At 37.2% G+C, this 127440-nt stretch overlaps 10 protein-coding genes across 14 annotated transcripts; 7 read left to right on the top strand and 3 right to left on the bottom strand.

Annotated features, from left to right (window-relative positions):
* Window positions 1-5823: 5823 nt before the first annotated feature.
* tbc1d32 (TBC1 domain family, member 32) lies at window positions 5824-52142 on the bottom strand. The gene is made up of 34 exons (XM_079889358.1): window positions 51790-52142; window positions 51105-51300; window positions 50853-51014; window positions 47559-47736; window positions 47353-47424; window positions 47122-47247; window positions 44866-44944; window positions 44651-44754; window positions 44503-44564; window positions 44252-44402; window positions 43712-43771; window positions 42921-43023; window positions 41854-41991; window positions 41662-41751; window positions 40711-40853; window positions 40285-40412; window positions 39378-39579; window positions 37768-37847; window positions 37463-37601; window positions 36968-37055; window positions 36566-36684; window positions 36009-36128; window positions 34810-34898; window positions 29033-29155; window positions 28794-28902; window positions 24189-24282; window positions 23605-23730; window positions 22384-22467; window positions 20138-20207; window positions 17470-17585; window positions 15914-16068; window positions 13786-13926; window positions 10204-10392; window positions 5824-7783 (listed from the first exon to the last, which is right to left on the bottom strand). Exons 2-34 carry the CDS (start codon window positions 51257-51259, stop codon window positions 7664-7666), a joined length of 3915 nt encoding a protein of 1304 aa, XP_079745484.1. The 5' UTR covers window positions 51260-51300; window positions 51790-52142; the 3' UTR covers window positions 5824-7663.
* hsdl1 (hydroxysteroid dehydrogenase like 1) lies at window positions 52139-60642 on the top strand. 2 transcript variants are annotated; one of them, XM_079889379.1, is made up of 5 exons: window positions 52191-52445; window positions 52540-52580; window positions 59482-59927; window positions 60020-60238; window positions 60338-60642. In XM_079889379.1, the coding sequence occupies exons 1-5, from the start codon at window positions 52411-52413 to the stop codon at window positions 60407-60409; spliced, it is 813 nt and encodes a 270-aa protein (XP_079745505.1). In that variant the 5' UTR covers window positions 52191-52410; the 3' UTR covers window positions 60410-60642. The 2 variants fall into 2 exon arrangements, with proteins under 2 accessions (XP_079745504.1, XP_079745505.1); XM_079889378.1 differs by having other exon boundaries at window positions 52139-52580.
* Window positions 52181-69426, top strand: gja11 (gap junction protein, alpha 11). 3 transcript variants are annotated; one of them, XM_079889382.1, is made up of 2 exons: window positions 52181-52228; window positions 68194-69426. In XM_079889382.1, exon 2 carries the CDS (start codon window positions 68214-68216, stop codon window positions 69108-69110), a length of 897 nt encoding a protein of 298 aa, XP_079745508.1. In that variant the 5' UTR covers window positions 52181-52228; window positions 68194-68213; the 3' UTR covers window positions 69111-69426. The 3 variants fall into 3 exon arrangements, with proteins under 3 accessions (XP_079745508.1, XP_079745507.1, XP_079745506.1); XM_079889381.1 differs by lacking the exon at window positions 52181-52228 and adding an exon at window positions 62001-62045 and having other exon boundaries at window positions 68194-69195; XM_079889380.1 differs by lacking the exon at window positions 52181-52228 and adding an exon at window positions 66775-67102.
* On the bottom strand, window positions 55769-58202 carry LOC307169005 (uncharacterized protein). Its single transcript, XM_079889373.1, has 2 exons — window positions 58111-58202; window positions 55769-57479 (listed from the first exon to the last, which is right to left on the bottom strand). Exon 2 carries the CDS (start codon window positions 57444-57446, stop codon window positions 56265-56267), a length of 1182 nt encoding a protein of 393 aa, XP_079745499.1. The 5' UTR covers window positions 57447-57479; window positions 58111-58202; the 3' UTR covers window positions 55769-56264.
* LOC307169004 (uncharacterized protein) lies at window positions 62386-64819 on the top strand. The gene is made up of 2 exons (XM_079889372.1): window positions 62386-62477; window positions 63109-64819. The coding sequence occupies exon 2, from the start codon at window positions 63142-63144 to the stop codon at window positions 64321-64323; it is 1182 nt and encodes a 393-aa protein (XP_079745498.1). The 5' UTR covers window positions 62386-62477; window positions 63109-63141; the 3' UTR covers window positions 64324-64819.
* Window positions 69427-70321: 895 nt separating the features above from the next.
* gja13.1 (gap junction protein alpha 13.1) lies at window positions 70322-72995 on the top strand. Its single transcript, XM_079889383.1, has 2 exons — window positions 70322-70468; window positions 71188-72995. Exon 2 carries the CDS (start codon window positions 71210-71212, stop codon window positions 72062-72064), a length of 855 nt encoding a protein of 284 aa, XP_079745509.1. The 5' UTR covers window positions 70322-70468; window positions 71188-71209; the 3' UTR covers window positions 72065-72995.
* Window positions 72996-75001: 2006 nt separating this feature from the next.
* gja12.1 (gap junction protein, alpha 12.1) lies at window positions 75002-77934 on the top strand. Its single transcript, XM_079889386.1, has 2 exons — window positions 75002-75064; window positions 75840-77934. Exon 2 carries the CDS (start codon window positions 75874-75876, stop codon window positions 76633-76635), a length of 762 nt encoding a protein of 253 aa, XP_079745512.1. The 5' UTR covers window positions 75002-75064; window positions 75840-75873; the 3' UTR covers window positions 76636-77934.
* Window positions 77935-78599: 665 nt separating this feature from the next.
* gja12.2 (gap junction protein alpha 12.2) lies at window positions 78600-79828 on the bottom strand. Its single transcript, XM_079889387.1, has 2 exons — window positions 79757-79828; window positions 78600-79377 (listed from the first exon to the last, which is right to left on the bottom strand). Exon 2 carries the CDS (start codon window positions 79369-79371, stop codon window positions 78658-78660), a length of 714 nt encoding a protein of 237 aa, XP_079745513.1. The 5' UTR covers window positions 79372-79377; window positions 79757-79828; the 3' UTR covers window positions 78600-78657.
* A 3939-nt stretch (window positions 79829-83767) lies between these two features.
* On the top strand, window positions 83768-93806 carry gja13.2 (gap junction protein alpha 13.2). 2 transcript variants are annotated; one of them, XM_079889384.1, is made up of 3 exons: window positions 83768-84019; window positions 89376-89435; window positions 92631-93806. In XM_079889384.1, exon 3 carries the CDS (start codon window positions 92652-92654, stop codon window positions 93486-93488), a length of 837 nt encoding a protein of 278 aa, XP_079745510.1. In that variant the 5' UTR covers window positions 83768-84019; window positions 89376-89435; window positions 92631-92651; the 3' UTR covers window positions 93489-93806. The 2 variants fall into 2 exon arrangements, with proteins under 2 accessions (XP_079745510.1, XP_079745511.1); XM_079889385.1 differs by lacking the exon at window positions 83768-84019 and adding an exon at window positions 84631-84701 and having other exon boundaries at window positions 92631-93800.
* A 471-nt stretch (window positions 93807-94277) lies between these two features.
* Window positions 94278-98183, top strand: gja1b (gap junction protein alpha 1b). Its single transcript, XM_079889374.1, has 2 exons — window positions 94278-94416; window positions 96598-98183. Exon 2 carries the CDS (start codon window positions 96614-96616, stop codon window positions 97757-97759), a length of 1146 nt encoding a protein of 381 aa, XP_079745500.1. The 5' UTR covers window positions 94278-94416; window positions 96598-96613; the 3' UTR covers window positions 97760-98183.
* Window positions 98184-127440: the final 29257 nt, after the last annotated feature.

The following is a 127440-nucleotide window of genomic DNA, read 5'->3' as shown; positions in this document are numbered from 1 at the left end:
TGTTTGATAATGTAAAATGCCACACACCACTGTACATCTGTGTATGTGTGAGCACTTACCAGGGTTAATCGTCAATCTGATCCCTAAGATCTCTGTTAGCCTCTCTCTGCCATGACTCAGACCTTTCTGCGGTGATGTCTGTCATTAATGTTTCTGAGCTCAAGCGCTCCTTCGAGAGAATCCAGACTGTTGCTTGTCTAGTGATGGGGCCGTATTGATAAATGAAAAGCATTAAGCAGAAGCTTGTTTGATCTGCTCAGTGGAGGAAGCCCCATACACTGCTGGCATACCAATTTACACCCATCATTTATCTTTCCTTGCATGCTGTCTTTAAGCACTCAAACATATCATGTTTATTTTTAACTAACTGATATTATATAATAATATATGCACTTTTCATACTCTCAAAGCATGTTCAAAAATGGACACGCGAGTGGCGGTAACGAACAACAATACCTTGACGTGCTGATTTATTTCGGCTAATGTTTACATTTTATTTGAGGAATTCTGTTTATAATAAGCTGAGTTGGTACTTTATCATTAGGCAGTGCAAGACTAATTTGTCTATATTGGTTAATGTTGATAAAGTGAACACTTAGGTTTACTGTATAATGATCATAATGCAAGGCAAGCATCACATAAATTATATAAGTACGTTGCATATGTTTTTCGGTGACATTCATCCAACAGTATTGGATTTGACTGTTTGATTCATAGATTAAGTATAGGCTATTTTAAATGAATCACATGTACAGACTTTTTTGACAGTCCTCTGAGCGCACATCATGGCGCACATCTAGAATATATATACAGTAGCTGATATGAGGTCTTGGGGTGATGGACTCTTTTGACTTGGGCCTGTAAACAACCACTCAGAACAGCTTAGCAACCGCCTATCAAGCAAGCACCATATCATTATGGCAGCAAGTCAAGTTCCAGACACATTTTTTCCCTATTTTATAGTATTTTGTAGTCCAGATGTTATAATGTATATTTATATCAACCAGGTTACTCTTGTCAAAATGCAATAAATCAGCAGATCCATTTAGTGCAAAACACATTCAGTAACACCTGGAGTGTGGTAATTCACCTTTGACTGAATTTTCACCTGTGGGAATGAAATGAACTTTTGCCAAGAAAGATGTCAACCATGGTTTCATCAGTTAGTGCCACATTTGTATGAGCTACAAGGATGTCAATACATTATGTAAAATCAAAGTCAATAATAGGCACGTCACAGTTAAAAGGAGGCAGACAATGGGAAAAAATATCTCAGCTGTCCACGCAATGCGATGGTACAGTTTTTTTCCCTTCAACGCCCACAATTCCATTTGGCTTGCTCCTTGTACTGAGATGTATTTTTGTTTCGTTTTTTTTGCCGTTTCCTTTATTAACAGTTAAGTGGTGGCATATGAGTTTAACATAAAGCTAACTGAAACCAAAAAAATGTGTGCCTAAAGGAATAAAAATTATAATAACGGTCATAAAGATAGGTGATTAATTAGATTTTAGAAATGCCATTTGGCTTCTGATTATGGGTTCAAAACAGCAGTACTACTATTCTTCTTGAAATTGGATGGATGGATGGAACGACAGACAGTCAGATAGACAGATAGACAGATAGATAGATAGATAGATAGATAGATAGATAGATAGATAGATAGATAGATAGATAGATAGATAGATAGATAGATAGATAGATAGATAGATAGATAGATAGATAGATCTCCAGGGGTCAAAATGCCCTGGATGAATGGTATGTCACACAGCAGACAGAAGAGCCTCACCTCTGTGACGTGACTCTGACATGTTGTGCACTTCTTCTGTGATATCTTCACTCAAACACTATCTGCAATCTCTGTTCCTGTAATTCGAAGAGACAGAGACATTCGAGAATAATGCTGCTTTTTGCCCGGGTGGGTTATCTGCACTAGTTGATCATCAAGCTCTCATATTCGATTCATGGGACACCCTCTGCGCTCTGGTAAGTATTGTGTTTCGGGTAATTCAAATTGCTGCTTGTATGATAACGCTAATGAGACTTTTTGCAATTAACCTGATGGTCTCGTCAGGTGGGCCTGAGGGGGAATTGTGCTGATGATGTCATTTTGGGTTAGATCACAGCGAAAAGAGAATGTGAAAAGAATAGTCTCTAAATAAATTAGGAGCTGAGCCAGAGGACACCGTTGTGCTACTCCAGAGTGGCGATACGATTCAAATGAGTGGTACTGATGTTGTGTGATGAGAATGGGGCTCCAACTTGACCGAGGAAGCGTGTGTATAATACACAATGTGTGTTAGAAATATTGGCTTCTTCTGACAGGGAATGGATGAGTTACAGTATGCCCGTGTGTTAATCATCTTTTGCCTCTCGGCTCTTCTCTTCATTTCCTTTCTTCAGAGCCTATACTTTGAACATAAGAAATTTACTTTCCACACAAGGTCTGTCTGTTTTAACTCTCTTTAGTTTGAGCCTGATCCTTAAGCCTCCTCTATTCCACCAGGAATAAGAATCGACTCCCTCCATCTCATCCATTTGCTGTAGAAACTGACCTATCGTTGATGCTACTGGGCTTTGCGTTTGCAGACAGGGAGAGTTAAAGTCATGCATTCTAATCACACGCTAATCAGTCCAGATTAGAACTGATACAGAGAGAAAATGGATTCATCCCCTCACCCCTTGAGATTCTGGAGTTTAATGGAGATGGATAATGCTTGTGATATCTTCTTCAAAGACTCTCAGATTGATTGTATGTCCATCAATGCACAGTAAGTAGGTATCCGATGACTGACACTTGAACATCAATGCTAAATGACAACCGCTTAGCTTCACCTGAAATACAGGACAAATTCAAAATGGGCTGTTAGCAAAGTGTAGAGCACCACTAAAACAAAAAGTATTTTTTATAAACTTCTACTTGAGAATAGTTTGAGCAAGCTCTGGTTTTTCAGGCTCAAGAAGATGGATTGTTTTTTAGCGGTGTTCGTCACAATGTTACTTAGGCTACACGGCTAACCTGCTCTGTTTTATGGGTTATAGATTGCAAACTAAAATTGGACCAATCAGCTGTGAGCAAAGTGACATATATGACAGGTCACCATGTTTCTACCCATTAAGACACATTTTTGGACAGGAAACATGGGTAACGCTTTATTTTGATGGTCTCTTTTGAACATTCTGTCAACTAACTCTCATTAGAGTATCAGTAGACCGTCTGCTTAAAGGTACAATATGTAAGAATTTTGCATTAAAATATCCCATCATCTCAAGTCCAGTGTTATATATTTTGTTAAGTTGATTACTTACAATATCCCAAATGTTTCCAACTATTTTTAAATCGTGAGAAAATTGCGATTTTAACCAAGGAAACGGGGCGTTAGAGCAGGGGGGGGAGCTGGGAGTCGCCAGTCAATTGCGTCATATCCACGTAACCCTCGGTTTCCGCTCGTACTGCGTGGAGTCCTGGACGTCTATCAAGCAACAAACGTTAGCTTGTTTCTTGCAGTCGTTATGGAACACAACTATTCTTTACCGATTGCAGCTGGTTCTGTCGACAAAGCATGCATAATTTTATATTTTCCAAATGTAGCATTCGGTAATAGTTATGTTTATGTAAGGGAAGTATTATTGCTTTAGGTTTGTGTTTAGTTTATTGGCATTGTTTATCACGTCTGGTGTTTATGGCCATGTAAATAAATATAGCATGTGTTATACATAAAGATTAATCAGTGTTTTGGCAAATGATGTGGGTATGTTCGAATGTACTTTTACAACAATTGTTTAGAACACGTAAAACTGCGCCGCGTTATCACAACAATGAATTCGACATACAGTAACATCTAACCAATTTAGTATTAAACCTTACTTTTCTTGCGGTTAATTCTTTTTAATGAAATAAAAGTGTGATGAGGTTCAAGAGTCAGGAAGGAAGAAGACAGGGGTCGGCGTGACTCGTACTTTATTAAAATAAAGCAAAACAAACAAAAGTCGTGCACAACATTCACCGTGGCAACCGCGACGGCACAAAAGTTCAAAAATGAGAGCTCGGATCCACCGATTTTCTTTCTCTGCGTCCAATTTTCTCTCCAGTCTCTCTCGTTCCAGCGCCCGGCTTATATAAGCAGTCTCTCCACGCGGATCACAGCAATAAGACACAGGTGTTCGTCATTTGCACTTGACCAACTTGCGTCCCGTTCGTCTCTTCTCTCTCCCATTACAGACCGCGCTGAACCACACACCCCTCGCCACAAAAAGCATGTCATTATAAAAATAGAACTTAGCCTCATCCATGAACATGATTTTTCGATTCCCGTCTGACTGATTTACATCCACGGTGGAGTTTAAAACGACAGTTCCCATCATTCCACGCTCCTTCACATCGTCATCAAGCTACGCCGTTGTTGTTGTTTGGAATGTAGCGCCCTCTAGCGGGAAAAAATTCTTGCATATTGTACCTTTAATATCTGCTAACTCTTTATTGTGATGGTCCTCCAACAGACATTCTACTGACTATAAGTAACTTTGCAACTACATGTCAAATAATTATAACCCTAACTTTAGTCTACTAATATTCAACTCACACTCTAATGAGAGTTAGTAGACATGTAGGTGCAACGTTACTTATAGTCAACATAATGTGTTACAGGGGCCATCAAAATAAAGAGAAACCGAAACATGTTGATCCAGGAACCAATTTTTCCAAAAATTCCTATCGCTAACCCTAAACCTACCCATAACTTATCCCTAAAATCAGAAGGAAATGATAGGTGAATAACACAGATGTAGAAGCACCTAACCATGGTTGTAAGCCTAAACTTGACAAACAGTAAACTTGTCCCTCAAATCTGATTGGTTAATTGGAAGATGTTGATCCAGGAACATGTTGTACTTAGTGAAATCACATTTGCTGAATCGGATCTAAACCAGGTTGGATTTGTATGGTTTCGTCAACCCTAAACCTACTCTGAAACTCAGTTTGGTAGGGTACAGTAGCGTCATGCAACAGGCCAATGATGTGCATCTTTACCTACATGTTGTGAAATATAAACAAACAGTCAGTAAACACACTGATTTATGTCTTATAGTTGTAAGCTGCATGCATTCATTAAAAATAATTGACTAATAATAATCATTTGTTCATGGCGGTAACTCTGACTGAATTCGAATTTTCTGTCAATGCTATTATCGGTTATCAGCTGGAATGGTTCTAATGTGATTCCAACTATATCATCCCTCTTTTTTGTTTCTGTTATATATGTGGGGTACATGGTTGTGGACTTCCCTATTCTCATAAAATTTAAATGATTATGAAAACTTTATAGTTACCATTCTTGGTGTGAATGGCCCTTAATGCCCTGCACCCTTCAGAAATACTAATGTCAAGTGCCCTTCAGAGTGAGTAAGGGATAGTGATGCTCACGTTTGATTAAAATTCGCCCATTCATCAAGCAGATTCTTCAAGAAGTGGAATTTGGCAGTCATAACATGGATAATTAATGTGGAGTAGAGTAATAAAGCATATTTACCAGAGAAAGTCAAGCTAATGCAACTCCTCAAGCCTAATACAGAGACAGATAGGCCCTAATTATCAGTTAATCAGTTTAATTACCCATAATTAGTCTTTTCTAATTATCCTACCATTTTGGTCTGTAGATACATCATCAACATCCACGTCACAAAGGCTTGTATTGTCAATTTATAACAAGCCAAAGCAAGACACTCCAGATTTCCAGATGACTGTTGGCAAACAATCAGCCGTTAAATCATTAACCTGATTAATGTGTACAGCTTGTTATGATTACACAAAGATAAAATCAACTGATGACGCACAAGTGATTTTAATGCAGTGGTTGTATCTGAGCATATACATAAAAGTTATATAGGTGTAAAAGATTGCACTCTGAGGGAACTTTTTACAGCTTAAAATTATAACTGCTTCTACCTCCTACTGAGTAAACCGTATGCAATATTTAGCAGTTGTTGTGAAGGAGAAAGACACCTCTCTCTAATGATCTAATTCATTATTCACAGTGTGAGTTACAGATGGCGAGGGTGAGAGATTGCATCTATGTGCTAATGATGGCCTGTCAACGTGATACTGCCTCTCTATACAGCTTCCTTAGGATGGGAATAACAGACTACAGATGTTAATGTATGCCTTTAGAAAAAAAACACACACTACACAACACGAATGGCCTGCGATTCATCCTGTACTCAACTGTTGACATGTTAGAAGATCACATATACTTCACTTCATGTGTGATTTTCCATTAAAAATAACTTTTGATTTTTTCATATTTACTGATGTCATGTAACAGGCTGAGTGACTAGTATCTGGGGTCAGCAACCATGAAGGTACGAAATTTAAATGAAATGTCGCAAGCAAAAACGGTTCATCGTCTCTTGTCAATAGCAACATATAAAGGACAACTTGTACAGAATTCGCTTTCAAACCAAGCAGCTTTCTGTTGGTCAACGCGGATTCCAACATGAACCTGTTGTCAAATCTGCTTTGGGAAATCTTTTGTGTCCCCACAACATTCCCAAATCAAGTGGATTCAATTTAAAATAATGGTTTTCTATTTGAATATAATTTCAAATATAAATAATTTCTGTGATGAAATGCTGAATTTTCATCAGCCATTACTCCAGTCTTCAGTGTCACATGATCCTTCAGAAATCATTCTAATATGCTGATTTATTATCATACATATAAGAATTTTATTCTAAATAATTACATTTTCTAACAATATACACCACAGTTCAAAATTTTGTGTCAGTATTTTATTTATTTATTTTTTTTGAAAGAAAATAATACTTTTATTCAGCAAGGATCTGTTAAATTGATAAAAAGTGATAGTAAAGATTTATATTTGGAATAAATGCTGTTCTTTTTAACATTTTATTCATCAATGAATCCTGAAAAATGTATCACAGGTTCCAAAAAAATATTAAGCAGCACAACTGTTTCCAACATTGATAATAACTGAGTATCAAATCAGCATATTAGAATGATTTCTGAAGGATCATGTGACACTGAAGACTGGAGTAATGACTGATGAAAATTCATCTTTGCATCACAGAAATAAATTATATTTTAAATGATATTCAAATAGAAAACCATTAATTAAAATTTTAATAATATTTAACAATATTACTGGGTTTTTTTTCTGTATTTTTGATTAAATAAATGCAGGCTTGATGAGACTTCTTTCAAAAACATTAAAAATAGTAATGTATCCAAACTTTTGACTGGTACTGTAGTATATATATATACACATACACATACACACACACACACACGCGCGCGCACGCTCACTTACACAATAGTGAAATATATAGTTTAGCATCATTTTACAAAAAGAATTACCAGTCAATGCAGTTACAGTTACTTATTTACTACAGTTACTTATTTACTAGCCTTTGAATAGTTTGTTTTCTTATATTTATGATCCCCTGAGTGAGAATACTTGAGTATAAGAATCCAAAAATCAAAGAGAATGAAAGCAAAAGGGAAATATTCACATGGTGTCCGTCAAAACGCCGGCCTCGTTGCACGCCGAGCATGTTGCGTTACAAAAACAGCCTAAATCCCATGAAACATTTTCAGTCTCATTCTGTACCACAAGCACTTTCAGTCCCTGCTGATCCTCAGATTTCCTTCTAGCTGCTCCTTGGTAAGATGCTCCTCATGTCCGAGAGCACCATGGATCTGTAGTTGCGCTCCAGCCCCTCCATGTACTCCAGGTAATTACTCATCCTGAAGCTGTGGATTGGTTCCTCCTGCAAGCATAAAAGAAGCCCAGATTTGAAGAGAGAGCCGGTTTGCGGAAAAGAGGTAGATCAGGCTTAAAACAGCTTTAGAAATGATTACGTTCAAGATTTTGATATTCTTATTCCAGTCTGAGCAGATCCTGATTATGTGCGACACAGAGTGGTTAAAATTACTCTGACAATTGTATTCTGCTGCATGAAAGCATGCAAACTTTTACACATAATAAATATTGTGACAAATCTCACTGCCAACAGTAACAAAAGGTCTTTATTAATGAAACAAGAGGTCATATACTGGCACTATGTGAGGAATGGCTACACGTCAGTGTACTAAATAAACAATGCACCGCCTAATACACTCTGACATTTAGCTTGGGATAAATAATATCGTTTAGACAAAGCCAAATTAATTACATTTTGTTTACGATGAGTCAGCGGATGAAAGACCAAAAGCTATGCCTGAAGTTACAAAAGGACACTTCAGTTCATGGTGAAGAGATGAAAATGAGAGAAGGGATAATAAACCTTTATGAGTTTGCTGCATTAAATAAAACATGCCTGCAGTGCAAGCAGTTTTGTGATATAACTGCAGACGGCTTCGCAATGACAACAGACGGTTTGGCAATGACAAACAAAATAGATAAACTCACAATGCTTACAAAAAGTAAAAAATAAAAAATGACTGAAATAGTCCATTATAAAACAAACTATAACCAATTTTATCCACTGCTGATAAAAGCTAGATATGTCATAAATATAAATATGGAGCATATTTCAATAAAACCGAATAGAGTCTAATAATAACTGACAATATGTGAAAAAGTAAACTGAGAAGTATAGATAAAGATCGTGAAATTGCATACGCTGCTCTGATGGAAAAAAAGTAGGTTTCCACAAATTTTTTTTAACGTACTATTAAATTACGTATTGTAAGATGAGACCTCATTTAACTACAGTCTTCGCGAACTTGAAGGAATAGTTCACCCCAAAATGAAACGTATTCACCATCAAGCAGTAAGCTGTTCCAATTACTTTCTTTCAAGGAACCAAAAAAGATGTTTTGAAGGATGTTCACATTTTGTGAATTTGAGGAAAAAAAGCACCATAAACATTCACATTATTCTGTTTCCATATTTAACCTTGGCATGTCACAATCGGTCACAAGTCAGAACCAGTAGTGTTTAGTATCAATGAATTCAAACATGGTGTGATGAATTTGGAATATTAAAATATTTTGTTATATGTCAAAAAGCAGCTTGGAGATTCTTCAAAATACCTTATTTTGTAATGTATAGAAGAAAGAAGTGATATAGGTTTGAAACAACATGAGGGTGAGTAAATAACAACAGAATTTACATTTTTCCTAATTGGGTTTTATTGTGTGGAAGGTTACTTGAATTTCTTCACACCACTGATGATAGCTGTGGAGTAGCAACAAATCTATAACATAAAATCACAGAGCCATTAGGGACTATTGTGAAAAGTCCAGATGTTTCCCTAAAGCTGAAGAAAGTCTCCTGCCTACAAAGCCATTCAAAACCAGAAAGTGGATGCACGCTGGTGTGTTCAAAATGAAACAATACAAATGACATTTTAATTACAAGTACCCATTATCTAAGACATTAAAACTATTCCACCATCTATTGTTGCTGATAAAAATGAAGGGAAAAAAAAGCCTAAAATGGTTTTGTAGGATGCTTTGAACTCACTAGCTATACTGTGTCATGGTTTTCAAAGTGTTGGAACGATTGGATAGTGACAGACAATTGCTTTTGAAATCCTGCAAACAAAGAATGACTTTAGTTGAGTTTGATTTCCCCTTTGTTGAATCATCCAAAATGGATTCATTGTACATTTACTCTGGCTTCAGAGTGACATCAGGAGGGATTGTTACGAGTAATTTCCATTCCTGATCTTTAATTTAGATGAAATGCAGATAAGTTTTGCAATCTTGGATATGTACAAATCCTCATAAACCATTCAGGAATAGTCTGAAATGGTTTCTCTATTGTACAGGGTACACCGTGAACACTGACGCACACACAAACACTCAAAAGTTTTGAACTTTTAAGGGTGAACCAAGGACAAGAGTCTGCTTAATCTGATTTACTGCAGTCACGCTTGCACACTCCATGGTCCCTTAAAACAACACCGCCTCTTACTTTAAAGGACTAGTTCAGCCAAAAATGTAAATTCTGTCATTATTCCAGAACTTCTTTCCTCTGAGGAACACTTCAATAATGTTTATATGGTGCTGTTTGGTCCTTTTTGGAGCTAGACAGCCCCAGATCCATTCACATTCATTGTACGGAAAAGAACGTGAACATTCAGCTAAACAGCTTCCACAGAAGAAAAAAACTCATACATTGGAATGGCACGAAGGTGAGTAAATGATAGCATCGTTTTCATTTACAAAAGTTATACTGCACCTTCAGAAAGACCTGCAGGTCCTGCGTCTGTGTGTGCTGCAGGATCTCTTGCTGCAGGTGACGGAGGGCAGAAACACACATGTACACCTGGTAATCTGGTCCCATGATGACGCAGGTGACCACATAGTGACAGATCTCAGGCCAATCTAGATAGTTCCAGAAACACTGGCCAAGCCACTGAATACAGATCTACACGGCAGGTGAAGGGAGGAACAGAGAGAGAGGGAAGGAGAGAGAGAGAGAGAGAAAATGCAACGTTTGCACCATACATTTTTTAAATCAATCAATATGAAATGCTGGACAAATAGTGGAGCGGCTAAGTGATATAATCGTTCAGTTTATGATACAAGCGTGAAAATTGGCATGAGCAGTTTCCATGGGTCACTTGACAAGAAAATTGTCCGAGCCACTTGAAATTTCAAGATTTTTCATTTTTCAAGATGGCCGACACCTTAGTGGAGCAGTTATCACCAAATAAACCACTATATCACTTAACTGCTCCACTAAGGTGTCGGCCATCTTGAAAAATGGCCGCCATCTTGAAATTTCAAGTGGCTCGGACAATTTTCTTGTCAAGTGACCTATGGAGACTGCTCATGCCAATTTTCACGCTTGTATCATAAACTGAACGATTCTGCCGAACATAAGCACTTAGCCGCTCCACTAAAACAAATACTTCTGAGTATCGAATTTTAACATGACGCAGTCAACTGTACATTACCCATTAGAATCATAATTAACTATGAAACAAATCATCACACACAACATAGTCATTTTCTTTAATTAGTATTTTTGTCATTTTCCAGTAAAGAAACGTCAACATTTATTTGAGAATCAAAACAGCAAGATATTAAAACTTGTTTTGAGAATACGTTAATGTTCAAGAGTTCAATACTTAATACAATAAAGACCCTTATAATGAATAATGATTTCTATTTTAAATAAATGCTGTTCATTTTCTTTCTATTTATCAAAGAATGCTTAAAATATCACAATTTCCACAAAAATACTAATCCTGTTAAAATTGAATTTTAACATTATTTTAACAATTTTTAATAATATTTCACAATATTATAGTTTTCATTGTATTTTTTATCAAATAAATGCAGCCTTGAGACTTTTCAAAAACATTACAAAATCTTACCAACCCAACACTACGTTTTTTATCTTGTTTAAGTATAAATCTAACACAACTGTTTGGTATGTTCACTGGAAATATATATTTTTTTTTTTCAAAAGAACATGATTTTTAATTTTACTTGTATTGTATGAATAACATTGAAAGAATGTTCCTTGAACTCATAGGCTACACAGAGATAAATCAAGTCATATCATATGAATCATATGCAAAAATCCCTTTCATCGACAAGCTTGACGTATTTCTGTTTTGTTTCTGTGGTGGTGAACTGCGTTCAGGTCATATAATCCTCCTCAGAAGCTGTTCAATTATTCTACGGTATCATAGAAAGGTGTTCCAGTCTTGCCAAGCGTGTATGCATACATTCAGACCACTCCAGCAGGCAATTTATACCGCATCTGTGTCTCTCTTTCAGACACTCTTCCTGCTTTGTCAAGAATTCGAAACACTCTCTCCGAGTGCACAGACACGGATGCCCTCTATGATGGAGGTGACACTCAATTTAAAACAGAAAGTCTTCTTTCCTTCAGTTTCTGTCAATTCAAAACTAGTTACTAGTTTCACAACTTTGGGTATTTTCTTTTTATAACTCAGCTGTGTAACACTCAACACACTGATGACCATCAATCATTAACTGCAGCCTTTAGCGAATCAATACTTCTGTGTGGTATAAATAAAATTCCTGTCACAGAATCTGTATGAACTGAATGCGTGTGTGTATATGATAAAATAGTGTTCTCATAAATGTTATGTAATGTGACAGTCCCAATCATAGTTATTATTAGTCGTGCATTGCTGTTTGAGCTGCGTGCGCTGAAGTGCTGAATGAATAGATAGGCCTACACCAAATAAACACGATATAACAACTTACATTTGCACAAAACAAAAGGCTGCGAATGCACACGCAAACTGTAAAATGGTCCCAAACATAACATTCATTTTTCCTAGTGTCTGCTTTACGTCACACGCATGAACCTACTTAATCGACGATTAATCGTTAACATCCCTACTTAGCACTATACTAAAAATCTTAACGCCCTGCTTCTAACTCACAGACTCAACAACGTACCAGAAGATGACAATTACAGCAATTGTCCTCTGTTGTTTAGAGTGTAACAGTTTGATTTGATGCCCTGGAATACTGAAAACTTGATTCTGCTTTCCCTTCACATCACACTGAAGTACAAACAAAAATGTTGTGTACTTTTTATTTTCCTGTGTCCTTAAAAAAAAATGTTGTTCAGAAAGATTTGAAGCTTATTACTTATTTATGCTTATTTAATAATTTGAAAATGCTATTTTTCCAAAACAGCTTTGAAAAATTTTCAGAAAATATAGCTACCAAAAAACATCTTCCATTCTAATAACAGTAGAAATTTTCTGGACGCACAGAGAAATACATATTTTTTAGTCAGGGCATAGGAATTAATTCCTATTGAGAGTGTGCAAATGATAAAATCTAAATGCAGAAAACACAGTTACTCTATAATTTGCTTGTCCTTGACTTCTAGAAAAGGTTATATCTGACTTCATCTGACAAAAGACTTGAGGCAGAGCTTTGAGATCATGCATATAAACCCCAGAGAAAGTGTAGCGCTGAACAATCACTGTGTTTATCTATGAAGATTGTCAGTCATTCAGGTCATAACAGAATGTCCTTGCATCTTTATATTTCTAGCCTGGCAAAGTCACACAAATTCACTCAGCGATCACAATTCACATCATAAGTGATGTGACTCCCACAGAGACTCGTGACAAAGTAACATGCGATGAGCTTAAATACAGGACATCCACACCATCTTATTATTATTATTATTATGCCCCATAAGTAAATTCAGATAACTCAGTGCCATATTTGGCTTTTCTGACTATATGCTTTTGTTGTATGGAAAGGTTTTTACAAAATGATTCATGTTTCATAGACAAAATAATAATTATTATTATTTATGTTTAATACAATTTGTGTACTATAATTAATAGAATATTTTATATTGTAATAAATTATAAAAACTAAAACCACTAAAGAAATATATTACTATAGTAATAACTATATTGTACAGTAAAACAATTGCATATTTAACAACAGCAATAATAATAATAATACATTTAAATGTAGTGATTAACATTAAAATAACAATACTAATATTCATGGCTTGATTTCTTAATTCTTATTTCTTTCAAACATTTTCAAACAACACAGAACTTTAATTTTGGTGAAACCACAGAGGTAAAATTTTGGTAAAACCACAGAGGAGACAACAGATTTATAACCAAACCACATAAAAAATTTGGGAAGATGGTTGTTGCTCTGAAACACTGAAAACACCAGAAGGCATACCTGCGATGCAAAGTGCATCAAGGTTGGCAAGTCTGTTTTACCAACAGAGGAGATTTATTAAAAATGTAAAATAACAATTCCTTATAAAATACTTAAAATACAGCACCTGAGAGGGAGTGAAGCCAGACATCCTGAAGGCAGAATAAACCAGAGGAACCTCGGCCTTGAGCAACATCTCAACGTAATGAGCGGTGCAGGAGTAGATCGGATGTATTCCCGATTGAGCGATTTCTATAGGGAGATGCACCTAAAACATGGGAAAATGTGAAGAAACTGTGAAGATGCAGTGCACAAGGTATGGTGTAAATGATGCTAAGCTGCATTGGTGTCGTAACTGATCATGAAGTGCAAATGAGATTTGAGAACTCTGCAAAGGGCAAGACTTTCAGTAAATAATTACTTGATTATAGTCTTTTCTCCACACAAAGCTATCATTGATTTCTGAAGACTTATATATAACACACAGTGTCCCTTTTATGATGCTATTTGTCTCATTTTTGGAGTAAAATTCCCCTTTTGTGCTCTTCAGCTGAAAGAAAAAATTTTTTTTTTTTTTTTTTGGAATGGCATGAAGGTGAGTAAAGTACATGTTTTTGTTCAAACTCTTCCTCCAAGGGTACTGGCCACCACAGAAAACAACAAAATGCCACAGGTGCTAATGACATGGACCAGATTTTATAAGCTGCCTGTGTCTTCCTGTTTTGAGGCATCTGTGACGAATGTGACGACTGCATCTTCTCTTTTTCTGATTCTCATCATTGTCTCTGAATGATTTACATGCACGGCCACTCTGACAGCACAGAAATATGGAATTGTAATCAGACGAACTCGTGTGTATGGAGCATTATCATATCCCGCACATATTTCTACAGATGAAACTCTATTAACTGAGCTCTGTTTACTATCCGCTGTTCCGGGAAAGAGAGCGAGATTGCTCCATCCACATTTTATGGGGACCACAGTAATGACTATGCCCCAGTAATATCATGATATCCAGCATTTCCTCCCAGTATTAACTTTTCCTATGCAAATGGAGATTAGAATGATAATGCAGGTCAAAATGCTCAGATTTGTTTACAGCACATGAATATGGGAGCTACACAAGAATATGCATATAAATTCAGAACATTACTAAACATGAGAGGGATGCAGATGTTATTAGTTTACAAAATTGCACCATGAGACATTTAAAGGAATAGTTCACTTTATTGTTCTGTCAACATTTACCCTACTGTTCAAAAGTTTGGGGTCTGTAAGATTAAAAAAAAATGTTTTTGAGAGAAGTCTCCTATTTATTTGATCAAAAATTGTCACATGCCTGTCCTGTCTTGTGCTGCACATGGGTGTTTTGTTATTTTGGGCCATGTGCTCATGTCATTGTCTGATCCCTCCCACTTGTTATCTGATTATTGTTTGAGTTCTTCCACCTGTTCCCTCTTGATTAGTTCCCTTTATAAGTCCCCTCTTGTTTGCACTCTGTGTCGGTTCGTTGTCTAATGTTTCCTGTTCCCTGTCATTTCCCAGTAAGTTCATGGTCTGTTTTGGTTTTGTATTTACTAGTTGTTTCCCCCCCCCGTGGGTTTTGTTTTGTATTTGTATTTGTTTTTGTTTTATAATAAACTATATTTCTCCTGCACTTGAGTCCTCGCACCTTTTTACATTTACCCCACCGTGACAAAAATACAGTAAAAACTGTAATTTGTGAAACATTAATACAATTTAAAATAACTGTTTTCTATTTTAATATATTTCAAAATATAATTTATTCCTTTGAGGGAAAAGCTGAATTTTCAACATTATTACTCTTCAGCGTCACATGATTCTTCAGAAATCCTTCTAATATGCTGATTTGCTGCTTAAGAAAGATTTCTTCTTATTATTATCCATGATGAACACAGTTGTGCTGCTAAATATTTTTGTGGAAACCATGACATATTTTTTCAGGTTTCTTTGATGAATAAATCGTTCATAAGAACAGCATTTATTTAAAATAGAAAACTTTTGTAACAATGCAAAAGTGTTTCCTTTCATTTTTTAATCAACTGAATGTATCCTTGCTGAATAAAAGTATTGAATGAAACATTTTAATTTGGGGGGGGGGGACTAGTCCTTTAATGCGTTTTGTGTCTATTTTGTTGCTCCAGTCATGATAATAGCTACTCAAGCAACACATACTGAAGGTTGACATGAATGAGAAGAAAGAGAAACGATAAATGTGATGAGCTGTAACTCACAGAGCTGTGCAGTCTCGGGGGCCACAGGAAGGCAGACGGCAGCAGACGGGAGAAACGCAAGAGCAGACTCAGAGAACGGCCCACGTCGCCATGCATGAGCAGAAAAACTGTGGAGGCAAACCAATCGTGACCAGGATAACCCCCTTGAAAATAGGCTGACAACTGGGTCAAGGAATCTTCAATACATTCTAGCCTACATGTTGTTGCTAATGCCAATATCTAGAAAGCAGGACCTGATGGCTAAAAAGTGATATAGTAGCCCCAAAAACTTTTTGAACACATATGTAACACTTGTTGAAGAAATGCAAGAAAGTCACATCATTAGATACAAACCAAGAAACATCTGCAAACAAAAGATACTACAGCTTTTTTTAGCAATGACTTATAACCAACTGATTTTAGTAAGTGAAGTTCAAAGTTAGCCAAGCAGAGGGCGAACATGTTGCATTAATGCTTGACAACCAGAAAGTGTCAAAATGCTAATTTGTCTTTTTTTTTTAAACAATAAATACTAACGTTCAAAAGTCTGGGTTCAGAATGACTTTTTAAAAGAAATTAATACTTTTTTTTCACCAAAGATGCATTAAATTGATCAAAGGTGACAGTAAAGATGTATATTTCCATTAAATTATGTTATTTTAACTTTCTATTCACCAAAGAATCCTGAAAACATATATAACAGTTTCTACAAAAATATTAAGCAGCACAACTGTTTTCAACATTGATAATAATAAGAAACATTTCCTGAGCAGCAAATCAGCATATTAGAATGATTTCTGAAGGATCATGTGACACTGAAGACTGGAGTAATGGCTGCTAAAAATTCAACTTTGCCATCACAGGAATAAGTAATATTTTTAATTATATTACAATACAAAACAGTTATTTTATATTGTAATAATATTTACTTTTTTGATAAGATAAATGCAATCTTGGTGAACATAAGAGACATAACACATTTTGTAAATATCTTAAACACAAAGCCTTTGAACGGTCATTTATGTACTGTTTCATTATTTTAAACCCTACAAAAACTCTTCAAAAGTGTACTTTAGCTAGATTTCTTTCAAATTTGGCCATTTGGTTTGATATTTTATTATATAATGCATTGACATTCATAATTTTTAAAGTATGGCTTGTGTATCCAATATTTTGGGGCTAAATTCACTCAAAATAACTGAAAACAGAAAATGTCTCCTATCAATGGGCATTAGATGTATACTAAATACATACTAAATTGATCTGATACTAAACTTTTAATTGTGATTCATCCACATTAACATAAATATATTAACAAATATATATATATATATATACATATATATATATATATATATATATATATATATACATATATATATATATATATATATATATATACATATATATATATATATATATATATATATATATATATATATATATATATATATATACATACTGTATGTTCTACAGAAAATTACAATATTGTGAAAACAAATGTAAAATATCAGAATTCTTGCAATAAGTTGCGTCACTTGATTGATATCAGGAATAATCTGTAATGAGAAGGATACAGAGCTCAGTGGTGACCTTGACTCGTTGCTGAGAGAGAAACTCCTGACAGTGCTTTAGCAAAAGACACAGATCCTGTTCTGAATCTTCTCTCAATAGCTTCAGGAACTTGCCATACCTATACACACAAACACACACTGTTTTACATGGCAGCCTCATTTAATACCCCATTTAAGGCCTTGCTAAACAAAGTTGAAAAGACATTGTTAAAAATGTTCTTCCCAAAACACCAACTTGTGTACATTTACATAATTAGAACTTTCTCAAGGCAATATTTCTTGACTAATAAGAACAAATATCACTGCTGAATTAAATTCGGTTTTATCATGCATGTACAGCCTCTCCCTGGGAAACACAACACCAAATCAAGGTTAACAGAGAGTTACAATTATCCCAAAGTGCTGAGCACTAGAATGCATTGGCTGATTACAGTCAATGTGGATTGCCTTAAGACAAAATATCTAAATGGGCTCATATTATAGTTACTTAGTGTGCTGACATATCGCAGAAAGAATGAATTTGAATAAAAACACTGCAACAATTTCTTAATCAGTATTTTTGTCCTGGTTTGCAGTTTAACTATCTAAACATTTTTATAGGGGTCAAATTTGCCTTTATCTTTTGGCATATAAGAGGTCTGTGTACCATTAAAGCTACACTGTGTAATTTTTTTAGTTGATTCTTAGCAAAAAACACTTAGTTCTTTCAAAAATATATGTGCTCATTAATGTATATTTACTTCTTTCAAGTAATAAAGTATTCTCGTAAGTTTATAATCTGCCATTGAAAGAACATACGAGTGAGGGGTTCGAATGCCGGTCGCCATGTTGCCCCTCCATCTTGAAACTACATTAGCCAAAGAGGGACATACCTGTAAATTCAAGCTTCGCCTTTCGCGCTTTACACTCAGTGACACAGAGACGAATGCGAGGGGGAGATTACTCGCGACTGCCGGCAGATTTGAAAGATTGCTGATGGAGGATCACGCCTATTTTCGAGGACATGTAGCAGAGTCGCCAAGGAAGCAAAAGAGAGAATTAAAACGTCAACACGACAGGCAAATCAGCAAGACCAAAGTCAATACTGGAGTAACTTTTCCCAGATGGAAAGAGCTCATGAGGAGCAAAGATTTTAAAACGGACGCCGAAGTTGCCTACTTTCTTCTCGACAGGTAATTCAGCCTATTTGTGTAAATTCGAAGTTTTATAGTTGCTTGTCTAACCACAGCATGGTTGTGCATAACGCCAGAACGACCTCTAGTATAACTTGCGTTACTTTTCCTCACGTCAATGGTGAAAAAGTATTGTTTACCTTGTAACATAAATCTGTGCTGCGACGGATCACAGGTGATAGTTTTAAAGGCGCAATTGGACGAAGTCGAACTGGAAGCCATGTTAATCTTGGAATAATACGGCCACCGTAGGAGTTAAAACGCCCTCGAAATTGAAAGGAACAGAAACTAATATTCACTGGGTAGTCATATACAATTTCACCGCTAGATGGGGGAAAATATCACACAGTGTAGCTTTAAAATATCCTGCATGTTTCATAGCTTAAAACGTTATTATAAACAAAGCATTTATTTTAATCAAGCTCCAAAAAAGGCGCATATTGATATTGCGCGATCTGTGACATCACACAGGCAAATATATTTGCATATGACTGCCTCCAGAGCAGAGAGTCTCCAAATGAGTTCTGAATGAGTCCGCGACTCCGCGTCCATGAAACGTTTGACTGAATGATTGAATTACTCACTCGTTAAAACAATGTTTTGCTGCCGCCTACTCCCAGTTTTAGTTACATTTTTTAGTTACATCTCTCGCCTGCGGCTGATAAAATCATACCTGCGGTCCACCATGCTACAAGAATAACGGTCCTCACTTGCCCAGATGTCAACTGAACATGACGTTATGACATTGTTGGATACGGATAAACTTGTCCGAGCTTTTGCAGCAATCCGTTAATTCAGGAAGTCAAGTCAAGTTTTAAATGTCAAAATCAGAGTAGCCTAAGTGTAAAACTTTTCCGCTTGATGTACCTTATTCATATTCAAATTGTATTAAATCACTTATCTAATCCCTATTCTCTAATTTTTATTTCTTTGCTCTCATGGCCTGATCATTACGCTGTCCAAGGTGCTCGATGAGGGGCTGAGGGTGACAAAGATTGAATGTTGATTTTGTTTTCGGTCATGATTGTAATGCGTGGATAGAATGCATTTATAAATAGACTATTAAGAGTGAAATAACAGTTGACAATGTTAAATAAACAGAGATAATAAAGTAATTGCAGTAGCAAAATATATATATTTTATTAACATTATAAGTGAACCTCAAGGAACATTAAAATAATGGGGAAAAAATCCATGTCATGCCCTTTAAAGCAGAATACATTTAGATGAGAAGAAAAGCTCTAAACAGCACCAGGAGATTGCCTTGCAATGAAAAGCACTTTAATTATAAATGCTTAATTATTAATAATTAAATTATTATGTTTTAATTTAATACTATTAATAATAATAAAGTTTCTAAGTAAATTAATTTTGTTTTAAGGATGTCTAAGGAATTGTTTTTATGGATAAAATAAGTTTAGTACATTAGATTATTAATTCATTTCAAAGTTGGTTTATTTTCTCATAAACCATTAGCCTAGTTATGGCATATATATTACCTGAGGGATATCCCCACACCTAACTGCTCCACAGAAGACAGGCTTCGAGTCTTTACACTGTGGTCCACCACTGAAACCAAAAAAAGAATAGAGAAATTACCTCTCATGTACACCCCCTCTTCAAATACCCATTTTATTTTGGTAAATGGAGCAGAGAGTAGCAAAAGAACACTGAAAAATGTGCTGTTAAATGATACATTTTCATCTCAGCATCGGCTTACCCACAAATCAGCATCAGCAGCGTAATCTACATTCATCATGCTTAAGAATCGCCTTAATTGAGTGAATGCCCTTGGTGAGACGGAAATGGGCCCACTGATATAATTATGGGACCATTCCTCCATCCTCATTAATATAACAACAATGTCAGGATTGTAATGATGACATAATGCAGATAGATGTGCACCTTGTGAAGTGACTGGTCTTGACTGGCTGGGAAACAAACCAATAGGAGAGAAGGGTGAATGACAAATCATACTTCCCTCAGCGATTATGACATGAACAGCTAAGTGAGATGAAGCATGACAACTCGCTCCAACTGCTCTGCTAAATGAGAGGTGAGGATACAGAGGACACAAATGCTAATGTAACATAACACCACAATCTTTTCAATGTCGGGCATCTGCATGTACCCATATATCATATTTGGGAAGTTTGGGCATTTGCAACCGGTTCAGGCATATAAACTCACATTTGAATGAACTCACTCACCAATTCATTTATCACTCAAAAGTTTGCCCAGAAGCTGCATTTCGTGTCTTATTTCTGAAGCTAAATCATTTTTACTTAAATACTACTGTTCATCAGTATGTTTTCAAATTGTTAATATAGATGGCAAATGTTGCTTCCAAAATATCATTCACGTTTTATTCCTAGATTAATTCTCTTCCTTAGACAAATCAGTTCAACTGAATTAAGGTATAGTAAAACTGCATTAAGGTATATAAATGCTAGAAGCATTTTCACTTGTAGTCTCAGACTTTGGACTTCACACATAAATGAGGAGATGCTTGTCATTAAATTAAAAGTTCATGAGCTTCTCAGAACCCAAACCACTATTAATCTCCACAGTTAACTGACCCCTGAACCTTACTATACTCTAACAAAGTTAGAAAAAAGTCTTTCAAAGTATGAAAACTTCAGCTCTCTGAGATTAAAAAGAAAAATGTATGTGAGATGTTTAATTGATGTCATGGAGTCAAATACAAAGCAACAATTATAATTATCATGGCTTATTATAATTCTTAAAACAATAATAGGTTTTAGAGGGGTGTGAATTTTGTCAAATCTTTCTTTGAAGTCGTCACATTAATCAAGCCTGCAGATATTACTTGCAGCTGGGATTTAAACAAAAGAGCATGTCCAATATTATTTCTGAGAACCATTATGTTTAATAAATTATTCAGTTGATAATAAATGATAAAACCCACAGAGCCTCAACTATTCGCCTGTTTTCTAAATAATTCTGTTTGCATGAATATAAAGCTGAACAATGTCTTCCAGAAGGATTTTTACAATAAATTTACCATGGTGATCATGCATGTGCTAACTAGGTGGGATGCCGAAAGTTTCCATCAGAAAGCAATTTGTTTTTTAAATACTGCAGTGCAACGTGACACTATCACATCCAATCATAAAATATTTGTTGTTTAAAGGGTTAGTTCACCCAAAAATGAGAATTCTGTCATCATTTACTCACACTCATGTTGCTTGATGTGCGAGGACCAATGAGGTTCCTTCTTGTGTTACACAGCACATTTGAGTTTATGCAAGAACCAACGTTTGCTGAACAATGTTTATGTGTGAATAAAAGCCTAAATTCAATCTGTTCATCATATAAAGCAATTGAGTCATCTTTAGACAATTTGTACTAAACTGCTCAATTCATATGGATTAATATTACGATCTCTTTAGGACTGTCAATGAAGGGACAGAAATCTCTCAGATTTCATTTAAAAATATCTTCATTTGTGTTCAGAAGATGAAAGAAAGTCTTACGGGTTTGGAACGACATGAGGGTGAGTAATTGATTCAATTGATTTATTTTTTTTTTTTATGGGTGAACTAACCCTTTAACGTACAGTAATGAGAAGCAGGGCTATACTACACAAAGGTATATTCACATAAACTCTTGTGTTTTTCTTATTCAATTTATTCCATCAGAAGTCAAGGGTATCTCTGTTAGCTGGCTGCGAGAATATAAAAATAATATCATTTTATTAAACATTGAAGTGCTTTTGACTGACCTTTATATTCAGCAGGTGGAAAGAAGCAGTCGGTAGATGAAGAAGAGAGATGCAGCACGACCTTCTCCAAAAGATCAGCAAGTACTACAAGAGCAGCAAACAGAAAGGAGGCAAGGCAATTCCTTTTGAATCAAACCTCAAATCTCATGCAAAAGAGCCTCTGTCATATAAAGAGTGGATGCTAGAGAAATCAAAGAATATCTTGAGCTACAATATAATATATTGAAATATTCTCTTAATCCAGAAAAACACAGCATGGTTTAAGAAGGTTTTACAGCTTTATCATTAATGTATTAATAAATTGAATGTAAAAATCAATTGTCTTTCTAGGGGAGATCAGACCGTAAAATTAAAGAAAAAGACATACTAGACTTTAAGGTGTGAATGTAAATAAATGCCAATAACTTAAGTCTAAAAATCAATTGCACACTTCACATTGTAAACAATCTTTTCTGCATTTACAGAAACTGGTCTTGCAGAATTAGAGATCCTGAATACATTCATTTATAAGCTTTCTCTTCCAAAATAAATAACATTTGGAACATATAATGCAAAAGAGCTTTGTTTTGAGTTTAAAAGGGTCATTTCATACATTTTTTATCTTTTTATTTGTTTTTCCATTATTTTATTTGTACATCCAAGTTCACAGTATTTTTCCCTCTGGTTCACTTTTAATTTGCCCAAAGAGTCATATTTAGTTTTATTTTTTAAAATGATTTTCCACTATCTCTCTGTCCCTTCAAATTAAGCAGGCTGCTGTTGTGCCTTTAGGACCTCTATGTAAATGCCCTCTTTGCATGTGAAATGAGTAACAACACTGACTCACGAGCTGCAGCTTTGCTGTCGAGCCTAATATACTTTGTGCTGTCCCGGCCTTCAATAACAGCCTCTTTGCAAAGCTTGCATTACACTGTGATAGGATCACAAAACAATCTGCACTGAAATGTGATGTGAAAAAGGATTGGACTGTGGTAGCGTAGGACTGCCACTGAAAAGGATGGGATATTGTTAGTTCTTCTGGTGTTCAGGAGAAGCGTCTATGCTTGGGACCCTCTTAGTATTTATCCTACATCATCACACCCCTTATTACCTCAAGGTGACTGAGCAGACATGTTGTTTGCCCAGCAAATTTGATTTCTCATTACTTTAAATACTGTAAAAAGATTAGAGATTCTGTGCATCTTGCTGTGAATTTCAGACAGAGCTGAATGTGGCTCATACCGTATCCAGTCAGAGTGTTTGACTTTGTAGCCATGACCTTGCAGAACTGTCTCCTGCAGTCATCCATCCAACTAGCATCTCTCTCATTTTCTTTAGACGAGGCCAAGAAAGCACTGATCTCTGACTCTGAGAAGAAATACGCAGTGTTCAAAGTCTATGACAGTTACGGCACGCACTTTGTGACTCTGACTGCCAACTGTTTAACTACTTGGCCTTCAAAAGTACAATATACCGACTCAAGCCAAGTAAACATTTAAAGAAACATCACTGAGACATTGAATAGGCCTTCACACACATATTGACGCATTTTCCTAAAGGAAGAGTGTTTACTAGGCGTTAAGAACCTCTGGTCTCTATTTACTGAGCTGGAAACAGCTGTCACATTGAAATAAAGATGTATCGCCGTGACAGTAAAGAAGAGAAATGTGTCTGTCATAAAGAGAGAAGTGTCCTTGAAGTTACTAGTACAAAGTAGAACCCTGTAAAACACTGAATCAAACTGTAACTGTTAAATAAGAGGATTCCTTTCAAAAATTAGGGAAATAACACATCAAATGCCAAGAGCTTTAAAAGATTGTTCTTACCCTGTTTAGTGCGGAGAGTCTTGGGCACGTCAAGGATGTAAAATTTGGGCAGAGGGTAGGTAAACACCATTGGCCATGGGTAAGGGTCACATCCCTAAGAGACAGATGGAACACTTTACATAATTATGGTACACTGTGGTGTCATGAAGAATGTCGGTAACCAAACAGTTGATGGACCCCATTGACTTCCATAATAGAAAAGAAAAAAAACTATGGAAGTCAATGGGGTCCAACAACTGTCTGGCTACCAACATTCTTCAAGATATCTTCTTTTGTTTTCTTTTCTTCACCCTCCTTTTGTTTCCTTCTTATCTTCTTTTGTTTTGTTTTCTCCATCCTCCTCCTCCATCTGCTCGAGGTGAACCAAAAACAACTGATACCAGCTCTTAGTGATATGTGTTGGGTCCCCGCTATGATAACAGTAACTTTCTCAAATGTTTACATAACAAGCGGGAACCCAGTGTGCCTGTATCTTTCTCTATTGCTGTTCTATTACATGATAGAAAGTCAAAGGCCTTCAATAGCCGTACAGCAAACCCAACTACTCTGGTGCCTATTACACGTCAAACTAATATTGCTGTGGGGAAAAGTAAGACTGTTAAGTTAGCACTTTTTAACATTCGGTCACTTAAAAATAAATCACTTCTAGTCAACGACTTAATAACCACAAACAACCTGGATTTTATGCTTCTAAATGAAACCTGGCTAGAAGACAGCTGCAGTGCAACAATCCTCAATGAAACATCCCCTCCTAACTTTACTTTTATGAGTGTCTGCAGAGCTGTTAAGAGAGGTGGGGGTCTAGCTGCTCTTTTTAAAGATATCTATCAATGTAAGCAAATATCATTTGGGAATTACCTGTCTTTCGAATATCTGGGTATTGTGTTAAAAGGTGCTCCACGCATTTTACTTATCATTATTTACAGGCCTCCAAAATACTCTCCAGCCTTTGCTGAGGACTTTACAGAACTGTTATCAACAATTACCTCAGAGTTTGACTGTTTTGCCATTGCTGGGGATTTTAACATTCACATAGATATTGCAGAAAACAATATGGCAAAAGAAGTCAAAACTGTTTTAAAAACTTTTGATCTGACTCAGCATGTACATGGACCCACACACAATCGTGGACACACTCTAGATTTACTTATCAGTAAGGGTCTAAACATTTCATCGATTGTTATTAAGGATGTAGCACTGTCTGATCATTTCTGTATTTTCTTTGATATATTGATCTCTCCTGCCACTGAAGCTAGATCTGTGTCTGTCAAGAAGAGATGCTTAAATGAGAACACTAGTGTACTATTTATGAAGGCTATATCCTTAACACCAAGCATATCTGCAGACTCTGTTGATTTTCTCCTTGATTCTTTTAACTCAAAAGTTAAAAGTGTAATTGATGAAATTGCTCCTGTTAAAGTCAGGAAGAAGAGTGGCAGACAAAAAGCACCTTGGAGAAACTCAACAACAGTGCAAAATATGAAAAGACAATGCAGAAAAGCAGAGCGCATGTGGCGGAAGACAAAACTTGTAGTCCATTATAACATCTACAAAGACAGCATCCATGCTTTCAATATGGAACTAGGCAAAGCTAGACAGACTTTCTTCTCAAATATTATAAACAGTAATTTAAACAACACACGCACTCTTTTTGCTACTGTAGAGAGACTGACAAACCCCCCAAGCCAGATTCCCAGTGAAATGCTCTCAGACAGCAAGTGCAGTGAGTTTGCTTCTTTCTTCTCTGATAAAATCAATAATATCAGAAAGGTGATCAGCACATCCTTGAGTTGCACTGGGGTCAGACAGATCAGACCACCTGTGAAAGTAGTTACTATGTCTGATTTCAAAGAAATTGATGGCAAAATTTTGGAAGAAACCGTACAGCACCTTAAAACATCAACCTGCGCTCTTGACACACTTCCCACATCATTTTTCAAAACTGTGTTAAACAGTTTAGAAGCAGATCTTCTAGAAGTGGTAAATGCCTCACTTCTCTCTGGGAGTTTTCCAAACTCCCTGAAAACTGCAGTTGTCAAGCCCCTCTTGAAAAAGAGCAATCTAGATAAGACCATATTAAGCAAATATAGGCCGATTTCAAATCTTCCTTTCATAGGCAAGATCATTGAAAAAGTTGTCTTCAATCAGCTGAACAAATTCTTATGCTCGAATGGATACTTTGACAATTTTCAATCTGGTTTCTGACCACACCACAGCACAGAGACAGCGCTCATAAAGATAATAAACGATATTCGCTTAAATACTGATTCAGGCAAATTATCAGTGCTGGTACTACTCGACGTCAGTGCTGCATTTGACACTGTTGATCATAACATACTTCTTGACAGGCTGGAAAACTGGGTGGGGCTTTCTGGGATAGTCCTAAAATGGTTCAGGTCATACTTAGATGGGAGAGGTTATAATGTGAGTATAGGAGACCATAAGTCTGAGTGGACATCCATGACATGCGGAGTCCCTCAAGGCTCAATTCTTGCGCCACTCCTGTTCAACCTGTATATGCTCCCAATGAGCCAAATAATGAGAAAGAACCAAATTGCTTACCACAGCTATGCAGACGACACACAGCTCTACTTAGCCCTATCGCCTAACGATTACAGCCCCATTGACTCCCTGTGCCAATACATTGATGAAGTCAACAGTTGGATGTGTCAAAACTTTCTTCAGTTAAACAAAGACAAAACTGAAGTCATTGCGTTTGGAAGATGAAGTTCTCAAGGTGAACGCATACCTTCACTCCAGGGGTCAAACAACTAAACATCAAGCCAGGAACCTTGGTGTGACACTAGAGTCAGACCTTAGTTTCAGTAGTCATGTCAAAGCAATAACTAAATCAGCATACTATCATCTGAAAAATATTGCAAGAATGAAATGCTTTGTCTCCAGACAAGACTTAGAGAAACTTGTGCATGCTTTCATCACCAGCAGGGTGGATTATTGTAATGGACTCCTCACTGGCCTTCCCAAAAAGACCATAAGACAGTTGCAGCTCATACAGAACGCTGCCGCCAGGATTCTGAGCAGAACCAGAAAATATGAACATATCACACCAGTCCTCAGGTCTTTACACTGGCTCCCAGTTAAATTTAGGATTGATTTTAAAGTATTATTACTGGTATATAAATCATTCAATGGCCTAGGACCGCAATATATTGCAGATATGCTCACTGAATATAAACCCAACAGATCACTCAGATCACTAGGATCATATCAGCTAGAAATACCAAGGGTTCACTCTAAGCATGGCGAGTCCGCTTTTAGCTATTATGCCAGCCGCAACTGGAACCAGCTTCCAGAGGAGATCAGATGTGCTCCTACTGTAGTCACATTCAAATCCAGACTCAAAACACATCTGTTTAGCTATGCATTTACTGAATGAGCACTGTGCCAATGTTCGTCCGACTGTACTGTACTGTATTTTATTTTTTATTTTTCTAAACTGTTTTAATTATTCTTATTTCTTTTTATTATTTTTAATTTCTTCTATGTAAAGCACTTTGAATTGCCATTGTGTATGAAATGTGCTATATAAATAAACTTGCCTTGCCTTGCCTTTGTGTTCGACAACAGAAGAAAGAAACTCATACAGGTTTGGAACAACTTGAGGGTGAGTAAATGATGACAGATTTCTCCTTTTTAGGTGAACAATCCCTTTAATATTTTATCAAAAAAAAAAATACATTTATCAATAACTACAAACCAACCTTTGGTCTGAAACAAGCTAATCACTAGTACTGAATGGCAGCTTACTTAAGGTATATTTTGTCTGACCTCCTGAGGTCACAATTTTCTAAACTTTAAGCATCTCCATTAACTGTGCCAAAACACATTTTTTCCTTTGCTACAATAATACATATTTATTGCAGTTTCAAATCAAGAGTCTGGTTTCATTATAAAACAAATGAAAAATAAAGAATAACACATAAGGGCTTTGTTTGTCAAACACAAAAGGCTGCAGGTTTTTTTTTGTTTGTTTGTTTTGTTTTTTTTGATCCAGTCGTGATAATCACTTAAAGATCCGTTGAGTCATCAACCAGAGCCACATACTATGTGTCATATTCAGTCATCACTCAAACTGTCACCTATGCATCTATTTTTGTAACCAGAATTCGCAAATCCTCTTTACATTACAACAAAGGATCAGCAAAGCTCTATTTAGAAGAACAATATTTGTTGTTCACACCACTAAAATAATTTCTGAGACATTTGAAATACAGCACATTCTTAATAAACAACTGACAAAGCAGCAATAAACCCCTCCATGGAAATAATGTTGATATATAAATGCTGATATGTAAGACCCCATTTCTGTTTTTTAAATTCTAAACATGAGATGTAGAGGCATCTAAAACTAGATTATTAACTTGGGCACAGTTACAATGATGTAAAATTGTGCAAAAGCATACTGTCTTCAATAACAGATTAAATCTCACTATCCCTTTTCCGAACTGAATAACCAGGATGAAACAGCTTTTAATTCACAGTGTAAATAAATAATGTGTCTTGCAACCAAATTGCAAACTGTGACACTTGCTTCAGTGGTTCTGTATCTACAACGTGATAAACTGTACACAACTGCACCCTCACCTTCTCCAGGCCTCTGTGAGGAAGTCTCCTCTCTGACGGGCCACCAACTGTGCAGATTCGAACAAGGATATGGTTTCTTTCCACAGACAGTCCATCGATGATGAATTCCCTAAGGGTGATGAAGACAGTATAAAGAATTAATGTATAGTGTTTCCACAGTATGCTCATATTGTACATACAGGATATCTAAGTCTATGGTAAAGTCTTGTTGAACTACAGAGTCAGAGTTGGTCACTCACCCTTCACCTGAGGGCGGCTCTGTGACATTGTCCTTCTGACCCTGCAGCAGTAACTCGGTGAGGTTATACTGAGACTCCAGCAGAAGAAAAGAATCCAGGTTACAACACAGCACACTCAAGAGCCTGGAAGAGCGCAGATGGGATACAGAAGTGTTTAAAAAGGAAAACAAAGAACAAGCAACATTACTTTAATTGTGCATAGCTGAGAAATGGATGGATGGATGGATGGTGCATTCAGTATCGGTGCATACTTCCGTACCATAACATTTTTACTTGATGTTTGCATTACAACTTTTCTACATTACCTTAAATTTAAATTCATAATCATAAGTCATTTTATTATGTTAAAATACTTTCTCTTACCCCAGCTTAAAAATGCAGAAACAACAAGGCATTTGTAGGTAGGTGTCAATTCATTCATAAATGTAATTCTTTTTCATTATTTTTAACTTATAACTCATTAGTAGACTAATGTCTAAAGCTCAGTTGAATTTGTTCTCGGTCATTAGACATGACGTTATAGATATTATAGTGCCTTAGAAGTCTGTCTGAACTCAGTTAACTTAGGATGTTCCTTCATTCAGAAACACTGGCTGTGAAGTCAGCAGCCTTAGCCTTTGGACGCAGCCTGTTCTCTGCTAATGTGACTGTGATCACAAGGCCGAGTGGGCTATCCAAAGCATAATAACTGTCAGATGTTTGGATACAGATAATCCTAACAGCACTCAGCTCTTTAAAGTCTGTAAATTCTATAAAATATAATATGTAGTTACTGAATGATAGGAAGGTTGCAAAAAAACAACAACAGATTTTTATTTTGACTAAAAAAATTAAACACCTTTACAAATCAGATGCATAATAATGCTGGTTAACCTCATTTGTTTTTAATTTTTTAAATGGGCCTAATGCTTAGTCTCAAATCTGACACAAGGGGGCGATTTATCTATACACAACTGTGATATTGTAACATCTACAGATAAATACTTGAGCTGAAGGACTTCAAAACACACCTCAGATGACCGAGGGCGTGAACTGCATGCTGATATTGGAAACGGACCATGTTCCATGTAGCATGTGGATCTCTCCACAAATAAAAGAGTCACAGTTTTGTCATTTCCCACATACCCACACCCAGGAAATTCTGTTGCTTTATGTGCCCATTCACCTCTTGAGCCCTGCCATCCCAACAGCCAGACATCTATTACTGAGTCACTTTATCAAATGACAGATATGCTGCACTGTCTGGCTGGTTATTGCAATCGTTACTTCATAGAATGTCATCCATTTGAACTTATAAGTTGAAATCATAGTTTTAGAGTTTCTTTAAGAGTTGGTATTTTAGATAAGGAGACAAGAATTCAAAAGACTGAACCTTGACTAATTTCTGGTTATTGAGTTAAGAGTTTGTTTGGTAAACTTTTGTACACTGTGTGCTGATCATACATTGTACAGTGCCCTCCACAATTAATGGCACCCCTGGTAAATATGATCAAAAATAAATCTGCATTGTTTATCCTTTTGATCTTTCATTCAAAAAATTTGCAAAATTCTAACCTTTCATTTAAGTAAAAAAATTGAATGTGGGGGGGAAAATCACATTATGAAATAAATGTTTTTCTCCAAAACACGTTGGCCACAATTATTGGCACCCTTTTATTAAATACTTTTTGCAATCTCCTTTTGACAAGATACCAGCTCTGAGTCTTCTCCTATAATGCCTGATGAGTTTGGAGAACACCTGACAAGAGATCAGAGACCATTCCTCCACACAGAATCTATCCAGATCCTTCAGATTCCCAGATCCATGTTTGTGCTTCTTCTCTTCAGTTCAGCCCACTCATCAGGTCAGGGGACTGGGACGGTCATGGCAGAAGCTTCATTTTGTGCTCCGCAACAAATTTTTGTGTTGATTTTGATGTTTGTTTTGGATCGTTGTCCTGATGGAAGATCCAACCACGGCCCATTATAAGATTTCTAGCAGAAGGCATCAGGTTTTGATTTTTTATCTGTTGATTTGTGATAGAATCCACGATGCCATGTATCTGAACAAGAAATCCAGGACCTCCAGCAGAAAAATATGCCCACAACATTAAAGATCCAACGGTATATTAAATTGTACACATGGGGTACTTTTTATCCTTGTGTTCACCAAACCCATCTAGTGTGTTTGCTGCCAAAAAGCTATTTTTTTAGTCTCATCTGACCACAGAACCCTGTGCCGTTTGAAGATCCAGTCGTGTCTGACAATTAAATTTGCTGGAGTTTGTTTCTGGAGGAGCGAGGAGGATTTTTCTTGAAACCCTACCAAACAACATGTGGGGATGTAGGTTTTTTTTTAGTTTTTTTTTTTGGCTTTCTGACCCCAAGACTCAACTAATCTCTGCAATTCTCCATCTGTGATCCTTGGAGAGTCTTTGGCCACTCAAACTTTCATCCTCGCCGTGCATTAAGACAGTATAGACACACGTCCTCTTCCTGGCAGATTCGTAACATCTTAGTTGATTGGAACTTCTTAATTATTGCCCTGATGGTCAAAATGGGGATTTTCAATTCTTTAGCTATTGTCTTACAGCCACTTTCTATTTTGTGATGGTCAACAATCTTTTGCTACGCATCAGAACTATATTCTGTGGTTTTACTCATTGTGATGGATGATTAAGGGGATTTGGCCTTTGTGTTTCCTCATATTTAAACTCCTGTGAAACACGAAGTCATAGCTGGACAGTTTCATGTTCCTAGTCACCCTGGTGTACTAAAAAAGGTAAATATTAATGGGAATATACTTCAGAGATATTTTACTTGTAAAAAATTCTAGGGGTGCCAATAATTGTGGCCAACGTGTTTTGGAGAAAAACATTTATTTCATAATGTGATTTCCCCCCACTTTCAATTCTTTTACTTCAATGAAAGGTTAGAATTTTGCACATTTTTTGAATGAAAGATCAAAAGGATAAACGATGCAGATTTATTTTTTACAGCCAGTTTTGATCATATTTACCAGGGGTGCCATTAATTGTGGAGGGCACTGTATGACTGTTTTCATGGTCTTCTAGGATGACGTAACCTTAAGGCTCAGGGTGTGGTCAGATTTACTTTTGTTCGGCAAATTTTCACAGGCAATTTTTTAATAGGAATCCCACCCGATCAGGGATTCCGCGTGAGGGTAAAAGATTTCTCAAGCAGACCATCATCGGGGCTCGTTTGACATGCAACCATTTGACCCTTTTCACATTTCCAGGTTTCTCAGAAGCGGAAGTTGTCATAGTTGTCAATAGTAGTGAAAGAGAGACTACATTAAATATATTTTGTTTCCACTTGCTAAAATAGCAAAAGAAAAAAACTCCACAATAGTGTTTTCACAACTTTCAAAAAGAGGAGTTTTACATGGGCAACCACACACATTTTCTTCAGAAAGTACTAATTGGTAGTTTCTCCTTATTTATCTTTATTAACTTTATTAACATGAACTGTTACCGGATAGATAATGATGAAAATAATGCATTTCTATATTTTTACCAGAATATGCCTGAGGATCTCACTCTTTTCTATGCCACAACTTACATCTTGACTTTATTAAGGGAAATACAGCAAACCTAACATGACAGCAACAAATAAACAGTACTTGGTTTCATCATCACAATTGTTCTTTGGATTGCCAAAGGCAACTTCCTCTGCACTGAGGCAAAATGCCATATAAAGATTTAGATTCAGGCGGAATAAGACAAACACACGCTAAGAAACTCACAGGAAGAGAGAATGGATTAAAATGATTGAACACACTTTTTCATATCTATAAATGTTTACGCTCAAATAGAACCTAATCTCCTGCCATACTCCAACTCTGGTTCTGGACTTGGAAAAACGATGCCACATGCAAATAATAACTAATAACTAACCATTTATCACATAGTTAGGAGAAGTTAAAAGGGAGGAGAAAAAGCGTCCTATATCTTTTGCTGTCAAAGGCTGTTCATCCAATTGACCTCTGCAGTATTTTGGCACTAACCTAACTAGGCAGATGCCAAAATGGGTAGGTTGCTTAACATTTTCTCATCCGTGAAAAGCATCATTAAAACGACACAAGATAAAATAAAACACAATAAAATAAATAGTTCACTTGCAGTGAGCATAAACATTGTTTGCGCCAACAACACTGTGTATTGTGGGGTGAATTATTAGCTGCTGAGAGTGTCAAACCACTGAATATACATCTGTAAATTGATAGTCTGTTCATGCAATATTAATACATGATTTTTATTACCACCTTGTTCTTAATACTCAACTATTTTGCCCTTTTCAGAAACCTAGATTAAAATCTCTAAAAAAGGCTCCTTATGAAATGTGGAGGGTTACGTTATGTTATACTCATAATGATAATATTGACTAAAGCCCTGCATTTCAGCCCGAGCCCGACGGGCCCCGACTTTTTATACCCCTAGGGCCGGGCTTCGGGCCAATTTTCACGTCATAGTTCACATGCGGGCCGGGCCTCGGGCCTTTTTTGGGTTATCCTTCTTTTTATATTTTTAGACATTAATTAAAAAAATATGAGAAGTTGCTGTCGACGATAGAAAAACAAACATAGAAAGACATTTAATAACCTCATAACTTTCATAATCTTATAATTAACTGTTCTAACTTTTCGTTTTATTGGACTTTATTTTCGTTTAACTGTTGGAAACTACTGGAAAAAGAATGGCCATGTTCTGTGGTGCATTTTTGAGGTAAGATAACCTGCAAGTTTGTTTTTGATTTATTTAATTTAATTTGTTTAGATTAGCTATTGCTCATTTCGTTTGCGAGCGCTGTTGCGAGCAGTCTGAGCCTGCCTCAGTATTTCAAAAAAATTTTACTAACTGTCAAACATTAAACATTAAACTAACTGTCTGTGTGATATGCTTGAAGTGTTTTATATCTATGGATTTTATTGTAGCCAAGTAAAGTATTAGTATTGATTTGAGAGGCTAAATTGATCAAACATGTTTTACTCGCTGTTGGCTCGGCTTGCTTGGTCGTCTTTTTTTTTTTTTTTTTTTAAATGCTCCAAACATTTGTCTAAATTAACTTAATAAAGCAATGAACTTAACATAACTAACACAACGGACATATTTTAATGGCTGCAAATAGGGCAGGCTGCCGCTGTGGAAAAAAAAATAAAAAACGGGCTCGGGTCGGACTCGGGCTGATAATTCTGATGAGCTGTCGGACACGGGTCGGGCTAGGGCCTGAGTGTCTCGGGCCAGGGCCGGGCTCGGGCCTAGATTTGAGGCCCGTGCAGGGCTCTAATATTGACATAATCCTTTTTAATATAAATACCACTGGGGAGGGAAATAACTGGCACAGCACTATGCATCTATGTAAATGTGATCTCAAGCTGTGGCAAGTGATCTAAAGTGCTGAACCAATTCTGTTTCTGACAGCTGCTAAAAAATATAAAAAATAATTTATTTTTAAACTACGGTAATTCATTTATATGTGAACAAAATGCATCAAAAGTGTTCCTTTTTAATAAGTAGATGGATTACACCAGTCAATTCTAGTTCCTTTGAGATCCCGAGAACTCTTTCATATCCTGGTATCACCCTGTCTGGCATTAATTCAGGATAATCATAGCACAGAGAACACAAAGAGCTGAATCAATCAGCCATTGATCCCCAGAGAAGAATGAACGGAGAAAAAAAGACTAATCAGATAATAAACCTCTATAAGGACCCTCTATCACTTCTGTGCTCTTCCTGTCCATTTACTGGTAGAGAGAAGTGAACTATTGATCTTACCTCAGGCCAAACGTGTGGGACTGCTCGTAGTTGAAAAGGGAGTGAACCTTTGCATCAGAGTTAATAATGATGAGGCGGTCAATCAGGTCCTAAAGGGAAGAGTCAGTGAGTCATTATCAAAAATGCATGATTTCAAAATAAGTGTGACAAAGACCAGAGCGAGTTCAAAGACACACCAGTCAAAGTGTGCCCTCCAATGATCATGATTTGAACTGCAAATGAAGAAAATCTGAGCTGCTAAATTTCATATTAAACAACTCTGAGAGTTTTACTTGTCTCTTCATCAATACTGTTTTATCAGCAGACACAACTTAGATATGATTTAGTCTTGTGTAGCCAAGAACCACCAACTTAGACTGGAAGACACCTTCTGGCCATGTACAGTAACCAACCACAGTTCATTTAAAAACATGATAAATCAGTCCCCTATGAATGGTTGTACAAAAATTACAGGAAAAGGGAGGGAAATGTGTAGAGACTCTGTAAAATCATTAGTTAATATACATACTATCGTTGCAAAATTTAGAGTCAGTAAGATATTTTTATATTTTTTTAATATGCTCACCAAGGCTGCATTTATTTGATTAAAAATACAGTAAACACAGTGCTATTGTAAAATAGAATGACACTTTAAATGCAAATTATTACATATTTGAATTGATTTTCATACATTAATATATTTAAAAATGTCATGTATTCCTGTGATGCAAAGCTGAATTTTCAACGGTCATTACTGCTGTGATTAGAAATCATTTTAAAATGCTGATTTGGCACATATTATTAAGAAATGTTATTATTACCACAGGTGAAAACAGTTGTGCTGCTTAATATGTTTTTTTTTAGTTTTTTTTTTCAGGATTCTTGATGAATAGAAAGATCATAAGATCATTTTTTTAAATAGAAATTTTTCGAACAATATAAAAGTCTTTACTGTCTTTTTTGATCAATTTAATTCATCCTTGCTAAAAAAAGAAAGAAAGTTTTATTCATTCAGAATAAAACAACCCTGTATATACTGCTCATTCCGCTCACGGAAAAATTCCTACTTTTATACTGTTTGTATTGAGAAATCACTCAATACAAGTTAGTTATGTGAACAATAGGCATCAGAAGATCAGTGAACAGACTGTGGGCGGTTCATGGCTGTGAGCTGAGACTAGACATATATAGGCCAGTTTGGGTTTGTCTATTATACTCACTAAAACTGATGTGGCCATCTCTCTCAGATTGTACTCTGTCTTATTAGGAAGCACTCGATGTCCCAGCAGCTCCCACACAGCGTGAGGTGAAGAAAGCAGATTGACTAGAGACAGGAAGGACTACACACACACACAAAACTAACTCAGAGTCATTCAGAAATATATCACCCATATTTGGGGTCAAAACAATGTCAAAAAGTATTTTGATATTTAGTGTTCGTCCTTAATGGTTTATTCAAAACAAAATGAAAAAAGGTCTGTTTTCATAATCTTTTATTAAATGTAATAATTTGCTACTGGATAATGTTAACCAGGTAAAATGGGTTGTGAATGTAATTTCATATTAACTTCAATGTGGTTGGTGGGTCATTGTGCGCACTGTTGCATTTATTTATGGAATTATTCAGTGTAGCTTTTGTAGGCAGACTGTGGAAATTGGCAAATCGAAGCCTTATTCATAGAATCTCAATGAAGCATTGCTTTTGCTTCTAAATAACTGTAAATAGCAAAACATTTCTGAATATTAATTGTAAGATAAATGATAGGGGAGTCAGAACCTTGAGGCAGCTCCTGTCAATAGGGTCCATTGGAGTAGATTTCGGATGGACCACCCTCACATCCTCTCGACCACACTCCAAGGCTGACCACAGCTCCACCACGATTGTTTGGAAAAATCCTGCGAATCCACTCAAAGTTCAACTCCTTCAACAGCCTGAAAACCTAGTTTCCATGTTAAAACATTTCCCTTGTGCAACGTCGTCTCAGTGACTAATGGCGTGCATGATCAATAGTACCAGGAAATGTAATGATTGCAGAAACACTAACAATGTAATTCAGTATTTTTTTTTAACGTGACCCTTGCTGTCTGAAGCTGTAAGGAGAAAATATGGAAGATGATGTTCTTAACTCTCTTGATATAGATGAAATTGGTCATAAATAATACTTCTATCTACATGTACCTGAGCTTTGCAAGGCCACAATGCCTGGGGCTGTGGAAGCCACCTGGGTCACCATCACACCATAACCAAACTTCTCACACCTGCTGACCTAAGATAAGAGAAAGAATGGAGGAAACACACATCCTTCAAATTCCAGAGTCTGAAAATATGTAATATCTAACGCAAAACAATTCAAATAAATGTTCCCAAATGCAAGCGAATAGACTCAAGTAATGAAAACTTGTGCATAAATGTACACTACAAATTGATTTTATATACATTTTATATACTGTTCACAAGGGTATTATTCTATTCTATTCTATTTTATTCTATTCTATTCTATTCTATTCTATTCTATTCTATTCTATTCTATTCTATTCTATTCTATTATGAAAAGTTATGGTGGCCACCATATTGAGATCATATGACCACACTTTTTGGGTGAACTTTTAATATAAGTATCACTAGCCACTAATACTCTTTATCAGAATAAAATGCTTTTGAAAGTTATATCACCTGTAGTTTTTTGGTGAATCTTGAGAACATGTAGGCGACGCACTCGTTAATGGCTCCAGTCTGTTGGAGGAGCAGCAGTCCTTTTGGTGTGGCAGCAAAATTCAGCAGGTTGTCCAACAGCATCTCTTCCCAGGCCACCCTGTAGAACCAGGATAAAAGATTCAGGAAGAGAGTTCATTATTTCTTGTTCTTGTTGATTCATTCCCACGAAACAGCATTGGCAGGCCAAGCTCGAGTTTAGCACAGAAACAAACAGCTTGTGAAGGAACAGGGGATCACTGCAGGCATGATGGAGAGATACTCACACGCTCTGCAGCTCCTGGGAAGCCAGCACTGGGGGAGCTCCAGGAACAGGAGTGGGAACTCTCTCTGACATTGAGCTTGTCTGTGGGGGAAGAGAATTCGCTGTCAGGCTGGACTGCTACACGGCATTCAAACCCATTGGCTAAATAATGAGACGACATGTTGAATGCAATGTTGATTCCTCACACCGTTCGAACTCAGCCTTTTTGAAGGCAGGGGAACCCCCGGGAGGTTTCATTAATGATGGCGCAGCACTTTACTGCTGCTTCTATATTCAACAAATCCTCTTCACACAGCCCAGAGATTGGACGTTCTTTTCTTCCAACATTAATACTGTTTTGCCTGGGGAACAGACACTGCAGGCTCTAAAGCAGCAGTTCAGAATAAGCTAAAAAAAATAAAAAAAATAATGGATGCTTGATTTTGGCTGTGAGAGGACTGATAATAACAAAAAATAAATTTTCAGTAAGGTCAGCAAGATTTTTTTAAAAGAAAAAATACTTTAAATGAATCAAAAGTGACAGCATTTTTATTTTTTTAGAAAAGATGTCTATTTCATATAACATTTAACATTGATAATAATAAGAAATGTTTCCTGCACCAAATCAGCATATTAGAATGATTTCTCAAGGATCATGTGACACTGAAGACTGAAGTAATGATGCTGAAAATTCAGCTTTGCCATCACAGGAATAAATTACACTTTTTAAATATATTCAAATAGAAAACAGTTATTTTTAAATTGTAATAATATTTCACAATTATTACTGTTTTTATAATCAAATAAATGCAGCCTTCCTTGGTAAGTGTAAAAAAACTTATTTCAAATAATTTTAAAGTCTTTCTGACCCAAAATGTTTAAACGGTAATATATTTGGCAGTATGAGACAGGGACTGGTCAGATTCCCAGACAAAAATTCATCAGGCACGTCTTTTCATAAAACATTACAACACCAAAGATAGACATACAATTTATTTTATGATTAAAGGATTACTAATTAAAGTTACTAAATTTCTGTGGCACTGACCTCATGACACTCCTAACTCCTACAACCACAGACATAAGACTAGTTAGATGACTAAAATAAGATGATGCAATTCTGGCTTTTATATAATCATTGATAGGATGATTAAGATAAAACTTATTCTAAATGTGTGCATTTTAAGGCCTTTAAGCTCATGTATAAAACAATATTTTGATTTATTTAGCAAGCATGTAACCACTTAAATCATAGAAGAAACAAGACCATTTACAGCCAATACAGGCAATTTACCATAGGAAATATACTTTTAAAAGCTTTTTAACAGTTATAACCTATGGTCCCTAAAAATCGTTTATGCACACCAAGCGAGGATACCTGCGCTAACACAAAGACCCGACAAACCATTCGCAAGCTTCTGTGATCATCCCTCCGTGTGCCATAGGTTGCCAACCCTTGTGCTATGGCATAGCGGTAAAACATCTGGGCTTGTAACTGAAGGATTGTAGGTTTAAAGCCCACAAGGTCATCACAATTTTATATTTACTTTATTGTTAGTCTGGATGAAACAGCCAGCTAAAGAGCACATTGGTAATAACTGAACTAGTGAGGCTAATGTGTATAAAGCTCACCGTTCTCCAGGCTTTAGCGATGCACTCATGCAGTGTGTATGGCCGTAGAACTTGCAGCCCCTCGCAGGTGTTGTACATCTGCCGACAGACGAAGATAAAGGCCCCGCTCACGGCAGTAGAAATCTCCAGCTCACTGAACACATGCAGCTCTTTTGCCAACAGCCTCTGAGTAAACTGCACAACCACATGTGCAGCTGAAATACTGTGGAAATAACAGCACAACATATTAGCACCGTGTTTTATGATAAAATATTAAAGTGCCTGGATCTGTGAATGTTATTTTAGAAATGGAAACTGTGATTTTAACTGCTGGATTAGTGTGGTCAAATGAATGGTGGTATAGCGTAGTGGATAACAACATGGGCAATTCTATTCTATATTATTCAACTTATTTTAAACATAAGAGTAGGTGCAGACATTTGTAACTTGAATGTGCAAGGCTTCTGGTATCATCGGTTTCCAATTATTTTAGCTGTACAGACGCAGTCTGTTATGTTGCTTGATATTGCAAACTGGTATTTGTTATCATATTATTTGTATTTATTATCGTAATCATAAACACACTTGTTTGTAGCGCAAAGAGTTATACCCTTTACTGCACTTTGTTATTCTTCTAGTTATTTACCTATAGTAGCTAATAAATCGGGAATTCTCAAAGCTTACTTTCGCATTGCAAAATAAGGTGGATTCTATTTTAATGGCATTCATCTTGTTTCTTTTACAGAGTATGTTACAACTCATCTCACTAAAGACACTGGTGTGAAAGGGTCCTTTCTTTTATTAAGAAGCTCATCTTTCATTCTATGCATGATGATATATATGGCGCAAGTGCTGACTAGCTCGAGATGACACTAGCAGGAAGAAAAAATAATGAATGTAACCTGAGAGCAAAATTAGATTTACTTACCTTTCACCCTCGGCCGAGACGAGATTTCTGTCATAAAGCAGGAGTGATAAACCTCGTTCAGTGGTAGCGATCCTCGCCAGGGTGTCTGCTATGTGAGTCAGGGCACTTTCTAGGGAATTTAATTTGGGCTGCAACAAAAGACAAATTGAAAATGCTTGGGGTGAACAGTATAATGCATATAAAATGCTGCAGATGAGGTCTCTGATGAGATGTTATATAAAAGCTTACAGTTTTATTTCAGGATTTAAATGAACAGGTTTCTTCTGTAGTGAAACTGTAAAAATATTCTGTTCACGTATTGAATGACGACACATCATGGAAATGGCATCAATTCCTCTCTTATATGTACAGAAATTTCACATTTCATAATTATGTCTAGACTCTTGATAACACATATGCTGATGTAAGTGTTCGTGTTCAGCTGACCAGCTTTCCTTTAAGCAGGGTGATAACGGGAGCCAGCAGAGTCTCTATAACAGGGATTTGGTAGAGACACTCCACAGCACACTCAGTGCGGTCACACAGGGTCCTTAACACCTCCATCACAAGATGAGTGGGAGACAGGGAGTCTAGAGAATACACAAACACAGACATACATACCTGTAATAACTCGTTGGGAGCTTTAAGACCCCTCTGTTGTTGGCCTTTAGTTTTACTGCCGATCTCAGTTAATGAATGATTTAAAGTGCAGCACAATATGTCCGACAAAGACAAACCAAGAGAAAAGTAGTATTTCTTCCAGTGTCTACCTCTTTTAAAAAATATGTTATGTGCCTTAATAAGTGATTTGTGATTTACGCTACCTGGTTAAAGCCTGGTTCACCTGAAAATGAGAATTCTGTCATCATTTACTCCAAATTCGTATGACTTTCTTTCCTCTGTGGAACGCAAAATGAGAAATGTTGAATAATCTGATGGTCACTTTTTTAACACAATTTCAAAAAATGAAGAAAGTCATACAGGTTTGGAACAACATGAGAGTGAGAAAATAAAAAAAAATTATATTTATTTTGGTGAACTACAGTTTCCCTTTAAATAAGCATCCAAATCAATAATCAGCTCCACATAATAAGATAATCATTGGAACTGTATAAAGTGCAGTCCTGTAAGTTTTCTAGATAAGATTGAATCATTTATCCTCCCAAGGAAGTAAGTTCATTAACCTGAGGAAGACATAATAGGCCCTTGTTCTAATACAGTTGTGTCACGGTGAGAAGGATGATCTGGCACACCCATATTAGCACTAACATTTACATAATGTTAGTGCTAATCATTAAAAAAATCCCACACTTAGACACACTCCTTATGGGCAGGCGTGGTTGAGTTTCTGATGTAGAGTTAATCAGAGTTTATCACTTTGGTACTCTTATGACGCACCTGCATGTGGTGTCTCACCACAGGATGGTTTTGGGTGTTGGTATATGATATTGATCAGAATCACAACCAAGTCAGTCAAAGTTACCGGATCTGAAAAAGGCCACAAGTTTAATGCGTTTAACACGTAGAGATCATTTAGTGAGTCAGACTTGTTATTCTCAAAAATGATTGCTTCCTCCCCTCCAAACTTACCTCTCCGCTTCTTCACTTTAATGGGGAAAAGTTTCCTTCCATTAGTGTACATCACAAGCCTCCCGAGCACACACAGCGAGTGAACGAAATAAACAAACTCCAGCTCTTTAGAAGTGTAGAGAGTTCTCCGAGCAGGGCCTGAGGGGCAAAACACAAGAACATCTCATTCGCAGAGCATGCTCTAAATGGATTCAGTCATTTGCATGTGACCTCCAGTTTCTAAATTAGCACTGAAATATACAATTTTATCTTTACACAAACCTGAGTGCAGAAAGGTTGCATATTCAAAAAGCATTAGAGGAGAAAATAGTTTGGGTTATTTACTGGGTCTAACAAAACTCGTAAAATACACGTCCAAGTCCCATAACAAAAAGGAAGAATTTTTTTTTTTTTTTTTGTAAAGTCAGTTTTTGTGGGTGGACTACTAAATTGCCATGCCAAATGCTGGAACAAAGAAAAATAAATATTTATAGTGTATATACATAAAAGTACATGTAATTTTTTTTTAAATGTCAGCATGTCACCATTACATATTTCTGTGATTTTCACCCAGTAAGCAATTTTACAAGTATTTTGACCTTTTAAAGATAAGGTAGATTGATTCCACCGAAATATGACATCTGAAATCTATAGTAATACTACATGAGTGGCCTTAAAGGAGAATTGTGTGGAAGAATCATAAACTGACCCTGATCACAGAAACTAGATAAGCGTCTTTTGAATATAGCTGATGTGTTACGAATATTTTACTGCTGTGGGAGGTTTAAAAGTCTGGTGGCTATGACTTGTCTATACAGCAGAAGATAACGCAATCAGTCAATACTGTGTGTATGTTTGGGTGTTTTGTTTTTTCATGTGAATCTTCCAGCTACAATACAGAACCCGAATTCTGGGAACATTTTTCACTGTAAGTCCACAAACCCTTGGAATTATCTCTGGCAATGATAATCTAGCTAGTTGACCATGAGAGGACAGTCTGTAACGGCACACTGGGGAAAACATAAGCCAGGTTGTCAGATAAAGTATGATACTGCATGTGAACATTGTGGGCAAAAGTTCAGCCGTACCAATCTGCTGATGTTCCAGGCTGTGGATAATTTCCAAGGTTTCCTCTCTTACTGAATCACAGGAATCGAAGTAATAAATGCACTGCTGCAGAGCATTAACAATCTGGGAAAAAAGGATTAATAACCACTTGAACACATACTATTATTAGAGACACTTGAAAAACTGTTCATTTTACCCATTTAAACCAGCCAGTGAACACTGATTATGTTCGGAATAGTATATTATCATACTACAAAGTACACAACAATTTCTGCAACGTACAGTATGAATATTTTTAGTTTGATGCCGCAAAACATGCTCCAGACTATCTGCAATGTTTTCAAAATCAAATGTAAGGCTTTTTAAGACCTACACAAATTAAATACCACATGAGAGGCCAATTAAATGACGATAAAAAAAACTAAATTTAAACAACTAGTTCAAATACAGGTTTTGACAAAAAAAGTTTTATAAAATAGTAAACAATTAATTTCCACATTTAAACATTCACATTTAAATCATATATACATATATAGATATATTTAAGACTTTTTATGCCCTTAAATTGAATAAAACTGAATTTAAGACTTGTTAAGACCTTTTAAGGAGCCGCGGGGATCCTGTGCTCATCATGTGACAACAATGGAGTATAATATTGTTTGAAATTGTCTATTGTATTGCTTTACATATTATCAAAAATAAAATCCAGTTTTCAGTATGCTAGTATTCCATTCTCACTGGAATTTATGGTTAAGGCTAGAAGTTAGCATTTACAACCATTAGTTTGTGCATACCACATAGAAAAACTCACCAAAGACTTGTATTTCCTCTCAAGAAGTCTTAAGACAACGGTTCTGCTGTAGTAGCCATGCTAGAAAACAATATTTAGTCATCAATTTTAATTATTCTGATCGTTTGAGTAGATAAATAATTTTTTTTTAAATAAGTATTGGTCATATTTTCCAGTAAACATACCTAAACATCCTTAAAAGAAGATACATTTACTTGAATTTCAGAGAATATATCTTGAATTGCGTTTTACTTGTTTTTAGTGTAAAAGGCCTGTTCACACCAAGAACATCAATCAATGTCAATCAATCAATCAATATCAGTTTATATATTGGAAACTGGACATGGAAAAACAATGCCTAGTAACATTTACGAGTGACATTCATGGATGCTATTCCATGTTGTAGACAGCAAATCAGTTTTCTTGTCGTTAAAGTATCGGGACTGGGATCATGTCGCTTTGTTGCTGCATGTCGCTGTGAACACAGCTTAATTTAGAAAATGACACTCGTGTGTTTTGTGTTTCTGGTTTTGTTTATTCTTTGATAAAAATTTGGCTCACCATCCATTTCTTAAACCAGGTGGCTTTGATATCCAGCAGAGAGATTAAGTGTATAGGCTCTAGGGATTTCTCTGAGCCGGGACTGCTCATGCCTTGTTCAGAATGCAGAGCGAGAAGAGAGAGGGTGTTCTCAATTATTTCCTCCATGTACCTAGAGCACAGGATGAAAACTCATTTATTTTCAAGAATCTGACACAATCAAGATATAGTGTACAATACTTGGGAAATGGGATTGAAACATGAAAGCTCACTTCTCAGGATGTCGTATCCAAAAAGTTGTCACTTCCTTTTGAAAGTCATTCATTAATCGCATCTGGAACGACCAAAAAGAAACAAGTTCATCTATATCCAAGCAACCTAAACTGTATTCATATGCAAGGAGAATAAAATGACATATACCTGTTTGAGGAGACGGGCCATATCTGGTCTGTTCGCATCAATACTTGAAGAACCGCTGGGAAAACTCAACTTGTGGTACAGGAAATGAGCCTCCAAGCTTTTTGCTGAAAAGAGATGTTGACACTTCATGAGAACGAATTGACAGACTCTTCATTTTCATATATACTGAATATTAAAACATATTGCATCCTGCTAAAGTAAGTTTAAACTATTACCAATGCTAGCGTAGATATCCTTGGTCACATTTAATGGAGAAGACGAAAATGTTTTTGCAAAAAACTGGAGGACTTTATCCTGTGAAAACAGAATATGTTCATGACAGTGTTATTTTAGTATCATTGAGATATTAAGTACCTCAATTATACTTTTAGTTAGTTTTAGTAATTATGTTGTCATTTTTATTAGTTTTGTGTTTTAGTCTATTTACATTTTGGTTTAATTATTTTAGTACATCAAATTAAACTAAATTAAAATGAGAAATGTTGCTTGGCAACTAGCTGACAGAAAATATGTCTAAAGACTGGAATACACTGCACTGCAGATTTTCAGATTTACGAGTCCACAATAGTTGCAGAAAGTCTGTGTCATTCTGCAGATTTTGGGCAGTTGGAGTTTTTTTAGTTTTTCAGCTTCAGATTAGGATTCCATCCAGTTGGAGGAGATCAAAACGTTTGATATTTTGAGCCGATTTTAGAATACATATCGAAGTGTATGATGCGTAGCTACTGAAACCAAAGCTGTCCTCTATCTACCAGGGTTGCATTAAAATACAATACAAATACAATAACAATAACAATACAAAAGCAAATTAACAGAACATGAGTAACAAATTAGCCCCTATATACAGCGGGGGAAATAAGTATTGAACACGTCATCATTTTTCTCAGTAAATATATTTCCACAGGTGCTATTGACATGAAATTTTCACCAGATGTTGGTAACAACCCAAGTAAACCATACATACAAAGAAACAAACAAAAATAAGTTCAGAAATTAAGTTATGTGTAATAATGTGAAATGACACAGGGAAAAAGTATTGAACACATGAAGAAAGGGAGGCACAAAAAGGCATGGAAAGCCAAGACAACTGCTGAAAACTTACAGTAATTAAAAAGCAATCCAGCCCCCTGTCAGTGGAAATTAATAACAGCTGGTTCAGTCCCAAATGATGGCCTACAAAAAGGTCTCATTGCCAAGGTGTCACACAAGACACATCTCATGATGGGTAAAAGCAAAGAGCTGTCTCAAGACCTTCGCAACCTAATTGTTCCAACACATAACTAGTCTCAAGACCAACACAGGTCTTGAGACAGCTCTTTGCTTTTACCCATCATGAGATGTGTCTTGTGTGACACCTTGGCAATGAGACCTTTTTGTAGGCCATCATTTGGGACTGAGCCAGCTGTTATTAATTTCCATTGACAGGGGGATGGATTGCTTTTTAATTACTGTAAATTTTCAGCAGTTGTCTTGGCTTTCCATGCCTTTTTGCGCCTCCCTTTCTTCATGTGTTCAATACTTTTTCCCTGTGTCATTTCACATTATTACACATAACTTAATTTCTGAACTTATTTTTGTTTGTTTCTTTGTATGTATGGCTTACTTGGGTTGTTACCAACATCTGGTGAAAATTTCATGTCAATAGCACCTGTGGAAATATATTTACTGAGAAAAATGATGACGTGTTCAATACTTATTTCCCCCGCTGTATATGACTCATCAGCTCAGATAAAACAACTGACTGCGCCAATCACTTCTAACTCCCATTGTAATCTGTAGAGTCCATTACAACCGCATCTACCCACCCAAGACCGCATCCAAATGCGCTTGGCTCATTTTTGTTTTTTGACTCACTCAGCACACACAGTTGCAACAACAACTACTGTGGTCATGATGCCTAGGCCTGGTTTCACAGACAAGGCTTAGATTAAGCCAGGATTAGGCCTATGTAAGTAGTTTTTATAAAGGTGCATTAAAAAAACATCACTTGTGTGCATCTTGAGACAAAACAATGGCAGTGACATTTTAAGATTTGTCAGTGCAAGTTGCTTTCAGTTAAAACAGCTCAAACTTGAATTTTTGTCTGGGACTAGGTTTAAGCCTAGAAATAAATGTATTTTTTAAGCCTAGTCTGTGAGAGTTTTAAAAGTTGTGTAGTGTATTCCAGCCTTAAATTATTCATGTTTAATTTTATTTCAGTTCACATTTATTTTATTTCAAGTGATGAACATGTTTTTTTTTTATGGATTTAGTTAGCTATAATAACCCTGATTCAAAATATTTAATAAACTCCCACATACTGTGGGATTCAATATTAACACTGTAATGGGTCATGGCCTCCCGTTCCACATGAAACCACTTCTCTGGAAACTGCTTGAAAATGTTGTATTTCCACATTAAGCAGCTAAGGAAACAGTTTTGCTGTTTGGACCATGGCAAAGGTCAGTGCTTATTTAGCACTTAGATCTTACGCTGAGCTCAGGGTCAGGGTCAGTGAGCGCAGCAGAGAGGTTTCGGCGCAGACCAGTCCAGCTTTCACAGCTCAGGACATCAGAGGGAGGGGCATAGCACAGAGACTGCAAAGCTTCCCAGCGAACCTGTAGTTAAACACATCAGGATAGCTGCATCATGCTGACTCAGAACCACAGTTCTTTCCTTTCTATAATTGAAACAATGGGGTGTATCAGAGAATGAGCTTTCACCTCTCGTGGTCTACCGGGGTCAAGCTTCTCAGCGATGACTTGCAATTGTTCATGTTTGATAAATGCATAGCTCTACGTGAAGAAATCAAAGACATCAGTTAGTGATTCAGTCTATGGTATGAAAAGCTGAGATAAACACTGTGATATGCTACGTCAAATAAAACACTGCAGCCCCTGTAACTTATTTAAAGTAATACAAAAACAACCTGATTGAATGAAGAGTCACTGTCAGAGCAGTTGTCAGTGTAATGGTTGCCTGACTGTTCATGTTGGATCTTCCTGTCCATTTCCTCTTTCTTAAGCTGATCTTCCTCAAATTTATTGATTAGTGATTCCACAACCACCATCATGGTCTGTTTCAGAGTCTGCATCATCTGTTTATACCTACGGATATATAAAAAAGTCATGTTAACATCATAATTTTCTATTCAAGTCTTCGAGGAACTAAAAGTAAACATCATCACTGCTTTCATAATCGAATACTTTCCTACTATAAAGTATGTGAAATTACAGTACACCAACAGAGTAGTATGTCTGAATACATAGTATTTGAAAAATACCAGGAGAAAAATACTTGGATGACCTACTACTACCATTGAGATTCTGAAGTATGCATTCAATGGGCACTTTACTATCCCATGAGGACACAGGACAGGATTTATGAATGGCAGTGAAGCGACGCAACTGATGCTGGTTGGTCACGTGACAGTAACAACATGGTGGATGTACATCCGATTTTCATTCATACTTTTTACATTTTACATAGAAACATACTTTTTTAAAGGTCGTGAAGTAAGTTCAAAGTCAGATGTAGAACAGTTTGTAGTTTGTGCTTTTAGATACACCACATATCATTGATTTTTAACAAAAACATAAACATTTCAAGACAGATATACCATCTCACTAAATTTATGGTGATGAACTACTAAACTACCCATACTCGGAAAAGTTGCTGTAACAATGAAAACAGAAACCACTCACATGAAGCATTGATGATACCATAATCAAGTTATATATTTGAATACATCTGGATACACTACTAATGCACCATGGTTGCCAACATTTTTAAGTAGATATTAAGCATTAAGCAGCACAAATATTTTCAAATGTAAAAAAAGAATAATAAAAAATGAGTAAATTACATTTTAAAAATATATAAAAATACAAAAGAGTTATTTTGATTGAGTTATATTGTAATAATATTTCAAAATGTTACTGTTTTAACTAAATGGTTGGCGAGCATAACTTTAAAAACATTTGAAAAAATCTAGTTTTTAAAGGGTAGTGTATTTTGAAATAAAGTTAAAATATGCATTGTTCATATAATGACTTAAAATATGTAATTTCATATTCTACTGTTTTGATTAAGTTATGTAATTCGCAAAGCTTTATGGCTTTATCATAAACTAGTGCAAAATGCCCGTGCAAAATCAGTTTTTGTGTGTGTTTTTAGTAATTGTTGGTTTGGTGTGATTGAATGCTCATTGTTACAATTACACAGCAAAAGTTCAGTGACATTTTTATTTGTGCATGGTAGAAAGCACACAGTGAACTCTGAGAAAACGCTATGCTTGAGCAAACTTATGCTTTGTGAAAAGGCAACTTCAAATGATGCCCGTGTAAGAGACTGTGAACGCATTGAATAGGATATGTTTAGTTGGTGAATAGCATAGGCTACTATTACATACACAGTAGCGATAACGTTAAGCGCACCAGAATGAAATATGAAATATTCAGAAGTAAACAGAATAGCTAACATATAGATTCAGTTTACATCCACAAATGAATAACGTGTCGATTCAGGGAGCAGTGCAAAGTGCCCGTGCAAAATCAGTTTTTGTGTGTGTTTTTAGTAATTGTTGGTTTCTTGGTAAAGAAAACACATTTTTACTCAAATTAATCAAAATGGATTTATCACATTTTGGAACCAAACTATAATATTCAGAAGTAAACAGTGTAGCTGACAGATTGTCAGAATGTTTATTTTTAAACCACAACCTTCTTGGGGCTTCTTTGACCGATACAACTCTCTAATGTCAGAATGTTTATTTTTAAACCACTATGTTTAGTTGGTGAATAGCATAGGCTACTATTACATAGTAGCGACAACGTTAAGCACACCAGAATGAAATATAATATTCAGAAGTAAACAGCATAGCTGACTTATAGATTCAGTTTACATCCACAAATGAATAAGCGCGTCGATTCAGGGAGCAGTGCAAAGTGCCCGTGCAAAATCAGTTTTTGTGTGTGTTTTTAGTAATTGTTGGTTTGGTGTGTTTGAGTGCTCATTGTTACAATTACACAGCAAAAGTTCAGTGACATTTTTATTTGTGCATGGTAGAAAGCAAATAGGCTACTGATACTGACATAATGACATACAATAAATGTGGAAAATTGAACTACACGATTCAGGGAGTAGGCTACACAGTGAACTCCGAGAAAACGCTACTTACATGCTTCTTTTATCGATATATATTTAACAATATCTTTTGCATTTCTAATCCAAACAACGTCAAACTTGGCACTGCACTTACTCGTGCCCGTAGTAAGACACCTGTCACGTTTGAAATCCATCAGACTAACGGTTCGAGAGATATGCGTTCCCCAATTTATAGATAGATATAATATACAGAAGTAAACAGCGTAGGTGACTTACCGATTCAGTTAACATCCACAAATGAATAAGCACAACGATTCAGGGGGCAGGCTACACAGTGAACTCCAAAAAAATGCTACGCTTGAGCAAACAGTTTGTGAATAGGTTACTACAAATGATGGCTGTGAATAAACTATAATATTCAGAAGTAAACAGTGTAGCTGACTGAGTGTTTTATGTCAGAATGTTTATTATTAAACCACAACCTTCTTGGGGCTTCTTTTACCGATACAACCCTCTAATGTCAGAATGTTTATTTTTAAACCACAACCTTCTAAAAATGATATATTTAACGATATCTTTTGCATTTCTCATCCAAACAACGTCAAACTTGGCACTGCACTTACTCGTGCCCGTGGCAAGACACCTGTCGAATTTGAAATCCATCGGACTAACGGTTCGAGAGATATGCGGTTAACAGACACACAGACAGACACACACACACACAGACAGACAGAGAGACAGACAGACGTTTCTGAAATTTATAGATAGATGACATTAAAAGACGGAACGCTTTTGCTTGTGTGAACAGCACATTTGCGTATTTACCGGAAAAGTAATTCTAGTAGTTTTACGTTAATTTACCGGGATTACTGTGTGAAAGAGGCTAGTGGTTGTAATATTGTGATTTATCCTGGAGATGGTTGGTTTGATTCGGTTCACGGCTTAGAGCTTTTTATTGATTTTTTATTTTTTTTATTTTTTTTAATGGGAACTTACTGAACTACTTTCAAAATTGCATTGATGCAGATATTTTTGCATCATGCAGTGAGAAAACTTCCACAAAATCATCTTATCATATAGAGAAACACATGGTAAGGGGAATTATAAAAACACATACTGTGTGGACTCCCTAGTCCTCTTGGTAACAGCATGAACCAGACTGTCCTGTCCGGACCCAATAGCAGGACTATCACCCCTGGTAAAATTCTCAGTCTCTTCTTCAATAGCTGCTCCCAAACTGCTCTCCACATACTCCCGCAGATACTTCACAAACTCATAGCTGAAAAACAGAGGGAGGGCACAAAAACAGGTCAAACAAATAGTAACCACAATCAGGCTTAACATGTACTAGAAGAGGCAGATCTCTCACTTGTGAAAGTTCTTGTCAGTTTCCTCCAAATGAAGCAAGATCTCTTCGGCACATTCTACCGATGGTGCTCCCGAGATTCTGTCTTTGACACTTTTCAGGAGCTCTCGCAGCAGGGTCTGGAGCTCTGCCTCATCGTCGCTGGAGAACTGAGACATCGCTCCTCGGGATGTGTGATCTCTTCTCTACGGGTGATCTCCTGCTTAGAGAAGCAAGGTGTTAAGTAAGGTGTGTTTGGCTTATAGTAACAGTGGTGGGAAGTAACTTACACAGTCCACACAGTACATTCCCACAAAGTTTAGATTCCTGGAATGCTTTTAAAACAGTATGTATGCTGGATACTTGTTCCCTGCTTTTCCTCAGTATCTGACCTAACCCATTAGACAATAAAACAAACCAATAAGCAAATAAAATAATTTGTCTATAAAAGCAATTTCAAAATCATGAGAAACAAAGATTCATGTCAAGTGTGCCTGAATCTGATACAGTATATATACCCTGCAGAGGGCTAACTTAATAAAGCTAAAAAATAGGAAATATAGATACATTATTAATACATAGACCCTACATCGGAGTAATGCATCACAGGCTAACGTTAGCAATATGTCATTAATTCAAGTATTGGCATTAAGCTTAAGCTATATTTTCTCCTTAAACAAGACCCAGCTCGAGTAGTTCTAAACATTACCTTCAATAATTTCACATCATGTCCAAACAGATGAGTTACATCGCTTCCATAACATTAGAAATCATCCATAATCGGACGCACAGAGATGTATATTTTCAGCTTAGCACCCGTTAGCACTACTCGTTTCTATGGAAACAAGCACAGCTGAGATGAAGCACCCGCAGTAAGCGCTTACAAAACACTCATATGCAAAAATACGCTTCACGGCACAACCGTATGAATATATTCCGTATCTATCAATATTTACGATAGCGAATATTACAAATTAAGACGATGAAACAAAATAAATAAGAAGAAAGGTGATGTTTTCATGTGTTTATTTGACACTGGCTGAGGACGCCAGAGTTGATCACGTGATGGGAGTATATCACGTGACTTTTAAATGTTCCGGGTTTCCTGATACACATGATGATGTGACGAGACTGAAGAGGAGAATCTGGTGAAATAGTGCTTGTATTAACTAACATAGTCAGGCTTGTTGAGTGCAGACTAAATCACTGAATATAAAAGATTATTCTTTTTCCATTGGCAGCTAATTTAGAGTGAACAGTTGTAGCGATTTCAGCTTATAATGGCCGCTGTTGACAGCTTCCAGCTTTTGTATAGAGAAATTGCCAGATCATGCAGCTGTTATGTGGAAACGCTGGCGCTCGTGGGTGCGTGTTACACAGTCAGCAAGGCTGTTATATTTATGAGGGACTCCTATAGTTTGATAAGGCTTCATTTTATTCCTCGTCTTGTGTGCCATAGAGATCTTAGTCAGCAATATGGACAATGGGCTGTCATATGTGGTAGGTTTTATCTAATTTATGCATTGAACCTTGATATATGTAATAATACTGCATAATATTAAAGTTTTTTTCCGACACGGAATAATAAATAAATAAATAGATTTTTAAAAAAGTAATTGCGAGTTTTTATCTTACAGTTCTTACTTTTTTATTTGTAAGTTGATCTCAAAAGTTGAACAATTCTCTCAATTCTGATTAAAAAAAGTCAGAATTATGAGATATAAATCGCAATTGCGAAGACAAAGTCAGAATTGTGAGATCAATGAAAGGTCAATTATCTTTTATTTTTTAATTCAGTGGCATAAACAAACAAAAACAAAAAAAAAACATTTTGCTTGATGTAAACTCAGGGTACGTTTACATGACAACAATGTACTAAAAACAGAAAAGCATTTACTTTATACAGATGACAATGTTGTCAAAACGTTCCCCGTTCAAACAGATCTGCGAAAACGACTATAGTCGTATAGACGGTTTCAACGGCAACAACATAAACAAACGTTACTGCGCATGCGCGCTTTTGTGGCCCAAACTTAACTTCCGGTAGAATCAATAACAACAGAGTTCATCTGTAGAAAGTAACAAGCAAATTACATTAGCAAGTATGTCTAGCCAGTATTATTTGGGACTACCAATAGAAGAAAAGAGCCGTTACTTGGCCAAACTTAAATGTGACAACGTTACACTACCAGATCCGTTCAACAAAATTTTGAGGCAAACATTATTTTCTACAGACCTGTCTGATTTACCGGAGGTCAGTCAGGTAAATATTTTTGAATACTTAGTCGAGAAGGAATGTGTGTACACCAGGGAGGCGTTCAAGGCATATCGCAGCTTGGATGCCTATAACTATTTTCATTCCGGAAAAGTAAAAAAAATTCTAACACACGCGGATGGAAATACCTGTGTCGTTTACGGGGAAATCGAGGCGGGTCAGACGCTTTCAAAGAGCTACTCCGCCTGGATCATTGCGAAGAAGTCCGGCGAAATCCAGAGTGGGCATTGCAACTGCATGGCAGGGTAAGTATGGCTGGCTAGCTAACATTACATTTTACAATAGCATTTAGGTACACTTTTTCAATACTTGCATTTATCCCGTTGATAAAAAGTCTATCTGTATCTATACAGCAATGGAGAGGTGTGTAGCCATGTGGGTACTATTTTGGTTGCTGCGGAGCAGTGTGTTCAGGATGGACTCCAGAGTGGCCCATCTGTCACTTCAAAACCAAGTGTTTGGTCACGGGTGACTAAAAAGGGGAGCATTTTAACAATTATTATATTTAATAACCATATCCTAGTATACTAATTCCTGTTATCCTATTTCAAATATCAGTGTACAATTGGTGGTATTTTGTACAACAATTTTCCTTAATTATTTGTATTATCATGTACAGTACAGGCCAAAAGTTTGGACACATTACTATTTTTAATGTTTTTGATAGAAGTTTCTTCTGCTCGTCAAGCCTGCATTTATTTGATCAAAAATACAGAAAAAAAAAGTATCACAGGTTATGAAAAAATATTAAGCAGCAGAACTGTTTCCAACTTTGATAATGATTCATCATATTAGAATGATTTCTAAAGGATCATGTGATTGACTGGAGTAATGATCCTGAAAATTCAGCTTTGCATCAGAGAAATAAATGATCATTTAAAGTATAATAAATTGAAAACCAATTATTTTAAATTGTAATACTTTATCACAATATTACATTTTTTTTCTGTACTTTTGATCAAATAAATGCAGGCTTGATGAGCAGAAGAAACTTCTTTCAAAAACATTAAAAATAGTAATGTGTCCAAACTTTTGACCTGTACTGTATATTTATGTATAATGTACATTTCAAATATCCTTTCAGGCTGATCCACAACCAGTAGCTCAGTGTGATTTCTTGAAACCTGGCAAGAAGATCAAGCTACAAGCTCCCCTCTGCCTTCCCCCACTAAATCCAGATGGGTCACCAAAAAAGCTTTTTAAAGCCCTGAAAGTAAGTTATAGTTCATATATCTCTAACAAATCAGCTAGTCTAATGTAAAAGATTCAGTACTATATATATATATATATATATATATATATATATATATATATATATATGGCAGTGTAGGTAAGATCTTTTCACCATTTATTTTAGGAAGTTGTGCCAGGCTGTGCTCTCTTTTCCGTCATGTGTGACAGCAGTGAGACAGACACAGCCTCCGAGTCAGGTAGTCAGGATTTCACCAGCAGTCAGGGAGAACAGGATGCTCAGGGAGAGGAACTCAACGTGTTCAGCAGCTTAGCTCAGCCCCACAGTGAGCATGATAGTGCTCTGAGCTGTCCAAAGTGCACAGCATTTTATGATGCCTTCATTAAACTGAACCCAGATCAAGTGGTGGAACTAGAGAGAAACACTAGAAAACAGAGCATAGAACCACTCTGGCATGATGCGCGCAAGCTACGCATAACAGCAAGCACAGCCAGCAAGGTGCCTCAGCGTGAGACAACTGACCCAGCTAAGTTTCTCACTGAACACCTCTACCCAAAGTTCCAGGGGAATGTGGCCACAAGGTATGGGAAGGAAAGCGAGGGTCTTGCTAAGGATCAGATTAGGGAGAGGGGCTGCATAGTGGTGGACAAAGGGTTGGTGGTGTGTGCAGGAGACCCATGGCTTGCAGCAAGCCCTGATGGTATCATTGATGACAAGCTGCTAGAGGTAAAATGCCCTATCACACTCAGTGCTTGCTCATCCCTTAATGATGCACTCACTGGCACAAACCAAGACATCAGAGTGGAGTGTGGGCAGTACATTGTGAACCCTAAAGGCCCCAGAGGTTACTACAGGCAGATACAGTTAGGGATGCACTGTCTCGGGCTGAAAACATCCTGTCTGGTTATTTGGACCCCAGCACAGCACCTGGAACTTGATGTGCCTCATGACAATGCTTTTGTCTCCACATATATGCAAAGGCTACGTAGCTTTTACTTCAAACACATGCTGCCAAAAGTTGTGGATGAATTTGTAGAGGGAAGACTGCAGTTGAGTGACAGCTACATGAAAATTGTCTCAAAAGCAGCTCAATAGTGCTGATCTGAAATCAGTTTTTACAAGAAAAAGAGGGGTCTTTTTTCCTTAAAGCATAGGTTGTTCCTGCCCTTTTTCACTTTTTACATCAAATACATAAATACATTAAAAACGGAAATTGTAGTCTATAGTACTTTATTCATCAGTCAATAAATCAGTTAATCAATAAGTCAGTTAATCAATAGTTGGTAGTGAATATATCATTTCATTTTATAGTTACAATCCATTTGAAACATTGTGATACAAGTTCAACACTACAAATATGATAATGCAATGCATGTGTTTGGTATTTTAATATATTTAATAATAAAAAAATGTAATCCTGTAGGTAAAAGTATCAAATTAAAGGGTTTGTTCATCCAAAAATGAAAATTCTGTCATTCATTTCTCTACCTCATTTCGTTCCAAACCTGTAAGACCTTCGTTCATCTTCAGAACACAAATGAAGATATTTTTGATGAAATCCGAGAGCTTTCTGTTCCTCCATTGACAGCCTAAGTAATTAAAAATAGCTTAATTTGTGTTCCGAAGATGAACAAAGGTCTTGCAGGTTTGGAACGACATGAGGGTCTTTAGGTGAACTTTAGGTGAACTACCCTTTAAGTTGTGGTTAAGTCCTGCTTTATTTTGGTACAAGTGGTTTCCCCAGATTTGAAAGTGCTGCACAAACAATTAATATTTTATCTATTGTGCAAAGACTGTTATCATTTCTCCGTTTGACCATACTGACTGGCAGGGTGTTCCGCAGAATTCTGAATGACTTCAGTTTTCCTATGGCCCTTTCCACGTGGATTCTCACTCGGGACATTTTTCTAGAGTGTGTCACCTCTAATCCTGTCAATTGTTTTCTTCCCTTTGTAGATGCTGGTACATGAAGACGAACACATTTGGTGGCAAAATATTCGGGAAAATTGAAGCCTCGATCAGCCATTACATGGTCTCCTTGTTCAAGAAGGTCAATTAACCCTGAATTTTTTGTTATAACCTTGTCACTAGCACGGCCACCCCAGACTTTTGATAAAAATGTAAAAGCTCCTGTTGGACTAATACCAACAAGGAACTTCACAGTATTATGTGATTTGTAGTGGGAGTATGTGACTGCCCGTGTTTGCAAACTAGTTGGCCTCTCAATGAACACTTCAGTACAGTCTATTATACATCTAACTTGTTGGAAACCTGTAGTCTTGAAGAGGGTGGGGAGATTTCTTCTGATGTCTTTCCTGGATGGCCACCGGACAAGGCATTGTAACTCTTTAGCCATCACATCGAGCCATTCATGAAAGATGTTTGAGACAGTTCCACAACTCACTCTGAAGCGAAAAGCGAGGTCTTGATGAGTTAAGCCTAGACGAAGCTTCATCAGGACCACAAGAAACTGCTCGGGAAGGGTAAGTATGGTTGATGATGCGTTCCATGTTGTTGTCAGGTAAGTGAGGAGGGTGAAAAACACAGAAGCAGATGGTAGACCAGTGTAAAAATGAGTGTGCTTGTCATCAGTTAAAATAAAATCAGACGGACTGCCAAACATATGATCTTGTAGTCGTTTTTCTTGAGATTCCAGTTTCTTCTCCAGTAAAGCCATTTTTATTTTTAATTCAGTGTTTTCATTTTGTAGCTGGTCAATGTCTGCCATTGACAGATCTGTACCCACAGCAGTGCATCCTTCTTCAGGGTCAGCATGGGTGACCTCTAAGGAAGGTGAATCCATAGACTCAACCACAGATGGTCTCCTCTGTCTCCTGGTATCGCTCCAACTTCTGTGAACCATCAATGGTGTTTTTATGAGCGAAAATTGATGGAACATGATCTGGATGGCATGGGTCCACTGATGGCGCACCTAAAATAAAGACAGACACAGTTTGTGTTGACAGTATTGCACCTTGCTAGCATAATACATACATGCTTTGCATAATCCATAACTTTTCTGGTTTCATGTGCATTTCTATGATATTGACTAAAACGTATTGATTAAAAAAAATATTAGTAGCCTACTAGTACATTGAAATTAGATCAAAGTCAAATTTATTTCACAATGCACACTGTTTTAAACCAGCTTTACAGATAAAACATATCAGTGATAATGTAGTAAATTCGTCAGTGAAAATGTAGTAAAAGTCCATATAATACTTAATTTAAAGCTTCATCAGAAGAGCTATGCATTATTGTATTTGTTATGTCCCCAGAGAACAAGCCAAAGGTGACTGTTAGTTAAATAATGTAGGTTATTTGTATAGCATTGATGGAAAAACATTGTGGCTTTTATGCTTGATGGATATCAGGTATCATAACACTAGTTTAAATCATAGCTAAAGCGTATCAACTAACATTGAGCTAACGTTACTGTGTAAAATTAATGTATACAATGTTACAGCTACGTGTGTAGTAATCAATTTAGTTAAACACATAACTATTGCAGGCTTGTTACTGGTCAGCTAGCTATTATCTGTTGCTTATCATGAGTTTCTTACCTGTAACGAAGTGAGTGCTACAGATCCTTGAATTCTTGCCTGGTTGCCAAGCCTCTCTTCGCACAGCGGTGATCCAAGCTCGCCGTCTCCCTTCGTTTTTAGGAAACCGAAACATTTTTATTTTCGATAATGTATTTGTTCCAGAGGTCAGGTTGCATCCCACAGCACAACAACCTGAGCCCAACTTCAGTCTACTCATCACCTTCATTTTAATTGCGTTCGTAGTCGGCGCCATAATTATTACCAGAGAATGTCTATTATTACCGATAAACAAACACAGACCGGAAGTTAACTTCGGGCCAACGCGTAACCCTGGCAACGCGCGTGCGTCCGATGAAACCGTCTATAGACTAGCGTTTTATAAAACGCTTAACAGGCCAGTAGTTGGCGATGTCACTTTGTAAAGAAACACTACACGCCTATACCCTGGTAATTCAGAGTTCTCGCGATAGCACAAGTTGAATTTGCTCAGCGAGTTACTCTGGTGTCGAGTAATGCTGCTCATTAAATATGCCCCTCGATCTGAGCTGCACCAATCACATCGGGTTATCTGATATAGGCGGGCCAGAGGCGAGATAAACAGATGACGACAGCGCTGTGATGTCGAAGTCATTAGTAAACACTGCAAGATGGCTATGGATGAACACCAGTTGTTTGAAACGGCTTTGGCCGCTACAATGAACGAGTTTGACTTCCTTTGCAAGAAGGACGTTTTTGCTGTTTTGCCGACTGGATACGTAAGAGTATAATCTACCAGTTAGCTCCACTGGTAGTTAAGCGTATGGGATTTATTGTTGTGATTGGTCATAGTGTTATCTAATTGCGTGCAGTGAGATTTTCAAATGCATGCTTGGTGCCGCCCCTCGAGCTGGGCGATTTTCATTAGTCTACGCCAGACCGTTAATCTTTTAGATTTAGGTCTGGATTTCAAGGCTAACACGTCTATAGACTGAACATGTAATACGCATGAGCATGACATCATCGTTTTCACAGATTCCTGTTTTTGTAGTTAGACGGGGATGATAACGTTATTGTTTTCAAAAACTTGCACTGGACCCCAAAGCGCTGTTGTCATGTAAATGATCGGCCAAAACGCATAAAAAGTTTTTAGTTTTTAGAATTCTGGGGGGGAAAAGTCAGAATTGCTATGTTAACTCACAATTGTGAGTTTATAAGCAAGAATTATGTGAATGACAGTCAGAAATGTGAGATATAAACTAGCAATTGCAAGAAAAAAGTCAGAATTGTAAGATAAAAATACTCAATTAGCCTACCTTTTTTATTCCGTAATTCCGTATTGGAAAGAAGCTTCAATAGCATACTGATATTTTACAGATAATTACCTAACTTACATGAACAACTTTTTCATAGGAGCTTCAGAGGAAATAGCAAAAGCATATGCAGAGGAACTGGCCAGGCATGGCATTTCTGTGATTCTGATCAGTAATGACATCAGTAATGTGGCTGACACTGCCAAAGCCATCTCAGACGCTCACGGGGTAGAGGCCATTTGGATTGAAGCTGATTTCAGTCAGGGGTCCACGGCCTGCAGACCTATAAGAGATGCCATCGCCGGTAAAGATATTGGATTCATCATTAACAGTCTGGACGGGTCTCTGGACACCTCTCAAGACTTTACGGACCTCTCTGAATCTGCAGTGTGGGACACTATTAATAGAAATGTAGTTGCTGCCACTCTTGTCACCCGCCTGGCACTGCCTGCTATGGTGGAGAGGGGAAAAGGAGCAGTGGTCAACATTTCTGCTGGGCGCTGCTTGCGTCCGACTCCTAGAAAGGCTCCTCTCTCTGCATCCACGGTCAGTTTGTCTGTTTGTGTACCAATTTTCCATCCAAATATATGGTGTTTTACTTTGTCTTATGATTCAGCTGCGTTTTCAATTCCCCACAGGCCTTTTTCGATAACTTCAGTCGCTCTCTACACTATGAATATGGTAATCGAGGAGTCTTCGTGCAGAGTTTGCTGCCTTTTAGAGTTGCATCTCAAAGATCTGATGGTTACGGTTCTGCTGGCTGGCTGGTGCCAAGCCCACAAGTGTATGCCAGGAATGCTCTTTTAACTCTGGGCATCTCTCACAGAACCACAGGATACTGGCCTCACACCATACAGGTACATTTTAAGTCACTGTAGACAGTGAGTTTCCTCTTTTAGGGAACATGTGCATTATATTTAGTGTTTCTTTGCTTTTCTGTTTCACTTTTTCTCTAGTTTGGACTGGTGCAGTGCATGCCAGAGTGGGTATGGATTCTGGGATCACGTGTGTTCACAAGGGCCACCTGACAGGGATGTTTCCCCTCCACGTGAAAGACCTGGTTTTTCAAATGGATGTTGCAGAGTATACTTTGACCAATCTTAGAACAAAATGAGTGACTGAAGTGTTGAAACTTAAAATCAACTACTGTTCCTTTAACAGTTCTAAAAGAAATGCCTCTGTCTGCAAAAAAACTTTTTCTAAGTGGTTTGAATGGTTGGATCATGATGACAATTCTATAATGCTTTTGCACTATTGCTTTTTGATTTAAAGGGATAGTTCACCCACAAATGAAAATGTTGTCATCATTTACTCACCCTCATGGTGTTCCAAACCTGTACGAGTTTCTTTCTTCGGTTGAACACTTAACAGCACCCGCTGACCTCCATAGGAATAATTTTTTTTCCTATTATGGACGTCAATGGGTGCCGTCAACTGTTTGGGAACAACTTGAGGGTGAGTAAATTCTGAAAAAATGTTTGGGTGAACTATCTCTTTAAAAAATCCCCTCCTTGTGCATTTTGCAAAAATCATAGTAATATATTTAGAAAAAAGGTTTTGAAAAATATTTATTTATTTTTATTCCAGGTGTTTTTGAGTATACTGGCTATACTCAGCATTGATAGATCTTCATTGTACCATTGTGTAGCCAGTGTTTGGTTATTGCAGTGTATCTCATTTAGCTGTTGCAACAGTGAAATTATCAATAAATATCCTCAATGTCTATAAAAAGACTGTTTTATTATTTTATTTTATTAATTTAGTGGGCGTTTAGTGAAAGACTGTTTGAAATTGTTTGATTTTCAATATTCAAAATTTAATTGATATATTTTCTCCATTGTATAAACTCCAGTCATGCTGACACAGTATTATCTCTGAATGAGCTGACGAGCTCAAATGTTGTGTCTGCCAAGAACACATAATGCACATTGCTCACTTAATCTCACTTGCATTAACACTAAAAGAAGTACAAAACAACAACCGTGCCATACTTTGGATGTTTTTTTCAACACTGGATTCCTCCAGGGAAGTCAAAACAGAAATCTTGAAAAATAAGTCTGTATGGAGTTGGAAAATAGAATAATTTCAAAAATAGACGGATTTAGAGTCAAGAGTTAATGACTTATATATTGAATAATACTTAAGTATGAATAATACTTATTTCATCCTATGAAATGTGTAGTTTTTTGTTCCAAAAATACTTTTCCCAGTTTACTATGCCATGGAAACATTGGCTCAACATGTTCTAAGTTTGGGGGTGGGACTATCTGTTTATCTGACCAATGGAAGAAGTTTAGGAAACCTGTTTGAAAACAATTGTTTTGCTATTCAGACAGCAAGTGCAGAAATAACCTCATTATTAAGAGTTATACAACAGGGCCCAGCCAGACCTTAAGTATGATACATAAATGAAGGGATATTATAGTAATGTTATGGCGTATAATCTTGCATGAGAAACACAACTAATATTCTAGCTAAATGTTCCAATTCCAGACGTCAAGGCTGAAAGTTGGAATTTACACACAGATAATGTGACAATCTTTGTTTTGGTTCAAAAGCTGCCTCTTCGATAGGAAGTGGATGGCTTTGAGAAATCCTGCTACACACATTTCCCTCGAGTCCTCACTGAGCGATTGAGCCTTCTTCTCAGTCTTCTTAAATTTGGTAAGTGAAAAGAGTAATTATTTGTATTTATCTATCTCTGTCATTTATATGCTTGTTCATGATTCTCTCTATTTATACTACAGGTATAGACGGTTTCATCGGACGCACGCGCGTTGCCAGGGTTACGCGTTGGCCCGAAGTTAACTTCCGGTCTGTGTTTGTTTATCGGTAATAATAGACATTCTCTGGTAATAATTATGGCGCCGACTACGAACGCAATTAAAATGAAGGTGATGAGTAGACTGAAGTTGGGCTCAGGTTGTTGTGCTGTGGGATGCAACCTGACCTCTGGAACAAATACATTATCGAAAATAAAAATGTTTCGGTTTCCTAAAAACGAAGGGAGACGGCGAGCTTGGATCACCGCTGTGCGAAGAGAGGCTTGGCAACCAGGCAAGAATTCAAGGATCTGTAGCACTCACTTCGTTACAGGTAAGAAACTCATGATAAGCAACAGATAATAGCTAGCTGACCAGTAACAAGCCTGCAATAGTTATGTGTTTAACTAAATTGATTACTACACACGTAGCTGTAACATTGTATACATTAATTTTACACAGTAACGTTAGCTCAATGTTAGTTGATACGCTTTAGCTATGATTTAAACTAGTGTTATGATACCTGATATCCATCAAGCATAAAAGCCACAATGTTTTTCCATCAATGCTATACAAATAACCTACATTATTTAACTAACAGTCACCTTTGGCTTGTTCTCTGGGGACATAACAAATACAATAATGCATAGCTCTTCTGATGAAGCTTTAAATTAAGTATTATATGGACTTTTACTACATTTTCACTGACGAATTTACTACATTATCACTGATATGTTTTATCTGTAAAGCTGGTTTAAAACAGTGTGCATTGTGAAATAAATTTGACTTTGATCTAATTTCAATGTACTAGTAGGCTACTAATATTTTTTTTAATCAATACGTTTTAGTCAATATCATAGAAATGCACATGAAACCAGAAAAGTTATGGATTATGCAAAGCATGTATGTATTATGCTAGCAAGGTGCAATACTGTCAACACAAACTGTGTCTGTCTTTATTTTAGGTGCGCCATCAGTGGACCCATGCCATCCAGATCATGTTCCATCAATTTTCGCTCATAAAAACACCATTGATGGTTCACAGAAGTTGGAGCGATACCAGGAGACAGAGGAGACCATCTGTGGTTGAGTCTATGGATTCACCTTCCTTAGAGGTCACCCATGCTGACCCTGAAGAAGGATGCACTGCTGTGGGTACAGATCTGTCAATGGCAGACATTGACCAGCTACAAAATGAAAACACTGAATTAAAAATAAAAATGGCTTTACTGGAGAAGAAACTGGAATCTCAAGAAAAACGACTACAAGATCATATGTTTGGCAGTCCGTCTGATTTTATTTTAACTGATGACAAGCACACTCATTTTTACACTGGTCTACCATCTGCTTCTGTGTTTTTCACCCTCCTCACTTACCTGACAACAACATGGAACGCATCATCAACCATACTTACCCTTCCCGAGCAGTTTCTTGTGGTCCTGATGAAGCTTCGTCTAGGCTTAACTCATCAAGACCTCGCTTTTCGCTTCAGAGTGAGTTGTGGAACTGTCTCAAACATCTTTCATGAATGGCTCGATGTGATGGCTAAAGAGTTACAATGCCTTGTCCGGTGGCCATCCAGGAAAGACATCAGAAGAAATCTCCCCACCCTCTTCAAGACTACAGGTTTCCAACAAGTTAGATGTATAATAGACTGTACTGAAGTGTTCATTGAGAGGCCAACTAGTTTGCAAACACGGGCAGTCACATACTCCCACTACAAATCACATAATACTGTGAAGTTCCTTGTTGGTATTAGTCCAACAGGAGCTTTTACATTTTTATCAAAAGTCTGGGGTGGCCGTGCTAGTGACAAGGTTATAACAAAAAATTCAGGGTTAATTGACCTTCTTGAACAAGGAGACCATGTAATGGCTGATCGAGGCTTCAATTTTCCCGAATATTTTGCCACCAAATGTGTTCGTCTTCATGTACCAGCATCTACAAAGGGAAGAAAACAATTGACAGGATTAGAGGTGACACACTCTAGAAAAATGTCCCGAGTGAGAATCCACGTGGAAAGGGCCATAGGAAAACTGAAGTCATTCAGAATTCTGCGGAACACCCTGCCAGTCAGTATGGTCAAACGGAGAAATGATAACAGTCTTTGCACAATAGATAAAATATTAATTGTTTGTGCAGCACTTTCAAATCTGGGGAAACCACTTGTACCAAAATAAAGCAGGACTTAACCACAACTTAAAGGGTAGTTCACCTAAAGTTCACCTAAAGACCCTCATGTCGTTCCAAACCTGCAAGACCTTTGTTCATCTTCGGAACACAAATTAAGCTATTTTTAATTACTTAGGCTGTCAATGGAGGAACAGAAAGCTCTCGGATTTCATCAAAAATATCTTCATTTGTGTTCTGAAGATGAACGAAGGTCTTACAGGTTTGGAACGAAATGAGGTAGAGAAATGAATGACAGAATTTTCATTTTTGGATGAACAAACCCTTTAATTTGATACTTTTACCTACAGGATTACATTTTTTTATTATTAAATATATTAAAATACCAAACACATGCATTGCATTATCATATTTGTAGTGTTGAACTTGTATCACAATGTTTCAAATGGATTGTAACTATAAAATGAAATGATATATTCACTACCAACTATTGATTAACTGACTTATTGATTAACTGATTTATTGACTGATGAATAAAGTACTATAGACTACAATTTCCGTTTTTAATGTATTTATGTATTTGATGTAAAAAGTGAAAAAGGGCAGGAACAACCTATGCTTTAAGGAAAAAAGACCCCTCTTTTTCTTGTAAAAACTGATTTCAGATCAGCACTATTGAGCTGCTTTTGAGACAATTTTCATGTAGCTGTCACTCAACTGCAGTCTTCCCTCTACAAATTCATCCACAACTTTTGGCAGCATGTGTTTGAAGTAAAAGCTACGTAGCCTTTGCATATATGTGGAGACAAAAGCATTGTCATGAGGCACATCAAGTTCCAGGTGCTGTGCTGGGGTCCAAATAACCAGACAGGATGTTTTCAGCCCGAGACAGTGCATCCCTAACTGTATCTGCCTGTAGTAACCTCTGGGGCCTTTAGGGTTCACAATGTACTGCCCACACTCCACTCTGATGTCTTGGTTTGTGCCAGTGAGTGCATCATTAAGGGATGAGCAAGCACTGAGTGTGATAGGGCATTTTACCTCTAGCAGCTTGTCATCAATGATACCATCAGGGCTTGCTGCAAGCCATGGGTCTCCTGCACACACCACCAACCCTTTGTCCACCACTATGCAGCCCCTCTCCCTAATCTGATCCTTAGCAAGACCCTCGCTTTCCTTCCCATACCTTGTGGCCACATTCCCCTGGAACTTTGGGTAGAGGTGTTCAGTGAGAAACTTAGCTGGGTCAGTTGTCTCACGCTGAGGCACCTTGCTGGCTGTGCTTGCTGTTATGCGTAGCTTGCGCGCATCATGCCAGAGTGGTTCTATGCTCTGTTTTCTAGTGTTTCTCTCTAGTTCCACCACTTGATCTGGGTTCAGTTTAATGAAGGCATCATAAAATGCTGTGCACTTTGGACAGCTCAGAGCACTATCATGCTCACTGTGGGGCTGAGCTAAGCTGCTGAACACGTTGAGTTCCTCTCCCTGAGCATCCTGTTCTCCCTGACTGCTGGTGAAATCCTGACTACCTGACTCGGAGGCTGTGTCTGTCTCACTGCTGTCACACATGACGGAAAAGAGAGCACAGCCTGGCACAACTTCCTAAAATAAATGGTGAAAAGATCTTACCTACACTGCCATATATATATATATATATATATATATATATATATATATATATATAGTACTGAATCTTTTACATTAGACTAGCTGATTTGTTAGAGATATATGAACTATAACTTACTTTCAGGGCTTTAAAAAGCTTTTTTGGTGACCCATCTGGATTTAGTGGGGGAAGGCAGAGGGGAGCTTGTAGCTTGATCTTCTTGCCAGGTTTCAAGAAATCACACTGAGCTACTGGTTGTGGATCAGCCTGAAAGGATATTTGAAATGTACATTATACATAAATATACAGTACAGGTCAAAAGTTTGGACACATTACTATTTTTAATGTTTTTGAAAGAAGTTTCTTCTGCTCATCAAGCCTGCATTTATTTGATCAAAAGTACAGAAAAAAAATGTAATATTGTGATAAAGTATTACAATTTAAAATAATTGGTTTTCAATTTATTATACTTTAAATGATCATTTATTTCTCTGATGCAAAGCTGAATTTTCAGGATCATTACTCCAGTCAATCACATGATCCTTTAGAAATCATTCTAATATGATGAATCATTATCAAAGTTGGAAACAGTTCTGCTGCTTAATATTTTTTCATAACCTGTGATACTTTTTTTTTCTGTATTTTTGATCAAATAAATGCAGGCTTGACGAGCAGAAGAAACTTCTATCAAAAACATTAAAAATAGTAATGTGTCCAAACTTTTGGCCTGTACTGTACATGATAATACAAATAATTAAGGAAAATTGTTGTACAAAATACCACCAATTGTACACTGATATTTGAAATAGGATAACAGGAATTAGTATACTAGGATATGGTTATTAAATATAATAATTGTTAAAATGCTCCCCTTTTTAGTCACCCGTGACCAAACACTTGGTTTTGAAGTGACAGATGGGCCACTCTGGAGTCCATCCTGAACACACTGCTCCGCAGCAACCAAAATAGTACCCACATGGCTACACACCTCTCCATTGCTGTATAGATACAGATAGACTTTTTATCAACGGGATAAATGCAAGTATTGAAAAAGTGTACCTAAATGCTATTGTAAAATGTAATGTTAGCTAGCCAGCCATACTTACCCTGCCATGCAGTTGCAATGCCCACTCTGGATTTCGCCGGACTTCTTCGCAATGATCCAGGCGGAGTAGCTCTTTGAAAGCGTCTGACCCGCCTCGATTTCCCCGTAAACGACACAGGTATTTCCATCCGCGTGTGTTAGAATTTTTTTTACTTTTCCGGAATGAAAATAGTTATAGGCATCCAAGCTGCGATATGCCTTGAACGCCTCCCTGGTGTACACACATTCCTTCTCGACTAAGTATTCAAAAATATTTACCTGACTGACCTCCGGTAAATCAGACAGGTCTGTAGAAAATAATGTTTGCCTCAAAATTTTGTTGAACGGATCTGGTAGTGTAACGTTGTCACATTTAAGTTTGGCCAAGTAACGGCTCTTTTCTTCTATTGGTAGTCCCAAATAATACTGGCTAGACATACTTGCTAATGTAATTTGCTTGTTACTTTCTACAGATGAACTCTGTTGTTATTGATTCTACCGGAAGTTAAGTTTGGGCCACAAAAGCGCGCATGCGCAGTAACGTTTGTTTATGTTGTTGCCGTTGAAACCGTCTATAAATCAGTAATGTCGGTAATGTTTTTTCTTTTGTTTGTTTTTAAGAAAATACATTTACAGTATAATGTTACAAAATAGTTTTATTTCAAATATATGCTGTTCTTTTGAACTCATCGAAGAATCGTGAAAAAAGTATCACGGTTTCCACAAAAATAGTAAGCAGCACAACTGTTTTCTACATTGATAATAATAATAATAATAATGTTTCACGAGCACCAAAACAGCATATTGGAATGATATCTGAAGATGTGACACTTGAAACTGGACAAATCCATCACAGAAATAAATGACATATTTCAGTAAAATGTTACAAAAATAAAGCCTCTAAAAAATATATATATGTAATGTGATCTGAAATGTAAGTGTTATAATATATCCCTGAGCAGACAAATATTGAAAATGTCATTCTATGATTATAAAAAAGCGACAAGCTGAGTTGAAGATGTATTGCCATTGTCGTTATCAGTGTTGTGGGTTTTCAGGGCAAAAAACTTGGTTCCTGTGTATGTTTTGTAGAAGAACCTGGTTTGTCTCCTGACTTGACATCCCATCAACAGTGCTTGTATAAAATATGTGGAATCAAATTATGGGCATGTTTGCACATTAATTGCTGCCGAACATGCTCTGTCCAATTAATAATGTTTTTTCTTTCAGGAATTCGATTAACATTAAAGATGGGTGAGTGGGACTTCCTAGGAAGACTGCTGGATAGAGTCCAGACACACTCAACGGTGGTGGGGAAAATCTGGCTCACCGTCCTGTTTGTGTTTAGGATTCTAGTCCTGGGTGCTGGTGCAGAGAGAGTGTGGGGCGACGAGCAGTCGGACTTCATCTGCAACACCGAGCAGCCGGGGTGCGAAAATGTGTGCTACGACCATGCCTTCCCCATCTCGCACATCCGCTTCTGGGTACTGCAGATCATCTCTGTGTCCACACCTACTCTGGCCTACCTGGGCCACGTCGTCCACGTCATACACGTCGAGAAGAAAATGAGAAAAATGATGATGAAAGATCTTCAGAATGAGCAAATCAATCTGTTCCTCAAGAAAGGCTACAAATTTCCCAAGTACAGCAGGGACAATGGGAAGGTCAACATTCGGGGGCGTCTCTTGAGAAGCTACATTCTGAGCTTGCTATGTAAGATACTTCTGGAGGTGGGTTTCATCTTGGGCCAGTACTATCTTTATGGCTTCACCCTTCAGGCCCAATATGTCTGTGCCCGTTTTCCGTGTCCTCACAAGGTGGACTGCTTCTTATCGAGGCCCACTGAGAAAAGCATCTTCATTTGGTTCATGCTGGTGGTGGCCTGTGTCTCTTTACTCCTGAATGTGATTGAGATCCTATATCTGTGCGCCAAGAAGATCAATGAGTGTCTCAGCCGTAGAAAGGACTACACCGTCACCCCTGTGACCCCGGTTGTGAACAGGAAGGACATCAGAAATACAGATCAGGGGATCCAGAACTGGGTGAACTGTGAGCTGGAGATTCAGAGGAGGGAGCTTGGCAATGAGGCAACCAAGAGCGTGGTTTCAGAGAACCATAGTGCTGACATGCAAGAGGTCCATATCTAATCAGCAAGCCTCTGCACACAAAGTCTTTCACACGGTCAACTTGAGCAAACATCCACTGATCCAACTAACTCGTGCATGGTCAAGACCCCCCAACTCCAAGCACACTTTGACCCTCTCTCTCTGTTTAACGAATCAATAATGTATTGCTGAAATTTCTATTTTTGTTTTTCTGTCATTTATGTCTGAAATTTTACTTTGTAGAAAGGTTCAATACAAGCAAAACAGTGTGATGTAAACTGTGTTTTTGTGTTTCAGTTATTTCTGTTCTGTTTATTTCGGGGTCAGTAAGATTTATTAAAATTGTTTTTGAAAGCTCATCTTATGCTCACCATGGCTGCATTTATTTTACCAAACATACAGTAAAACAGTCATATCGTGACCTATTATTATAATTTAACACTCCAGTCTTCAGTGTCGCATGATCCTTCATAAATCAAATGTACTGATTTGGTGCTGACTTAATGTTATATATATATATATATATATACACACACACACACACACGTTTCTTCTGGCCAAAGAATTTTTTTGAGTCTACGCCCAGATGGGAGCATTTCAAAAGTAGAATGAAGGGGGTGAGTATGATCTTTAAAAATCACAATTGCCATTTTTTCCCTAAAACAATCAGTAAGCCCTGGAGTGGGTCTTGTTTGAGTCCAGTGATTTCATTAATTATTTGTGAAAGTTTGTTCTTCTGTTTAACTGTTAGATTACCGTACCATGAAACAATATTATATTGAAGAATACTTTTAATCATTGATCTATATACCATAGTTAGAGTGTGCGTGCTAACATTAAAATTCCTCAGTTTCCTAAGAAGACCCAGACGTTGCCTTTTTATGGACGTACTCTACGTCACTTTCAAAATTAAGTTTCTCATCAATAATTGTACCTACTCTAGGTATTTAAAATTCAAGACCTCAAGTTTTTCCAGTTTTTCATTATATGTGTGTATATATATTTAAAAAAAAAAAAAAAAAAAAAAATTATAAATATATATATATATATATATATATATATATATATATATATATATATATATATATACACACATATAATTAATGTATAATGAATGATTAGTATCATTAAATATAAGACATAATATTAGTTACGTGGGTCAGGCACTTAAATGTGGTACATATCATTGTTAAAGCCTTTCAATCATTAATGTGACACTCCTGTGTATCTGCATTCAAAATCTAGTTCTTGTCATTGCTAACTGTTGGACAACGTGACAGTAGGACACTTACAGCTATTACGCAATCTTAGTAAAGCCCAAAAATCAAGGTTCAACTATTGTCGGCTATCACTTGGTATGCGGCTTAGTTTCTAATAGGAAGAGGTGCAACTCGCTAAAGGTAAGTGTGAAATCAATATTACATTGTTTGTATGCTTCTGTTCATGTATACACTGTTTCAGGTCACAAATATGAAAGATGTTTGCCTTGTGGTGAAAAAGGAGAATATTTAAGAATATATTAAATAAAATGATTTACATGCTGACTGTAGTCAGGCAAAGTGCTATTACTAATATCTAATTAATTATCTTAGTAATTGTTCTTTACCTTAAAAACATATTATGTTTTAAGACAGTAAGTGTTTTACATACATAGTAAAAATGTAGAGAATAATTTTAACATGTATTTCTTTTAAATCAATATTTGCATATTTTATATTTACCAGTAGCCACAGATGATTATTCAATGAATAAGATTTAGAATTATCAAGTTGTTTCCTGTGAACACCACTGTATACTTTGAATCAATATTTCTAGTTGTATTTGTTAAAGTATTACAATTATTAATGCATTTCATTTGATTTTATAAAATGTAACATTTATTAATAACACCTCTTTTTTAAACCATTATAATATTCTTCTCGTCTTACTTTTCTACATGTGCAAATCTAAGCACAATAACTAAACTTGTTTGAAGGACTAATTAATTATTAAGTAGATTCATCTATTAAGAGTATTCCATTAATGAAGCCTCATTTAAAGGCTTATTGATTAAGTTAAACCTAAAGTGGACTTTGTAATTCATCTGTTTTCCTACCCTTTCTCGTGTCTTTTTTTGTAGGAAAGTCTGAGCATCAGCAAACATGGGAGACTGGGGATTTCTCTCAGCGTTATTAGACAAAGTACAGTCTCACTCCACCGTCATCGGCAAAATATGGATGAGCGTCCTTTTCATCTTCAGGATCCTGGTGCTGGGAGCGGCGGCGGAGAGCGTTTGGGGTGACGAACAATCTAGTTTGGTTTGCAACACGTTGCAACCCGGTTGTGAGAACGTTTGCTACGACTGGCAGTTCCCCATCTCGCACATCCGCTTCTGGGTCTTGCAGATCATATTTGTGTCCACTCCAACTTTGGTGTACCTCGGCCATGCGGTGCAGGTCATTCACCAAGAGAAAAAACTCAGGGAGAAGATAAAAAGCATTGGCGAGGGCCACAAGTTGAAGTCACCCAAATACACAGATGAAACTGGCCATGTCAAGATTAAAGGAAACCTGCTCGGCAGCTATCTGACCCAGTTGTTTTTTAAAATCATCCTAGAGATTGCGTTCATCGTTGGACAGTATTATTTATATGGCTTTATTATGATCGCCAAGTTTACATGTTCCCAATCTCCTTGTCCTTACACCGTAGAATGTTTCATGTCCCGTCCCACAGAGAAGACTATCTTTATCATATTTATGCTAGTGGTAGCCTGTGTGTCTCTGCTACTGAATGTCATAGAGGTGTTTTACCTGCTGTGCACCAGGGTGGGATGCAAGAAACGCTCACATCACATCACTTCGCCAAGAAACCCCGCCAGTTTGTCATCTTCCTGGCAGATGACCTCGGAAGACGCTCTGAGGCAAAACAAAATGAACAAGCAGTATGAGAGCGGTCAGAGTCTTGGAGGAAGCCTGGATGGGGCGAAAGAAGAAAAACAATTGATGGAAGACCATTAGATTTGGACTTTTGGATCTCAGAAATGTAACAAATCTGCCAAGTTTTAAGAGAAACATCTTTACAGCTCATTTTCCAAAGCCCTTAACTGATTGTCCAGTATTTTACACACTTGACAAAGAAAGTATATTGTTATGGTATACTCTAAAAAATAGATTGTGTTATTTAATTATTTTATGATTATTTTGTGCATAATACATGTTTGGCCTGGATAGTTTTGACTATGGTAACTGCTTATTGTTATACTATTGTATATAATGTGTGTAAATATTTTTAAGAGTCAGTAGGTGACTTAAGCACTGGTGTCCACATGTCTTGTTTGTCTGATGTTGTCATTTCCATTGGCCACATTTGCCGTTACAAAACAGACAAATTTATAGTGATGTGTAAACAATATCCTTGTTTAAAATAAAACTTTTAAAACAACTGAAGTTTCTTATTTCACAATATATCTAATCCAGTCAAAACACTCATTCACAAAAGCACAGAATGAATGCAGTTTCATGAAGTGGCAATGGATTTATTTAAAAATCACATGTAAAATGATATATAAATAATCATACAAGTCATCATTCTAATCACAAATCAGGCTATATGTGCTTAATTGCTAATATCTGATTAATTATATTAATTCATTATATTATTAATTGTTCTTTACCTTAAAGACATAGCATGTTTTAACCCTTAAACGCATACCTCGGGTCTTTAGACATGGGACATCATTCACTACCCTTGTTAGACATCAACCTACCCTAGTTAGACATCAACCTTCTTAGTATTCCTCAATCGATTCATTATAAACAACATAACAAGAACAAAATAATAAAATTATAAAAGAATGACTGTTGTAAAAAATTGTATAAAGTTGCTAATGACCCGAGGTGTGTAACAGTGTATTTTTTCTGCACAACAATAAAGAATCTTTGATGACTGAATAAGTGCAATTCACCGTCATTCTACAAGGTGGCAATGTCTGATACACAATGACGAAGTGTCGTTTCACTCATAGTTACCGCAGGCAGAAAACAAAAGAATAGGAAGTATCATCAGCAAAACTTGAAATGGCTCAGCTATTTACTGCATATCAAGTACTGAAAGCAATCAAATATTAGTGTCACTGACACTGTCACTTAATGGTGGATTTGGTGAAGAAGATGTCAGCGATCAAAATATTGATTTTGAAGATGCTGAAAATGATAGTTTTGAGAATGTTTTGAGATCGCAAATATGAGCCAGATGCTGAATGTACTTGGAAATGAGCTCTGATGAGGACAGTGATGATTGTATAAAACTTCTGCTCAAAATGAACCCTTCCAAGTTCCAAAAGGTAACAAAATATGCTTTATTTTATTCTTCTGTAATTGGTACTCTAATATCAGGAGAGTTGTGTATTAATGCGACAAGTAGAGAGCCATCCATGTTAGATATAGACCCGGGTCGCTTAAGACCCGAATATGTACTGTAATAGTGATTGGCGAGACATTCATGCATTTAAGGGTAAATGTTTTAAAGACATAGTATAGTTAGAGAATGATTATAACATATTTATTTTAAATCAATAATTGCATATTTTATATTTGCATTATTGTTTATTCAAGGAATAAGATTCAGAATTATCAAGTAGTTTCCTGTGATTTAAACAAATAAAGACATTTTGTAGCAATATTTTTGGCCCGCACAGTATGTTAAAATATTACAATTATGAATGCATTTTATAGTTTTATACAATTTTAATTTAATTAATTTATTACATTTATTTAAAAAATGTAATTGATTTTTGCTCCACTATTCCTCTTTGCATTGCACTGCAAGTTGCATTTGTATTATCTTTATGTTGATGTATGTTGTTCTCGCATATCTCAAAAATGGCCACGCTGCTGATTTTTATCACTGTTCTTATTACTGACTATAGCATAGAATAACTACAGCTCAGATGATGAAAACCCTAAAGCACTAAAACTCAAGGATTCATTATGTTATAAAAGCTCCTCCTGTGGTGGATGCCAAGATACTTTTTATTCTGTTCTCTTCTCTCATGGTGAAACATTAAAAAGTGGTTTTACTTCCCAGTATTAGTTGTGTTCAGAAATTCCTGCAATGTTATGAATCACACTGATGCCAAATCAATATACCGTGCCAAACTTGTGTGAACTGCATTGCATGTGTATTTATGCGAGTATGAGTATGTGAGAATACAAAGGTACAGAGATATTGTTTCATGTGTATGTACTTATCCTAGATTCTAACATGATTAATAATTAACTTTGGGCTCAATTTTATCCCGTAATCCCAAATATGGCAATGGAACTTTAATCAGACGTCAAGAGGAAGGTGACATCCCAAAAGAAAAAAAAAAAGGAAAAAATTGCGACATCAAGTGCACTGAAGTTCAATCTTTACACCTGACACATGGCATTTCAACATTGAGCAATAGAGTCAATCAGCACCGGACTGAGACGCAAGTTGTCACTGGTAGAAATGTAAGTTTTTCATATTTTACATATTTGTATGGCTCTATTTGCTCATTTATATGTGATATTATGTATTGTTAAGCTCCCTTCAGGATTCTAAACACAAAACTGACTATAATCAAATAATATTATTTTGTACTGATATACGGACGTATTTTGGTGATTGCTGAATGTTAACCATTCACTGTTTCGAACTGAATGCTAGATTGGAAAAGTCAGTCATTCACATTGTTAAAACATTATTGAGTATCTTGAAGACTGCATGTTGAAAGATTTGCTTGCTAATTAGTTACATATTCCTTTTTTGTCATTAAACCACAAATGTAATTACTTAAATGCCTAGAATTGTTTGTTTTCAGAAATACAGTGTCTTCAGGATATAATACAGACAGCTCAATTCCTTACTAAGTAAATGTAATTATGTTCATTTCAAATTTATATTTTTAAATTATATTTTGTTTTAACCAGATTTTAACGCTGCACCTTGGACGCTCTTATCTTCTGAACATTGAATTGTCACAGTTCACAAAGGTAATGTGGTTAAGTGTCTTTCTTTCTTTTTTGTATACATAATTGTTTACTTATTCTCTAATAATCTTACCCTTCTGCCGAAACTCACACGTTGGCATTGCCCGCATGCAGATATGTTGTGTTGACATTATTGATGCAAGCAATAGGTTTTTAGTAACATAAGTCATGCGATGTGTATTCAACATTATCATTGAATAATGACTACAATATGGAAGAAAGAAAACCATGCAGGGAGATGACCTTTCATTTTGAATACTTGAAGCACATAGATAAAATAATAATAATAATAATAATAAGTTTTTTTTTTTTTACATAAAAAAATATATACAACAATTTTTATATATATTTTTTAAATATAATTTTTAAAATGTAATCCATTTTTTCTTTGTTTTCTAAGCACAATAGTTTTTCACAGCTGTAAATATTGTATTAATATGTATGAAGTATTTCATGCATTATTTTAACACATGAATAATTTAATCAATGAATAATGACAAAAATGTTTACTCTGTTCCTCCCACAAAGTTAGTATTGGAGTCTTGGAATATAGTCCATAAATTAGACTTTTTTCTTTCTCTCTCTCTCTCTCCTTTTTTGGATTAGCCGCTGCTCTATGAGCCACGTAATGATTCTTTTAAAATTTCTACTTATGTGTGTTCACTGAAAAATAATAGCATATGGGTTTTGAAAGGCATGATGTTGAGTAAATAATGAGATTGTTTTCAGCATTTTAGGCAGATCAAAACCACTCAAAAATGCTGTCTTTCTCCCCTAGTTTTCCAGGCAGAGAAGACACTAAAGGCACAAGCATGGGAGAGTGGGGCTTTCTCTCCAAGCTGCTGGACAAAGTGCAGTCTCACTCCACTGTCGTAGGGAAGGTGTGGCTCACTGTCCTCTTTGTCTTCAGGATCATGGTTCTCGGGGCCGGGGCCGAAAAGGTGTGGAGCGATGAACAATCAAAAATGATCTGCAACACTAAGCAACCGGGTTGTACGAACGTGTGCTATGATCACACCTTTCCAATCTCCCACGTTCGCTTCTGGGTACTTCAGATCATCTTTGTGTCCACGCCAACGCTTCTATACTTCGGCCACGTTCTGCATGTCCTCCACAAAGAAAAGAAACTGAAACAGCAGATTGAAAGCCATGCTGAAAAGCAAGGCATCAAGCGACTCAAATACACCGACGATCATGGCAAACTTATAATCAAGGGCCAGTTGTTAGGTAGTTACCTAGTCAGCCTGTTTGTTAAGATCTTGCTGGAGGCTGCGTTTATTGTAGGCCAGTATTATATTTACGGTTTCATAATGATCCCTAAGATAGAATGCTCCCAATCGCCTTGCCCTCATACGGTTGAGTGTTACATGTCTCGTCCCACAGAGAAAACCATCTTTATCATCTTTATGCTGGTGGTGGCGTGTATCTCTCTGCTTCTGAACGTGATTGAGATGTTCTACCTGATATGCCGCAGGTCAAAGAGACATCGTGGCACACATATGTCTGCATTCTCGAAAGATTTAAATGGATCCAAGGTGCACATCACAGGAACTTCAAAGTCTAGCAAAACTTAAGGGTGAAAAGATTGTTTGGTGTTGTTAGCTTGTACATAGATAAATGAGTATTACAATTAATGTCATTTTGTGATCAATTTGTTTTGCACAGTTTTTGTTTTGCTGTGAAATGAATATATGTATTTAATGTTTGCACTAGAATGAATGTTGGTGCATGATATTTAAGATAATTTTATATGGACTATATATAACTTCTAACCTTTGTTAAGGTAATGACTTGTCTATGATCTATCACTTATCTCATTTTATTACATTTTTGTGATGCTCTACTTGGTCTGACAATGGAATTTTCATAAACCGACGTTACACTTAGATAATAGTTTATGTAAGAAACTGCAGTTTCATAATTTTCTAAATACTTTCTTCTCTCCCCATTTGGTTAAAGCAAACCACGTGGAACTCTATGAGAGTAACCAGTAAAATGTGGAAAATAAAAACTGTGAATAATGTAACAAGCCTATGTTTTTTCTTGATAAATTAAAGCATTGCTCAGCTAGTGTGGGGAAGCTACGTGTATATTGGGAAATGTTAGAGTTTCATTAAATCAGAAAAGAATGAAAGGTTTACCAAAAATGACAGTTTTGTCATCATTTACTCGCCCTTGTGATGTTCCAAACCTGTATGTTTCTTTCTTCTGTTGAACACAAAAGAAGATATTTAAAGAATGTTGATAACCAGACAGTTGAAGGTACCCATAGTAGTACTATAGGCCTATTTTTGTCCTACTATGGAAGTCAATGGCTACCGTCAACTGTTTGGTTACCAACATTCTTTAAAATATATTCTTCTGTGGCCAACAGAAGAAAGAAACTCATCTACAGGTTTGGAACAACTTGAGGGTGAGTAAATAATAACATTTTTTTCATTTTTTGGGTGAACTATGATCCCTTTAAAGGAGCATCCAAACATATCAATTAGCATAATTTAGCTACTCACCCAAATTTAGCTACTCACCCAAACCTCCATGACGCCAAAAATAACAAAAAAGCACGATACAGATATCATAGAAGTAGTCCATATGTCTCACGTGCTGCTGGAATCTAATTCCAATTTGAATGTGCGCATATTTTACGTTTTTATCTCACAAATATTATGTCCGTTTCTGACGCGTCAAACTTGGTTGTTTCACATGTGTCTTTTTACTTGCCTTATCTCCTTTAGTGGTTTATGGAAGAAGAGAACCATGCAGTGTTGAGACGACCTTTTATTGTTGGGTGAACTATATGTAAATCTTAATGGGAATTACTTGAAGCACAGCCTACATACAAATAAACAAATACAATGCGATATGTGACTATTAACGAATGTGGAGTATCCTTTTAAATTGTAGGTGATCTCAAGCTAGTTTCTTATTTTATTTTATTTTTTAAGTGTTTAAATTAAATATAATTTTTTATATAATAATAAAAATGGAATAATAGAAAAAACGGAAATGTGTTTATTTTTTTTGTTTTATAAGTGCATTAGTTGTTTTTCACGGCAATTTAATATTATATTATTCTGTCATAAGTGTTATTTCATGTATTGGTATCTAATTGTCCTGGTTTTCAAATGCACTGATGATTTGTGCTCTTCACACGCCCCCCTGTGATGAAAAGACATAACAGCAATGCGAGCCAACATTTTTTTTTTCTAGACAACACACTATTTTTTATGTTGTTTTTATGTGTATTTTTATTTGCACACATGACATATTCACAAAAGTTACGTTCATAATAATCCCTGAACTGTGTGTTAAGCTACTGCTAAAATAATAGGCTAATGTTCATAGTAATTAAACTGTTCTTCAATTAGCTATCAAGTCAGATATTATAAAACAGATACAATGGCATACATAAGCGATGTAAACACTATTTTTATGTATAAATCTTGTTTCACCTGAAAAAAAAAAAAAAAAAAAAAAGGACTGTTTAAATAGAATAGAACAGGAAATGGTGGAGGGCTTGAGCTCCGGACATGGGTCTAAAGGAAAAATTATGTCATTTCAGACTGTTTCATTTAGCAAAATGTCTTAGTATGGGTTCATTTCTCCATCTCAACCATTGCAGGTGGCCTCATCTTTTGATGGCTCCTACGACCTATCAGATAGAAGATTTCTCCTAGATTCAAAGCCAAAGACACACACGCCACAACGAGCATGAAGATAATGAAGATGCTCTTTTCAGTTGGGCGGGATGTAAAACAATGCAGGCCGATTTTAGGGCAAGGGTCTACTTTACAGTCTAGCTGCGTGGGCATCCAAAGGCCAATTAAATAGTACTGGCCTACAATGAACCCTGATTCAAACAAGATAGTCACAAAGAGACTCAACATATAGCAACAAAGCAGGCTTCCTTTGTAATAAATCTTCCCGTTGTCATCAGTGTATTTGGGTAGTTTGATGCCACTTTTCTCTCCCTGGTTTTGTAAATGCTGTCTCACTTTGTTTTCTTTGTGAATGATGTGCAGAACGTAGCCGAGGTAGACCAGATTCGGGGTGGCCACAAAGATGATTTGGAGCGCCCAGAATCGCATATGGGAAATGGGGAAGGCATGGTCATAGCAGGCATTCAAGCAACCAGGAGTCTTGATGTTGCAGACCATACTGGACTGTTCATCCCCCCAGACTTTATCCAGTCCAGCCCCAAGAACCATTATTCTGAAGATCAGCAGAACCGTCAACCAAACCTTCCCAATATTGGTTGAGTGAGACTGCACTTTGTCTAAAAGTTTAGAGAGGAATCCCCAGTCTCCCATGCTGACCTGCAAAATGAGAAGACTTCGGAGGTAAAGTACAATATGGAAGAATAAGAATTACATGGACATACATATACTGTATTTGACAACTCTGAAAAAAGAATTTCTATTATTTTTAACTAAATGGTCTTTTAGTTATCACCATCACTTTTAATGATGTATGTAGTCATTTCCCCTCAAGTTTATAACTGTCATTTAAAATAATTAAATTGTAAAATTGACAAAAGAAAAAAGCGATGGGTTCTTCAGTAGGAAAGTTGGAACAACATCAACATTAAAATATGTGGCCTATCAGCAATAAGAAAACATGTTGTTTTAAATAAAAACAATCATTCCAATCATCAGTAAATGTTAGAGTGTAATTCCATTTCCAAGGTTAACCTACCTTATTTTTATGATGACAGGTCCTGTGACACTTCTTGTGTGCAAGCGAAAAGATGATATCAGAGATTTCAAGATATGATCTTCAATAAGTTTTGTATTTTTTATAAGTGTAGCTTTCATTTAGTGTCCACCCACAAAAAAAAATGGGTGGACACTAAAAAAATCCCCCCAAAAAAAATCTTCATTTCACTTCGGGTCGATGAGCACGTACACATTCAAAATCACTCTCGGATTTAAATCACACCGACTTTTACATTGTCCAGCTTTGCCTCAGGATGTTGCAATACATGAAACCAAAAAAAAAAAAATAAGTAAGAGTCATGATCATGACACATGTGATGAAATTGTCGTTTCCATAGACAGCATTTTTCCGAAATCACGAAAACACAAACACAATGTTGAAAGGAAAGGTCTGACTGTTTGCATTTCATACATTTTTGCAAAAATATCTTACAGTATGTAATCCAAAGGCCATGATCATTGCAATATGTTATGCTGTTTTTGTCTTTGTAAAGTAATGGGTTTATACAATATAGTGTTTTGATATTATTTAGATAACATTTCTGTAATATTAATTTTAATATGAATGTCTGACCGTGGTACAAAAGCCAATTAAGGATTTATTTGGGTAAAAGGAAAGCATCTGCCAAATGAATAAATTAAAACAGCAAATATGTAAATATGCATGTTAGCATGCATGTTTGAACTTTGTCCAGCTCTCATGTAGTTTCACCGCAGCTATTCTCCACAGAAACCATAATTATGGGAGAAAATTGGCAAACATTACTTTTACTTGCGGTTCTGTGAAGTGTACAGTGCAGACAGAATATGGTTGTTCTCACTCAGTGATAAAACACAGAAACACCACATGAAAGGACACACATTTTGGACACAATTTTTATCCTCGTCATCCATTTATAGATCACTCAGTCAGATCCCCTTTTATATCATAATTGAAAGAATGTCATGTCTGAGAATATTTTTATGATGCAAACCACTGAAAGAAGACAAATATGTCCAGTTGTGTGGATGTATATGTGTCTCTATGGTCATCGTGAGTGGGCTAGAGATTTTACTTGGAGAAATGAGAGGTGAAGTTTATGTTGGTAAAATATAGGCTGTAATGTGTTAAAAAAAAAAAAAAAAAACAGAGGGTTTTTGAATGAATGAACCCAATTAGGATGACATGTCAAAATCAAACTTGCACAAATAAATGTTATAAATAGCAATAAAAATGCTAGGCTATAACTAAATAAAATAATAAAATGATGAATAGTCTGCTACAAAAATGATGTGATTCAAGTGTTTTTAGAATCTGTTCATTTATAAGAACCGTCCGAAAAAAACTTATGAGAGTTTCGTATTAGAGACTGGACCGTTTAAGACGAACAGATTCAAAAGAATGAATCGGACCTTCCAGACCGAGCCATTTCGGACAAACCGATTCATTGGAATCAATCAGATTTTACAGCAGACGAACAGATTCACTAGAATGAAAATGTTCAGCTTCAAGTGGCCAAATGTCTATATAAAACAAAAGCCATTTTAGGAAGCAAAACTTCTTTACTTCTGTTTTCTATTCCCCCCCACATCTTATGGTTTCTTTAAACTCTTTTTACCACATCTTTATTCCTAAACCAATGATGATACATCCTTCTAATGTCTGTTTGAAAGGATTTGTTCTTATATTTGTAATAATTGTTTTTCAGTCCACAGTTTAATGATCTGACATCACAATATGGGGGTGGTTGAAGCTGTTAAGCATGTGTTCTCTAAAATGTTGAGTTTGACGTAATTCGCTGATTCTGTTCTTATGAAATTTCCTGTCCTCACGTAGCAATAAGAGAAAATATTAGGATCCATTCATCAATTTGGGCTTAGTTAATCTGTCACTGCAAGATGACTTTTCTGTCAGGACCTGAGACAATATTTATTTTGATCACTTAGGGTGTAAGTTAAAATATGGTGAAGTTTCTCAGGTCTTGGGTGTAAAATATCTTTGTTATTGAGTTATCAGTTCAAATGATTGCTGTCCCTCAGTTGCCCCCTTTTTTGGATCTCAGTCACGTATGACATGAAAAGTGTCCGTGTCCGTGTTTTATAAGCAGAGATTACTCAAGTTCTTTGTCAGGATGACTGTCCGCAGATCTCTCTCCCACAATTACTCATAATTACACAAAAATTAAAATCCTTGAGAAATAAAATTCCTTTTTACTGGGAGATTACACAAGGCTTTACTTGAAAATAAAGTGTCAAGTGTTAAAGGTTGTCAGGGTCAATCTGTGATTTATACAGAGAATTATCCATCCATCCATCCATCCATCCATCCATCCATCCATCCATCCATCCATCCATCCTCATTTCATGCATTCAAATTGGGATTCGTGTTTTATAAAGGCTTGTTTCAGATTAGGAAATTAGGATATGGCTAGAGTTTTTTCAACCACAAAGACCTGACATGAAAAGTGTCCGTGTCCAAGTTTTATAAGCAGAGATTACTCAAGTTCTTTGTCAGGATGACTGTCCGCAGATCTCTCTCCCACAATTACTCATAATTACACAAAAATTAAAATCCTTGAGAAATAAAATTCCTTTTTACTGGGAGATTACACAAGGCTTTACTTGAAAATAAAGTGTCAAGTGTTAAAGGTTGTCAGGGTCAATCTGTGATTTCTACAGAGAATTATCTATCTATCTATCTATCTATCTATCTATCTATCTATCTATCTATCTATCTATCTATCTATCCATCCATCCATCCATCCATCCATCCATCCATCCATCCATCCATCCATCCATCCATCCATCCATCCATCCATCCATCCATCCATCCATCCATCCATCCATCCATCCATCCATCCATCCATCCATCCATCCATCCATCCATCCATCCATCCATCCTCATTTCATGCATTCAAATTGGGATTCGTGTTTTATATTATATTATATATTTTATATTCGCTTGTTTTAGATTAGGAAATTAGGATATGGCTAGAGTTTTTTTCAACGACAAAGAACTTTTAAATCTCGAATTGATTCTTATTAAAACTAAGCTTTTTCCTATTATATAAAGGTTATTTTTAAACCTTTTACTATATGTTCTTTCATAGAAAGAGTGAGCCTGGTTTCTCCCAAGGTTTTTTTTCTCTATTCTGTCACCTGATGGAGTTTGGGTTCCTTGCCACTGTCGACTCTGGCTTGCTTAGTTGGGGAAACTTAATATTCAACAATATTATTGTTCTGACTAAGCTGAAACTATTGGATAAAAACTGAAGCTGGAAGATGACACCACTGTTTTCTGCAGAACTGCTTTATGGATGAAATGAACTCATTTAATAATTGATGTTCTTTACCACGAAACTGAATAAACTCTAAACTGACTTCAGCTGAACAATGACACTGTTTTATTTTAGAGCTGCAGCTGAAATTAACTCTGTTTACGTCATTGAATAATTTTCTTGTTATCACTGTAAAGCTGCTTTGAAACAATCGGTAAAGCACTAAATAAAGGTAACTTGACTTCACTTGATTTAGGATTAGGGTGTGGATTAGTTTTGTTGTGTGTAATTATGCACAATAATTACTATAGTAACTACATGTAACATGTTACAAGGACACTGTACAATCAAGTGTTACCAAATATTGTTTCATTGTAGGCTATTCATTAAGCTGAAACTTGTGTACTTTCTTATAGGGACAATCTGGAACAATCAGTGGTTAAGTCAAAGACACAGCAGTGATTGTCATTTCTTATAAGGGCTCAAACCCAGCACATAACCAGCCCTGATCTTTAGCCACGACATCACACCACCATCACATAGATGTTGTTTCCACCTCGCAACATATTCAAAGCTGATGATTCAGACAAATTTCGCTAATGTGTGAAAGTATGATGCAACTAGACTCATGATTGGACTACTTCTAAGAAGAACAGAAATAAAGAAGTGAAAAATTACTGGTTAAAACTGGTTTTCTTTATCATAGAGTTGGGTGGAGCTTTCAGTGTTCCTTCAGATATAGGCAAATTACATGTCACGGTATAAGATGAATGACTGAATCCTGTCTGACCTCATCGAAAGCGACCGGTATTTCATAAAGATACAGATGTTTTACTGTAGAATAGTCTTTAAATCTCAACAAACTGAATAAGAAAATAGGCTGATTTAAATACATACTTGCGAGTGATTTTAAAAAATAGATTTTTTACAATCATTAGTAGTAGTTGTTGCTTTACAGGAAATTACCATTTGGACCCTTCATTCAGGTAAGAATATTTTGGGATTTGTTGGAGTATGATTTTAACAGTTACATATTCAATGTATTAATTTAATATAAAATATATTTAAATAATTAACAAGATAGTTATTGTTAACTATTTGGACCCACTGTATATTAGGTGTCTTTAACTACTAACATTTAAATAAATCATTTGATACAATGCACTTATTAAGTACATACACGTTACATACACTGTAAAAAAAAAAAAAAATTATGCTCAATAAGTAATGACAACGTATGTTTTTACTCATCAAAATAAGTTAAGCAATTTTCAACTCTTTTTATAAGTTATACAAGAATCAACTCATTTTTTAAGTCAGTTTGATGTAATTTAAGTTGACATTACTTAAACATCCAGGTTGACTGTACTTAAAGCTACAATATGTAATTTTTTTTGCTGCTAGGGGTCGCTAACCACTTACAATAACAAAGGCGTAGGTTGATGACGCATAAGCGGAATTATGAAACTTGTCGTCATGCCGAAGGATCTAATAATGTTTATGGATGAGTGAATACATCGATGTTTTTAACATGAGTGTGGTATGAACAGGTCGCGATTGCTAATGAGAGACAGATATCAGCGCCACACGCGAGTCCCGCAGACATAAAGGAATAAGGACAGTTAATTCAACCGAACTATCCCAAGTGCTTTATTACTACTCACACAGGTCACTTTGTTAGACGAATTAAAATTGTGAGGTAACGCAGCGCTGTTTCACTTGGTCTACACAACGCTATCTCACGACCAATTCGTACGGATTCGAACGAGTGATAAAAAGTTGGCTAATTCGTACAAATTAGTACGACCTCACTCGTACGAATTTGTACGATTTGTCTAAACCCACGTGATGGGTAGGTTTAGGGGCGGGGTCAGGGGTAGGTCATTCGTATGAATTCATACGAATTGGGCAATTCGTACAATATGTACGATTTAGCACAAATCGTACTAATTCATACGAGTGAGGTCGTATGAATTCGTACGAATTAGCCACCTCGTAGAATTCGTACGAATTGCCGTGAGATCAGGCTGGTCTACACTATCACACTAAACTGCATTTGAGTGTGTTGATTTGAAAGTAATAATGTTATTCTATGTGTTAGTTTGTCTGTATGAGACTAGCAGTAGATCAACATTAGAATAACATACTGATCATATAATAACATGTCATCATGATGAGCTATATAACATTGATTTGTTTTATGTACATTTGCTCACCTGTCTAATAAAGTGCATGCAGGAGCGGCGTCTCTGTCAAGTCGAAGTTTGTCACGGACGTGGAGCTCTCGGCATTTCGAAAACGCCACGCTGATATTGATCCTCGTTTTAGTTCTCCTTTTGTCCCAAAGTCTGCTTGCCATGGTCCATAATGTTTGAACGAAACAACAACAGCGTGAGCTTTTTTGTTAGACGTAGCGCAGTTGTCCACGTCTGTCGCCATGGTTACTATGGCAGTACGAGCGGAAACCAGGGATAACGGGGATATTACGTCATTGACAGGCGACAAGTGAACAGGGATGAGACATTATTTAAAATTGGAATTTCTCTGAAATGAAAAATCTTTGGGAACTTTTGGGATATTGTAAGTACACAACTGCAGGAAATATATCACACTGTGCAAGTGATTTTTGGATATTTTATTACAAAAATCTTACATATTGTAGCTTTAAAAGTTTAAGTTTAAGCATATTGTAGCTTTAAAACTTTTTTACAGTCATAGTACTTTTTTAAAATGATTACCTGCATGTAGTTACATCTGTAATTAGGGCCCGAGCACCGATGGTGTGAGGACCCTCTTGGAATTGCTCTGTTTATTATTATTATTATTATTCTTCTCCGCATTGAATTGCATTTTTGAGGGCCTAAACATGCGCGAAAACTCACGAAACTTTGCACACGCGTCAGAACTGGCGAAAATTTACATCTGATATAGGTTTCAGAATTGGACGGGGCAAAATGGCTCGATAGCGCCACCTATAAAAGTTCAACGGAGTGCGCCTCCTGCAACGTTCCACGTACGTGCACGAAATTCGGTACATACGTGTAATGACCTAATACCTACAAAAAAGTCTCTTGGAGCATAGCCCTAAACACAACAGGAAGTCAGCCATTTTGAACTTCCTCTCAGATTTTTGTGCAGTTTTTGCCATTTTCAGGCCTCGTACTTTAACGAACTCCTCCTACAGTTTTAATCTGATCATCTTCAAATTTGGTGAGTGTAATCTTAAGGCCTTTGCGACGTTAAATTGCGAAGATCTTGAGTTTTCGTCGAAGGGCGGGTCCTCGGCGGCCTTACAAATTTCGATGTTTCGCCATGAAACAGGAAGTTGCTGTAACTCAGGCATGGAATGTCCAATCTCCCCCAAACTTCACACGTTTGATAAGAGTTCTGTCCTGAACACATGGCCATGCTCATATTCAGTTATAGTCATAGCGCCACCTGCTGGCAACAGGAAGTGACATGTTTAACACTGTTATGGACTCCTAATAACATATAAAAAAGTGCCAGCAAGTGCGAAACATGCTAACAACATACTAGAAGCATGCTAAAACATGCTAGCAAACTCTTAGCTAAGTGCTAAAGCATGCTATTATTGCAATTAAATAGGAATTTGCTGTAACTCAGGCATGGAATGTCCAATCTGCCCCAAACTTCACACTTTTGATAAGCGTTCTGTCCTGAACACATCTACATGATAATATTCAGTTATAGTAATAGCGCCACCTACTGGCAACAGGAAGTGTCATGTTTAACACGTTGATGCCATTCTAGCAACATGTTAAAAATGCCATTGAGGTCTAAACATGCTAGAAACATGTTAAAACATGCTAGCAATACTTAGCTAAGTGCTAAAGCATGCTAATTCAATGAAACAGGATGTTGTTGTTACTCAAGAAGGCAATGTCCAATATGCGCCAAACTTCACACTTTTAATAAACGTTCTGTCCTGAACACATGACCATGCTCATATTCAGTTACAGTCATAGTGCCACCTGCTGGCAACAGGAAGTGACATGTTAAACACTGTTGTGGACATATAAAAACATATAAAAAAAGTGCCAGCAAGTGCTAAACATGCTAACAACATACTAGAAACATGCTAAAACATGCTAGCAAACACTTAGCTAAGTGCTAAAGCATGCTATTGCTGCAATTAAATAGGAATTTGCTGTAACACAGGCATGGAATGTCCAATCTGCCCCAAACTTCACACGTTTGATAAGAGTCATGGCCTGAACACATCTACATGAGAATATTCAGTTATAGTAATAGCGCCACCTGCTGTCAACAGGAAGTGACATGTTTAACACTGTTGTGGTCTCCTAATAACATATATAAAAGAGCCAGCAAGTGCTAAACAGGTTAGCAACATACTAGAAACATGCTAGCAAACACTTAGCTAAGTGATAAAGCATGCTATTACTGCAATTAAATAGGAATTTGCTGTAACTCAGGCATGGAACGTCCAATCTGCCCCAAACTTCACATGTTTGATAAGAATCATGGCCTGAACGCATGCCTATGCTCAAATTCAGTTATAGTAATAGCGCCACCTACTGGCAACAGGAAGTGACATGTTTAACACGTTGATGCCGTTCTAGCAACATGTTAAAAATGCCATTGAGTTCTAAACATGCTAGAAACATATTAAAACATGCTAGCAATACTTAGCTAAGTGCTAAAGCATGCTAATTCAATGAAACAGGACTTTGTTGTTACTCAAGAAGGCAATGTACAATCTACCCCAAACGTCACACGTTTGATAAGAGTTATCTCTTGAACACATGTCCATGCTCATATTTAGTTATAGTCATAGCGCCACCTGCTGGCAACAGGAAGTGACGTTTAACACTGTTCTTGACTCCTAATAACATATAAAAAAATGCCAGTAGGTGCTAAACATCCTACCAACATACTAGAGACATGCTAAAACATAATAGCAAACACTTAGCTAAGTGCTAAAGAATGATATTACTGCAATTAAATATGAATTTGCTGTAACTCAGGCATGGAATGTCCAATCTGCCCCAAACTTCACACTTTTGATAAGCGTTCTGTCCTGAACACATGACCATGCTTATATTCAGTTACAGTCATAGCGCCACCTGCTGGCAACAGGAAGTGACATGTTTAACACTGTTGTGGACTCCTAATAACATATAAAAAAGTGCCAGCAAGTGTTAAACATGCTAACAACATACTAGAAACATGCTAAAACATGCTAGCAAACTCTTAGCCAAGTGCTAAAGCATGCTATTATTGCAATTAAATAGGAATTTGCTGTAACTCAGGCATGGAATGTCCAATCTGCCCCAAACTTCACACTTTTGATAAGAGTCATGGCCTGAACACATCTACATGAGAATGTTCAGTTATAGTAATAGCGCCACCAACTGGCAACAGGAAGTGACATGTTTAACACGTTGATGCCGTTCTAGCAACATGTTAAAACATGCTAACAATGCTTAGCTAAGTTCTAAAGAATGCTAATTCAATGAAACATGACTTTGTTGTTACTCAAGAAGGCAATGTCCAATTTGCACCAAACTTCACATGTTTGATAAGAGTTCTGTCCTGAACACACATCCATGCTCATATTCAGTTATAGTCATAACGCCACCTACTGGCAACAGAAACTGACATGGTTAACACAGTAATGCAGTACTAACCACATAATTATTGTGTACTAAGCATGCTAGAAACAGACTGAACATGCTAGCAACACTTAGCTGAGTCATGAAGCATGCTATTATCACCATTATACAAAACATTTTGTAACTGACTTTGACATACTCTTACTATATATACCTCCTTAAATGTACATTTCCCAACCATGCTCTGCCTTCCTAAAGCCACCGAGTGTTGATGGCACGGGTGCGAGGGCCCTTTCATCGCTGCTTGCAGCTTTAATTAATTTATGTAATTTCATCTATTACACTGTTTTTACAATTTACAACAGTAATTACCTCTAGAATTTCCATACCTTTAAACACCAAACCTGTCCCTAACCTTACCCGTATCCCACTTCAATAGCAAAAGTGTTTTGCTAAACAGCATGTTGTTCTTATTTTTATTTTTATTTTTTGCTGCAAGTACATAGTAGTAAAAGACACCTACAGTAAGTGTTAAATATATTTCTAATATCGTTCATAAAACATTTCTAATATATATATATATATACAGTATATATATATATATTTTTTTTTTTTTTTTTTTTTGTTCCCCATCTTATCTGTATGAATTCTTACAGACAACATTCTAACTAGGAAATAACTTTCCCTCAAAGGTTTCAGATTGTCTTTTTGATTGTGTCCTAAAATGTATGATTTTATATGTCTACAGGTTGGGGACAAATACTCTGAGCTTACAAGGCACAACGTTTTTTCTTGCCCATTTAATTTGGTGAGTATGACATTTCTATAATGGATAAGATGCAAATGCTTTGAATAAACTGGCAAGATTTTTGGGAAGTGAGAGCATTACAGAAAAATGGCCAATGTGTTGTAAAAATCTCAGTCGCTGTTGTTTTCTTGTAACATTCATGGCTATAAGGGGACAATTTACACATTCCTTTACCCTTTTGATTACAATAAGTTCACTGCAAAAAATGCTTGTCATACTTGGTATTTTTGTCTTGTTTCCAGTCCGAATATCTAAAAATTCTTAAATCAAGATGCCGATTTACTAGGGGGGGAGGGGGGCATTCATTTTGCATTAATCTGCAAAAATATCTGCCAATGGGGTCAGAAAACTAATCTGAATTCAAACAGAAACAAGAATATTTTTCATATTTAAATTATTTTCCTAATTTAATGGGCACAACTGGGTAAACATGAAGTTAACATGATGATATGTTTTCAGTGTTCTGTACACATTTTGTAGCATCGGTGTTCTTTGGGGTCAATTCGACCCCAGGCTCATTTTGCTGTATAAAACATATACGAAATATAAAAAAATTAGTTGTTCACACATTGGTGATTTGACAAAAATCACACATTTGTTTTGGTTGTATTGGATAATATTGAGGTCATTATAACTTGAGATTTTATGATCTTCAAAAAACTTCCCTCTGCTTTAGGGCCCTAACCTAACATTACCATATACTGTAAGTCTACCTGAAGTGTGCGAGAACCACTGATAGTTCACACGATATAGTGGAGGGGTGAATAATAATTCTCACAAGAAATTAGATATTTCCAGGGAGGGGAAAACATCTTCTTTTTTTCAGAACTTTGATATTTTGTGCCGTGGGAGAGGGGAAAACATAATATAGAGGAGGAGCAAATATAGGAAAGCTTCCACAGAAGCCTTATAAACCATTTCTCTTTGTTCTCTCTCTTTATGCTCTCTCTCAATTGAAAATGACCTCTAAGCAAAGGTTTTCTGTCAGTTAGATTTTGTCATAGTTCTTTGAAAGTGACAGTGTCAGAGGAGAATGTGTCTGAGATAGAGGAAGACCCTGATTATGAGGCATCCTCCTCAGATGAGCACGAGACTCCTAGACCCTCATGTTGTCTAGCAGATAAATTACCTTCCAAAAATGGAACGTTATGGTCCCACTTACAGCTGTGGCCAAATTTGAAAATTCTGCTGCTTCAGTTGTTATGATGGTGATTCACATTTTTCTAGATTATTGTGCAGAGTGATCAGAGGCATTTTACATATTTGCAAAAAGCTTTATCACAAAACCCCAAATTTCACTGTTTTTGTCCTTGGCACCAAATGACCAGCTAACATAATTTTACCAATCATATCATCAGCACATGATTGCTATAAAATGAATGAAGAAGTTCTTCCAATCATTGTTTTCTTGTTTAAGCAATGGTTTCCTCCAAAGAAAGATGTGCAGCCATCATCAAAATGGCCTCACATGTAAGGAAATAGCTGCAAAGAATTTTGCACCTGAAAGAACCATTTACCAGATCATCAAGAGCTTCAAGAATAGAGGTTCGGCTGCAGTGAAGAAGGCTTTAGGACGTCCCAGAGTGTCCAGCAAGTGCCAGGACCTTCTCCTCCTGAGGAATCAGCTACAGAATTGTGTCACCACCAGTGCAGAACTGCTCAGTATTGGCAGCAGGTGGTGTAAGTGCATCTGCACACACAGCGAGGCCAAGACTTTTGGACAACGACCTGATGTCAAGAAGAGCAGCAAAGAAGCCACTTCTCTCCAATAAAAACATCAAAGATTGACTGAAATTCTGCAGGAATGACAAGAATTGGACAGCAGAAGACTGGTGCAAAGTTATTGTATCTGATGAAGTATCCTTCTGACTGTTTGGTTCATCTGGAAAATCGATTGTTCAGAGAAGAACCATCGATTTTCCTAAAAAATATCCCTTTTTTATTTAAAGGGATATTTAAAGGGTACATAACATGCACAGTTTCACCTAATCTCATGTTAATCTTGAGTACCTATAGAGTAGTAGTGCATCCTTAATATATCCAAAAAGTGTCTAGTTTTATTATATTTATAATAGAAAAATACAGCTTTCCGATTCTCTCCGGAAAAAGCTGAAGTCCTGGAGGCGGAGCTATAGAGTCAAGCGGTAGTGCTTGATTTCCAGCAAAAGACAGAAATCTGATCCAGTTGTACTTACATGAATGGGGTCTTTTATCACTGGGACCGCTCCACGTTTTAATAGCAAACGATTTGCAAATCCAGCGTCGACCTGGGCCTTGTTAATAAAACATTCGTCACTGAAATGACCAGAACACACAACCGCACTTCCTACACTCCGTTGCTGCCCCGGAAAAACAAACTGCATCCACTGTTCCTGTAACACTGGGTTCTTTAGAAAACTGAACACGGTAAGCTTTCCCTCACATCCAAAAACACACTTTTTTGGAGACATTCTTGAACAAATCCTATGCAGCGCTGGCTGCCGATGATTTCCTGTTGAAGCGCGTTGATGTGCGCGGTCTCGCTCTCCTCTCTGGTCGACGTGTGCGCGGGCGCGCTTTTCCGAGAGAAATGCTCATATAAGGAGTTCCACTCTGGTCTACGTCATTAGATCCACGGTCGAAAAAAAAACAGCCGAAACTTGTACCAACCCGGAAGTAAGATTTTCGGCACAGAAATTCTCCGTTATTCGTCCAAAATATTTTTTTTAAACTTTGCCCATGTTTAGCATGAGAATCCATCTCTTTAACACTGTAAACAACTCTGAATACATGAAACACCATTGTACCCCCCCTTTAAGTAGTCATCAAAGAAACATAAAGTACCTGACTCAAACCTTTGAAAAAAAAAAAATCAAATCAAACTGACCCCAGTGGGTAAAAAAAACAGGAAGCAAAAACTCAATTTAGTTCTAGTAACTCCAATAATTAATCTAGTAAATGCATCTTGATTTAATAATTTTTATATTTGGACGGGAAACAAGACAAAAAAACTAAGTAGGAAATGCCATTTTTCAGTGTTTTGCTTATGAAGTGTACACACTAAAAATGAAGAGTAAAAAACTTTGATCAAAAAACGGCCTAATTTACTTGATTTCACTCTGCTAACCTCCAATTCCTATTTGTGATGATCACCATGTATTCCTATAAAAAACTAATTGTGTATAATTTAGTGTGAATCTCCTATCTATCCTCCAGGGAAGCCCTGAGCAACCAATCATGGGAGATTGGGGATTTCTCTCAGCTTTACTGGACAAAGTACAGTCCCACTCCACCGTCATTGGCAAGATATGGATGGTCGTCCTTTTCATCTTCAGGATCCTGGTGTTGGGAACGGCGGCGGAGAGCGTGTGGGGTGACGAGAGATCCAACTTAGTATGCAACACCAACACTCCTGGTTGCGAGAACGTGTGTTACGACTGGAAGTTCCCCATCTCGCATATTCGCTTCTGGGTCATGCAGATCATCTTCATTTCCACTCCGACTTTGCTGTACCTGGGCCACGTGGTACACGTCATCCACCACGAGAAAAAATTGAGAGAGGAGCTGAAAAGGAACCCGATGTCGAAGCAGCCAAAATATACAGACGCTAACGGGAAGGTTGCAATCAAAGGAAACATGCTGGGTACCTACTTGACCCAACTGTTTGTAAAGATCATTTTAGAGGTGGCTTTCATCGTTGGACAGTATTATCTGTTTGGATTTGTCATGGAGCACAAGTTTCACTGTAAGATTATGCCCTGTACGACGGAGACAGAATGTTTCATATCTAGACCCACAGAGAAAACCATCTTCATTATCTTCATGCTGGTGGTGGCTTGTGTGTCTCTGGCCTTAAATGTTCTAGAAATATTCTATGTGCTTTGTAAGAGGGTTAGTCAGAGGAATAAGAAAAATAAGAATGTAAAGTATGCTGGAGATTCCCATTATCCTTCACCTTTTATGGTAGAACCCAGTGCTGTTGATGGAATGAGACACAATGAGTTAAACATGGCCTTTATGAACAGGTGCGGTCAAAGAAAAGGCAGTCTTGATGGAGCCAAAGCTGATCTATAGGTGTCATATTCTAGCACCTATTTCTGGGAACACTTGTAGGAAAATACATATAGCTAATATAATCAACTTCATATTCACAAATATTAATATAATAAATTATGATCAAACTTAGCCTATGATTTTTTTTTTTTTTTGCAATTGTTAATTGTAACTTTTGCTAACTGAACACTAGATGGCGCTGTAAACTTCTTGAGTTGCATTCACTAACGCCTTACTTCTGTCACTAAGGCCAGTGTTTTTTTTTATTTTTGGTTTTTTTTTCCGTTTCTATAGTTTCTACTGCCTACCAAGAATAAATGGGAGATAAATGTGACCATGAAAACGACCGTGTATTAATTATTGTCTTATAAAGACAAGGGTTTCAGCTATTGAGCTATTAAACTATTAGAATTTAAAAATATGTATGTATGTATATATATATATATATATATATATATATATATATATATATATATATATATATATATATATATATATATATATATATATATACACACACACACACACACACACACACACACACACACACATAGCCTATATATATATAGAGGCTACTGTTTATAATCAAAAACTTTCTACCATTCTGATTTACAGATCACTTTCTTATAATACATAACTGTTTGTGAATTAAATTCTCGTCAATTTCATAAAGTTTTCGAGCGAAATATTTGTTCATCTGAGTTGAAGAACCCCATCAAGCGAGAGTGTGTGAGGAGGACCCAAAAAAATCTGACGTAGCAGTCACGTGACTTCGCCAAACTTTGTGCGTCTGCTTTCCACTTTCTTCCCTCCGAGTCTCTTATAAGCAGGGAAAGTTTGACAAGTGTGCCTCAGTTTCTCCATAGTCGCTTACTTGGATTTGGTGACTGGTCTTCAGAGGTGACGGAGTAAGTCCCTACAGGGCTCTCCTCTCTTTACTTCTATCTAGGTAAGTTTTTATAGAAAGTCTTTCAACTTTTAAAAACTTAGTTTTTTTTTTTTCATAGCAGCACTAATATTCATAACTGAGCATCACAGTGGAAAGTTACTTTTAAAGAATTAATTTAATCATTTTAAAAGGCTTTTGTCATATTTTATTTGATTTTGAAAAACTTTTCAGTGAGTTTAGAAGTTTATGAAATGATATGAATCGCCATATAACATATTATAATCATATATGGTTCATTATTATAGCCTATCATATTAAGGTTTAATTTAGTATTTATTCACGTCTGTTGTGGAGGACATGTTCAGTAGAAACAAAACATATAATAGACATTTCAAGTAATTAAAACAAAAAGGAAATAATAGAAACTTCAAAAACTTTGTGTCTGGAATAAGTTTTGAAGAAAAATGTAAGCAGGAATCAAATACATGAATTTAATTGGAACAAATTATAACAGCTATTTTTCTTATAGAATAAATGGAAAACAACTTTTATTTTTTCCTGCCTTTGTTTTTTTTTACAACTCTAATACGACTTTCTGGTGAAAAACGAACTGTTTCGCTTGCGTCGTCAACGCGCTGTAGACTAGAGGGCGCTGTTCAGTCCCGTATTACAATGTTAAAAAGATAGTTCACCCACAAATGAAAATTCTGTCATCATTTACTCACCCCCTCAAGTTGTTCCAAACCTGTATGAATTTCTTTCTTCTGCTGAACACAAAAGAAGATATTCTGAAGAATGTCAGTAACCAAACATTTGATGGGCCCCATTCACTTCCATAGAATGAAAAAAGTCAATGGTGCACGTCAACTGTTTGGTTATCAACATTCTTCAAAAATATCTTCTTTTGTATTCAGCAGAGGAAAGAAATTCATACAGGTTTGGAACAACTCGAGGGTGAGTAAATGATGACAGAATTTCCATTTTTGGTGAGCTATCCCTTTAAATATCCCTTCTGTAGCAAAACTTAAACCTGTAATTCTCAAGTATTCCTACATGTAAATTTTATATAAACAGTTCCTATACCATATTCTTCTTTACTATATACTAAAACCTATCAAAGATTTAGTAGAATGCAACATTACAGAGAGACAAGCCTACTTTCGAACTACTTGACGTCTAAACAACAAAAATACTTGATGTCTCCCCCTTGATGTCTCTTATAAATGTTAACACTGTAATTGTCGTAATATACATTCCACATACCCCATTTAAACTTTATTAGTGCCACGAGACCCACAAATTGTCCAGGATATTGAAGAGATGCTCTTCATCATGCCTGCACCACATGAATCAGGAAATTCTTTAGAACTTCTTAAACAGTTCCTTATGATATTTGATTTTTCCATGCTGCACAGGGGAATTAATCAAAGACTTGCTTCCCAATTCAATTCAGATTTCAAGTGAATGTTATTGTTTGCCTTTAAACATTGCTGATGCAACCAAAGGGACCAACATCTTTCTAAATAAACACGTGTCTTTAAATTTCTTTTCTTAGTCATGTTAAAGAGGCATTTAAGATGTTTTAATCGGTAGATGATGTAAAAACTGTCATGGTAGCATTAGCTTGAGAACTTTGATTTCACAAAGCAAAAGACAGCAAGTGCTGGGTTTTTACAACCCTAAACCTAACCCCTACGTGTGTGTGAGCCACATGTTTGTTATGTGAGCTTTCTGAGACCAGGTGTAGTTTATATTATGATAATCTTGAGGTCAGTTTTCATGCTTATTTTCATAATAACATCCTCAGCAGGTGCTGAAACTAACACTTTCATCATGTGCTTCATGTGCAGAAAAAATACACTACAGTGGCCTCAAAAAAAAGTATTTGGACACTTAAGACACATTTCAAAATGTACGAATGTCTTTGCATTGCATAACAGCTACTAAAACCAGGTGACTTTTTAATCCAAATGTGCCATATATGTGTGTGTATATATATATTTATGTTATGCTTTAACAGTTAAGCATGTTACCTTGAGGGGAACTCACTTCATACATTCACTAAAAGTGATGGACTCTTTGTTTAAAAATAATAGAAAAAAATCACTGTGTTATTTGTTCAGAGATGTCACTTTGACATTTTGCATCTAATACAAAGACATTCAGACATATTCAAGTGTCACCCAAGTGTCCAAAAGTGTCTGAATACGTTTTATTACATCTGAGCTTTTCTATTTTCAGCTAGAACTCCCTCAAGATGGGTGACTGGAGTGCGTTGGGAAGACTTCTTGACAAGGTGCAGGCCTACTCCACGGCCGGAGGGAAGATCTGGCTCTCTGTGCTCTTCATCTTCCGGATCCTAGTTCTGGGGACGGCGGTGGAGTCGGCCTGGGGTGACGAGCAGTCGGCTTTCAAGTGCAATACCCAGCAGCCCGGTTGCGAGAACGTCTGCTATGACAAATCGTTCCCCATCTCGCACGTGCGCTTCTGGGTGCTTCAGATCATCTTCGTGTCCACGCCTACGCTCCTGTACCTGGCGCACGTCTTCTACCTGATGCGCAAGGAGGAGAAGCTCAACCGCAAGGAGGAGGTGCTGAAGGCCGTGCAGAACGACGGCGGCGACGTCGAGGTCCACCTGAAGAAGATCGAGCACAAGAAGTTCAAGCACGGCCTAGAGGAGCACGGCAAGGTGAAGATGAAAGGCGCCCTGCTGCGCACCTACATAGTCACCATCATTTTCAAGTCCGTCTTTGAGGTGGGCTTCCTGGTCATCCAGTGGTACATCTATGGCATCAGCCTAGCCGCCGTGTACACGTGCGAGCGTTCGCCCTGCCCCCACCGGGTGGACTGTTTCCTCTCTCGGCCGACGGAGAAGACCATTTTTATCATCTTCATGCTGGTGGTTTCGCTCGTCTCGCTTTTGCTCAACATCATAGAGCTTTTCTACGTGCTCTTCAAACGGATCAAGGACCGTGTGAAAGGCCAACAGAACCAACAGTACCACACCGGCACCATGAGCCCTACACCGAAGGAACTGTCCACTACCAAATACGCCTACTACAACGGCTGCTCCTCGCCGACCGCACCGCTCTCGCCCATGTCGCCTCCGGGCTATAAACTAGCCACCGGCGAGCGGACCAACTCTTGTCGCAATTACAACAAGCAGGCCAACGAGCAGAACTGGGCCAACTACAGCGCAGAGCAGAACCGCTTGGGCCAGAACGGAAGCACCATCTCCAATTCGCACGCTCAGGCCTTCGACTTCCCCGATGACACGCAGGAGCACAAGAAACTGCCGCCAGGCCACGAGCTGCAGCCGCTGGCGTTGATAGACGCCCGGCCGTGCAGCCGCGCCAGCAGCCGCATGAGCAGTCGAGCGAGACCCGACGACCTGGACGTCTAGCCGCGCGACTCGGTGCCGCGTCACGACGCTAAAAGACTGACACAGGCAGCGAGGCGCGCTCAACTCCTGTGCCGAGGGGGCGGGATTTCATCCGCACAAGATCCTCACTCTAGACTCTAGTCGATACAGAGACATAAAATTACTCACACTGCTGGAGGTACTATTCATTAATAATGATGTTGAAAACTAGCAGAGCTAACATGCCCTAACAAACGAACAGCTGTAGGGGGGCTCAAAGGGGCACAAGCGGGGCCAAACCTGGGGCGCCTCTCGATTCTGCCCACCAGAATATGCCTTGGTGATGTGATTGATTTTGTTTGCTTGTTCGTATTTGGTTTATTAAAATGCCACACAACGATTCCACTTTAACATGTTGCACTCCTGCAGTACGTGTAGATTTGTGTTCTAACCCCGCCCCCCCCCCCCACCCACACACACACGGTTATACGTCACTCGTTTGCATGACATCAAATCCCTAAACAGGGTGTTAATATTTATTTATTCATAAAAATTAACAGGATATCCACCACTAGATTAAGATTGACTACTACTCAAGGTCATGTCTACATAATTAATACCATCCAAGTGCATATTTATTGACAATAATCCAAATTTCAGCAATACATTCATCAGCAAATACTTTTTTTTTTTTATTAATCACAGTGGACTGTCATTTTCCTGATAAACTTTGAATTTATGTGGTGTCGGTTTTTGTTATTTGATGATATTTGTTGTTTTTTGGGTGGTGGTATGGATTGAAAATGCCTATGTGTGGACTGAGCTGCTGTACCAACTGGTACACGGCTTGATTTTCTTTTCTGCATTTTTACTGAAATTGTCCTAAATAGTGTGTGAGAGAAAGGTTTAACTTTTGTTCTCTTTTTTCTCTTTTTTTGTCATTTTATTTTCCTTCTTTTCTTTGCGGAGGGCAGACGGAATGAATTAGTTTTGAATTAGAATGAGTAGAATTAACGTCTTACCTTTGGAGTGAATGACCTTTTTAACTCAATGTAATCATTGCTGCTTGAGAGATAGAGTTTTAGTACTGTAAATCAAGCTAACTATGTCACAAATGTGAGGGTTTTTTTTATAGAAGACTGCTTTTTTAGAGCTGGACTAATATTTAGTCAGTTATATTAAGAGATATATGCCAGCGTAGCTCCACAACTACCAAACTCTAGTAGATGAAATTTCATTATGGACATTCTTTGTTTTGATTTTTCAAATTGTGCATCATAGTATTGGTACTCATTTGCAGAGGCTCATGGATTTTTCAGCTACAATGGTGTTTGCACTGAGATTTTGGCTAGGGTGTTATTTGATGCAAAAATGACGAGAACGTAACTAATTTATTTTACAACACACTACGAGGCGTAAAATCACTACACTTTAACAGTGCTCTCACAGAATCCTTGGGTTTGGGCCGTTGAGTGGCTAAAGGCAAGATTTTGCATCTGGTAAATAGTGCATATTGGGTTTTAAATCAGAACAACACTGATGTAATGCCATTCCATGGGAATCCGCTGTCGTACGGTGTGCATGACAGTGGAAAAACCGAGCAATCAAACAAAAACGGACATTAATCAAATCTGTGAAAAAGCAATTTAACCAATAAAGATTTTTTCTTTGTCATTTTGTATTTGTGTGTCTCAGTCAAACTCTTTTATATGACCACACTAATGCTTTCCAATATACACTTACTCATTTCAGTATTTTTGTTTACACCCAAAGAGAGGCACATGATCAAAAAAAAAAAAAAAAAGACAAAATGCTCTGCAATTTGTCTGGTGCCAGTATCTAAAGGAGTCTGGTGCAGGCTTTTCATCCAAGAGAATTAGCCCTACACAAACCACCGTGTTTAAACAGGCAATAGAGACAAACGCAGTGTAACGGCCAAGATCGGTCTACGCCAAGAAAGACTGCAAACCGAAAGACTGATAAGTTTTTACATGTATGTTTTAAAATGCCCCAGAAACTTTCAAAATTTCATCATATAAAAAGATTCAGAGCCTTTTCTCTTATCCAAGTTTCCTATTTAACCTTTCCACAAAGCTAAATAAAACCATATGCCTGGGCCGAGTCTGTGGACCACATGTGGCTAGAGCAGAAGAACATAAAAAAAAGCAGGAGACTTTGATCTAATGCTAATTAATGCAGATCTTTTTAGACCAGATTTATCACACAATACTATTGCATATACCAGAGGCCAAACTGATCAATTCTGCATTGATTCATCAGAACAAGATAAAAGAAAGAAATCAGCTGGTGCAAAAATAAATAAAATAGGCCTTGAAGCCCAGTGTCTTCTGTATACACATACACATTACCTTTCAAAAGCTTTGTATGGTTTTGAAAGAAGTCATCAAAAGCTGCATTTCATTTTTTTTTTAAATACAGTAAAAATAGAAATATTGTAAAATGTATTTTGTAATTTACTCCTGTGATGGCAAAGCTGAATTTTCAGCATCATTACTCCAGTGTCACATGTTCCTTCAGAAATCATTCTAATATGCAGATTTGCTGTTCAAGAATGTTGTTTAAACATTTTTCATTATTGTCAATGTTGAAAATACATTTTCTTGCTATTAAATGCTTAATATTTTTGTGAAAACCATCATTCATTTTATTTTTCAGGATTCTTTGATGAATAGAAAGTTCAAGAGAACAGCATTTTTTTGAAATGGAAATCTTTTGGAACATTATATATATTTCCTTCAGTTATTTTCATGATTAATTATGCCTGTTAAAATGTAATGCTTCTGTCACTTTCACTGTTCATTCTATTGCTCTATCATATTTTATCTTTCACATGATACAGATACCAGAGCATCCCTAATTATAAATGTCTTTAACATCCCCGTTTATCAATTTAATGCATCCTTGTTTCTTTCAGGAAAAAAAAGTATTGCTGTCCCCAAACTTTTGAATGGTAGTTATGTATTTTCAATTCAAATAGTGTATGCTAAGTCACCATTCATCCCACAAGATATGTCAGCAATGAAACAGAATGTACGTCAGAGAAACCGCTCGAGGGATGGGTAAACATGTTGCAGGGAAAGATGGGGACGTCAGTAAAGAGTCACTGGAAATGCATAGGCTTCTGCCCACACTAATGGAAACCTCAGTGTGTGAGTTACATTTCCTGTGCCCAAACTGCCACCCAGACCACAACTCCTGGGTGGTGCTGGGAATCCATGTTAAAGCTGCTAAGTTTGACTAAAAATGTCCAATGGACGTTTTATTATGACGTCGCCCATGTTTGATTAAACAGCTGCTTTGCTTCTCTCACAATCTTATATTGGACACCCGCCTGACTTTATTTTTTAATGACACGTCTTTCACAATCTGAGAAACCATTCCCCCCTTTGTATCCATGTAGAGAAAGTTTGCAACAAATGTTCTGGGGAGTTTTATTCACAATTCCAAAAAGGATTGGTTCTGTGACGGTCATCTTCCTGACCAAAATGTTTATTAAATCTCTGAATTTATCCCTCTCCTGCTGCTATATGGGAGCGGTTCCAAGTGTAGGTGCATGAGAACATCACATGTGATTCCCGCAAATGTTCCGACTCTTCCTGGAGCTCAGCGGTGGAATGCCGACTATCAAGCACGCAGGGTGTGAAAAACATGCAATGCTTTGTAGATGGTCAACACACACGGACTGACCGCTTTGCACCTCCAGGCACTGTGGATATCATGCACAGTCATGTTTCCTGAGAGATCTGCCCATTCCCTGCTGTTTATATAAGCATAAGCAAAGCAAAACAATAGGATGCTTCCAATTTTACAATGGCGAGAGCTGCCAATCCCAAATGGTGTCTCAGTTTTCCGTGCGGTTAGAAATTGGATTCGTCCTCATCGCATTTTTCTTTGAAATTTTCCACTGCTGGATGGTCTGGGACTGCTGAGAGAAAAGCTGTGGTTTTATTAAACATGGAAGAGCAGCTCCCAAACATGTCTAATAAGCTGAAGAACACGCACAGAGTCAGAGGAACTCAGCACTAATAGACTCTCTCTGTCAGCAAGAGGATTTAACTTTCTCTTTCTCTCATTTCTCACTATATCATCACCTGACACTGTCAGTCTCAGTCTCACCTAATTTATTGCCTTGTTTTAGTCCCTTGCTGTTTATTCAAAGTGAGTTAATGTTGCCTGTAGGCCATATGAGCTCCTCCCTGCTAGGTTAGGCCTCCAACGGGAAGTCTGCAGGAAGACCTGAGGCATGTGACCCCAGGCTTTGCCAATTCCTTCCGTGGAAAACAACGAAAATTATTGAAGCCCGCAATTTTGCCTGGAGTTTCTGATAAGCAAGCGCTACATAGAAAAGGTCTGTCGTTTTAAATGTCCTTGTCTTCGTTTCACTTCTATTCCAATTATATTCAAAAGTCATCAATATGAAGCATCTGTGTTATTAGTGGAGTTTGCTAAAGTATCCAAATCGTGTGACTTGTTGAGGAGAGATGTTCTATTACTGTTCTAAGCTGTTAGAATTACAAATTTGACATTTAAAATGGTAATAAAAGGTCTGGGGGGGAAAAAGGATTGATCTTGCATTGAAGGAGTGACCAGAATAACTTTTGACTTTTGAGTAAGCAACACCCTAGCAACTACCAAGAACACTCCTTAGCAACCACACAGCAATGCCCTGGCAACAAATCTATAGAACACCTACAAAACAATGCCCTGCAAACAGTTTATTGTTAAAAGCAGTCTCCTACTAGACATTTAAAGTTAGAGAACAACACATGACAGAATGAGTTCACAGGCTGCTGTTGCACCCTCAATAGCACAGACAGAGGAAGAGACAGAGACTCAAAATACGGACACAGGAAATGAAAGACAGGAAATGAGCACGAGCACTAAACACCAGGCTCAGGGAAGAGCAGAAAAATTAAGCTATTTAGCTGATATCAAGAACAGAGCACAACTTCAGAGAGCAGACAGATGCGCAAAGGAATGCATGCAAATTAAATGAGGCAGATGAAGAGAATTATAGGAGGAATGAAGTGCAAATCCAGAACATGAGCAGCAAAAACCCAACAACAATATTGCATGACGTACTGTATGCGCACATGCAGCATATTCCAGATAGCAAACTCTGTGCCTGGTCGGGGTGAATCAGCAAAGGCCTCGATACAGCATCTCTTTTTTAAGGAACATGAGGTTCTTCCATGTGTCGCTGTTGGAGCAGGATGTTGACCATGTGGGATGCATTATGCGCCGGTCCTGCCACTGTCCACTCTGTTCTCTGCAACCCAGCGCCACCTTTGTTTTGATAGCACTAACTCTTCGGCTCCCCTCGTCCAAGTGTCAAGGCCGTAAAAACTTTAATGTGGCCGGATCCTGCGCGTCTCAAAGAGAGACTTTAAAGTTCACTGGGACTCTGTAAGATACCTCTAATTGAGGTGGATGGGGTTTGGAGAGTATAGGGCACGCTGGGTCCATACCAGAGCTAAAATTACGAGACTTGTCATCGGTTACCGAGAGGTCAGGAGAGAAGAAAGTATGCAGCCCACATCCAAAGTCAATAGCTGGTTGACTGGCATAGGCAAAATATTTCCATGCTTCACCCCGAAACGACGTTCTGCGTTTTTTCCCCTCACTTCCACACCGGCTCTCACTTACGGCAAAACGTCCAATATGTCGACTATGGTCATTACTCTAAATTTAGCCAGATGCACCCTGGTTTTCCACTGAGAGGTCCAAATCGGGAAAATCAAGCCAGGAGTATTCTAAGAATGGGGAATAAGATATATTTCATTCGCCTGACTGTAACCAGCATCTATTCAAAGAATGCAGCAGTCTGAATCACTTTCAACACTGCTCTTCTGGCAATATGTATTTGCAAAATCTATAATTTTAAAGGGCTGCTTAAACAGCTGCTAAGCGAGAAAGATTATTGATTATTCAATTTTGTTCTATTGTACTGTATTAATCTATGCATGTTTATTTGCTCTTATTTTATTACCGGCTGTTCACTTGTGCGTAATAATGTTTGAACTTTATTAGTAAGGCTAGTAGCTTTTACTGTGGTATCGAAGTACTTGAAGTGTTCCTGATCCGAAAAATGATCCAATCCATTTTGTGATCCATTGCACCCCTAACTCTCATGCCATAAAGTGGCATCAACAGCATTGGCCCTTAGCAGTGAGAATCTGTGCATATAATCTGTGTTTATAATCGCGCTCTCACAAACTATTATATCTCGAACTTTCAGCGAAAATTATCTTTTAAACAAAGACTGAAAGAGTTGTTGAAAGCTTAAAGGGTCAGTTTACCCAAAAATGAAAATTATCCCATAATTTACTCTAAAAAAGCCATCCTAGGTGTATAGGTGTCCAAGGCCAAACACAATCAGAGTTATATTAAAACATATCCTGGCTCTTCCAAGCTTTATAATGGGAGTGAATAGTAACTTAGATTTTGAAGCCCAAAAAAGCACATCCATCCATCATAAAAGTAATGCATTCGGCCTTCAGAAGCAAAGTGATGCGTTTTTGTAAGAAACATATCCATATTTATAAATTTGATAATGGCTGTACATGAGTCAATTTCTGGCTGAAGAGTGACCTCTGACCCGATGCATGACATGGGATGTAGGAGTAGCGTAAGCTTAAGTGAGAGTAGGTTCAAACAAACATTAAACAAATTTCCCACCTCTTTAAAAATTCCCGTTTTAGACTTCTAATTCGTGACCGGTGCTTTGTTTTGCTCTATCCTCTGCGCTCAGAATAATGCAAGTTCACTCAGAGTTCACTCTTTGGCCAGAAATTGACCGTTACCGGACGGATTTTAATTTGGAAAGATTATGACTATGATTACTTCCACAGTACTTATCAGCACTTCCACAATAGTAAATGACAGACAAGTCTACAAGGAGACGGAAGTGACGGAACCTTTGACAACAAACAGCTGTATAGATGGAGGAACAGCTGGTCGAAATGTTGCAATAATACGACTGACTTTATAATGTCTCCTCATATGATGTCTAGAGCAAGTTGCCGCTACACAGTATCCATTTTCTTTACATCTGCTTCCCTGTGAGATCACGTGAGGTACTAAATCTGGCATTGTAATCTTAAGAATCTTAAGATTTTCAAATCCTGTAGTGTGTGCAGGTTTGAGATTTGAAAGAAGACAATTTGTGAAGATTCTTCTTATGTGCGTGATGCAACCAGATTTCACAATCGGTTGAGATTTATAAACACCTGTAGTCTGAGCCCGGCTCAAGCCAATGGAAAAATCCTATTGGGATTTTGTTGAAGGAACCAGGGTGATGCTAACTTCCGGGTTGGCCAACAAAAATACGTCATTACTGCAGCACTCTATTGTTTCAAGGCAGCTAAAAGTGTTTTAGGGAAGTATTTTACACCAGAACATATGCAAGTGCCATTCTCAGACAGCAGAGCAATGCCAAAGTCATGGGTTAGATTGCATGAACTGATCAAATGTACACCTTGAATGCAACGCTTTGGATAAAATGCATGCAGTAAATGTAAATGTATGCTATTCTAAATACAGTTAGTGACATTTTTGCTTTGATCAGAATTGCATACTATCATATTACTCTTACTACTTCTGCAGTAGCCTATATACAGTAGTATGTTTACTCTGTATGAAACGTATCCCTTGATGCAATGCGCTAAACTAAACCTTCCATTTCTAGAGTGACAAATGAACTGGAAGTAATATTAACCCTGGTTATTTTCATTTTATGCATTTGGTAGACACATTGGTAACACTTTACAATAATGTTCATTAGTTAATATTAGTTTATAAATACTGTAACGAATGTATTGCTCATTGTTAGTTCATGTTAACTAATGAACCTTATTGTAAAGTGTTACAGACACCTTTTTCTATTTATTTTTTAAGTATTACATTTTAAAATATACATTTTATCAACTCTTTCATTCCCTGGGAATTGAACTCATGAACCCATGACCTTGGCACTACTAACCCATGACTTTGTTGCATTATTTTCCTGTAATCACTGTAAAGCTGCTTTGAAACAATCAGTATTGTAAAAAGCACTATATAAATAAAGGTGACTTGATTTGACTTGACTTTGCTCTGTTTGCGCTGCAGAACAGCTCTGGTTTAACTAAACCAAAATTTTTACTTTAATTAAAAGAGAGATACCCATAAAAAAATAATTATACTTATGAAAAGCCAAAAAACTTTTTCCAAAAAATCTAATTGTTCTGAACCACAGAACTGCTGCACTGATTAAACAAATAGCTATTTGCTTTAAAACATTAAATAGATTCAATGTTAGTTATTTTTTATTTAATAGCTTTGTTCTATTCTGAACATACTGTAGCTATAGTGTTGAAATGGACACATTTGCTCCAGCAATAGCATGCCAAATATGCTATTGCACATTATGAGGGTTTTCTAAATTTAGACCATGCACAGATGAGGGATCTTTCCTCTCATTTATGGAAACTTATGTCAGTATTTAGAGTAATGTGATTCTTGTTATCTGCATGCCGCACTACTGCTGTTCAGGACATCTGAACCCTGTGAGAATCTATACGCTTTTGGGTTTTCCTTCTCTTGATCGTACCTCCACTGCTTTGGCTCTCCATCTCCAGATAAATTCACAAGCATGTTTACAATCGCATCAGGAATGCTAAAGCAGCTAATAACCTTGTTAAAAACAAGGCTTTGTATGTTCGCTTTTGCTGGCTGCACACTTGCCAAGGCAATAGTGGCTCTCAGATGCTGAGGAACTCTGAAATCAGCAAAAACGCGTGTTCCTCAGGCGCATTGCGAGCAGCTAAGATATAAAAAAAAGTACTAGGGCAGGATGACATAGCACTCATTTAACTGCTATAGACACATTCAACAAACAAACGTAAGTGCATATCCACAAACTTCCTAAAATATTCTTCTTTGATTTTCCCTGCTAACGCATACAAGGTTCTCAAACCGCTGTGATTGTAAAAACAGACAACATCGCCTGTGTGTTTGATTATATACCAAAGTGTGCATTGTAATATAAAATGACTTTGATGGATTGCTGTTTGAGATGGTTGCGATTCCCTGACAGAAGGTTTCCTCATTTTGCAGCTTGCTTAGCTCGCGAGGGATGGCAGTTTCCCTTGCTGTCTTCTAAAATCTGTGTAATCTCAGAGCCGAACTGTCTCTGTACACAGGTGCATTTGCTCCATCTGCAGATCACATTGCTCTTCTTCAAATTTACATATTCGAGGATCGGGAAAAACTGTCTTTAGGCATCCCTCTGTTGCTACCATGAGAGGAAAACGTTTTCCTTTTTTCCTGTTTCAAAAAGTAGTTGCTCTCTATAATTATATGATCAGTCTTTGCAACTACTGTAAATCATAAAAAAAAGTGTTCAGTTTAGTATAATTTAACTTGAAATTACTTGTACAACCAAATTGATTATACTTAAAAAAAATTAGGCAGAAACTGAACTCATTTTTTTTATTTATTTTTTTATTTGAAGTTATCAAACTTACCTACTACTTTTAAGTATTCTTGTCACATCACAAAAATCAAACACATTCCCCTAGAATGTTTCTGGTATGTAGCATTAACAAGTCTGATTCGCTTTAGTGAATCGGTTTATTTGAACTGTTGAACCGAATCAAAGAGAGAATCGAGAGAGAGAGAACTACTACTTTTTGTTAATAGCTAGTTCAGTCTCGCTCTCGCTTAATATTTTTTTCATAAGAGCTTGACTTTAGTTTAAATACTTTAAATCATGATCTGTTTGTAACTTAGCAACACTGGCAAATTATAACCAAGTAATATTACAAATCTTTGCATTGTAAAGTAAACTGACACAACCAGTAGAAAAAAATTAAATAAAGTAAAGGCTGTATTGATATATGGTCAGTTTAATCAAATGCTGATCAACCAAATTATTCATTTTTTTTACTTATGATTGCAAGAATTTGGGCCAAATGTCCTCCTGGGTAAAACCAAACGAGGGCCCTCTACATTAAAGACAGACAATAGGAAAGAGAGATTGAGGAAATGAAAAATAAAGTGAGGTATGTATGGAATGAATGACTTTACAATATAGTTTTTCTGGACTGGTTTTCTCCAAGCCAACGTGAAAAGGTGCCTCGGGTTGTTAAACTTATCAGTTTCTGGAAGCTCTCCGCAAAAATCCTTAAACACTAATTCAATTGAGAATGATGCAAATATGTTCATCTCATGTGACCTACCAAAGTCAGTCTGGAGTTTTGATAGATGCATGATCTATCTATGACAAGAAGTGGATTGGCTTTTCTTTACATCATTAAATAAAAGCTGAAGCATAAAACATCAACATGCACTGTTGAGGTTGTTAGCTGGCAAACATTTAGGTACTACCAAACAAGAGATTTTGGGAAAGGTTTTTGCATAGTCAAAGCAGAAAGAACTCACAGTAAGCATGCCAAGCAAAAACAACAAACAAAATGAACAGGGTGCTAATTAGAAATCAGCTCACAGCGGAACGAGCTGCTCTTAGTAGGAGTTTGGACATGGCACAACATTGAGCTAAGCAGGGTGGACTTTGCTACCCCCGCTAGCTTTGTGTTTTTAATCTGCAATGCTGTGATGTTTAAGAGCTACTAACGGACAAAAGGTGTGAGAAAATGTTTAGGATGAATGCTAAGCTAATGACAGATAATTCCACCATTTTCCCACTTGAAATACAAGAAAAGAGGTGGTATTTTACCCACTCTTAGCTTCTGCTGCAGCACACATTGGATTAAGGCTTGATGTTGAGGTTGAGTTGAGGTGAGGACGGGGTAATGGGCTCAAACAGTTGAAAGAAAATGCCTTCAGTGCGAGGCTGCCCTCAAGCTGCCCCCTCATTTGATCACAAGGTTCATGACTCATAATGAACTTCTAAAATCTCCTATGCGCCCGAATGCGAGCAATAGCGACAAACCCACAATACAAGTTGAACTTGAGTCACTGTTCTCGTAGTGTACCTGTACGTTTGGAAAAAAATCATTTGAATAATGAAGTGTGTCTATCGTTAGCATTGACACAGTGTTTCCATTTTAAATGCTGCAAAACACAACACAAAGAGAAAAACATCAGAAAGACACGCTGCCCAACCCACACAAATGAACGCTTTTTCAAATTTTCACCACATGAGTCCGTGGGAGGAATTCAGTTCCTATGCAACCCAATTCTGCTTTGCACGTCTCCGAGTCTGGCTCTGTAATACTGGCAACAAAGAGTTTGACACATACTTAAACAGAGTGCCAAGCTCTGGATGCTTTTATGAAGGCTTTAAAAGAAACACCTTTAAATGCAAAAGTATGTATTTCATCAGCACAGCCTATTTATATTGCAATTATTTCTGCTAAAGAGGCTATTAGACAGGCAACCCAGAAGCAGTGAAGTCCGCTCGATACTCAGATGAAGCTGACATCATTTAAATGCCGACGCCTGAAGTGATGTGTTTGAGTCATGATGATCTGAAGCCATGAGCTCACCTGGGAGAACGTTTTTAATGCAGAAGAACCTCCATCGAGATTCCCGTAAAGAAACAAGCTTATCATCTGAGTTAAGTCTGAATGGACTGTGTGCAGTTTCTCTTTTGCCTATTAAGCTCTCATTTTTGTGGATATGGTCTTAAAGCCTTTGGAACAGTTACCAAGCAGTAACCATAGCAAAATCCAACAGCGCCAGACAAGTGTTTAATTTGGCTCTTCTTTTACTTCCAATGTTATGTCCTTCCTTCCTGTCTGTAAAAATCTTGGTGTGGATCTCTTCAAAGTTTAATACTTTTATACTCTCTGACATTCTGTATTTGGAAATCTGGACAATGAGTTTGTCATTTTTTGGTTTGACAAATCACCATATGACCACACTAAGGTAAATTCACTACAGTATGGTTTATGGCTTATGAATTGGTAAAACCCTGTTTTTCCAGGCTCTAAATAAGCTTATATAAGGCTGTGCCATAACTATTTTAAGTAATCCTTGTCATTGCCGCTCTTTTCTGGGCAAATCAGCTTTCTATGCAAATTATTGCATTCACAAAAAATATTGTATTCTCACTAATTAATGTTGTAATTTACCGCACGTAAATAAAATTCAACGGCAAACAATCACTCAGAATTGGTCCACAAGATCGGGAATTTAGAGTAATGTTAAACCTAAGAAAATATGACTGTTAATACAAACTCAATAATTGTAATCATGAATTCCCAAAAATGTGGTTGATGTGACTTTGTCAGTCCAAAAAAAAAAAAAGTGTGGTTATGGTTTGAACCACAATCCAATAAATACGAAAATTAAAGGAAACCAGTTTGAAGCATGATCTGGTTTCAGTCAACCCAGAACGGTCTGGCACAGAGGAGATCAAGTTCCTCACACTTCTACTGTAATTATTGGAATATAATATGCCATATGAAACCTTGAGGTTTCTGGAGATTTGCTGATGTCTAACCCTCAAATAACCACAACATTTGCTTCTGATTAATAGTAAAGCGCTATTGTGCTATAATCATAAACAATTAAGTAAAAGCACTTAAACCCAGACAAAATTAAATGAGTTATAATTCCTAAATTATATGATATGTGACTTGCTGGGTGTTCCATGTTTTGACAAAAACACATTTAAATGGGTTTAAATGCATACACATGGTATTAGCATGTCAGCCAGTCGCTGTTCCCATGCATTGACTAAAAAATGGGTAAACAGAGCTAACAGGTGATGTCATCTGGTGGGAAAGAAATCTTACTGAAAGAATGGGTCAAACTTTCATTTATTTTAGCAAGTTAACACAGTAGTAGGCAAATATATGTCTGAGGTTGTCATTTGCGCACAAGCGTGCATAATTGGACAAATGGATGGAGAGCAAACTGTGATTTACATGAGTGGTATTGGTCGATTTGAACAAATAATGTCTTTCCTTTTTGCTGGGCTCAGCGATAAGTAATGAAATTATAGCGTTTATAAGCAGTAATTAGTGAACTGCTTGGCCACAGTCTGTCAGACATAGACAAGGCCTAATAGGCCACTTCTTGCATTTTACTGCCCACAAAACAGCTTAATAAACAGTAGCTACCCGTATCACCTGCTGGGAGGGCTGGGCTTTGGAAAAGCGGCCAGCCAGAAACAAGCCTGGGAGCGTTGAATGCCTCTCCATCAGCCCACAGCGGGTCTTCCCGTGTGTCACCCTCACCGCAAGCCCGCGGCGCGTCTCGCCTCACAGCTCTTTTTATTGCACCGAACGCCATGAGTGATTGAAGAGTTAATGGTGCAGCTGTTGCAGAATTAGTCTGCGTAAAATGGCCATAAAGTGTGAAACGTAAAATTAATATCAACTGGAAAAAAAAAGCTGCGAAGGACTGAAAGCTGAACTGGTGGAAAACTATAAACCATTTACAAACCGGATGGCTGTTAAAACGGTTGTCTTACATGCTATTCTTGTCTGCACATGCTATTTGTGCGAAAGGAAATGCTTTTCAAAACTAATATATAAACACAGAATACAATGCTTCTGTGAAAGTAAACAGTGGCTAAAACAATTACTAAAACAAATCCAGCTTGGTTGTGTTCAAATACAGTAAAACTAGAACAAATATATATTATGAGATAAGAAGAGATAAGATAAGAGAATATCAGTGATCATCTGTTAACAAGGCCATATATGGTATGGGTAGATAAGGCGGCGAGCAAACAATCAGTTCTCGTAATCAACATGTTGATACAGGAGAAATGGGAGGGAATAAAGACCTGAGAAACTTTTACTTTGGCTAAATTGTTATGGCAAGGTGACTGGGTCAGAGAATCTCTGAAATGGCAAAGCTTGTGGGTTTCACCAGGTCAGCAGTGGTGAAAATTTACCAACAGTGGTCCGAGGAGGGACGAACCACAAACTGGCTATGGATGTTGGGCACCCAAGGTTATACCTATCCAACGAAGGCTATCCCATCTGGTCCGAGCCAACAGAAGGTCTACTGAGGAATGTGATGGACCGACAAGTTCGATCCAAAGCAGCTCCACGTCACAACCTACAGGACTTTAAGGATCAAGACACCTAAATATTTGTACAACAAATGTCAAAATGAATTCAAGCTTTGTAAGGCATGCACATACAACTTAATTTGCCTTGTACAGTTCACTGTAGTTATGTATATAATTTGATTGATTCAACTGTGTTTTTGGTAACAGCATGTTTTCGAAGTAATAAAGATGACGACTTAAAATGTTGGCTTAACAAATAATTAGCTCAAAGATATTCAAATAACACTTAATTCAAATGCAAATCGTGCTAGTAAAGAGCCATAGAATTTGAGATGACCTGTAGTTTTTTCAACGGTTTCCATGATCTCTAAGAGTGTGAAGTGTATATAAAGAAATCAGGAAATAATCAGCCTGATCTCACGGCAATTCGTACGAATTCTACGAGGTGGCTAATTCATACGAGTGAGGTCGTATGAATTCGTACGATTTTTGCTAAATCGTACATATTGTACGAATTGCCCAATTTGTATGAATTCATACGAATGACCTACCCCTGACCCCGCCCCTAAACCTACCCATCATGTGGGTTTAGACAAATCGTACGAATTCGTACGAGTGAGGTCGTACGAATTCGTACGAATTAGCCAACTTTTTATCACTCGTTCGAATTCGTACGAATTGGTCGTGAGATAGCGTTGGAAATAATATACACACTTCACAACTTATTCAGAGAAATAACACTGGCTGCGTATGACGTGAAGTTTTACTTCCAAGCATTTATGTCATTTCGAGCAAGATGATGCATGGTAAACCCTGGATTTTAATACAATTCAGTGCAATATAGTAATAGGGGACTGTATGTATTGTAATATCTATCAATTTCTGCTAATATTCCCAGATATATGTTCATGGTTAATATTTACAGCATAATTACGTTCATAAAGAAATATATTTCAGTTACCTGTGTCTGCAGTGTGCAGTAGACACACAAATCGAAATGATTTATAGTTTTTCCTGCATGAAAAGTCCATAAACATTACAGATAACATTTGAAGTATCAAATAATGTGCATACATATATCTTAAAAACTATTCATGTGTGACTGATCAGCTGCAAATCAGGTGATTTTAGGTCAATGTTTTGTCAATGAGTCAATAAGGGCCTGTGTCGGTATAGGGAATAGTTAGATTGCTGCTTGAACCCGGTGACTTCACCGGCTGCTACAGTAGTACAGTATATTGCATTTTTATCTAAAATGTGTCAGAGTTGCATCTAGGTAAAAGGTGGGTAAAAAGGTGATAGGTGATAGTATTACAAGGGTGTCACTGAAAAAACTTGAGTATCCAAAGGATGAAGAGAGTCCCACCTTTCAAAGAAAATAATCAGCTTTCAAAGAAAATAATCAAAGATTTTTATGCCACAAAATTGTGTATTGACACACACAGTAGGGGGAACTACAAACAGAGATCAACATTTCATATTTCCCTGTTACCTTGATGGTTGGAATGTGAGATGATAACGCCTTGACAGTTTGTTCAGTTCAACAAAGTCCAATAAATCTCTTTTGTAAATTTGTTTTCTAAATACCAAATAAGGTTACATGAGATTTTTTATGTTTTGAAATTAATTTTGAAGCATTTTCTGGCTGGTTTAAGAACATATCATTTTTTTTTTTTTATTAAATAGACTTTATAGTGGTATCATTTTTTTTCATAAATTCATTTACATTAATATTTTTATTTGTAATGATAATTGTTCCCACATAATATAACTTTTCTGTTTCCTTTCCCTTTGTCTTTAGGAAAACCCGTGTAAGTGGCACAGCTTACCTCACATCTGTTAGTCAGGTAATCAGGGCAGTCAGGGGCTCCAGACAACTAATTAAAGCTGTTATCGTAATGTCTACCTGGTTTGGCTTCAGTACTAACATGCAATTACGCAATACAGGATAATAGCATATTATGCACTATGATGTCAACAACATGACTAATGACTGAAGTTAAACACCACCGGCAGCAGCCGCTCGATAGTTACATATGTCAGAAAATGCCTACATGTTAATCAGCTGTAAGGGTGGATCCTCTCAGATAATCTGGGATGAGTTTGCCTCTTTTTAAATGCAGTTATTTTGTGCTTGATTACACGTTAAAAGCATTATTTATGTGGTTGTAAATTAGTGGTCAGCAGAGAGTGAGGACATGTCTGCTTAAAACACAACACAATAGCTAGAGACACTTGATAAAAAAAAAAAAGTAAAGTCTAAATCTTGCACAATCCATCACCAGATACAAAGATGCAAAGACTTTCTAGAAGATTTACTGTATATTATGTTAGATACTCAAGTAAACTGGACTGGGACATGTACACATACCTGTACATTTCCTTGTGATTCGAAGAGATATGCCCTTTAAATAAGAATCATGTTGTTTGAGGGGGCATTTTTTCTTGTCGTAGACGTTCCTCTTGGAAACCATAGACACCGGGGAGCCCATGAGAAGACACTTTTTACTGTAAAACTCTGTTGAACTCCTCTCCCTATTGAAAGAGCTTGTGTTACAGTTTATTATATCATGACATAAGTGAATTTAACACATTAAATCTTTGATTTGCCAATACATCTTTTAAGAGCAAAAGTTATCTCTTAGCATTAGTTAATGCCCAGTGAGCTTTATTAAAGTGCCCATTTTAATCATTTTGTTTTGGAGGTCTCCTGCAATAGGTTTACATGCATCCAAGGTTAAAGAGTTAGTTCACCCAAAATTGTAATTTCTGTCATTAATTTCTCTCACCCTCATGTCGTTCCAAACTCATATTTTTGATATTTTTGATGAAATCTGAGAGCTTTCTGACCCCCCATTGACTGCAATGTAATTGCCACTGTCAAGGCCCATTTTTGAGTGAACTAACCCCTTTAAAAAACACTTTCCTCCGCTTACTATTCATCAATATTATTGATCTGACTTTACTGATGCTGTTGTATGAGAACTGAACTGAGCTGGACGATGTCATCATATTTTGCAGAACTGTTTTATAGATGAAATCAACTAATTCATTAATTGATGATCTTTACAACGGAACTGAATCAACACTGGACTGACTTCTGCTGAACAACAGCCGAAATGAATTATTTTCAAGTTATCACGATAAAGCTGCTTTGAAACAATCTGTATTGTATAAAGCTTTAAATGATTAAAGGTGACTTGACTTGACTTGATAATATTCAGCATCACCTCTTTTCTCACAGTGTCTGAAACGGTTCAATTAAAGGAGAACTCCGGTCAATTTTAACATTGAGCTCATTTTTCACAGTAATCGATTGTCGAGTTCACACGCATAGGTTTAGTTACCTATGATCACGCGCGTGAACTCGACAATCGATTACTGTGGACCGAAAACAGGAAGAAAATACAGGTATGTGCGCTGGCTGAATTAACATCACTTTTATTCATATCTTTCACATCTACTGCAGTCAGATTCACCCGTGTTCACTCTGAAGGAATCACTCACATGGCTGGGCACTTGTAATGACACATCAAGGATGTTAAGAGGCTAAAAGCAGGTTTAAAACTTGCCCCATTGAAGTCAACAGGGTGCACATTTTAAAAAGAGGATAACACAGTGTAGGCAACACCGATTTTTGTCGTTGGTCTCTGTACTGACAGCACTCCAAATTTACAAAAAAATTAGCTCAATGTTAAAATTGACCGGAGTTCTCCTTTAAGGATCCGGTCTCTACACCCTTCTTTCCTGGAGCCGACTCGGCTCTGATTGGTCAGATAGCCAATCAAGTATGTTGTGATTGGTCTACCACTTACGCTGCGTGTTGGAAACAAAACTTCCATTACCATATGTAAATCTCAGCTCTGGAGGCTTCCTCAGCATTTGTGACAGTGATATAAACAGTAATGATGGTTGTACTGTATCAAATCAAGCCCGAGTCCTAATCTTTTGGAAGTGCATGTAAAGTGGATTTGCTTTCGCAGCGCAAAACAGCGTCTTCAACATGTCGACAACACAAATCAAACTCTTCGGCCTCATGCTAAAACTACAGTGTTTGAGGGCGGGTCAAAGTAGACGTTGTTTGCTGGCAGCCAATGAAAACCATAGGCTGGCATTATGCAAATTTGTTACAAACCTAAATAGGTTAGTGTAAGAAGTAAAACTGGAATTACTGACGACTCGTTGTACGCAGAATTGTTTCTTTCTTTTAGGTTCAATAACTCCATTTATCGTGCACTTGATCTTTGAAACTTTGCGGATATTTTACATTCACAAACAGCTATATTACACACTTCATGAAAGGTAATATCTGAAAAAGTATAATAGGTGCACTTTAATATTAAGAAAGGTTCATAAATATATTGCTCATTGCCAGTTTACGTTATTGCATTAACTCATGTTAACAAATGAGACCTCATTGTAATGCGTTACCCTGAAATTTCATAGAATTCTATTCTGTTCTCATCTCATGGAAATGTGAGACCATATGAATGATGCCACAGAGACAAATATCTGTTTTCAGTTACGCATTTATTTTTTTCCCCAAGCTCTTTGTGTGGCATTGCGTTTTGGCCAAGATCCTGGATTTTCCTTGTGGATAGAAATGTTCTCTCTATATAGCCTGACACTTTTAATTAGTTGTATACACCAATAAGTTCTCTCTCATTCAGTTTCTCAAAAGACATGCTTATATATCTTTAAAGACAACATAAAGATACAGCTAAAGATGGCATTGAAGTCACTTTTTTTTTCTATTGTGGTTTTTCTTATTTGGTTTCTATCTTTCAGAGGCCTTGTAGACAAGAGCTCCCCCATTACTTCTACATTGCTGAACGCTCATATCGTGATGAGGCAAGGCATCAGAGAGCAGCTCTGGCCTTTTTGGTCAGCACATCAAACAGCGCTGGCACTCTTATGGCCAGCCAAAGCAATCAGCTCTGATTGTCAGAGGCATCCAAGGCCTTATTACACGCAATCTCCGCTAATGTTGCAGACAACAGAAAGATCCCAATATCTTCGCTTTGTCCCCTGTGAGCTGATATAAAGAGCTCCTAAAGGAGCCAGGTAAAGCTGCAGGGAATTTAACGCTCTTGTTCTTAGCGTGCACTTTTGTGCGTACAGATCTGAGATATCCAGTAAGCCACCAGTTTCAGGACAGAGACGCAGAACATTTCGCCGTCTGCCGAGGGGGTGATGCCTATCGCTGTGTTTCAGAGTTTCATGCAGAACACCTTCTTTAAAGGTCTTGAGGTTGTTTAATAGAGCTGATCTCTGTTTGTCCCGCATGCAGTCATTACTGAGCTGAAACAAAGAAAATGATCCGTTAAGTGCCGCTGGCTGCTGCACACAACATTAACCTCTTCCTGTGTTGAGGGAGACCTCAGGAGAAAAAAGACACTAATGAACATCATTAGTTTAAAGAGCATTACGTTAAATTCTTCAGAATCATTATTAGTAAAAGTGGTGATTTCATTAACCAGCATCTGTCACAACAAGATCAATTTGACTGATTCTGGCTTATTGTATGAATTTTCATGTATTAATCACATTTTTATTGCCAACATGTGAACAGCTTTGTAATGAAACCTAAAAATATGAGAGCTTCCCCGGTTTCCTGTTTTTGAAATCCTGTAGATTGTTTTTTATGTGAAGGACGTTTTTGCCAGGAAAATTAAAAGGATGTGACGTTGACGCATGCTCCAGAGAGCCTCGTTTTTTGTTCTATGACACATTAAACGAATGCTTATACAATGTTCAGGATAATGCTGAAAGAGCTATTCTGTAGCCTACTATAATGTCAATCTGTCATGCGAAGAAAAGGGATTGATTCAAACTATAGTCTCAAATGTATTCTATAATCAAACTATCACAGTCTATCAACTATAACAGTGTAATGTTAATTACCTCAACTGGCGACATGATACCGGTGAATTGTAGAGCTTGTGCAAAAATGTATACATACAGTACATATATACACTCACCTAAAGGATTATTAGGAACACCATACTAATACTGTTTGACCCCCTTTCGCCTTCAGAACTGCCTTAATTCTACGTGGCATTGATTCAACAAGGTGCTGAAAGCATTCTTTAGAAATGTTGGCCCATATTGATAGGATAGCATCTTGCAGTTGATGGAGATTTGTGGGATGCACATCCAGGGCACGAAGCTCCCGTTCCACCACATCCCAAAGATGCTCTATTGGGTTGAGATCTGGTGACTGTGGGGGCCATTTTAGTACAGTGAACTCATTGTCATGTTCAAGAAACCAATTTGAAATGATTCGAGCTTTGTGACATGGTGCATTATCCTGCTGGAAGTAGCCATCAGAGGATGGGTGGTCATAAAGGGATGGACATGGTCAGAAACAATGCTCAGGTAGGCCGTGGCATTTAAACGATGCCCAATTGGCACTAAGGGGCCTAAAGTGTGCCAAGAAAACATCCCCCACACCATTACACCACCACCACCAGCCTGCACAGTGGTAACAAGGCATGATGGATCCATGTTCTCATTCTGTTTACGCCAAATTCTGACTCTACCATCTGAATGTCTCAACAGAAATCGAGACTCATCAGACCAGGTAACATTTTTCCAGTCTTCAACTGTCCAATTTTGGTGAGCTCGTGCAAATTGTAGCCTCTTTTTCCTATTTGAAGTGGAGATGAGTGGTACCCGGTGGGGTCTTCTGCTGTTGTAGCCCATCCGCCTCAAGGTTGTGTGTGTTGTGGCTTCACAAATGCTTTGCTGCATACCTCGGTTGTAACGAGTGGTTATTTCAGTCAAAGTTGCTCTTCTATCAGCTTGAATCAGTCGGCCCATTCTCCTCTGACCTCTAGCATCAACAAGGCATTTTCGCCCACAGGACTGCCGCATACTGGATGTTTTTCCCTTTTCACACCATTCTTTGTAAACCCTAGAAATGGTTGTGCGTGAAAATCCCAGTAACTGAGCAGATTGTGAAATACTCAGACCGGCCCGTCTGGCACCAACAACCATGCCATGCTCAAAATTGCTTAAATCACCTTTCTTTCCCATTCTGACATTCAGCTTGGAGTTCAGGAGATTGTCTTGACCAGGACCACACCCCTAAATGCATTGAAGCAACTGCCATGTGATTGGTTGATTAGATAATTGCATTAATGAGAAATTGAACAGGTGCTCCTAATAATCCTTTAGGTGAGTGTATATATAAAATGATATTTTTTGCAAGGCAGGACCCAATGTAAATCATTCTAGTACAGTGCATTATTAAACCACAGCATTTAAGCTCATCATACAGCATCTTTCATACTAAAACCACACCACCACTCTATTCTGTTATAAAGTTTTGTTCATTCACCATTTTTCTACTCTATTCTGTTCCATTGTTTATTCACTTTTACATTTATGAATCATTTGTCTTTCCTTCATCCATCATTTAAAATGTGTTGTCCAAATGCAGCCATACAGATCAATACTGGAGCATTGGGTGATTTATCAAGGAGTCATGTTGTGTGTGTGGGTTAGTGTGTGCTGTTGTACATTGCTCATGTCAAGGAGAACGGTCCGCCCCAGGTATTCTGCATCATTACATCCCAACTACTGTCCGCTCTGACCACCTGATCACACTATTTCTGCTCAAGCACCAAATCAGAAAGCAGTTCTGTGCTGCATTTCACTCTTTAATGGTTCTCTCAGCACAACCAAATGACTCTTTGGCAACCATATACAGAAGTGCATTCATGCATTTCAAGAGTGTGTTGCAAGTTACGTAAGGTATTAAATATTGCTTTTGTTCGCTCTTTAGTTTTATGCCATGGCATTATGTTGGGTAAATAAATAAAACATGAAAAAGTGAATTTATTGATGCTGATTTCAGGGCTGAAAACAGCAGCAAGCAAATGAAAGAACCACATCAGACAAAACAAACTATGTCTGCAACATGTAATTATGTTTGAAACGTGGCAACCAGGAATTGAGACAGGAATTATTTGCAAAGTCTTCAGCGATACAAGTCTGCTTCACATGGTTCCACTTTACAAGCTTAAAGAGAAACAAACAAATTGCACCTCTTTGGTTCACCAGGGATTTATTTTTAACTGCCTTTGGCTTTAGCGACAATCAATAGCGAGCGAGAGCTGCTCTGAGCTTATTCATCTAAACTGATCAGGAATTTCTAGAGCGTGGAGATGAACAATAGGGCAACATTTCTGCACAATAAAAAAAGAGGACTGCTTTGCAAACGAGCCTGACTGTAATTGTTGTGACTGACCAGGAACAATTAAAAGTCCCTGTCCCCATGACTCTGCTACTTACAACTCTCCTTCAAAAGCATCCAGGGTCCCTTATGATGACATGAGTGGGATTTTAAAGAACCAGAGGCCTTTTCTTATGTGATTCAGAAGCATCCTTTAATAGAGGCGTCCTTATAATTGGGCATAGAGTGGTGTTTGTTCAGCATGTCCTCACATGCGAGGCCAAGCAGGCGGGCGGTAGAGAGTCTATGAAAGGCAGCTTGGACATGTGCTGATCCAGCCTTGATGTAATTGGTCACTAAAAACAGGAGGCTGTGGTTCAAACAGAAAAAAAAACAAACTTGGATTGGCTGTAATCCCCCTTCTAGCAGCTCTGTGTGTGAGAGAAAGAGAAATAGAGGAAAAAAGAAAGTGAGAGAGAGAGAGAGAGAGAGAGAGAGAGAGAGAGAGAGAGAGAGAGAGAGAGGTTGATGTCCTGTAGAGTATCGTGTTAACTCAGAGAACATTTAAAGCTCTGGCTGCTGAATCATCCCAAACGCAGCAATTTCTGGGTCTTGTTGGGTTATAAATATGTAAGGGAAAATGTACAGTCAGTCAGTCATTATCACATAAAAAAAAACACACACACACACACACAGACAGGGCGATTAGGACCACGCAAAGTGACTAAGAAATCAGTCGCTTTCTAAAGGTCATTACACAAAACTATTTCGACCACGGAATGCGACTGACCAATGAGAATCAAGTATTTCTGTTAGGCGTGTAATTATTGGATATATGACAGCCTATTGCTTTTATACAACAGTTAAGAAGTTAATATTGAGTAACTTACATTAGAGTACCAGATGTATAATTCGTTTTAAACATATTCCACAAATAGATATTCTCTCGCTGTGATAATTAACAAAAAAAATTATCTGTGCATCAGTCATCTGTACACACTACCATTCAAAGTTTTGGGGTCAGTAAGATTTTGGGGTAAGATATGATTTTCATCCAGCAAGGATGCGTTAAATTGATCAAAAGTTCCAGTAAACACATGTATGTTGTTTAAAAAACGAATGCGGTTGTTTTGAACTTTCTATTCATCAAAGAATCCTGAAAACTAAATGTATCACGGTTTCCACAAAAAAATATTTAGCAACATTGATAAGAAATGTTTCTTGAGCAGCAAATATATGATTTCTGAAGGATCATGTGACACTGAAGACTGGAGTAAGGATGCTAAAAATTCAGCTTTACCAGTTACATTTTAAAATATTTTCAAATAGAAAACAGTTCTTTTAAATTTTAATAATATTTCACAATATTACTGTTTTTACTGTATGTTCGATCAAATAAATGCAACTTTAGTGAGCATAAGAAATTGTTGGAAAAAATTGGTCACACTTTAGATTAGGGTCCAATTCTCACTACTAACTATGACTTTTGCCTCAATGAACTCCTAATTACTGCTTATTAATAAAGTAAAAAAAAAAGTTTTTAAGTCAACACTTTAACTCAAATTACGTTAAACTAACTTTAAAAAATGTGTTGAATCTCGTATAACATATAAAATAGTTTAAATTGCTTAGTGAGAATTAATAGTTAATTAATTAATTAATTAAAGGGATACTCCACTTTTTTGGAAATAGGCTCATTTTACATCTCCCCCAGAGTTAAACAGTTGAGTTTTACCGTTTTCGAATCCATTCAGCCGATCTCCGGGTCTGGGGGTCCCACTTTTAGCATAGCTTAGCATAATGAATTGAACCGGACAAGACCATTAGCATCTCTCTCAAAAAAATGACCAAAGAGTTTAGATATTTTTCCTATTTAAAACTTGACTCTTCTGTAGTTACATCGTGTACTAAGACCGACAGAAAATGTAAAGTTGCGATTTTCTAGGCTGATATGGCTAGGAACTATACTCTCATTCCTGCGTAGTAATCAAGAAACTTTGCTGCTGTACCATGAGTGCAGCAGGCGTAATGATATTACACAGCGCATGCCGCCTGATAATAGGCTACTGAGCTGGGGACTATTATCAGGCGCTGCGTCATATCATTACGTCTGCTTCACCCATGATATGGCAGCAAAGTTTCTTGATTATTACGCAGGAATGAGAGTATAGTTCCTAGCCATATCAGCCTAGAAAATCGCAACTTTACATTTTCCGTCGATCTTAGTACACAATGTAACTACAGAAGAGTCAAGTTTTAAATAGGAAAAATATCTAAACTCTTTGGTCATTTTTTTGAGAGAGATGCTAATGGTCTTGTCCGGTTCAATTCATTATGCTAAGCTATGCTAAAAGTGGGACCCCCAGACCCGGAGATCGGCTGACGGGATTCGAAAACGGTAAAACTCAACTGTTTAACTCTGGGGGAGTTGTAAAATAAGCCTATTTCCAAAAAAGTGGAGTATCCCTTTAACAATTAATAGTGAAAATTGGACCCTAAACTAAAGTGTCACCAAAAAATCTTAACCTCAAACTTTTGAACTTTTTTAAGCTATTAATTTAGCTCACACAATTTTTTCCTTTTTTTCTATAAGTTTATTAGTTTAAAACAATAATTGCCTCAGTCATGTTACTTTTCCATGCATGCAATAGAAACCACTTCTGTCCTCTTGAAAGCAACAGTTCAGCGGACACGGCCTGAAAGTGTGTTTGAGGGGGATGGGAGGACAGAAGGAGGTGCTTTAATCCTCAGAAATAAACTGACACTAAATCTTCTGTTCTTTTAAGAACTCCTCACACGCTCCTTTGAAATGAAAAAAGAAAAGATGTTGAGGTTCAGCAAAGAAAGAGAGTCACTGAAGTTAATTTCAAGTTCAGCAAATCCAAACTAATTAACATGTGATCCAATCAGGAATGCCACATTGTATTCTTCTATCCCCCTATACTGTAAAAGCACACTGCACGATGAATTATGTTATTTTCAACCTAAAAATGCTGCAGTTTATCTTTGAAGTGTATAGCTATGAGTAGATTCGCTTTATTGTCAATGCCAAGCTTGTGGGCTTGAGGTGGGTGCTGAGAGACTTCGTCCAGCACAGCTCTCACTTTGAACCTAAAAATCAAAGGCTTATTTTTGCCATGTTTACAGGACAAGGATACAAAGAACTGCGAGGGGAAAAATGTGCATGTTATTCCTCAAAACTCTTGTCAAAGCTTGTTCGTATTTTGGGAAAAGGTGAGAGAAAGCTCAACATTTTTCTTGTACTTAGGATAAAAAGATTATCTGTCTATCCTGAAATGCACTGCATTGTTGTTGGTGCTTGTGTACATTGCCTGCCCGCTAGGGGAATGAAGGAATGATGGGATATTTGAAGTGAACAGCTGTTGTGGTTGAGGTTTTTCTGTTGTGGTTGAGGGGGTCAAGCCTTTTGAACAACCACAATACACACTGGACACTAACCTTTGACAATTATTCCCAGAAAGAACGTGGTGGTGACCGCTTGGGCTCATTGTTCCCACCCGGCTGGTGTCCATTCTCAATTGGAGGGAAGTATGCCTGAAGAACTTGACCTACTACTGCAAGAAATTTGTGTCAGTCATCCGGAGCTATTACATACAAGGCTCAACGATAAGTGACGAGTAGATTTTCCAGAAAATGGGAATAGCGCTATGCAGATGCTAAGATGTTCTCAGCATTAGCATTGCTATATGGATTCTAGAGGTTCTAATTTGCTGATTAGCATTGCCTCCAATCAAGTTGCAAATGTAGGCTAAATGAATGTGAAAAATGTCTTACGTCCTGCAAAAACCTATGTTGGTTTGTAACAAATTTGCATAATGCATATGGTCTTCATTGGCTGCCAGCAAACAACATCTACTTTGACCCTTAAACACTGTTGTAGATGAGGCCTGGAAGAGTTTGGTTTGTGTTGTTGACTGCAAATAAACTTTGCATGCACTTCCAAAGGATTTGGACTCAAAATGATATGGTAAAACTGACACCATAGTTACTGTTTGATTAACTGTGTAACGGTGCTGAGGAAGCCTTCGGAGCTGAAATTCAGATATGGTAATTGGCGTTTTGATTCTGACACACATTGTAAGTGGTAGACCAATCACAAAAGACTAGGCCATATGACCAATCAGATCCAAGCTTACTCTCGGGAAGGAGGGGTTTAGCGAGACGAATCCTTTATAGAACCGTTTCAGACACTGTGAGAAAAGAGGTGATGCTGCAATGTATATTATGAGAAAATTACAGTTTTTGGACCTTGGATGAATGTAAACCTATTGTAGGAGACCTCCGAAACAAATTTAGGAACCTTTAAACTTTTTATTTTTTAATGTGTGTGCATATTTTTGACATTTTAAACAAATGTTGGTGTTTCTAATCAGCATTTTTTATGCAAAATTTGCACAACTCATTGATGGAAACCCATCTTATGATAATCTGGACACTAAATCAGTATCAATCAATGGGATCTTTTCCTGTTTTATCATTCAGCAGTTGAAAATCATACACATTTGCTTAGAAAAGTAACAGCACACATTTCACCAATAAGCAGCATGATTTAATGTCTCATTTATGTCCGTACCACAAATTATGTGGGACGCACCTGTGTAATACTTTGGGTTAGAGCAGGGATGGGCAACTTCGGTCCTGGAGGGCCACTGTCCTACAGAGTTTAGCTCCAACCCTAATCAAACACACCTGAACAAGCTAATCAAGGTCCTCAGGATTACTAGAAAATTACAGGCAGGTGATTTTTTAAGGGTTGGAGCTAAACTCTGTAGGACAGTGGCCCTCCAGGACCGAAGTTGCCCATCCCTGGGTTAGAGGTTTCAACAAACACCTAATTCTGAATATGAGCAAAAGTAATGGTGGTACCTCACTAAGACCTAATTAAGAGCTTTTTTATATAATTAATGAACTGTGGTCAGTGAAGTCAAGCAAAACGTGTTTCTTAGAACTTTATTTACTAACGTGGCCAATGCTACTCATTTCTGGCACCACAGCATTGTTATATATAGAGCATATACTGTATAGTATAATGATTGTGGCATGTGAATATGAAGCAGTTAACATAACAAATTATGTTACGTAAAGTGACAACGTCAACTGCATCTGCCAAAGGTTTGAATCACAGCCAAAAGCCACATCTCCACTCTGCACGACGTGACTGGGAAAGACATGTGCTTTCACATGCTCCAATAACTAAAGACTTCTTCAGGGCCAGCTGGAATCTGGGTAACAGATCTGAGTAAAGCTGTTTGATGCAAACATGTTCTTCAGATGTGACATGCTGTGATGATGAAAAAAAGAGATGTCTTTAATAAATCCCTTTGCATAATATGGTAGTGCAGTTAATATATAGATAGAATATAAAACAGAGATCCGATTGAGCCTAAATGTGTTGTTTTGCAAGGAATGGTGAACATTTCACAGGCTTTCCTCTTTGAAACAAAACTGAGATATTGTTCACAATGTTATGAATGTCCAGCATAAAGAGCAAAAAAATAATTGTCACATTTTTCCTTTTGTGTTTCGACAGAAAAAGTAAAGTCAAAGGAGCGACCTGAGTGAATGATGACGGAATTTCGATTTTTGAGTGAGACTATCCTTTAACATTATTCTGGGTGACATCAGAGGTCAAAGGTGAAGTATATTTCACTAAAATCACAAGCATCATTAGCGCTACTATTTCCACTCCATCTACACACCAAGAGCAAAACAGAGAAAGTGAGATTTAAAGAAAGGACGAAGAGAAAAGAGAGGGGTTGAAAGAAATCTGCCACTTCTGTAAACAAATCGAGCGCTAGGTTGTTTATCTGCAGATCTGGCATAAAAAGCTAATTGCTCCTGAGAAAATCTACTGCATAAAGTACTCTGGCTCCAGCACTGTTATTTAACACGTTTTTAGAACATTGAGCAATGTACCATCAACTGAGGGGTACTTAAGGTCTGTAGCTTTCACAATTTTAATACTTTCTGCAATCACTAAGGAAATGTGTTCTTTTTTGTTGTTGTTGTTGTTGGTACAACTTACAGTGATTAGAATGTGTTCTTTTTTATTGTTGTTGTTGGTACAACTTACAGTGATTATAATGCACCTGGCACTTTACATTAATATGGCACAATATATGCTCGGAGTATTTTTTTTTTAAAGCTTTAGAGGCTCGAAGTTCTTTTATTTAACAATTAGATATGTAATATTAACAATTTTCTGACAAAATTAACCTAGAATGAACTTTTAAACACATTAAATGTTTAATAGTCTTAGTTCACCAATAAATGAAAATCATCCCATAATTTACTCACCCTCAAGCCATCCTAGGTGAGTTTCTTCTTTCAGCCAAACACAATCCGAGTTATATTAAAAAATATCCTGGCTCTTCAAAGCTTTATAGTGTGAGAGAATAGTAACTTACATTTTAAAGCCCAAAAAAGCACATTCATCCATCATAAAAGTAATCCATAAGGCAAAGTGATGGATTTTTGTAAGAAATTTTTTGTAATTTTTGTAAGAAAAATACAAAAAAACTTTTGTACACAAGTCGAGTTTTGGTGGAAGAATGAACTCTGACCCGACGATGAACGATAAAAACATTGACAGCCAATCAGAATCCATCCTGAGCATTTAAAGAGGCAGACGACAAAACTGCAACATGCTTAAAATAAACAGAACTGCTAATAAAGTTATCATTATAGTTATCGATATCGAAAATATTATTGTAAATTATAAGCACCAATTATAAATGAATTATTTCATACCCTATTCATGGAAAGTTCAGCTGAAGTATTGCCAGATGAAATGAACACTTTTAACAGTATTGAGGGAAATGAACTTTGATGACGAGACACAAAACACTGCTAAAAAGTGCGGAACTGGCTTTATGTGTTTGAGGTGTGATGGTACATCTCTCACAACGCAGTTCCCAGGTCTTGACGCATTAGTCCGGTATTGTTCGCCTCTTCCACACAGGATGTCACATGGGCCTAAGTATTTGTGTCAACGTGGGAAGAGGCAGTTTGGGAATCCTAAGTGGAATCAACAGGAAGAGGATTGGAGTCGATTCTCCCTCTCATGTACGACACTGAAACCCCAGCACGCGTGATATCCTCTTCCTCAGCTTGAGAGACGCTGTCTCCCGGCAACAGCTGAGAGACAGCCGTGATTGGGCAAAGCGCTCCAGGACTAATGGGTGGCCTTTAATAACAGCGCTGTCCCAGAATGCATTTGGAATGTTAATAAAGTTACAGCCACACTAGGGGAATGCTTTTGAACCTCACTTTACAGCTCATCAACAAATGCGCGGCCCGATGTAAAAGTCGCACGGCAGAAGGGTGACATGCGCTGATGCTTTAGTGCGTCCCGAAAGCGCTGTTTTGTCCTGCCAAGATCTCCTCAGCATGTTAAATTCCCCTGGCTGACGTCCTCCCCCTAACACCTGACCTGGGATCAGATTTCTCCGAGTAATGGGAAGGAAAGAGAGCCAATGCTGATGCCTGACAGTCGCTGGAGAGAGAAGTGTCAATGCTCTGTTACGTCAG

This window comes from Squalius cephalus (genome assembly GCF_949319135.1).
Source record: "Squalius cephalus genome assembly, chromosome: 12".
Taxonomy (NCBI): domain Eukaryota; kingdom Metazoa; phylum Chordata; class Actinopteri; order Cypriniformes; family Leuciscidae; genus Squalius; species Squalius cephalus.
The sequence above is the reverse complement of the archived record's forward strand: the minus strand, read 5'-3'. Positions and strand labels throughout refer to the sequence as shown.

What these genes read in the sequence shown, in the direction of transcription:
- tbc1d32 (XM_079889358.1), bottom strand. Translation starts at nt 51,259, where the DNA reads ATGTCTCAGTTCTCCAGCGACGATGAGGCAGAGCTCCAGACCCTGCTG. An exon ending in TGTGGCCTTGCAAAGCTCAG is followed by an intron (nt 36,685 to 36,967) that starts GTACATGTAGAT and finishes GTGGATTCGCAG; the next exon opens with GATTTTTCCAAACAATCGTG. An exon ending in GAGCCGCCCTCAGGTGAAGG is followed by an intron (nt 28,903 to 29,032) that starts GTGAGTGACCAA and finishes CATCACCCTTAG; the next exon opens with GGAATTCATCATCGATGGAC.
- hsdl1 (XM_079889378.1), top strand. Translation starts at nt 52,361, where the DNA reads ATGGCCGCTGTTGACAGCTTCCAGCTTTTGTATAGAGAAATTGCCAGA. An exon ending in ACAATGGGCTGTCATATGTG is followed by an intron (nt 52,581 to 59,481) that starts GTAGGTTTTATC and finishes ACTTTTTCATAG; the next exon opens with GAGCTTCAGAGGAAATAGCA. An exon ending in CTCCTCTCTCTGCATCCACG is followed by an intron (nt 59,928 to 60,019) that starts GTCAGTTTGTCT and finishes AATTCCCCACAG; the next exon opens with GCCTTTTTCGATAACTTCAG.
- LOC307169005 (XM_079889373.1), bottom strand. Translation starts at nt 57,446, where the DNA reads ATGTTCCATCAATTTTCGCTCATAAAAACACCATTGATGGTTCACAGA.
- LOC307169004 (XM_079889372.1), top strand. Translation starts at nt 63,142, where the DNA reads ATGTTCCATCAATTTTCGCTCATAAAAACACCATTGATGGTTCACAGA.
- gja11 (XM_079889382.1), top strand. Translation starts at nt 68,214, where the DNA reads ATGGGTGAGTGGGACTTCCTAGGAAGACTGCTGGATAGAGTCCAGACA.
- gja13.1 (XM_079889383.1), top strand. Translation starts at nt 71,210, where the DNA reads ATGGGAGACTGGGGATTTCTCTCAGCGTTATTAGACAAAGTACAGTCT.
- gja12.1 (XM_079889386.1), top strand. Translation starts at nt 75,874, where the DNA reads ATGGGAGAGTGGGGCTTTCTCTCCAAGCTGCTGGACAAAGTGCAGTCT.
- gja12.2 (XM_079889387.1), bottom strand. Translation starts at nt 79,371, where the DNA reads ATGGGAGACTGGGGATTCCTCTCTAAACTTTTAGACAAAGTGCAGTCT.
- gja13.2 (XM_079889384.1), top strand. Translation starts at nt 92,652, where the DNA reads ATGGGAGATTGGGGATTTCTCTCAGCTTTACTGGACAAAGTACAGTCC.
- gja1b (XM_079889374.1), top strand. Translation starts at nt 96,614, where the DNA reads ATGGGTGACTGGAGTGCGTTGGGAAGACTTCTTGACAAGGTGCAGGCC.